Raw genomic sequence first — 139,575 nt, 5'->3', positions numbered from 1 at the left:
AGCCTCTACCACTAGTAAAGTAAATCTTCCTTACATTACAGTAACAGGGGTTCTGTGGACCTCAAGCTACAGACATATATGTACACAGTGTGGTATCAGATGCACAGAATGCATTTTGTATATCAGTGATTGAATTTTTTCCAATATAAATATCTCTGACTTTCAAAATATAGCCTTTGTTTCTTTTGCAGTATGTTAGCTCTTGCATGCTGGCCTTGATTGTTCCCTGAAGAGGCTGCATTTTCCAATACTTAATAAGCAAAACCTGTTAGATTTACTGGCTCCCAAATTGATACATTTTATGAACATTATGATATAACATGCCAATTAGATGAAGATTCGTTTTATCTTTATATGGATATTGCTTAAGTCTCAGGTGCCCAATGGTTACAGGAAGATGGAAACATACGATCTGAATTACCGTGTTTATTTCAGTGAAAAGTGAGTCTTAGGTGTGAGAAGTTTGTTGAAGTTATGTTTTTAAACTGACCTATGTTTATCTGGAAACAATTATGTTAAAGGGACAGTTTTCTATCTGATGTCCTCCTTAAAGAAGAATTCATATTAAAGCACTCTGTGAGTACTTCAATATGTATGCTTCCAATGCCTTGCGGCGTTCCCAAGCTAGCAGAGGAGCTGACTGGGGTGTAACAGTGCAGAGAGATGTGCAAAACAGACCACAAGAAAATCGAAAGGGACCATGCAAATATCATATGCATTAAAGTGTAATACTAATTTATTAATATGTGAAGAAGACATGTTAACAAAATCTTGAAGTTAAACATTTCAGCTTACTGTTTTTTTTTAAAGAGGCAACACCAATGAGCTGGCCCAACAAAACACCTAGTGATTGAATGTATTTTTCACAATGGCCTACACATTATGTAGGTTGACCATAGACCATTTTTTCCCTGCAACTGAGTGGTGTTAACGGTTTGTCATATGCAATAATTGACTCGCTTTGGGGCTTATATATCAGATTTTTAGGAATTACAATAAAGATTAGATTATTTGGTTGCAAATGTATCATCTGCCTTATATGCAAATGTGTGTTGTCTGAGTTCCATACTTTAAACGTAATTATATGCGATATTCAAAGTATCTTAAATTCTGTCAAGTTAATGAAGCTTATATAGTAGTGACAGCAGCAGTTTAATGCAGAAAAAACATTAATAGGTTCAGTTTATTTTAAGAATGAGTACTGTTTAAGGAATTGTTGGGACCTCTACCAAGTACTATATTATTCACGTTTTTCCACGTAGGCTAATGTTCTTATCTCATAACTGGTAATATAAAAATGTTGAATTTTAAACATCATTGAAATTACTATTTTTATCCCCAGTTTAATGTCAGTCACACTTACAATACACATGTCCCATCCTTAAAACTGTGCTTCCTTGGCTTGGTACTTAAATTTCATAGGGTAGTAGAAAACAAATGTTTCCCATGAGACCCACATTCACAAATTTCTCAACTTGCATCTATAAAAGATGTAAATATTGCATTTGTGTTGCATTTTTGGTACTTTTTTTGCACCAAAGCAAGTACAGGGTTTGTTATACGTTTATTTAAGCTAAACTTGCTTTGTTATTGGTCTAAATAAAAACTTGACTTAATTGTATTGTTGCAAGATAAGATCAGCCATCGGAGGAGGGCTGGCACCTTCTCACCTGCGAGCGGGCCAGCTCAAGTTGGGCTTTCCCATTGTAGTATGTGGACCATACTATTGCCAGACAAGTCTTATAAGATACTTGGAGATGGTGCAGACCTTGCTAGTGCTATCTTGATCTCTATGGATACACTTCTTGGCTTCTAACAAAACAAACAAAAAGATGGCTACTAACCTATGCTCTGGCTCCTATATTTTACCTATCTCAGTACATCCCCGACACTGCTATATCCTAAATTGTTACCCCTTTACTGTATTTATGCTAGGAATTGTTTGCATAGGAGAAAATGGATATGGTGCTTTTTTTTTGCTAACCTCTATACAGCTTTGGCAGCACCACAGATGTTTTATTTATCCTAAATAAAGTCAGTCTGATCAAGGAATATTTGATTACAGTACAAATGTATTGGAACTTTTTACTTTTTTGTTTTAGGCTGAAACATAAGCAAGTATTGTAGTAGGGATAGGTTATTCCTGGGAACACTAACTGCTTTTCCATTGTCATGCGTGACTGAAAAAAGGTACATCTATCACAAGCTGGTAACAGTGCAATGTGTCAAGTTTTCCAAACGCTGTGGATGCCTCTTACAAGATCTTTGTAGTGTCCATATTTGAAACAACAAAATAAATGTGCACCTGGAGTTTTTATATGAAAATGTAATGACTTTTTTTTTCTGTCTCTTGAAATGTGGATGCATCTGTCACATTGGAGACAAATCCTTAATCTGCCTTCAAACCCAATGCTGCAAATGTATCCCTGTATTATTATTATTTCTTTGTTAAAATTTATATTTTCCACCTTGGATATGACTTCTGGTTCCCTCATAAAATAATCAAGATATTCCATGGAGATTTTCAATAACTAAAACTCTTAAAGGAGATTACATCTGCAGTCCTCTATTCAGCCTTATAGGAAGTTGTTATATGCTTCCTGTACATTGCATGCATTTCACTAGATTTCGCTTTAAAACCTTTGAATTCCAGTACCGGCAAATTCTGTAGCACACCCGCAAAGAGGGGAAGCTGTAAAACGTTACAATACATATAGAGATTTGGGGCAATGGAGATAAATGGTAAGGGGACTGCTTGGACAATATGGTTTGTTTACGTGAAAGGAAAAATATGCAGATAGATGTCTCATGATGGTATCAGAGTTTGGGGAGATGTCATCTTTCAAAATGCTGGTTGCAAAGCATTTATGTGCAGTGCTTTTAAAGAGCATTTCACCCTTGTTGGCATATTTTTCTTAAGATGCCGGGGTTTTTCTTTGTTTTTAACTTTTGCTTTAGTTTAGGATACAACCTTATAAACTGCTTACACTTAACCTAAAGAAATGTGTATATATATATATATATATATATATATTTCTTAAGGACTAGATATAAGTGTAAGACAAACCATGCTAGGCAACCATAAGAAGTGTGCTATAGCGAAAACATAGGAAATACATGTGTGACGGCTGGCCAGATGATCTGCCTGGATGAATCTACACAGACCCTCCATTGACCATATTAACTGCTCTGAGTTTGTCGCCACTTCTTCCAGAAAGACCACACTATCGAGAACCTCCAAATAAAAATATGAAGGGACACAGAAAAGAAAAGCATTTCAAATCAAGATTATTATAGCAACAAATACACTGGATGAAACATGGGCATTAGATTCCTATCACATTACCATAACTTATATAATTTCTTCTATTTAATTCAACCATTAGCATCCTTTTAATTTAACAGGGGTCATTTTGTCTAAAGATAGATGTATAAGTTCCTTCTTTTTAACAGTGTCATAATCATTCTCACTCCCCCTACCTCTCCACATTATTTTCACACTGACTAAATTAATTGAGCAACACCTTAAACTGCTGTGATCTATATCTCATCTTTTGTACAAACTTACATATTTTGCTAGTTGTGTGCGTTTGTACGAATCTCTGATAATGAGAAGGGCCTCCAAGAAACAAACGAAAACGAATGGCTAAGCCTCCGAAATGTCATTAAAATTAATTTCTTTACCTGCTGTAGCCGAGTCATTCCTCCCCCTCTCTCACTCACATTTTCTGAGAGGGTTTGCAGTTAATTAGAAGATGTTCCTTTTATTGGGGCCAGACAGGCTTAAGCAAGCTGTGGGTGGAATTTTGGCAAGGCGCCTAGAAATTGTAGCTATAGCAAACCATTGTAACACCAGAGATATATACGCAAAAAAATGAAATCCTACCGCAGATCACTCTAAAACTAAACTTTTAATAATATCATTCAAAAGCTCAAGTAAAGCACCAACTTATAATAGAGAAGTGCAAAGACGAGGAAAATAAAAATGCAAACATGCGTGGGATAGGCATATGGCTCATGAAATTTGGCATGGTGGGCCTCTAACTGCAATAGTGGTCTCAGATATTCCAGGTATTTTACTATGACCATTTTGACACTTTTCAGGCAGTCGTTTCTTCAGCAATTGCTGCCAAAGTTTGTGCTATTGTTACATTTTTGTGTTTTTCCTGTACTTCAATATTGCTTGAGATTTTATGTTGAATTTTGTATAGAACATGTGAAACTGCAGAAAAAAATTGTGTTCACCAACATCCTTAAGTTCAATGATACGTCAAATGCATAAGTTAGATATGTGTTGAGGAAACTATTGGGCCAAAACCGGAACATGTGCATTTCAGTTTCAACCGGAACATGTGCATTGGAATTTTTTTAGAAATTTGTTTGCTGGGGCCAATTTTGGCCCCCCCAAATTCAAATTACTCCCATAGACGCCAGTCTATGTTCACCAGCATGAGATGATGCATAGGTTGGGCAAGTTTTGGGGAAACTTTTTAAATCTTATAGTGACTGAACCAAATATATAGCTTCAAACTGCCACTGTTCAAAAAGTGTTTACAGTGCATTTCTGTTTAGATGCCCTAAATGTAAACCCCAGTGTTTATTATATTAAAACTACTACCCCAAATTATATTAAGCTATTGCTCTACTTTTTGAGAAACAAATGTGCTCACGGACTTATTATATACTTCCTTTATTAGGAAGCTGAAAAATATAACATTAACCATAAAAGGTGACAATGTCAACAACATTAGCTATATGATTGGGGAAAAGAAGGAATACATAAATGAAATACATGTTTCATTTTCGTCAATCAACCGAAATGTGTGGTACTCCTTTAAAGCAGTTGCCAATGCACAATGGGGACGGTAAAAGGTTGTGTCCTTCCTGTGCCCTTTGACATATCCACTCTACACTGTTTCTGTGTCTTGGATGTTTTGTAGGTTGAAGGGAATTTAGAATTGAATTGTCCTGCCCCAATTCTCACAGGACTTCCAGGAGATACAGAAGCACCAGGATCATCTTGCATTAAGATCCCCCTATTCAACTCAAGCTACTAAAAAATAAAAATTATTATGTGCATTGTGTAGATTGCAGCTTTCTTATACCATGTATTTGTTTTGCTCAACTTGCACACATCTTTCCTGTCTTTTGTATTTTACTGCCAAAAGTTCCTATTGGCACAAAGCTGAAAATGTCCCGTTTTGGTGTTTATAACCCTAAGCAGTTGTGGGAACCCTATGTGGTTTCGCCTTATAGTACCACAAGCCACGATATCCATGCAAAACAGCAGGTTGAACAAAGGGACACTTTTTGTCTAGAAGTTGTCTACATACAAGTGGTACCAATTGTTCATCAATGGGCACACAGGGTCTCAGACAGGTGCTCCTGTGTACACATAGAAGGAATCTGTGTAGCCACTACCAGTCTCACATAATTTATAAAATGTAACCCCATACCTAGAGCATTTAGAGGTGATGTATCGCATGAATCCCAACCTACAGAGGGATCAGGATCACTACTTGGTTACATGTGGTTCCCCTTAAGTAGGGGTCCAACACAATGAGAGCTGCTGCTATCCTGACTCTTGTCAAAATCTGCCACAGTGTCATTGGCCAAAATATTGTATGCCTCTTCGGCACTATAAAACCTCTCTGTAACAGATATAACAAACATAAACAGGAAAAAAATCTAATTAACCCCATAGGGTCAAGTACTGCTGATTCGAACACTGAGGAGCAGTGAAAAATGATATAAATTAATTTAACGCTCAGGAGACACTGCAATAAAGTACCCTGTGTCTTCCAACTCACAACCACAAGTGAGAAGGAGAGAGTCGGGATATTATGGACAGATGATACAATGTTTATTAACAAACATGCTTTGCGACCTGGGAGTGAGATTCAGCGATGACGTACCAGCTACATCCATGGTACACTGAAGACACTTCCACCTGACATACATGGTACATCTGTGGTCATGAAGGGGTTAAGCTAACATTTAAGAAATATGTAATCTAAGATTTTTGTGATGTGTTTGTTGAGTAAGAAAAATATAAACATGCTAAAAATGTATAGTTCAAAGATGTTTGTGACTCACAGGGTTAATAAAGATAAACTTGTGCATGTTTTTGTCCCCTTTATGTGAGCTTTCAGGAAATACATAGTTTTGCTTATTTTTTGGGACAGTTTATTCCAGTTTGTCCATGGAATTTATCACCCTTTTTACCTCTTTTATAATAATAAAAATAATGAATGACATTTTTGTGTTTTTGCCAATATTTAAAAAGTGCACTTAAATCTACACATATTCAACAAAAATATACTCAAGGGATGTTGTAAAAACATTTATTTCAACAAACCTCATGCATTTTGGTAGCTTTATATGATTTAATAGTTAGAGAATTAACCCCCCCCCATGTTTTATGTAGTTTAGGTTTCATTCTACTAAGGGAATTAAGAGGAATCATTTTAGTATAGACACTGCTAAATTGGTTTGTGTAAAATGTAAAAAAATGTGTTGTTTATATATTATTTCTCTGTATCATTGTAATGTTTAGGATGATAGAGCACAGTGATATACTTATACCCATTCTAAGCTACTAAAAAAGTAAGACAATACAAAAAAAAGAGAAACTCATACTCCTCAAACTGGGTAGATATGGCTCAGAACTAAAACATCAGATTACTAAAGTACAAAGCACTGGTATTTGAAAGCACATTTTGTAAACTGCACAAATATGAGTTTTAAAAGCTTTTTAACCCGCTCGTCCTGACTTTGCAGAGGAGGGAACAGAAGCCGACCAGAAGGTGACTGGAGGACAAGAGGATGTGTAATCTCGATCCATACTGCAGTGGGAGCAGAGCAAAAAAATGAAGAAAGGGAAAATAATAATAAAATAAAAAAACATAAAAAAAAATAAAAAACATTAAAAAAAAGTGCCCCAATATCCCTTAGCCCTGCCACTTCAGGTAAAAAGTAAAATATAAATATATATCTTTATATAAAAACTCTACCTCCTGTTGCCTTAAACCAGTGGTACTAATAAATCTATAATATAGAATAATATGTAAAGTATGGATGTGACCTTCTTGAATTTATTAAACCATAGCAATAGTAATGAAGAAAATTCTGGTAGTTGCATCTTATATAGGTACACATTATTACATTGGTTTTCAAAAAAAAAAAAAAAAGAGTAATTCTGCTAATAATTGAACATTCATATTCTAATGCAGAGCTTCAATTTATTTAGCTTCACCATTTTGTGTTTTTTTAAAAAATTATTATTATAATACCTCCATCATACAGTTTTGGAGCATTAACATTTCTAATATACCATGACTGAATTCTGGCAAATAAAAATCATAACAAAAAGAATGACCATAATTAAAGCAGCCCAATGTTTGGTGTGTGTTGCCTAAAGATAAAGTCATGCTCCGTATCAGAAGTTACACAAAATATGGAAAGGAATAAGTGAGATTAGGAAAAATATTTTCTTTTTTTAAGAAATGGTTACTGTCTGTTGTTCGATAGGTTTTTGACAAATTTTACCGCATCTCATACAAAACAATTTCCTCCTGAATTTTGGATATCCAAGTCCTAAAATAAATGGAGAAACTACAGCATAAATATCTCCTACTATCTTCCTAAAGCTGAAAGTCAAGCAGCTTGAAAAATTCCGGAGAAGGGTGTCGATGACATTGCAGATTATGTAACACACCAAAAGAGCTGCTATTCCTTTCATAGCGTTCGTTCCATGCTGATTTCTCCTTGAGCTTGTTAAAGTAACATCGACTGTCTTTTGGTGTTTCAGAAGAATATATAAAATATTGATGCTAACCCCACTCATTAAAATGACAGCCAGAACCTGAGTTACAGTACCAAAAATGGTATCAAATATTTTAACTTTGGTATCTTTATCTGTTAAAGTATCCAGAGTTGAACAGGTACAAGTATCCGTGACATTGTGATGACTTGGTCGACTTCCAGAAATGGACAAAGCGTATGGTAAGCAAACAGAGGATAACAAAATCCAGGTGAGAATCAGACAAGGTGGGATCAAGGTATTTTTCTGTATCGTGTTTCTTAATATCCTGCCTTGGTTCTTGAGCTTCATGAGACGGAAAACTCCAAGCATTAATGTGAACAGCATACTCCCTCCTCGCCCTAAGCAGAGCCCCAGTATAGTCACTTTGCAAGCTGCTGTCATTGGATAGCACGTGCCTTGTTGATCTGGAATCACTATAGTCAGGATTTGTGAAAAGAGATGCATCATATTAGCAACAGAGAGATGTACGATCAACACTTCAGCAGTTGTCAGCTTTTCCACACTCTTGAACATAACACACATTATCAAACTGTTCCCTGGTAGTCCAACAGCAGCCAGAACTAAAGAGCTAACAAGCAAATGTGTAGTGACCATAGTTAGCAGAACAAAGAGACAAGTGGAGTTCCAGTAGGTTTCCAGCTAAAGAATGGCAGGGATATCCCAGAACCATAACACTTTCTCTCACATGGCAGGAAATACAAAAGTTACAATGGCAAGATACAAAGTAATCCCATGAATAATGCTATGGCTACAGAAGATTTTTGTATTCTCCAAGGACCAATGTAAGACCACGGTGATGTATATCTTTGTTAGCATTAAGATGTCACAGACAAGTAACAGCTTGCCTGTTCTGTAATGACATGCACTTCAGGTAGAGGCTGGTCATCTGGATCATCGTATGCACAAAGAAAAGTATCTGTATGGTGGATTTATTTAAAAGCCAAACAATCATTTTATTATTCATCTCTTTACTGCTAAAGCTGTTTGATATCATAGAAACATAGGCAAGTAGAGACAGAAAAAGCATATAAAAGCTCTGTGCAAACAACTGGTAAGGTTTGAAAACGATCTCACTTAGGTCATTAGTTACATTATGCTATGTGATGCTTTAAATGAGCAGTAATGTTCTATTTTTTCTTTGGTTATTTCACTAATTACTATTGTTTCTACATTGCCTATGCCGTTTGTGTCACACCAACTTGTGTAGTGCATACATGGACTTGCTACCTAGTAGAGATGGTATGGCCAATTTCAGTATTGGAGGGGTTAATTTGATTGTACAGGCCAAAAGGCCAAATGTGGTGCCAAAAGGTCTTGTGAGATAAATTTGTCCTTTTGAAGCTCGGACTCCAACCGGGGCCTTCTACGGGGTGTTAGGTCCTGCAGTGGAGCTGCCGTTTTGTCTAGGTTCAAATGTAGACGACCATATGCCTGTATCCCCTCATATATAATGGATTCTTTGATATGCTAAGTGACCACTAGCAGTCAGGAAAACATATCAATAATAACTTATATATTCATTATCATACCTCCTTGTGTGCATACCTAGAACGGGGAAAGCACACCCTACAAAAAGAGTACAAACATGGCAGCACCACTTAACCAGTTTGGAAGGAATTGTGAAGTCTATGATGTTTAGTCATAAGTAGCTAGTGTGACATATCTATGGACTTCACAATTTACAGGAAATTCATAAATGTATGAATTATGGCTGTGGCGAGCACAGGAGGGACGATAAAATGAATATAAATTATTTGGACTGATATGTTTCCACCACACAAGGGGGAGGTCACCTATGGTACACCTTCCCTCCGCTTATACCACCTCTGGGCCGGCTTGGAAACTCGAGATGAACTGGGAAAGTGTATAAAATTAACGAGAGAAGATGGGTCAGTGTGCTTACTAGGGGCCAAGATCTAATTTTGAGTAAGTCGCCATCTTTCCTTGCCGGAGCCCTACGGACAGAAAAACTGTTACTTGACCATCTAAGTGAGTAGTTAGGTTTTCTGTAATTTTCTCCTTTTTATTTTATCTGTTTGGTGTAAATAATCTGTTTATCATCTTTTTGTGTATGCACTGTGATTTTTTTATTCATAATAAATATTCCTTTATTAAGTTCTGCCTTTGTCTGGTAAAGACTCACGTTACCTGAAGAGACCGTTTTATTGGTAATTTTAAATCACATAATTATTGTGTTAAAATATACTGTGTGGGTTTTTATAGTCTGATTCATTTGGGGTACCAAGGCACCCCATTTCTAAATTGTCTTGGTGGTGGCAGCGTTATTTTGATATTTGCTATATCATTATAGTTAAGTGCGGGTGGTAGTAAGGGTGGATATTTCTATTTTTATCGCTATTTTCGGTCTAGTGCAGACAGATAGTGAATTTTAACCCTTTTACCACCAGAACCAAGTCACGCGCACGCTTGGAGTAGAGTGCGTTTGTGACAAATTGGTGGCATAGCGGTGGGATAGTTAAAGATTTTTTCCATCTTTTTCGGTACCAGATTTCAGTGTTGCTGGATTAGCTAATCCAGACACTAAAAAGAAATTGTTTCTCAATTTCCAAAGGCTGAACTCAGTGCATACTTAGTATATTTACACCTCAACAGTCCCCCCCCCCTTCTTTGTTTTCTTTTCTTTTGCTATCATTTGTTTGGGCCGGTGTGATAAATGGAATACCAAACACAGTCCAAGAGTGCTCTGGAGCAACGTTGCCGTGAACAATGTATTCCCATCCGGGGAAAATCAAAGGATGAACTTATTCAAGCGCTTGTGGACTATGATATGCAACAAGCAGTGCAAAGTGATGCCGCAAACGCTTCTGAGGGAGGCATGGTCATACGGGAGATACCTGCAGCTGATGTCGGTGACGTGCCAAGATCTGGAGATCCCTTGGACTCTTATCTACAAACTGTTTTCAAATACGTGGACCCAGCAGATGCAAACCTCAGACTGCAGCTTATCCTTAAATATCAAGAGAGAGAAGCTGCAGAGCGCCAGGCCGAGAGAGAGAGGGAAGCTGCAGAGCGCCAGGCTGAGAGAGAGACTGCAGAACGCCAGGCTGAGAGAGAGACTGCAGAGCGCCTGGCTGAGAGAGAGACTGCAGAGCGCCTGGCCGAGAGAGAGAGGGAAGCTGCAGAGCGCCAGGCGGCAAGAGAGCATGAACTAAAACTGGCAGAGTTGGAGAGGTTAAGTGCCTCACCTATCAGTGTGGTTTCAAGAGACTCTTCTGCACCCAAACCACGTGCAGAGAATTTTCCCACTTTGGACAAAGATGGGGATCTGGATGTTTTTCTGCGCAGTTTTGAAAAGGTTTGCAGGCAGTACCAATTGCCAAAGGACCAGTGGGCAAAGTACCTCACCCCTGGTCTCCGAGGTCCTGCGCTGGAAGCATTTGCAGAGCTACCAGCAGAATCTGACCAGGACTATGAGGCAATTAAGGCTGCACTGCAGAGACGTACAACCTTACCCCTGAGGTGTACCGAAAGAAATTCCGGACTTTGCAAAAGCGTTCCACCGAGAGCTACACTGCAGTTGTGGGACACCTGACGACGGCATTCCGGCAGTGGATTAGAGGGCTGGAGATTAAAACCTTAGAAAGCTTGGAAGATCTAATCATCAAGGAACAGTTTTTGCAGCTGTGCCCAGCCAATGTACAAGAATGGCTGCTGGACCGGGAGCCCAAGACAGCACTGGAAGCGGGTGAGCTGGCGGATTTCCACACTGCCAACCGAGCACAATCGGACCGGAGCAGAGGTTTTTCTACAGGAGCATCCAGCTGGAAGACCACTACACCACGGCTTCCCACCACCCAGTCTACTGTACCACCTTCTGTGTCAATTTCTACCTCAGGGAGAGGGGGAGCTAGTGCCATTTCTACGTATGGGGATAGCCGCAGGTGTTTTATTTGTAATAAAGTGGGGCACATTAGCGCTACTTGCCCGGAGAAAAGAAATCCTACGCCATCCACAGGAGTGGGTCACCCCTCAGAATCACCATCTTCGGTGTTGTTCGTCTCCAGCGCTGAGAACACCCCCAATGTGAATATGCAACCTGTGACTGTGGGAAACAAGGTAACTGTGGGGCTCAGAGACACGGGGGCAGAAGTGACTCTTGTGCGTCCAGAGCTAGTGAGCTCTGAGGACTTTATTCTTGGCAAGAACTTAACAGTGCGGGGAATTGGGGGAGTACTTCATGCAGTGCCAATGGCACGAGTATTTTTGGATTGGGGAGCGGGGAAGGGTGTAAGAGATGTGGGGGTATCAGATAACATTCCTACTAATGTGTTACTGGGTACTGATTTGGGTAGGCTGTTGTCAAAATATATGCCGGAGGATGACACTTTTGATTTATCCAGGTATTCTAGGGGCCCTACCATAGAAAGGGCAGTGTATAAAAATGTACCAGGGCAGCCTCATGGGGAGAGTGGGCAGAAAGGTTGTGCGTGTCTGCCTGTGCTAGAACCCAGAATGTCTGAGGTGCTGTGGGAGAATGTGAAGGTTTTGCATCACTGGGAGGGAGGGCAGAGCGAATCTGTGCCAGAACCAGGGATGTCTGAGGTGCCATGTGAGAATGTGGAGGTTTTGCATCACTGGGAGGGAGGGCAGAGCGAATCTGTGCCAGAACCAGGGGTGTCTGAGGTACCGTGTGAGAATGTGGAGGTTTTGCATCACTGGGAGGGAGGGCAGAGCGAATCTGTGCCAGAACCAGGGATGTCTGAGGTGCCATGTGAGAAGGTGGAGGTTTTGCATCACTGGGAGGGAGGACAGATTGAATCTGTGCCAGAACCAGGGATGTCTGAGGTGGCGTGTGAGAATGTGGAGGTTTTGCATCACTGGGAGGGAGGGCAGAGCGAATCTGTGCCAGAACCAGGGGTGTCTGAGGTACCGTGTGAGAATGTGGAGGTTTTGCATCACTGGGAGGGAGGGCAGAGCGAATCTGTGCCAGAACCAGGGGTGTCTGAGGTGCCGTTTGAGAATTTGAAGGTTTTGCATCACTGGGAGGGAGGGCAGAGTGACTCTGTGCCAGAACCAGGGATGTTTGAGGTGCTGTGCGAAAATGTGAGGGGGCCACCCTGTGAAGAAGGGCAGAGGGTGAGTGAATGTTCCTCTGTGTCAGGATTAGCTGGTTCCCAGGGTCCTGTATGTATGCATCCTTGGAGTGGAACAGGTGGAGTGACAGATGTTTCAATCATAGCTGTGGTAACCTGGCCGCAGAATAGGGGACAAAGAGAGGGCTTTGGTGCACTCGTGCCCGTATTCTGTGGGACTACGAAGTCGGGACACAAGGGAGAGGGTGAAACTGGTGACCATTCTGTTATCCCTTACGCAGGGCCTACATGGTTTGGGAAGCCAGGGCGAGACACCCTAGCTACCCATCGAGTAGATTTGTTGGGGCTTATAGCTATACCGAGCCGCATGGAGAACCAATCTGTTACTAAGGGGATGGACTATGCCCCTGGGTACCCTGAGACCATGGCCTTATCCTGTAACAGAGCAGACAACGTAGCCGATGCTTTGAAAAGTACCTTCTGTAGGGTGGGTTTTCCCAAAGAAATACTTTATCTTAGCCGGAAACTGTTACCCAGGGAAAAAGTAGGTAGGCGCAGAGATAAGCTTGTGGCTTAATCTCTGGGCCACCATCTTATTTGGGGGAGGTGTCACACCAACTTGTGTAGTGCATACATGGACTTGCTACCTAGTAGAGATGGTATGGCCAATTTCAGTATTGGAGGGGTTAATTTGATTGTACAGGCCAAAAAGGCCAAATGTGGTGCCAAAAGGTCTTGTGAGATAAATTTGTCCTTTTGAAGCTCGGACTCCAACCGGGGCCTTCTACGGGGTGTTAGGTCCTGCAGTGGAGCTGCCGTTTTGTCTAGGTTCAAATGTAGACGACCATATGCCTGTATCCCCTCATATATAATGGATTCTTTGATATGCTAAGTGACCACTAGCAGTCAGGAAAACCATTTCATATCCAGGTCATATCAAACACATATCAATAATAACTTATATATTCATTATCATACCTCCTTGTGTGCATACCTAGAACGGGGAAAGCACACCCTACAAAAAGAGTACAAACATGGCAGCGCCACTTAACCAGTTTGGAAGGAATTGTGAAGTCTATGATGTTTAGTCATAAGTAGCTAGTGTGACATATCTATGGACTTCACAATTTACAGGAAATTCATAAATGTATGAATTATGGCTGTGGCGAGCACAGGAGGGACGATAAAATGAATATAAATTATTTGGACTGATATCTTTCCACCACACAAGGGGGAGGTCACCTATGGTACACCTTCCCTCCGCTTATACCACCTCTGGGCCGGCTTGGAAACTCGAGATGAACTGGGAAAGTGTATAAAATTAACGAGAGAAGATGGGTCAGTGTGCTTACTAGGGGCCAAGATCTAATTTTGAGTAAGTCGCCATCTTTCCTTGCCGGAGCCCTACGGACAGAAAAACTGTTACTTGACCATCTAAGTGAGTAGTTAGGTTTTCTGTAATTTTCTCCTTTTTATTTTATCTGTTTGGTGTAAATAATCTGTTTATCATCTTTTTGTGTATGCACTGTGATGTTTTTATTCATAATAAATATTCCTTTATTAAGTTCTGCCTTTGTCTGGTAAAGACTCACGTTACCTGAAGAGACCGTTTTATTGGTAATTTTAAATCACATAATTATTGTGTTAAAATATACTGTGTGGGTTTTTATAGTCTGATTCATTTGGGGTACCAAGGCACCCCATTTCTAAATTGTCTTGGTGGTGGCAGCGTTATTTTGATATTTGCTATATCATTATAGTTAAGTGCGGGTGGTAGTAAGGGTGGATATTTCTATTTTTATCGCTATTTTCGGTCTAGTGCAGACAGATAGTGAATTTTAACCCTTTTACCACCAGAACCAAGTCACGCGCACGCTTGGAGTAGAGTGCGTTTGTGACAAATTGGTGGCATAGCGGTGGGATAGTTAAAGATTTTTTCCATCTTTTTCGGTACCAGATTTCAGTGTTGCTGGATTAGCTAATCCAGACACTAAAAAGAAATTGTTTCTCAATTTCCAAAGGCTGAACTCAGTGCATACTTAGTATAGTTACACCTCAACAGTCCCCCCCCCCTTCTTTGTTTTCTTTTCTTTTGCTATCATTTGTTTGGGCCGGTGTGATAAATGGAATACCAAACACAGTCCAAGAGTGCTCTGGAGCAACGTTGCCGTGAACAATGTATTCCCATCCGGGGAAAATCAAAGGATGAACTTATTCAAGCGCTTGTGGACTATGATATGCAACAAGCAGTGCAAAGTGATGCCGCAAACGCTTCTGAGGGAGGCATGGTCATACGGGAGATACCTGCAGCTGATGTCGGTGACGTGCCAAGATCTGGAGATCCCTTGGACTCTTATCTACAAACTGTTTTCAAATACGTGGACCCAGCAGATGCAAACCTCAGACTGCAGCTTATCCTTAAATATCAAGAGAGAGAAGCTGCAGAGCGCCAGGCCGAGAGAGAGAGGGAAGCTGCAGAGCGCCAGGCTGAGAGAGAGACTGCAGAACGCCAGGCTGAGAGAGAGACTGCAGAGCGCCTGGCTGAGAGAGAGACTGCAGAGCGCCTGGCCGAGAGAGAGAGGGAAGCTGCAGAGCGCCAGGCGGCAAGAGAGCATGAACTAAAACTGGCAGAGTTGGAGAGGTTAAGTGCCTCACCTATCAGTGTGGTTTCAAGAGACTCTTCTGCACCCAAACCACGTGCAGAGAATTTTCCCACTTTGGACAAAGATGGGGATCTGGATGTTTTTCTGCGCAGTTTTGAAAAGGTTTGCAGGCAGTACCAATTGCCAAAGGACCAGTGGGCAAAGTACCTCACCCCTGGTCTCCGAGGTCCTGCGCTGGAAGCATTTGCAGAGCTACCAGCAGAATCTGACCAGGACTATGAGGCAATTAAGGCTGCACTGCAGAGACGGTACAACCTTACCCCTGAGGTGTACCGAAAGAAATTCCGGACTTTGCAAAAGCGTTCCACCGAGAGCTACACTGCAGTTGTGGGACACCTGACGACGGCATTCCGGCAGTGGATTAGAGGGCTGGAGATTAAAACCTTAGAAAGCTTGGAAGATCTAATCATCAAGGAACAGTTTTTGCAGCTGTGCCCAGCCAATGTACAAGAATGGCTGCTGGACCGGGAGCCCAAGACAGCACTGGAAGCGGGTGAGCTGGCGGATTTCCACACTGCCAACCGAGCACAATCGGACCGGAGCAGAGGTTTTTCTACAGGAGCATCCAGCTGGAAGACCACTACACCACGGCTTCCCACCACCCAGTCTACTGTACCACCTTCTGTGTCAATTTCTACCTCAGGGAGAGGGGGAGCTAGTGCCATTTCTACGTATGGGGATAGCCGCAGGTGTTTTATTTGTAATAAAGTGGGGCACATTAGCGCTACTTGCCCGGAGAAAAGAAATCCTACGCCATCCACAGGAGTGGGTCACCCCTCAGAATCACCATCTTCGGTGTTGTTCGTCTCCAGCGCTGAGAACACCCCCAATGTGAATATGCAACCTGTGACTGTGGGAAACAAGGTAACTGTGGGGCTCAGAGACACGGGGGCAGAAGTGACTCTTGTGCGTCCAGAGCTAGTGAGCTCTGAGGACTTTATTCTTGGCAAGAACTTAACAGTGCGGGGAATTGGGGGAGTACTTCATGCAGTGCCAATGGCACGAGTATTTTTGGATTGGGGAGCGGGGAAGGGTGTAAGAGATGTGGGGGTATCAGATAACATTCCTACTAATGTGTTACTGGGTACTGATTTGGGTAGGCTGTTGTCAAAATATATGCCGGAGGATGACACTTTTGATTTATCCAGGTATTCTAGGGGCCCTACCATAGAAAGGGCAGTGTATAAAAATGTACCAGGGCAGCCTCATGGGGAGAGTGGGCAGAAAGGTTGTGCGTGTCTGCCTGTGCTAGAACCCAGAATGTCTGAGGTGCTGTGGGAGAATGTGAAGGTTTTGCATCACTGGGAGGGAGGGCAGAGCGAATCTGTGCCAGAACCAGGGATGTCTGAGGTGCCATGTGAGAATGTGGAGGTTTTGCATCACTGGGAGGGAGGGCAGAGCGAATCTGTGCCAGAACCAGGGGTGTCTGAGGTACCGTGTGAGAATGTGGAGGTTTTGCATCACTGGGAGGGAGGGCAGAGCGAATCTGTGCCAGAACCAGGGATGTCTGAGGTGCCATGTGAGAAGGTGGAGGTTTTGCATCACTGGGAGGGAGGACAGATTGAATCTGTGCCAGAACCAGGGATGTCTGAGGTGGCGTGTGAGAATGTGGAGGTTTTGCATCACTGGGAGGGAGGGCAGAGCGAATCTGTGCCAGAACCAGGGGTGTCTGAGGTACCGTGTGAGAATGTGGAGGTTTTGCATCACTGGGAGGGAGGGCAGAGCGAATCTGTGCCAGAACCAGGGGTGTCTGAGGTGCCGTTTGAGAATTTGAAGGTTTTGCATCACTGGGAGGGAGGGCAGAGTGACTCTGTGCCAGAACCAGGGATGTTTGAGGTGCTGTGCGAAAATGTGAGGGGGCCACCCTGTGAAGAAGGGCAGAGGGTGAGTGAATGTTCCTCTGTGTCAGGATTAGCTGGTTCCCAGGGTCCTGTATGTATGCATCCTTGGAGTGGAACAGGTGGAGTGACAGATGTTTCAATCATAGCTGTGGTAACCTGGCCGCAGAATAGGGGACAAAGAGAGGGCTTTGGTGCACTCGTGCCCGTATTCTGTGGGACTACGAAGTCGGGACACAAGGGAGAGGGTGAAACTGGTGACCATTCTGTTATCCCTTACGCAGGGCCTACATGGTTTGGGAAGCCAGGGCGAGACACCCTAGCTACCCATCGAGTAGATTTGTTGGGGCTTATAGCTATACCGAGCCGCATGGAGAACCAATCTGTTACTAAGGGGATGGACTATGCCCCTGGGTACCCTGAGACCATGGCCTTATCCTGTAACAGAGCAGACAACGTAGCCGATGCTTTGAAAAGTACCTTCTGTAGGGTGGGTTTTCCCAAAGAAATACTTTATCTTAGCCGGAAACTGTTACCCAGGGAAAAAGTAGGTAGGCGCAGAGATAAGCTTGTGGCTTAATCTCTGGGCCACCATCTTATTTGGGGGAGGTGTCACACCAACTTGTGTAGTGCATACATGGACTTGCTACCTAGTAGAGATGGTATGGCCAATTTCAGTATTGGAGGGGTTAATTTGATTGTACAGGCCAAAAAGGCCAAATGTGGTGCCAAAAGGTCTTGTGAGATAAATTTGTCCTTTTGAAGCTCGGACTCCAACCGGGGCCTTCTACGGGGTGTTAGGTCCTGCAGTGGAGCTGCCGTTTTGTCTAGGTTCAAATGTAGACGACCATATGCCTGTATCCCCTCATATATAATGGATTCTTTGATATGCTAAGTGACCACTAGCAGTCAGGAAAACCATTTCATATCCAGGTCATATCAAACACATATCAATAATAACTTATATATTCATTATCATACCTCCTTGTGTGCATACCTAGAACGGGGAAAGCACACCCTACAAAAAGAGTACAAACATGGCAGCGCCACTTAACCAGTTTGGAAGGAATTGTGAAGTCTATGATGTTTAGTCATAAGTAGCTAGTGTGACATATCTATGGACTTCACAATTTACAGGAAATTCATAAATGTATGAATTATGGCTGTGGCGAGCACAGGAGGGACGATAAAATGAATATAAATTATTTGGACTGATATGTTTCCACCACACAAGGGGGAGGTCACCTATGGTACACCTTCCCTCCGCTTATACCACCTCTGGGCCGGCTTGGAAACTCGAGATGAACTGGGAAAGTGTATAAAATTAACGAGAGAAGATGGGTCAGTGTGCTTACTAGGGGCCAAGATCTAATTTTGAGTAAGTCGCCATCTTTCCTTGCCGGAGCCCTACGGACAGAAAAACTGTTACTTGACCATCTAAGTGAGTAGTTAGGTTTTCTGTAATTTTCTCCTTTTTATTTTATCTGTTTGGTGTAAATAATCTGTTTATCATCTTTTTGTGTATGCACTGTGATTTTTTTATTCATAATAAATATTCCTTTATTAAGTTCTGCCTTTGTCTGGTAAAGACTCATGTTACCTGAAGAGACCGTTTTATTGGTAATTTTAAATCACATAATTATTGTGTTAAAATATACTGTGTGGGTTTTTATAGTCTGATTCATTTGGGGTACCAAGGCACCCCATTTCTAAATTGTCTTGGTGGTGGCAGCGTTATTTTGATATTTGCTATATCATTATAGTTAAGTGCGGGTGGTAGTAAGGGTGGATATTTCTATTTTTATCGCTATTTTCGGTCTAGTGCAGACAGATAGTGAATTTTAACCCTTTTACCACCAGAACCAAGTCACGCGCACGCTTGGAGTAGATTGCGTTCGTGACAGTTTGAACATCCACTTTGAGAACTACTGGTTGTTTAGTATGTGTGTCAGACAGGAGCGGGGTTGCTCAGTGGGCAGGGAGAAATTCCCCCTGCATCGTCTTTTCATCGTCTGCTGCTCCCCGATATCCACTCCAGCAACCAGGCCTCCTGGAGCACTTTCACAAAAGCGTGGAGTCTCCATGCACACCCTCTCCCCTGTTTGGAGGAATGGGGGAGAGGCTGTCCACGTGGTACCAGCTGTGTGGAAGTACTCCAAGAGGTCAAAATAATGCAAACAGATTTGGATAGATAAAGAGGTGCAGAAACGCTTCTCTTGAGAGCAGCAAAGGCAACAAAACGCAATAAAATTTGCAGCGCTATACTTTGTTTTTGTTTCCTTGGGGGTCCTTCCTTGTTGGCACAAGTATAATAATATTAATAATAATATATGGACACATGCAAGGCAAATGGGGCTTATTTTTCTAGAAAAATGTTTTATGAAGCTTGCATATTCACCTGTGCAATACATTTCAGGGGTAGACTCAACAGTCATTTATTGGGTCATTGGCCAGACATCAATATCGTCAAGGACCACTTGGAGAGATCATAAATCTCCTCTAACTGGACTACCATGATATAAGGGTTCAAGAGCCAAAGAAATCTGGGATAGAAAGATTAACAATACAAAACAAATTACTTGCACCGACGTCTTCTCCTCCGATCAGAATATGCGGTGGATGATGTCACTGCAAGCACCGCCATATTGCCCTCAGTTCACCTGGGGGCAAAATGATGGCACTTGCAGTGATGTCCTTGATTGGAGGATCAAATTGGAGCATCACTGCAGCCCCGCCATTTTGGCAGAAGTTGCCGGGTTATGTCCTGACCAAGAAAGAACATATCAGATTAAGAATTGAAGATAGACTAGACAAGGGAGAATATAGAAGATGTGGAAAAGTCAGAGTCAGAAGTCAAATCTGACTTTTAATATTAAAATAATTATTCATAAATATTGGCCTATATTAAAAAATGACAAAGTATTGGGAGATTTCATACCAGATATACCCCAAATAATTTCCAAAAAAACAGATTAATTAAAACAATTTTTTTTTAGCACCAAGTGCACTTATAATAGAGGAAACAAAAACTTTGTATGAGAAAAAACAAAAGGTTTCCAAAAATGTGGTAGGTGCAAGATGTGTGTAAATCTTCCAAAGAAAGATTTAGATTTTTCGGGTCATATCACATAGGTATACTAAACAAAAAACCCCAGATTCTCGTGCTCATAAGTGTATGTGGAAGAATATAATATTGTAATACTTCCCAGAAGACTCCAGCAACCCAAAGGGCACTCTTCCTCAAAGTGTAGGTATACCAATTAGCAAATAATTGGGGCGCAAACACATACAGGGAAGAAAAAAATATAATAATAGTACAATATGTACAACAGTGAGTAATGCGGTATTCACTCACAAACAATCTAGATGCATCAGACCCATCGGCCAATGCAGTGTAAAATGTATTTTAATAATCTTCATTAAGAATCTATAAAAAAAAGCATATATATGTTAAGATCCTTTAACCTTTCCTGGTAGGTTTTATCCTGTAATTCATGAAACATTTTAGTAGCCCTTTTCTGAACTTTCTCCAACATACAGTATCTCACAAAAGTGAGTACACCCCTCACATTTTTGTAACCAGTGTCCCCTCAAAATAACTCAACACACAGCCATTAATGTCTAAACCTTAGCAACAAAAGTCAGTACACCCCTAAGTGAAAATGTCGAAATTGGGCCCAAAGTCTCAATATTTTGTGTGACCACCATTATTTTCTTTGTCTACTAATCTCCCTGGTCCCTTCCCTATTTATCCTACCCTGTCTACGCAGCATCGCAGGGGTAGCTGTCATCCAGACAGGCTCTCCAGGTTTGTCCCAACCTAGACTGTTTGCAGAAGCTTGACAGTAGAATTAGCCAGAATTTATTTCTAAGCCCTCCTTTCAATCTACTCCAGGATGGCCAACAAGTGGAAACAGTAGGGTACCAGATGAAGGAGGCAATTTATGAAATCTGCCAATTTTAAAAGTTGCCTTGTTTGTATTCAGAGGGAGTGACCCGATTTTCCCCCCCTTCCTTTTATGTGCTGAATTGGGTCTGATGAGTAAATTGCTAAATTGGTGACTGGCTAGAAAAAACAAATGTTACATAAACTTTTGGAACCTCAGAGATGTATTGCTCAGATTAAATTATATTTTTTAATGAGTATTGTTTAAAGGTTTACCTGGCATTTTTAGTAGAACTCACATGTCCTAGACGTAGCCAGTTTGAATTTTGAAGAGAGGTAATCGGGTGCGGGTGAATAAATGAGTGAATGAACGGGTGAATGAATGAGTGTTTAGGGGCAGAAATGGGAAAGGTGAAGAGCTGGCACAGGCATTCCGTTTTGGGGCAGAGCTGGCACAGGTAGGCTGTTTCAGGGGCAGAGGTGGCATGGGCAGGCTGTTTCAGGGGCAGAGGTGGTACGGGCAGGCTGCTTCAGGGGCAGAGGTGGCACAGACAGGCAGTTAAAGGGGCAAAAGTGGCACAGGAATGCCGTTTTATGGGCATAGGCCTACCACGTCAATGTCTGGCTTAGTGTGTAGTGATAGAGTTTAAGCTGCACTACCGTGAATGTCAGGTTCAGTGTATAGTGATTGGAGTTACACTCTACCTCCATTGATGTCTGGCTTAGTATATAGCGATAGGAGTTATGCTGTACCATATCCGTTCAGTAAATGTTATTTATTTAAACGTATTTAATTTATCAGTTAATCATTTATTTTTTCAGATTTCAAGTTTTTTTCCAGTTGACATACAGTTTACAAATTTGTGAAATATTCTATGTGTATATATATATATATACACATATATATATATATATATATACACATATATATATATATATATATATATATATATATATATATATATACACATATACATATATATATACACATATACGACTAGTTTAGTTTTGGAACAAGATTGTCTGCAAAAGGCTTTTGTTCAACTAATGAGACCAGATCTACTTTCACACATTTACAAATAAACCAACGAGATTGGTTACAAACTGCAGGTAGCACTAAAATGGGTAGGAGTGAAGTATTATTACTAGTTATATCATGAGCATTGTTATAAGCAAGTACTGACATGAAAGCCTTCTAAGCATCTACAAAGAGAACAGCTAATGAGTTGTTGTTGGACTGTATAGCATAGAAACAAGCATTTAAATGACACATTACTTTTTTTTTTTTAAGATGAAGCAGACATATAACTGACTTGTTACTACATAGACTAGAGTGACTTGTCCAATAACTTAACAAAGGGGATACTAAAAGTAATGGAGAAACATTTTAACAGGGACTAATTAACAATGCAGTAATAATATTTTATAAAGCAATGCATTTTTAAAAACTAAATTAACAGACATAAATACATTTTTCTAATTCAGACTTTGGATCCTTAAGCATGCCTGTTTGCATCAGCTGTTTGATGGAAAATGTTTCAATGCCACTCCAGTTTTTTCTGTTATTTCAGTTTGGAGGCCTTTGTCAACTATGCCGCTGTAGAGATTATTGTCAGTTTGTTGAATTACAGAGAAACATTTGTAGCAAGTCAAAATCTATATGCATGAATTGGTCCTTAAACTTTAGCTTTCTGCACTCAAACCCTAACTAACCATATATTTTATCTCATCACATATCTCATCTTTAAAAAAAATGCCATTTTTAGCATATCTTTGTTCAACCATCATAGCCCTTTTCCACGTATGGTGTAAAAAATACTGTTTACGGATGGTTAGAGGCTTGCTCTAACCATCTAGTAATTTCTAGTGGGAGGGACACAAGATATTTGTTCACCCATTTTTACATTTTTAAATAATTTTTTTTATTTTTTTAACTAAAATATTTTTTCAGTTGTATTATTTTTGTAACACTTTTTTGACTAGCGATCCCTTTGAGGTATTTTAAAGACCTCAGGGATTTCTCTTGGAACTGGATGATATACCCCTTATGATGTCATGGTGACATCATTGTCTTGAATTATCTTTTATTTTTACAATCTTTTTACAATCTTTACAATATACTTTTTCTGCGAACATTTTTATTTTGCAATGTTTCTGTTGGGCATTCTCCGCTATACTAGTGATGCTTGTGATGATCAGCTGGAAGCTAGCAATTCTGGCTCTTGCTGACAGAGGAGATGCCAGGCTGCCGTATGACACCCTGGCCTCCTGTGCAAAAACGACAGGACGTTCTATTATGTCATCAGTCATCTAGTGCCTGTTTTATAAGACGTCGCTAAGTGGTTAAGAGACTGACTATACTGTAGCTTTCTCCCTAGCTAATGATGGACTGACCATCATAACATCAAACAACATTAACATAAGAACAATAGGCTATGTTTCTTCCACTTTCACCCGGAATAATGGTTGCTCAAATAAGAAAGAGAGCCTGTTTCCTTCATCCCTGCATGGATTAATGTTAAATGGAGCAGCTGTGTCAATTGGACCCCTAGTTAACCATCTCTTACTAATGTAAAAGCCCTCTTTCACCCAGTCAGATATCCCCCTCTGCTGCTTAACACCAGAAATAAGGCCATGAACCAGATAAAGATCAGCATTAGCATGTAGCAACCTCTGAGGCACCAACCCGCAATGTTGACACCGACCAGAAGGTGACTGGAGGACAAGGGAATGTATAATCTCGATCCATACTGCAGTGGGAACAGAGCAAAAAATGAAGAAAGGGAAAATTATATTTTTTTAATTAAAAACATTAAAAAACAAAAAAGTGCCCCTATATGTCTTAGCCCTGCCATTTCAGGTAAAAAAAAAATATATAAATGTATATATTTATATAAAAATCCTACCTCCTATTGCCTTAAGCCAGTGGTACTAATAAATCTATAATATAGAATAATATGTAAAGTATGGATGTGACCTTCTTGAATTTATTAAACCATAGCAATAGTAATGAAGAAAATTCTGGTAGTTGTATCTTATAAAGATACAGCACATTATTACATTGGTTTTCAAAAAAGAGTAATTCAGCCAATAATTTAACATTTATATTCTAATGCAGAGGTGTTTTTTAATTATTATTATTATAATAGCTCAATCATACAGTTTTGGAGCATTAACATTTCTAATATACCATGACTGACTTCTGACAAATAAAAATCATAGTAAAAAGAATGACCATAATTAAAGCAGCCCAATGTTTGGTGTGTGTTGCCTCAAGATAAAGTAATGCTTCGTATCAGAAGCATTAGTTACACAAAATATGGATAGGAATAACTGAGATTTTAAAAATATTTTTAGAAGAGATATTTTTTTAAGAAATGGTTACTGTCTGTTGTTCGATAGGTTTTTGACAAATTTTACCACATCTCATACAAAACAATTTCCTCCTGAATTTTGGATATCCAAGTCCTAAAACAAATGGAGAAACTACAGCATAAATATCTCCTACTATCTTCCTAAAGCTGAAAGTCAAGCAGCTTGAAAAATTCCGGAGAATAGTATTGATGACATTGCAGATTATGTAACACACCAAAAGAGCTGCTATTCCTTTCATAGCGTTCGTTCCATGCTGATTTCTCCTTGAGCTTGTTAAAGTAACATCAACTGTCTTTTGGTGTTTCAGAAGAATATATAAAATATTGATGCTAACCCCACTCATTAAAATGACAGCCAGAACCTGAGTTACAGTACCAAAGATGATATCAAATATTTTAACTTTGGTATCTTTATCTGTTAAAGTATCCAAAATTGAACAGGTACAAGTATCCGTGACATTGTGACGACTTGGTCGACTTCCAGAAATGGACAAAGCGTATGGTGAGCAAACAGAGGATAACAAAATCCAGGTGAGAATCAGACAAGGTGGGATTAAGGTATTTTTCTGTATCGTGTTTCTTAATATCCTGCCTTGGTTCTTGAGCTTCATGAGACGGAAAACTCCAAGCATTAATGTGAACAGCATACTCCCTCCTCGCCCTAAGCAGAGCCCCAGTATAGTCACTTTGCAAGCTGCTGTCATTGGATAGCACGTGCCTTGTTGATCTGGAATCACTATAGTCAGGATTCGTGAAAAGAAATGCATCATATTAGCAACAGAGAGATGTACGATCAACACTTCAGCAGTTGTCAGCTTTTCCACACTCTTGAACATAACACACATTATCAAACTGTTCCCTGGTAGTCCAACAGCAGCCAGAACTAAAGAGCTAACAAGCAAATGTGTAGTAACCATAGTTAGCAGAACAAAGAGACAAGTGGAGTTCCAGTAGGTTTCCAGCTAAAGAATGGCAGGAATATCCCAGAACCATAACACTTTCTTCTCACAGGGCAGGAAATACAAAAGTTACAATGGCAAGGTACAAAGTAATCCCATGAATAATGCTATGGCTACAGAAGATTTTTGTATTCTCCAAGGACCAATGTAAGACCACGGTAATGTATATTTTTGTTAGCATTAAGATGTCACAGACAAGTAACAGCTTGCCTGTTCTGTAATGACATGCACCTCAGGTAGATGCTGGTCATCTGGATCATCGTATGTACAAAGAAAAGTATCTGTATGGTGGATTTATTTAAAAGCCAAACAATCATTTTATTATTCATCTCGTTACTGCTAAAGCTGTTTGATATCAAAGAAACATAGGCAAGTAGAGACAGAAAAAACATATAAAAGCTCTGTGCAAACAACTGGTTAGGTTTGAAAATGATCTCACTTAGGTCATTAGTTACATTATGCTATGTGATGCTTTAAACGAGCAGTAATGTTCTATTTTTTCTATGGTTATTTCACTAATTACTATTGTTTCTACATTGCCTATGCCGTTTGAACATCCACTTTGAGAACTACTGGTTGTTTAGTATGTGTGTCAGACAGGAGCGGGGTTGCCCAGTGGGCAGGGAGAAATTCCCCCTGCATCGTCTTTTCATCGTCTGCTGCTCCCCGATATCCACTCCAGCAACCAGGCCTCCTGGAGCACTTTCACAAAAGCGTGGAGTCTCCATGCACACCCTCTCCCCTGTTTGGAGGAATGGGGGAGAGGCTGTCCGTGGTACCAGCTGTGTGAAAGTACTCCAAGAGGTCAAAATAATGCAAACAGATTTGGATAGAAAAAGAGGTGCAGAAACGCTTCTCTTGAGTGCAACAAAGGCAACAAAACGCAAATAAAAAATTGCAGGTCTCTACATTGTTTTCGTTTGTTTCCTTGGGAGACCCTCCCTGTCGGCACAAGTATTATAATAATATATGGACACATCAAGGCAAATGGGGCTTATTTTTCTAGAAAAATGTTTTATGAAGCTTGCATATTCACCTGTACAATACATTTCAGGGGTAGACTCAACAGTCATTTATTGGGTTATTGGCTAGATATCAATATCGTCAAGGACCACTTGGAGAGATCATAAATCTCCTCCAACCTGGACTAACATGATATAAGGGTTCAAGAGCCAAAGAAATCTGGGATAGAAAGATTAACAATACAAAAACAATTACTTGCACCGACGTCCTCTCCTCCGATCAAAATATGCGGTAAATGACGTCACTGGAAGCGCCGCCATATTGCCCTCAGTTCACCTGAGGGCAAAATGACTGCACTTGCAGTGATGTCCTCGATTGGAGGATCGAGGAGGACATCACTGCGCCGCCGCCATTTTGGCAGAAGTTGCCGGGTTATGTACTGATGAAGAAAGAACATATCAGTTAAGAATTGAAGATAGACTAGAGAAGGGAGAATATAGAAGATGTGGAAGAGCCAGAAGTAAAATCTGGTTGTAAATGACATGAAGATATAACTCTAAATGTGCTTAAATTGCTCAAAAGACACTGACTAAAGTTTTTGCAAGTTTTGCAAGTTGGAGAGCTAAATCAGAAATTTATAAACACTACCCTTAAAATATTTTACAAGATAGTTTAAAAACATGGTAATAGTATAAAAAGAAAGGAACTTTCAAAGAATAAAAAAAGTCTAATGATATTAAAAACAATTTTGATTTCACTTTTATTACTAATTATAATACTGACTTTTAATATTAAAAGAATTATTCATAAATATTGGCCTATGTTAAAAATTGACAAAGTATTGGGAGATTTTATACCAGATATACCCCAAATAATTTTCAAAAAAACAGATTCATTAAAACATTTTTTTTTAGCACCAAGTACATTTAAGTAAATTTTTAGATTTTTCAGGTCATAACACAGGTATAACATATAAAACTGAACATTTTATCAATTGTAATTCAAACAATGTGATTTATTGATCTGTGCATTATCTTCTTTGTGTAAACACTTCTGTTTGAGTTAACATGATCTGCTAGCACAATCCAATATAGACTGTCTCAAATATATCCAGCTTTCTGTTGAACCTGCTGGCTTGCACACGCAGCATGTGTGCGCGTGTCGACATGGAGCAAGCGGCTCCAGCCCCTGCCATGCTGCTAGCTGAAGCGTGACACAGAGGAGGGCGCCATGACAGATGGTAACCTTTTGTATGTTTGTGGCGGCCAGATTACATAGAAACATAGATAAGAACCATTCGGCCCATCCAGTCTGCCCAACCTCTGAATGCTTTCCTTAGTCCCTGTCCTTATTCTATATATAGCTTAGCCTTATGCCATGCTTGCTTAAATGTCTTCACTGTATGAATATCTAGAAGGCTATTCCATACATCCACTTCCCTTTCAGTAAAGTAACATTTCCTGATGTCACTTTTAAACTTTTGCCCCTTTAGCTTAAGGATGGGGAGCTTCGCCCTTGCATCGATTGAACAGGATCACCAGGCGCAACACGTACCCCATTCCATTGATTTCCGAGCTATTTGACAGATTGCGCGGAGCCACAGTCTATACTAAGCTGGACCTCCGGGGTGCGTACAATCTTGTTCGAATTCGCACGAACGATGAATGGAAGACTGCATTTAATACACGATCAGGACATTACGAATATACGGTTATGCCGTTCGGGCTATGCAATGCCCCAGCCGTCTTTCAGGAGTTCATTAACGATTGCCTCAGGGATTTTCTTCAACAGTTCGTCGTAGTATACCTGGATGACATCTTGATCTACTCCTCTGACCTCTCCACCCATCGCACACAAGTCGCTCAGGTACTAAACCGATTACGGCAACACGGGCTCTACGCCAAACTGGAGAAGTGCGCGTTTGAGGTTCGCAAGGTGTTATTCTTAGGTTACGTCATCACCCCAGAGGGGTTTGAGATGGACCCTGCTAAAGTACGTGCTATTAAAGACTGGCCGCAACCTGTGGGTCTGAAACCACTACAACGTTTTTTGGGGTTCGCCAACTACTACAGACGTTTTATCAGAGACTATTCTAAGATCGCGGCTCCTCTAACAGCTCTCACAAAGAAGGGGGCCGACACGATTGTATGGCCGCAGGCCGCCATTTCCGCTTTCGATCAGTTGAGGGAGAGGTTTACCACAGCTCCTGTGCTACGACATCCGGACCCACTACTACCTTTTGTCCTGGAGGTGGATGCATCTGGGACTGGGGTGGGGGCTGTTCTCTCTCAACGAGCCTCTTACAGTGGGCCACTACACCCGTGTGGTTACTTTTCCAGAAGATTTTCTCCGGCGGAGAGAAATTATGATATCGGCAACAAAGAACTTTTGGCTGTCATTTTGGCCTTAGAGGAGTGGCGACATCTTCTGGAGGGTGTACAAGTTCCAACCTTGATCCTGACTGACCATAAGAACTTACAATATATAGAGTCCGCGAAATGTCTGAATCCTCGACAAGCCAGGTGGTCCCTGTTCCTGTCCCGGTTTCCCTTCGTGTTGACCTACCGTCCGGGGTCCAAGAATGCCAAAGCCGACGCTCTCTCGCGAATGCACACCTTTCCTGATGAGGAGAATCATGAACCCGAGAATATTGTGCCAACAACAAAGGTCTTAGCTGCTACCCACCTTACCTGTCTTACTCCTCTCATGGATCGTATTGCCAGGTTGCAGTCACAAGCTCCGGGATCTCTACCTACTGGCAAGCTGTTCTTTACGGTTCGTTTTAGACCTCGAGTTCTCCGTTTATCCCATGGCTCCAGAACGGCAGGACACCCGGGGGTTACACGCACAAGGGATCTCGTTTCCAGAACTTTTTGGTGGCCAGGTTGGGCCAAGGACGTTGTTTCGTTTGTCCGATCCTATACTAAGTGCGCAGCTAACAAGTCCTCCAGGAGAGCGCCCGTCGGGTTGCTCCACCCTCTGCCGCTTCCCTCAGCACCATGGACACACATAGCTATGGATTTCATTGTTGACTTACCCAACTCCAGAGGGCATACAGTCATACTCATGGTGGTGGCTCGCATGATTCCGTTGAGGAAATTACCTTCTGCTGCTACATTGGCTGATGTCTTCATACGCGAGATCGTCCGGCTCCACAGACTACCTACCGAGATTGTTTCCGACCAAGGCTCACAGTTCATAGCACGCTTCTGGCGTGAATTCACCAAAGCCTTGGGCATTACTCTGGCCTTCTCGTCCGCGTATCATCCCCAATCTAACGGGGCAGCTGAAAGGGCTAACCAGCATCTGAAACAATATCTACGCCTGTTCATCAACAACCACCAGGACAACTGGGTTGATCTACTACCCTTTGCTGAATTTGCCCGTAACAACTCCGTGCAGGAGTCTACAGGGGTATCCTCCTTCTACTGCCTGTACGGTTTACATCCTCAGCCTTTTCCTGGGGCATTTCCCGTCTCTACGCTTCCGGCCTTACACGAAAGGCTGGTTGCCATCCGGGCTACTTGGTTGTCTGTACAGGAGACACTACAACGTGCGGGCAGGCGACAAGAACGCCAAGTTAATAAGAAACGTTCTCGCGCCCCTGATTATCTGCCGGGAGAAAGGGTTTGGTTATCTACCAGATACCTCAAGCTAAGGGTACCATCTATGAAGTTGGCGCCACGTTTTATTGGCCCCTTCTCTATAATTCGCCGGGTCAATCCGGTAGCTTATGAACTCTTGTTACCCCGAACCCTCCGGATTCCTCGAGTTTTCCACGTCTCCCTTCTGAAACCTCTGGTGTGCAATCGCTTTACTACCATAAGACCACCTCCGGCGGGCATCTCTGTCGCAGATTCCCTTCGGCGTTGTCCTCAAATGATTCTGGCTACTCGCAGACAAGGGAGTGTGCAGTATTTGATTCACTGGAGAGGACTTGGTCCGGAGAGTCATTCCTGGGTTCCCGCTGCTCGTCTCAACGCCCCCCCCGTCTGGTACGTGCCTTCCTTGCCAGGAAACGGGTGGGTCTTGCCAGGGGTCGCCCGGTGGTCGCTCCTTCGAGGGGGGGGTACTGTAACGTACCTGGCTGCCTGGCGTACCTGTTCCTCCGGGTCCGCGGATCTTCAGCCGCCACGGAGAAGGGGGAGACCGCCCGCTTCACCACAGCGGCATCAGCCGCCACGGAGAAGGGGCAGACCCCCCACCTTGCCGCAACAGCCACAGCCGCCGCAGAGAAGGGGGAGACCCCACACCCTGCCACAGCAGCTTCAACCGCCGTGGAGGAGAGGAAGACCTCCCTCCTCCGCGAGACAGCTTCTGCCGCCGCGAGGACGGGGAAGACCCCGCAACTCCACACGGCAGCCGCCGCCTACTGGAACCTGGTCCGGACCTGCAGCGTGTACATTTTCTTCCACATGCCACCTAGTGGTGCCAGCCGGTACTACCGGTCCTTTTAGGAATTTGAGATCCCGCCAATCCCAAGATGGCCGCGGACCGGAAGTGACGTAACGGCATTTTGCATTTTTGGCGGGAAAACGCTAATTGGTGTCTGGACTTCCTCTACCTATTTAAGAGCCTCAGAAACCTTCCAGCGTTGCCTTCTGATGGTCGTACCTATCTTGTATAGTGTTTACTCCTTAGTTAGCGTTCCCGTGTGATTTCCTGTTACCGACTCGGCTTGTTCCTGTTCTTATGTTCCTGGCGTTTGACTCTGGCTTCCCTCACAGCGATTCTGACTTCTGGCTTCCTGACCTCGGCTTACCCTGCAACGATCCTGACTTCCTGACCTCGGCTTGCTCATTGGCTATTCTGTGCTGGACTTTTTGTGATCTGTCTATTGGACTTGCACACGCTGTTCTACCTGATTTCAGGTCCTATTCTACGCTGTGCGTGACAGCCGATACTAATTTTTAATCCTATGATCCCTTTGATCATGGGGTTAAATTTAGCCAACGGTAGAGGGAGGCAATTTTTGAAATCCTGATGAACTGCAAATATTATTAAAATCAGCCATTTAGCCCGTGCGGTACGTGAGTAACCATATCATCCCTGGAGCGCCTTGCATTTTTACTGCAAAACTTATTTTTGCTGTAAAAGTGATTTTTTTTTCTCCCTTTACCATCATTTCTTTGGGATTGTAAGGGGAAAGAATGGTGTGTGCTTCTGTGAGTGAATGTATTTAAAGTATGGTGTGTGCTTCTGCGAGTGAATGGAGATATGTATGGTGTGAATGGTCAGTAATTAGGGTTGAAGCCTTGACGTGGCATTACTGCTCACGTAGGAAGTTAAATTATGGCACAAAAAGTTCACATTTGCAAAAATGACATCCCTTGGCGCATCAAATGAGGGGCTGCATGTGTTTCTAGTACAAACCTGGAGTGCGCAAGACACAAATGAACATGTCGTTATGGTTAGAAAAAACATATTTTCAAGCCAAAGACATATTCCATAATTATTTGTGCACTCAACTTTTGTCCTAGAAATACATGTAACCGCTCATTTGAAGCTCCAAGGGGTGTAGTTTCTTAAAATGGATGAATTGTCTGAATGAGGGAGAGCATGAGTTAATATGTGGATGATTTGTCTGAATGAGGGAGAGCATGAGTTAATGTGATTGTGTGTATCATAGATGTATAATTGTGGAAGGGCAAAGATGGCACTAGCAGGATGTTTGAGCCTTGGGGACCAAGATGGCACAGGCAGGGTGTATATGGGACAAAGATGGCACATCTCATGTGTGTTATCTGGGTGCTGGCCAGGTTCTATGTGGGTAGTGTGGTTGGGGTGTGCAACCTGTGATCTATCCCCTGTAATTTAGGGGTTTTAAATATACCTTTTAATGCCGTTTAATGCCGTGTTTTTATGTGAATTCCAATTGATCTGTACCTGCAAAGCTTGGTTTGTGTGTTCTTCTGTAGATCCATATCTGCTATGCTAAGTTTCCATACATTATTTATGTATACCTGCAAATACAGGGTTTGTATGTCTTGTTCAGTTGATTAATACCTGCAATGCTGTTTCCATGTATTGATTTGATCTATACCTGCAATGCTACATTTCATATATTATTATTGTATACCTGCAAATACAGGATTTGTATGTCTGATTCTGTTTATTTGATATACCGTATTTGCTCGATTATAAGACGAGGTTTTTTCCAGAGCAAATGCTCTGAAAAATACCCCTTGTCTTATAATCGGGGTCGTCTTCTAATCAGACCCCAAAAAAATGGCTGGGGCCATGCTGCTTACCGGTCGCGAGCAGCGTCTCTTCCGTTAGAAGCAGGAGGACAGGAAGCTTGTAGCTTCCTCACAGAACTCTATCTCCCCCTCCCTCCTCTGGGGGCGGGGCCAGAGAAGTTGCTGGTACAGCCGGTCCCCTGCAGAAGTCTTCGAGTGAGAGATCTGCAGTTCAGGTAAGGGGGTGGGGGAGGGTTTTTGGGTAAGTATGTGTGATTAATGTGTGAAGTATGTGTGATTAATGGAATGAATGAGTATTTAAATGTTTGTGAATGTGTGTTTGTGTGTGATAGCATGGATGTGTAAGGGGGGTGGGGGTTGTAGCATGGCATAAGGAGGCTGTAATCCCACTACTATCATCCCCCAGGTTCCAGCATGTACTGGCTGCCTTGGCTTGATAGGAGTGTGATTGCTGTTAGCAGCAATCACACTCCTATCAAGCCAAGGCAGCCAGTACATGCTGGGTTAAAAGGCATATCATGGGGCTGAGTGGCATATAGGGGGTTAAAATGCATTTCTGGACCTCCAGAAATGCATTTTAACCCCCTATATGCCACTCAGCCCCATGATATGCATATATACCTCCAGAAATGCATTTTAACCCCCTATATGCCACTCAGCCCCATGATATGCCTTTTAACCCCCTATATGCCAGAGTGGCATATAGGGGTATAAGGCATATCATGGGGCAGAGTGGCAAATAGGGGGGGTATAAAGCATTTCTGGGGGCAGAGTGGCATAACTGGGGGGGGCAGGTTGGCAAATAAAAGGAAATTTAAAAAATATATTTACATGAATTAATATTTACTGGTAAAACTTTTTTTCCTATAGGGTCGTCTTATATTCAGGCTTTTTGTTTTTTTCCTAAATTAATATTTTGATTTTGGGGGGTCGTCTTATAATCGGGGTCGTCTTATAATCGAGCAAATACGGTATACCTTCAGTGCTGAGATCACAAGTGAATTTCAATTGATCTATACATGCAAAGCTGGGTTTGTGTGTTAATGTGTGGATCTATACCTGCTATCGGCAGCAGGGTCTAATATTTATATATATATATATATATATATCAGCAGCAGGGACTAATATTAGGCCCTGAAATCATTTAATGGAAAAGTTAAGGTATTGTGTTGTTTAAAGGATTGCAAGGATTAGTCGTACTAAATTGTGGCTTTATGCTTCCCACGTTGAATGATCAAGTATTGTATTGTCCAATAACAAAAGTATCATTCCATAGCACATTACTTTTGGCAATATATATGTGTGTGTGTTTTTTCAGTGGTATGATTTAATGGTGGAAATTATTAATGCCCTCCCAGATTGACTGTGGTATCTTGTGTGCCCTCCCTATATATTGTTTCTACAGTCACCACTGATCATACCCCACTGTCATGTCTTCCAGGCTATATATATTAAGATCCTTTAACTTTTCCTGGTAGGTTTTATCCTGTAATTCATGAAACATTTTAGTAGCCCTTTTCTGAACTTTCTCCAACATACAGTATCTCACAACAGAGAGTACACCCCTCACATTTTTGTAAATATTTTATTATATCTTTTCATGTGACAACACTGAAGAAATGACACTCTGCTACAATATAAAGGAGTGAGTGTACAGCCTGTACAACAGTGTAAATTGGCTGTTCCCTTAAAAATAACTCAATACACTAATGTCTAAACCTTGGCAACAAAAGTGAGTACTACCGTGAATGTCAGGTTCAGTGTATAGTGATTGGAGTTACACTCTACCCCCATTTATGTCTGGCTTAGTATATAGGGATAGGATTTATGCTGTACCATAGCTGTTCAGTAAATGTTATCTTATTTAATCCATCAGTTAATCATTTATTTATTCAGATTTCAAGTTTTTTTCCAGTTGACATACAGTTTAGAAATTTGTGAAATATTCTTGCTAACAGTTTTTTTTGGGGGGGGGAGGGTGCAGGGAGGCCATATACAGGATCCGCCCCAAATACTCTAGGTATGCCCCTGAATGAATATATATATATATATATATATATATATATATATATATAAATTCCAAAAGGTGGTAGCCAGCACTCGTGGGACTTGCTTTCAAATACATTCAAGAGACTCTGTGTTGTAAGTCAACGTTTCACTATTTTATTGTCAGACTTTCCCACAAGTCCCACGAGTGCCGGCTACCACCTTTGGAATTTATATACATTATTGCTTCAGTAACCAGGCACCGGGCAGAGTTATTAAGGTTGATGTGCAATTGTACTATTTGGATTATATATATATATATATATATATAGATAGCACTCTCAAAGCACTCCAGGTCTTCAAGTTAACAACTTCATCAGGACATACATTTGAAATAAAACAAACATATTTATAATAAAATAGCACTTCAGATTGGTGAGTTCTCTTGCTATTTTATTATAAATTTTATTACAAATGTATGTCCTGATGAAAGTCAGCAATGACTGAAACGTCGACTTGACTTTGTTTGAATAAAGAAAAGTTGTGGACCTGGAGTGCTGACCATCCTTTGAGAGTGCTTTGTATGGAAACTGCTGGTTACTAGCACCAGGCTTGGAATATTTGAAATGGTGTGCAATGGACTTTGTGAGTAAATATATATACCGTATATATGCTCTGAAAAATACCCCTCGTCTTATAATCGGGTCGTCTTATAATCAGACCTCAAACAGAGGTCTGACTATGAGACTAAGATCCAGATCCCCCTGCAGCGGATCCTGGTAACCCCCCCAGACCCTCCCCGACTGTCAGAGAGGAGAGTTCCTCGCACCGATGCGGGATGTATGCGACAGTCGGAGGGTGTATGCGCGATGGACGCAGACAACCCCCGCTGCTAACCGTACCTCCTTCCGGCTGCAGCGGAAGTTGTCTAGGCGAATTGCCTAGACGTCTACCAGCTGCACGGACAACACACCGGGGAGTCAGAAGCACCGGTAAGTTTGGGGGGGTGTTAAGTGGGGGTATAAGGCATTTCTGTAGGCAGAGTGCTCTATGAAATGCCTTTTAACCCCCTTTATGCCACTCTGCCTCCAGAAATGCCTTTTAACCCTCTATATGCCACTCTGCCCCATAATATGCTTTTTTAACCCCCTAAGTACCAGAGTGGCTTATAGGTGTATAAGGCATTTCTGGAGGCAGGGTGGCACATAGGGGGTCAAAAGGCATATCATGGGGCACAGTGGCATTTAGAGGGTTAAAAGGCATATCATGGGGCACAGTGGCATATAGGGGGTACAAGGCATTTCTGGGGCAGAGTGGCAAGCCTAGGGGCGGATGTGCATAACTGGGGGACAGGTTGGAAAATAAAAGGAAATAAAAACAAAAAAAATATTTTTCTCAATCATAGCTTTTATTTAAAAAAAATAGTTTACATAGTTTACATGAATTAACATTTACTAGTAAAACTTTTTTCCTATAGGGTCGTCTTATATTCAGGCTTTTTCTTTTTTTTCCTAAATTAACATTCAGATTTTCGGGGTCATCTTATAATCGAAGACGGTATATATATACATACATACATACATACATACATACACACATATATGACTAGTTTAGTTTTAGAACAAGATTGTTTGTCTGCAAAAAGCTTTTGTTCAACTAATGAGACCAGATCTACTTTCACACATTTACAAATAAACCAATGAGATTGGTTACAAACTGCAGGTTGCACTAAAATGGGTAGGAGTGAAGTATTATTACTAATTATATCATGAGCATTGTTATAAGCAAGTACTGACATGAAAGCCTTCTTAGCATCTACAAAGAGAACAGCTAATGAGTTTTTGTGGGGCTGTGTAGCATAGAAACAAGCATTTAAATGACACGACTTATTTTTTTTTTTTTGAAGATGAAGCAGACGTATAACTGCACAAAGTACTGTTTGTGAAAATCAGGTGCCACAAAAATAGGTTGATTACACAGTGCTGCACAGAGGATTCATCTCCCTTGATACCACATTTCATGAAATCTGAACTTCTGACACTTCAAGGTCATTGTGGGGGACAGCAATAGTTGAAAATTTGGGATGAACCACCTGTAGTATCCAGCTATGCCAGAAATGCCCGGGCCTGGGTCAGGTTTGTAAAGCTTCATTTTTATTTGAGATTTCACCCCCTTCCTATGATATAGCCAAGGTATTAAGTCTCTGCCAACCCAATAGTACACTTAGTACTATTGGGAGTCCCAATCCACACTTTATTTAATGACATAGTCAAAATATGCAAAAGTGATTTGGGAGTGAGGTCTTAGCAATTAGGAAATGTTGGTGCCTACAAGCTCATTTCTCCAATGGACCCATTAGATCAATGTCAGTTCTTTCCAATGGTATGTCAATAACTTGGAAATGTACAAAAGGGCATCTAAGATTGGGTTTGGGGAATGACAACTGGCCTTCCAGGAAGCATAGTATCTTTTTACTGTCACATATAGCTCTTCCAGACAAACCTCCTTTGGACCTGTTCCTGAGTTTTCTATATTCCCAGGTAGCCCCCAGGAGATGTGGACATAGTCCTTGCATGAATAGAAGGAACCAACAGCTGTTCAACCTCCCGATCACCCTTTGTGGTTAGCTTGTAAAGGATGCCTTTCTTAAGCATCCTTTATCTTCATTTAAGATTAAATAGAGATAGAGTACATTAACAGATTGTTTGGAATCTAAACACCGGGTGGCCACTCCTTTCTTCAAATGTTGTCTCTGCTCATTCCACAAAAGCTGTGCTGAGGTTCTAGTAAATCTGTACTTGCTCTCCCTGCACTTCTGTCTAGGTTTAAGCATACAAATCAGGATGTGTGAAAGGAAAAAAATATTCTTGAGGCTACACTCTTGCCCTTTCCATTTGTTGGTGATAACTGGGATTTGATAAGGTATAGAATTCAGGAATGTTTCTTTCTAAAACTAGGGGGTAGGGTAACCTGGGTACCACTGCAGATGAGATTGGAACCACTCTACCTTATAAAGATGTTTTGATCAAGGTGGCAGGATAACAGTAAATGTATACAAAGAAGCCACACCGCATCATTGGTTCATATAAATTCAGACATTGTGCCTTGACATGCCCAATCTCTCAGCACTCAAAGCAGGATTCTGGGTTTTTCACCAAACTATTCCCTTTAATATGCGCATAGTTTGTCTTCTGAGGCTAAACTTCAGTTCCAGGTCTATCAACTTAACAAAAACTAGCATTTTTACAGTGCCTTTCTCCCAATTGGACCTCCAAGCGCTCTTAGCACACACTCTCGGGATTAACTGAATCGGAAGCGGAATAACAGATGTTATCATTACCCAATCAATGGTATTCAGTTATCAACCTTGGAAAGATGAAGGGCTAAGCTAACCCTGCTGTAATTTAAACCTATGACCCTGATGTTTGAGCAGGCTCTACAATAAGGGTTTTTACCAACTGAGCTATTTCACCGACTTCATCATCACTTATGATTCCAGCCCTTTGGAACTTAACAATAGTCCAGCTGTTTGGACTTGCAGGACCCATTATGGTAGACTTTGAGGGACAAGGGAAGAGTTTGTTAGATCCTTGGCAAACTGATATCTTTCTGCTTTGGCCACCAAGAGTCTCCACAATTTGTTTAGGACTTTGAGCCTCCTGTCTAAAGCTGAATATAATAAGCTTCCTCTTCTCTTTTGGCCATGTCCAGCAAAAAGGGACAGTAATTCCTGCTCATAGACCTGGCGGACAGTTTCTGGCAACACTGTGCATACAAACGCTAATAAATCTGCCTCTTACATCATCCAAGAATTATTTTCTGAAGGTAGCTGCTTGCCTGTATCCTGGTGCAGATATTCCCTGGGTGGTAAGATGATAAAGTACCTTTTAAGCAGGGCATGGTCCGAATTTGGTGTTTTAACCATGGCCCCAATTTGTGTAGCCAACTGTGCCTCCATTGAAGCTGCCACCTGACAGTTAGTCTCATGTTACACTATAGTAGCCTCCATCAGCGCCTTTACAATCCCACTCATAGCTGTTTACACGCTTTGTTTTTTAGTGGGTTCTGTACATTTAAGACTTCCTGATGCAAGGTCTAGTACTATTGCATTGCATCGTGAGCCCGTACATGTACGGGCTTTGTCGTGAAGGGGTTAAAAGAAGTCAGAGAAGGCCTATATTACAAAAATGGCCGTTTCATAATTCCACCTCACTGCCAACTTGAGTTCCTCCGTATGTGCCACAAGCAGGTAACCCAGGGATTTCGCGGACAAGAACCTTGGCTGAAAGACTGTATTGGTGGCTTGCGACTATAGTAAGGAATTATGTCTTCTTCTGCCAGATGTGAGCCCGCACTAAAGTATCACACCAGCATCCCTGTGGACTCCTACAGCCCTTACCAATTCCACAAACACCTTGGTCTTCAACATCTATGGATTTCATTGTCAATCTACCAGCTTTGGAAGGAAATAACACCATCCTCGTCTTTGTGGATAAACTCACTAAGATAGCCCACCTGGCCCCCTATCCTTTCTGTCAGCACCAGAGACTGCCAACCTTGTCATCAAAGAGGTAGTATGACTACATGAGGTACCTAGCTAGATTATATCTTATCGACGCTCCCAATTTACCTCCAAATTTTGAAAGTTGTTTTGTACTGTTACATGTTCAATCAGCTCTGTCTTTGGGGTATCATCCACAAACTAACGGCCAAACAGAACAGTTGAACCAGTGTTTAGAACATTTCCTACTGTGTTACACCACACACCTCCAATCCGATTGGTCAGCCCTTTTATGTTGGCGGGGTTTACATATAATAATAATAAACACGTCATGGGAATTACCATTCTTTCTTCTTTCATTCTTTCTGTATACCACCCCCCTGCCCTACCTAACAGTACCAGCTCCTGAGGTTACCAAACGTCTGCACCAGTTACGCTTTGCCGACCGTTCTTCTATATTCCATATTAATGAAGCACAGAAACAACATACAAAAGGGAGCTAAGCAACGTTCCACCAACCCCCACCAATAAACCAGGCGACAAGGTCTGGCTCTCGACACAACATCTCCACCTATCACTTCCTTCCAAGAAATTGGGTCTTCGGTTTATAGGTCCCTTCATCATCTCTTGTACCAATAACCCAGTGACATTCCGATTGATTTTCCCTAACTCATTGAAAACACACCCATTCTGTCACCATTCTTCATTTGACTCTTTTGTACAGAAGTCAAATTTGCAAGCCACAAGTTTAGTAACCAATCCTGATGTGCTTTTTGCCTATGCATTGTTACAATATCTGTCCTCTTTAGCATACATTAATGATGAAACAGCTATGCTATCCTAATCCAAAAACTCTGTTGAAATATCTGAGGTTGCAGATGCTGTTATTCAAGCGATTACTAACAATAAGAAAAATGCTAAATTACTGCTTATTACAATAGCCAATTCCAATTGCATTACGTATTGAAATAATAAGGGGAGTTTCTTTACCACATCAAGGTGGTGCCGGGGTCTAATTGAAATGTCTTGGTACATGGTGTTACAGAGTCACAAAATAACAGTGTAAAATCCCTCAGGGTTCTACAGGACGTGGCTGAACACAATATGAATGAGTGAATGTATGTAAAAGTAAGTGTGTGCGATAGCATGGAAGTGGATGTGTAAGCGTTTATGTGTTCACATGCATGTAAAAGATGGCACAGACAGGCTGTTTGAGGGCAAAAATGGCACAGGCAGGTTACTTGGGGCAAAAGTGGGACAGGCAGGCTGTTTCGGGGCAAAGATGCCACAGTCAGGCAGTTTGGAGGCAAAGATGCCACAGGCAGGTCATTTGGGGGCAGTCATGTTGCTTGGGGCAAACCAGTTTTTTTTAAGGAAGACATCCCCTGGGACTTCTGGGGTGGCAGTTAACCAAAATGGCCACTTCTTAAGAGTGCTCCTACCTGACATCACTATCCAAAGCCATCCATGGGCTGCATGGATGAGCTGGACAAACTCTTATGGCCCTCTAAGTGTGAGCAACCACCGCAGCATGATATTTCGACATACTCTCCGACATTTCCTTCCCCGGAGACCAGGATATTTCTCCAGCAGCGTGGCCTGGCGTGGCGATCAGGAAGCCCTTGCTGTACCGTTGTACCAGCCATCCACCAGGAATTAAGAGAGGGAGAAGCCTTGGCAGCATCCCGAACACTTAGCTCTCCATTTCAGAGGTGCGGCATCCTTGCAGTTCTAGGCGACCCAACAGGCTGGGTGTCGAGTCCACCCATCTTTTCTCCTTGCACAAGGGTCAAAAATCAAAAGGCCTCTGAGGTGGGGTAAGCTGCTGTGCCCACCAGGCAACCATTAATATTAGGCTCTTTATAGCCCGTTAAGTTATAGGAGCATCTCCTGTACTTTCCAGGAGCCTTGCCCTGGTGAATTGGAACGCTACTCCCATCAGGCACAGTCACCCGATTGAACCGCCTGGGGACAGTTAATTGTTGCTATAGACCCCTACACCTATCACTTTGGGGTACTTATTACTTAATTCATGTTTTTCTCCTTTTCTTTACCTTAAAAGTTGACTTTTTGGAGTATACCAAGATTATTCCTTTTTTCTGGAAATACATCGGAACTCGGTCAAAACAGATTTTGTTGCAGATGGGGTACTTTCTCTTTCCAGTTCCTGGTACACATTCCATGCACTGGACATTTATGTATGCATCAAATTGGGCTTATGTTCTGTTTGATCTGTGCTTTATTTATCATTTCTTATCTATTTTATTTTCTTATGTAACTATGGGGTATGGGAAATGTTTTTTTTTTATAATATAGTCCCTGCTGGGTCTAGTGTTAAAAGACTTACTTCTGTACTCCATTCTCTCACCCTTTTCCTTCCTCCTTCCACTTCCAAAGTAGGATTGCGCTTTTTACCGTTTGATATTTTTCATTAATGTTATCATCATTCCATATAGCAACAAGAAGCAGAACAGTGGAACAACAGTACCATGAAATTGAGGACATGTTACAGTATACATAATACGTCAAAGAATATAGGTCCAAATCTTGGCACCGTTACCCAAGCAGCAAGGCCCATCAAACCAAATCTTGTTGCATGTACATAAACAATTGAATATTTGTAATGTAACAAACCCAAATAATAAAAAACAAAAGAAAACAAAGTGAACGTCAAAACTTAAGAGAAGTCGGTCTGATCCTTATCTTACCACATGGCGTATCTATTATCCAGCACCCACACACCATGTATAATTTGGTCAAGGAGCGATCAGGTGATTCTCTCACATTATTTGTAAGCAATACCACTCTGTGTTTTTTTCGAAATTCCGAACAATCTGTGATCCAACCTGACCATCCACTGTATTAATATATGCTCCCCACGTGCCCAGGAATCCCCTGACGCTCCTCCTTCCTTCTTAGCGCGTCTGTCCAGTCCATTGTAAATAAAAAGTGTAGATTACTCTGGAAGAGTGCTATTGTAGGATCCTCCCTCCTCATCCACACTTGCAGAAAAGTTTTCCTTGCCACCGCTATGACCACCTGCTCCATTCTAGAGCCAAACCTCCCAGTATGTTCATCTAGGCCCATAATTGCCATCTCAGGGGGCAGATGTGAGTTACAGATGTTGGCCCTTTTCAAGAACAGCGGAAGTCTCCAGCAAAAAAGTCTGATAATACGGCAGAGCCACAGACCATGCATAATATTGGCATTCAGCCCACACCAAATACAATCACTGCTCTGCAATACACCCATTCTATGCAGCCTCACAGGAGACAGATAAGCCTGATGGGCCTGTTTATATATCATCTCCGCATAGGCCGCCAAAGGTAAGGACCGCCACAAATGCAGATAGGACCTCAAAATATTCTCCGAAGTGACCCCTGGAAATTGCTTGTCCCGATATCTAAGCCAGGTCTCGGCCGGCCACAGGAAGGATCTTAGATAACCTGCTCAATAAGTGTTCCGAGGACCCGGCAGATATAATGAAAGCATCTAGAGCATTACACCAGTCACCCTCCATGAAATCACTGACCTTACATAGCTTTGGGCTTGCAGATAGGTGAACCACAGCATCCTTAACCCCGGACAGGAGTCCACGCCCTGGGATCTCAGTTAGACAGCCCTTTTAGGAAAGTCAATAAAGTTCGAAATCTTCCAGGGACCACCCGCCACCCAATCCTCAAATAGGGTCCTATTCTGGAACCGGGGGTTGTCAACCAAGGTGAGGTGTAGGGTGTACTTTATTGCAGGCCATGTTGCAATATGGCGAGTTTCCACCCCTTGATTATCGGGTAAAGCAGGAGGTTATCCCTAACTTGAGCAGTAAGATCCGAATAGGGGGTGTGCAACAGACTGGGCAAAAAGCGCATACCACTCATCTGTTGATCTAGATGAATGAACGTGAATCTGTGTTAATCCAGAGCACATCTCATCAGGGCCGCCCTGTTGTAAATTTTGATTGTGAATGTTGAGTCCAAGATTAGTCTGTGGCTGTTGCAACCAAGCTAGACTAATTCTAGGTTTACAATTATTCCAGAAGGAGAGATTGAATTGTCTATGCACCCAGGCCACGTCCCCTGGGGTCAAGAGTATTGACAACTGCCATAAAGGGTACAGCAGTTTCAGTAGAGAGTCGATAGAGATGGAGCAGGCTCCAAAGCCTCAATTCCTCTACCACGTCTCTGAGTATACTAGAGATGTTAAAACTATATAGCAGGGTAGGCCTCTTGGGGATTTTAATGCCCAGGTAGGTAATCGCCTTCTCCGGCCATGTAAATCCAAATTAATTCACCCCAGGAGGCAATCGTGAGGATCCCAAGTGAAACCACCTCAGATTTGGACAAGTTAACATTGAAGCCCATAACAGGCCCATATCTCTGCAGCAGGTTTATCAGGTTAAGTATAGACTGCGAGGGATTGAAGACCAGGACCTTAGGGTCATCCGTGTATGCAGTTACTTTTAAGGTAATGTTACCCACCTCGATACCGCGTATCCCCTCGTCCCTTTGAAAGTGGTCAATAGCCAAAATAAATAGTGGGGGGATAGTGGGCAGCCCTGCCGCACTCCCCTGGAGATTCCAATTATTGTCATTGGTGGTAATCTGAGTTGTGGCACTACAGTATGGATTCTAATCAGTCCCAGGAAACACCCCCCCAAAAAAATACGCATCGGATGTTTCCAGGACACAGTGCAAAAAGCCTTTTCAGCGTCCAACACTATGAGCCCCCCTGTGCACTCTCTTAATCTGCAGCGCACCATCAAACGTGAGACGCAGAGCCATTGGCAGCCAACATGGGTAACAACTCGTGTTGTTTCATCGTTTCATGGATCCCAACAATACATAGGTTGTTTCTCCTGCTCCCGCTTTCCAAATTGTCCAATTTATCCGGTACTTGGTCCTCCAGATCACTATGCCGCTGCTCCAGAGCCTGAATCTGAGTATTATGCGTTTGTACCTGGGTCACCAGGCCCTCAATGAAGTTTTGAAATCCTGGAACCGTTGGTCCACAATTGGCATCAGAAAATTAGAGACATCTCTGGCAAGGTCACTAGAATGGGTATTATTCTGAGACAGCTCACTCTCCTCCTCCACATGCCCCAGCCGGGAGGATTGAGGATCCAAAGAGATTCTGGAATCTCCAGCATCAGTAGATTTAGGTTTATTTAAATCCGGACTTGGAGGTGACCCTCCATAACTTGTGGTGATGTGCCTTCAGCCTAGCAGGCCGGCTCAGGGCCCCAAGGTGGGTGATAAAATGGATCAATTCAGCAGGCACAACCAGAAGGAAGCCCAATCTATGCTTTTGGGCACTGGATAGTAAGCTTCAACCACACATAATAAAAATAACCAGAGGCATACCCCACAAATATCTTCCAGTAAGGTGGCCTTTAAAAAATAGGGCAACAAGGAGCAAAATAGAGAGCAGGAAAACCAAAATTCACATGTAGGAGCACAATTCCTGTAGTACAGTGTATAGAGCAACGCCCCAGAAAAAATTAAGATTTGAAAGCCTCCCGTCTGCCAGCATTTCACAGACCGATCTGTGCAATAAGGCCCCAGCCGCCAAGTCTCCTACCTACCCAGTCAGAGCACTCCAGAGAGCCTGCGACCGGCCAAGGACACCAAGGCCCAGCTCCACGATCACTTGAGGATACTGTCAGGGCCCGACACCCCTCAGTCCCAGACTAAGATCTGCAATGGCGCCGAGTACCTATCCGCCGAGCGGCAAGGAAACTAGGCTCCCGGAGGAAAAGGAATAGGCATCCCACCCCTCCTTCAGTGGGCCACGATGTGGTGCCAGGCAGCGTCTTGTCTGCCAAGCCAACAACGTCGCTAGTCACAAGGCAGAAGTAATTGCAAGACGGACTCTCGGGTTTGCTCCATCACCAGGCGGACTCAACATAAACCCTGATAGAGTACACTTCTCCCAGCGGGGGAAAACCCCCCGCTCTGCAAATTTCAGCCACTCTATATCCACCCTTTACACTATCTCCAACTAGTTAACTTTCATAGATTAGTATTCCACAATCTCTGATTGGGACATGAACAATCCACTTGATTTACATATCTTTTCATATTCCAGGAACCCATATTCCATAGCGTCCCTACATAAGTTAGTATGCATACTGATAGATTGGAACATGCATACAAGGGGCATGGCAGCCTGGGCAGAGGATATCCCAAACCCTCTAACAGAGCCTCAAGGATTTTGGTATCACGGTCATACACAGAAATGTGCTTTAAGATATTACACTGGGCATACTTGTCCCCTAAATTGCATTAGGGGAATTGTTTCCCTGATGCTTGCCCTAAATACGATTGTGCCTCTGGGGACATTTTACATCGTCTATGGGCTTGCCCACTGACAACGCTTTTGGTGTCAGATACATCAATATGCCACTCAAACTTTGAAACTTAAGTTTAATCTTACACATCTTTGGGCCTTACTTGACTTTTTGGGTATTTGAAATGCTCTATCTGTGTCAGGATTTTTGAGGAGATACAGCGTAAATGTAAGCACTTGCTTAGAAAAACAAACTTTTTAAAACATTTTTGGACCTTTTTTTTACATTTTGTTGAAACTGGGTGGTTCCCCTGCATCACTGCATAATTATTTTTACACGTTACCACATTTTATTTTTTTGTAGCTATTTTGGTTTCCATTTGTTTTTAAAAATATTTTCATAATCACATTGCGATTAGAAAGCTGGGCTCCATTGACTTGTATGATTGAATGCAGTACCAGTATTCAACCTCTCAGGAAAGCCTGGAGAGACCGTCTTGGAAACATGTTAATTTTGTGAAGAACGCCGTCATCTTGCAAGAAGAAAAATCTCTTGCAGCGGTGCTTGTGACCACTCTCTGGAGCGGTCACAGTGCATCCTGGGGTGCGTATTCGGTGAACGCCTCGGTATAGACATCATTTGCCGTTAAGTGACTGTTTTTCCATGAGGTACGTCACCAGTCCTAAAGGAGTGAAACACTTTTGGTTCCTGGGGTTTAATAATAATAATAAAATAACAGCATGTCATTCCGATATGGTTAAGGAACAATTTAATCTAATTTTAAAAAGAATGATTTATACCTATTTGGATGGCAAATAGCGCTACTCAGACAGGTAGGTATACGTGGTCTGACATGTGGGCAAAAGAACGCTATCACGAGATAAAATAGATGCGGCTTGTGTCCAAATATTCCAGGGCTGCTTTTCAGACCGGCCCTGCTAGGCTTCGTTGCAGCCTCTACCATTCTGGTTTTAGATGCCCCCTAAGGCTTGTATTATTATTGTGCAGAAACGGCTCCTTGTGGTTATTGTCGTCTTACTTTAGCGAAACATCAGCGAATACCGCTTTCGCGCCAATATAAAAATGAACGTTTGTAGATTCTCAAGAGGTGGACCTATCTGTCGTGTTTGCGCATGATGTATAAATGGCGCTACAACTGACAACTAGACGAAAAACTACGAATTCACAATTCCACATCCGTATCACTAATACATCCACCCAACAACACTCACGAAACTGTCCGATTAAGACTCCGCCCATCTCGCGATAGGTTTGCGATGTTTTTTCCCGGCATTTACGTTACTGACGCCACAACCTCCCTGTCCCAGCCTCCCATTCAATCTCTGGCACCACCCACTATGTGCGCTCTTCTCGAGAACGCGCCCCGCAATTATCTTCCTGCTTAGAGAGGTCATTCTGTTGTCTTTCTTTGTGACGTACATCAATAGGTAGATACCTACTAACGCCTGTAGACACAAGTTAGTTATGGACGGTAAATATCCCTGATATCACACTGATTCAAGAAGGCCTGCAAATAAATCGAATTCAAAATGAATACGGTCTGAACAGAACATTATCTACCACGCAAGCCGCTTAGTACTTAAAGTATGAAGGGTTGAGGTGGTACCCTGAATACCAGGGACAAAACACCACGCTAAAGAGCCATTACCCACCCAGGCAGATATTCCGCCACTTAAACAGACCCCAAAAGCGCCAACAAAAACACTTGGTGAATAAAATCACGTTAGAGGCTCCATACATTGTTTGCGTTAGGATTTTGTCTCGCGAGACCTAGCTACTCTGTATGTATGTATGCGTGCATGTATTATGAAATCCCGCCTCTTTTTACTTCTGGTAACGCGCGCGTTGTAGCGTTGAAAGAAAAAGCCGGTAAGGTGTGCGCGCTTACTTTTTCGCGCCCCCATCTCTCTGTCTCTCCTCCTCCGACAAATCTCTCCCGCCACTGGCGCGTGGTACTCGCACGCGAACCTGCTCGAGGGGCTGTCGAATCGCCGGTGCTTTTTGATTCGCTATTGTTAGCAGCCCGCGTCTGCCTTTTAATTCGGGCGCGGTGAAAGCTGGGCCGGGGTCATGTCTGAGGAAACCAACAGCGAGAAGCCGCAACAGCAGCTGGATGCGACCGCCGACTTGAAAGGAGAGAATGACTTGAGGCAGGACGCGATGGACGTTAATGCCGACAAGGAAGAGACGATGGGTGACAAAGACGCGTCTAAGGAGGATGCGACTGAGGTGAGCAGTCACGTGGGCATTAACATATCGGGGTATCCCCATGGAGACTCCCATCAGGACGGGAGAGCCCTGTGGGTACTCGCGTTCGGGCGCCCGGTGGTCCAGCCTACATCGGATCTGAGGTAGACTGAAGTAACCCCGCTTACAGCCAGTCAGGCCTTGGATAGCCCGGAATAAATGCGCCTGTGTGCTTGCGAGGACTTTTACACAATATGCATTGTTGCACCGTGAGCAAACGGGACGCATGACATCACACATACAACTGTGACTTGCAGAAACAAAAGCCTATTTTGAGTTAATTTTACACACGTTATATAACCGGGTTCCACTGTGCGGACCGGCCTGTTAGAGCCCAGAGTTGCCATTGTCTAGTTACATTGTGGGTTATTAATAAAAGCTGTTTGGATTCTAATCACCGCTATTTGTCTTGCGAGATGGGGTTCTGACAATCGTCAGTCTTCAAACAGTATAAAGTTGGAATAGATGCTTGAATTGCACACCTAATAATTCAATATTTTTCACAGTTGGATTGTGACCTCCTAGTGAGAAATATACTCATTGTTTTAGGGAAGGAAGTGCCTCCGATACTTTAGGAAACCAATGCTGGATCAGAAACATCAAGCTTAGTACGACTGAACGTGAAATTCCTTACCAGAAATCCCAAAGTAAAATATTGCTGCAAACGAGCAATTGTCATCTAGGACAGAAGGAGACACTAATAGATTATCTTTGAAACTGGAGAATGTTAATTGCCCTGTGATTACTTTTTTTCTTTGATGTTCTTGTGTGTAGAATTAATACGTTGTGTAAGTGGAACCATACCTTTAACATTGACAAGTTCAAGCATGACAGTCCTCTAGCGTAGTCTTAACGATAGTAAGCTTTGTACAGTAAGGTGTAGACACACAACTGTAAGAGTAGACTTTAGCTTTATCAAACATGGTGTTCTCTACTCAACCTTCTGCTTCTTGTGAAACCTTGTTCTTTTGTAATGACTGCTGACATGAAACTTTGGTTTGTTTGCTTTTTTTTTTTTTTCACACCGCACCAGGAGGATGTATCACGCTTTAGGTCATACATTTTATAATTTAATTTCATTCAAACAGATGTTTATTTCAAGTATGATGAGTACGCCTGTCAAATAGTTTGACATGCTAAACAGTTTTGACAGGGCATCCGAAGTGACAATGAAAGGTTACAGCTATAGTTCCAGAATAGTCAAACATTCTACAAGTTGGTAATGGTAACATTGGCAGTAATGCTCTTTGGTTCAGTGTTGTTGGAAGTTGGCAAATGCGTTTGTCTATTTCCTTGTTTGAACCCAGTGTTACTGAAGACATGATGTTTTCTAGATGATCAAGTTGGCTGGTTCTCTTATCCATTCCTGTGGCGATAGAGTAAATAGAGACTGATGGTAATGGAGGGGCGTTGTGGTTTAACCCCAGGTTGGAAGTACAGAATTGTTTTATAACCTCCATTTGTATTGTAATTTAAAGTAGTAAAGTTGGGTTGATGTTCTCATTTGTTGGAATCTCAGATGTCTAACATGTTTAAATGTATTTTTAACTATACTGTACAATTCAATGTGATGCATGAACTTCTTTAAATAAGTCTTAAAACAATGTGTTCATAGCCATTAACATAGTAACAGACTTTGTCGAGGACATTACCCATCTATATAGTGTCAGTGTTAAATATTATAACTTCTATCATTTAACTAGAGCTGAAACAACGAATCGATAAAATCGATAATAATCGATAACGGAAATCATCGATAACGATTTCCGTTATCGATTAATCGAGTGATCAATTCGTTGTTGGAGCACTCGGCTCCTTTTACTTACCTCCGCGAGCGTTCCCCGCTTCTGCTACACGCTCTGCAGTCTCCGCCTTCTTTTAGCTACGTGACGGATGTGACGCGTTCCGGAGGTAAGTATTCTTCATGTCTATGTGCACGGATCGCACAGAGCCACTCGCACAGAGCGAATCGCTCTGTGCGAATGGAGCCACTCGCACAGAGTGGCTCCATTCGCACAGAGCGGTTCGCTCTGTGCGAGTGGCTCCATTCGCACAGAGCGGTTCGCTCTGTGCGAGTGGCTCCATTCGCACAGAGCGGTTCGCTCTGTGCGAGTGGCTCCATTCGCACAGAGCGGTTCGCTCTGTGCGAGTGGCTCCATTCGCACAGAGCGGTTCGCTCTGTGCGAGTGGCTCCATTCGCACAGAGCGGTTCGTGAGTGTGGGTGCAGGGCAGAGTGGGGGTGGGGGTGCAGGGCAGAGTGGGGGTGGGGGTGCAGGGCAGAGTGGGGGTGGGGGGTGCAGGGCAGGAGACTGGGTGCAGGGCAGAGTGGGGATGCAGGGTGTGAGTGTGGGTGCAGAGCAGAGTGGGAGACTGGGTGCAGGGCAGAGTGGGGGTGGGGATGCAGGGCAGGGTGTGAGTGTGGGTGCAGGGCAGAGTGGGTGCAGGGCAGAGTGTGAGTGTGGGGGCAGGGCAGAATGTGGGGGCAGGGCTGGGTGCAGGGCAGAGTTAGAGACTGGGTGCAGGGGCACAGTGCAAAGTGCTGGGTGCAAAGTGCCAGTGCTGGGTGCAAAGTGCCAGGGCTGGGTGCAAAGTGCTGGGTGCAAAGTGCCAGGGCTGGGTGCAAAGTGCAAAGTGCTGGTGCAAAGTGCTGAATGCTGGGTGCAAAGTGCTGGATGCAAAGTGCCAGGGCTGGGGCAAAGTGCTGGGTGCAAAGTGCTGGGTGCAAAGTGCCAGGGCTGGGTGCAAAGTGCTGGGTGCAAAGTGCTGGGTGCAAAGTGCAAAGTGCTGGGGCAAAGTTTCTTGAACAGTAATAGTCCACCTCTTTTCAGAATGTTTGGGGTTATTTTGTTTCATAAATATTGTGTTTGGGTTCTTGTACTTTGAAAATATTGTTTTTTATTACATCATAACAAAATAAGAATGTTAATGTAAATTTTAAGTTGTTTTTTAACATCCAGTTCATTAAATTCTTTTAAATAAACGAAAAATTTGCATATTGTTTTTTTTTATCCGATTAATCGATTAATCGAAAAAATAATCGGCCGATTAATCGATTATTAAAATAATCGTTAGTTGCAGCCCTACATTTAACACAACATCAGCTTCAAATAAGACAATGGCTGTAACTTAATCTCTGTGGGTATGCGCTGCTTGTCATTATATTTATCTTTGTAGAGCTTCCTTAGTAGCATTTGCTAATTGCCTGCAGGGTTTTCTCGGTCCTTAATAAGAAACGACAATCAGAGGTCTGGTGGGTGTATGAATTAAATACATTTAGTTTCTGTGTAGTGAAAGCTGGTTGGCTTGTTGGAATACAGGCATAGTGAAATCTGTTGGGTTTTTTTTTATTTTTGGGCCAAGGATTCTGATTTGGGTCAGGGGTTCCTAGCTAAGTTAGGGTCCCCCAGGCAAACACTGTGGAAACAAAATAGTTCCTCATGCTTCCAAGTACCATCTCTTTAGATGGTACTTGTCTGATGGCCAAGAGTGCTTGTTATTGTATCAATGCTTCCTGAGCCCTTCAGCTAGTGCAGAATACATACAGGGCACATAAATAAGTTTTTCAGATGCGTATGTGCGGATACCTGCTGAGGCCTCTTGGCAGATCTCCACTGGCAGTCACATCCTTTTCTCAGCGGCTTTGCCCTCTCTTATCCAGGGTTAGCGGGTTCTTGCCTTCTTATGATTTACTGCTTGGTGTCCGTAATCTTTACATCAGAAAGGCAAGGAGTTCAGATGTCTGTATTTATGAAGTTTTATTCCTTGAGCACTTGGTTATAAGCTTCCTTTTGTGCATTTTCCACGTAGGAAGCCGGAAATGACGATGGGGACTCTCCTAATAAGTCAAAGGAAGTCAATGAAATGGATCCAGCTTATGAAGAAAAAAGGGTACTATAATCTTGCTTTATTTATATGTACCATCATTTTCTCCAAATCTCTAAAACTTTTTTCATCTGTCTGCCATGGATAGTGAGGGAACGATGCAGAACTTTTTCATTTTTAATGACTATACCATATTCACCATTAATCTGAAGCCTATCCAATTATAGGTAGAAAAGTACTGTAGTTTTGGAGTCGCCGTATTAGTCCAGTGTATAGGAATGACAGAATGTTGCTGAATCTTGTAGTAATTTTTTTTTTTTTTTTATAGGACTAACAGTATTTAAAAAAAAAAAAAAAAAAGTGGTTTCGGGAGTCCTCCCTTTATCAAGTCAATGCTTTTGACTTGATAAAGGGAGGACTACCGAAAGCTCGTCTTTTTTTTTTTTTTTTTTTTTTTTTTTTTAAAATACTGTTAGTCCAATAAAAAAAAATTACAAGATTCTGCAACATTCTGTCACACTTTTAAATCTATATTTTTTTTTGTTTTGTTTTTTTGATACTTCATGTGAAGCTTTCTTCCAAAATGTGTCTAGTAATTAGACATTTATAAAAAGCTAATTAGTTTGAAGCTAATGCTTTATTGCAATTCTACATTTTTAGTTTTTTTTTCTCCTGTTTAGAAAACTGACCGGTCCAATAGATTTGATTACCTTTTGAAACAAACAGAACTTTTTGCCCATTTTATTCAACCGGCTGCACAAAAGACCCCTACATCTCCATTAAAAATGAAGCCTGGGCGACCTCGTCTAAAAAAAGATGAGAAACAAGATTTATTGTCAGCAGGAGAGTAAGTATTCTCTGTTATGTATATATGTATACATTTATTTGTTCTGGAATATGCAAACGTAACTTGATGTATAAAGCCTTAAAGGGACGGTCCAATCCTCATGTGCATTTAATGCACATAAAATCCCTTTAAATTTCTGTGCAGTCCCCTTTGCAAATACATGGGGTGGTTCTGTAGAACCTTCCTATTTGAATTTGCCAGCCCCTCAGATATTCAGCCAAACACATCTCCTGGCACGTGATCAGCTCTGACTCAGTTGCGGGATGGGAATTTTTTTTTTTGAGGCCCCTCTGCATGTATCCGTTGATTTTGAAGAAAAAAAATCCTTTTAGAGTTTTATATTGAACTGGGTAAATATTTAATTCAGACATACCATATTGGCTAGTAGCCCTTAAGATACAGAATAATAATTGCTGCTCTTGCTCTAGTTATCGACATCGCCGAACTGAGCAAGAAGAAGATGAGGAGCTCTTGACTGAAAGTTCCAAGACAACCAATGTTTGCACCAGATTTGAAGATTCTCCGTCCTGTAAGTATGATGTATTGCAAAATTGTCTATCCTTTAGTTAAAGCTGTGCTGCTACTTGTGGATGCTAGGTATTTCAGTATATAGCCTGCAGAATAATGGGAATGGCTTTTCCCGAGTTTGTCTTTCCTGCTTGACTAACTTTCTGGTAACGCCAAATCTCCATTTTTGTATTTTATTTGTCTTTTCAAAACCCATGGTACAGTTTTTGAGGGCTCTTTAACCTTTTGTAGCCCCTCCCATTAGAATATGAAAATGTTGCCATGCTCTCAGCCTACATGGTGATGTTGGATAATTTATTTTGAGGGATATATATAATTAAAAATCATCCTTGTATTGTCTTCATAATGTCTGTGTATAATATATATTAAATGCAGGCCCTCTCCAGTTCTAATGAACATGATGCTTGAAAGCAAATAGTAGCTTTTGAGTATTTCGTGAAATGTTTCAGTGTGAGCTCTTAATCTATGTCCCTGATGTGCCTGATATTTAAACAGCTGTTTTTATGTATTATATGATCAGACGTGAAAGGTGGTACACTAAGAGATTATCAAGTCAGAGGATTGAACTGGTTAATATCACTTTATGAGAATGGTATCAACGGAATCCTAGCTGATGAAATGGTAAGAGATTATTTGTGTTTAGCATTTACAACCACATTTGAGTAACTTTGTTCTGTTGGTGAAACATAAGTCACACACAATTGTGCTTTTTATATTATTGAAGCCGCAATAGTTCTTTCAGTGCTTTGATTTTATTAATTTTGCCTTTGTCCATAACTTTTGACTGCAGTCATATTGTCTGAAATGTTGGGTTTCTGTCCAGAACAACCCCTGCAAATTTCATGCAAATCCATTGGGTAGTTTCTGAGAACCAAACTGCAGATAAAAACACATTATTTCATACAACACTTGGCACTACAGGCTGCCTCTGTCCCTTGTCTGCCCTACTGGCCCCTCGTCCCTTCACCCCCTTTTCAGCTACGTTATCTGCTCTCCCCTCTCTGGTTATTTTGCCGTCGGCGTGCGTGACGGAATGTAGAGTTTTGTCCTATTTCTGCTCTGTGTGTCTGAATTCAGTGGCAGTGTTTTTCCAACTTTGTGACCAACATAACGGGTCACGTGAAGTTGCACGCTGACAGCAATAGAGGGGAGGGCAGGTAAGGGACTGGTGTGACTGAAGGGGGGCAATGGCAGATGTCACTGAAGGGGGACCAGTAGCAGAGATGAGGTGCTAAGAAAGCATGTCCTCTAAGTCAATGTGTTTGCAGTGCCAGAGAGCGACAATTACTTGTTAGGGTTAATGAATCTACATCAAGGTTGCTGGGTGGGGGACAGTTGGGTAGATGAGAGGCTCAGGTGGCTAAAAGGGCATTATGATGTGGTGGATCTTTGGTGTAATTGTTTATACTGTTAGAGATGCAATAGGTAAGATTAATGAAACCATTGATGTCTTCGATGGCCGCAAAAGTACATGGAGTAGTGAACTTTATCTTTAAAAGCAAAAAATTAAGTTTGGCATTAAGGAAAGTTGATTTTTGTCATTAAATTAAAGAATTTATATTTTGACCAGTTATCTGAGTTATAGGAATGAAGTTGCATATTTGAATGAAATGTGCTTGTCTTTGTTTCTCTGAATCAAAATGAAATGTGCTTGGTTTTGTTTCTCTGAATCAAAATGAAATGTGCTTGGTTTTGCTTTATAGGGTCTTGGTAAGACTCTGCAGACAATCAGTCTTCTAGGATACATGAAACATTACAGAAGCATCCCAGGGCCACACATGGTGCTGGTACCAAAATCCACCTTGCATAACTGGATGTCAGAATTTAAAAGATGGGTGCCGACTTTACGTGCTGTCTGTTTGATTGGAGACAAAGATCACAGAGTAAGAAGCAATATGTTTATATGAACCTTTTAATGTAAATGTAATTAATGACCAGGGTAGTGGTATAGTTACCAGTTTCTAAACATTCATTAACTAATAGTGACATATTGTGATACTACAATTTGACACTTATAGCAAACTCAAAAAATAGACTTAAAGGTTGAATTTTAAATAACAAACAGCTCTGAACGAGACAGTCTGGCCATTTATTGTGGCTTTAAAGCTCAAAAAGGAACATCACATTTTCTGTGGATTAATTTTCCTTAAATGCCATCTATTAACCAGTTTTATGAACAGTATTCTAAAGCTTTATTATTCCCTTGTAATCTTATTTAATTTGTTTCTCTCAGGCTGCATTTGTACGTGATGTTCTACTTCCAGGAGAGTGGGATGTTTGTGTTACTTCATATGAAATGCTTATCAAAGAGAAGTCTGTATTTAAGAAATTTAATTGGAGATACCTAGTTATTGATGAAGCCCACAGGATCAAAAATGAGAAATCCAAGGTAAGCTTTTCTACATGTACAGCATAGTGTGCCCTTTTTTTGTTGTAAAATGTAAATAAAAACTAAATCTTTTTTTTTTTTTTTTCCTTTTTAACAGCTCTCTGAAATTGTAAGAGAATTTAAGACCACGAATCGTTTGCTGCTCACAGGGACTCCACTGCAGAATAACTTGCATGAATTATGGGCACTTCTGAATTTTCTGCTGCCAGATGTTTTTAACTCTTCTGAGGTAATACTTTCTGATACTACTTTTCATGTCATTTACTTGGTATTCAAAGCAATTTATTAAAGGGAAAGAGTTAATGTGTGTGCATGTTTTTACTCCTATAGGATTTTGACTCTTGGTTTGATACCAACAACTGCCTTGGAGATCAAAAATTGGTTGAGCGACTTCATATGGTAAATTATTTTCTTAAAATAAAAAATGTTATGAATCCATGTTTTGTTGATTTTACCCCATTATTTCAGCTGTTTTGGGTTTGAAAAAACCAAAATGTTTTCATTGTCTTTGGTATCCCCTGCTTGTTTGGCCGGGCAAGTCAGCTAGATAGCTCAGCCAGGCGATTGTGGCTTAAAATAATGCTCCATTAGAGTACGTGAATGGAGGGCAAGGGCATTGAGAAGTGGTGATACGCAGCTTCTTGTAGAGTTTTTTTATTTATTTTTTTCTCGTTTCAATTCTTGATTGGATTTTTTTTTTTTTTTTTGCAGGTATTAAGGCCATTTCTGCTACGTCGTATAAAAGCTGAAGTTGAGAAAAGTCTTCCACCTAAAAAAGAAGTTAAAATTTACGTAGGTCTTAGCAAAATGCAAAGAGAATGGTGAGTCTTCTCATTGGGAATAATAATGTATAGCCCTGACGTGTATTGCCTCACGTACCCAAAATTATCTAAATTCAGTAGTAAGTCACTCGTCCATTTAAAGTTTCCTAGCTGGATACAGAGATTGATTTTGAATCATGCAACCGAAGATAAAATGCTAAAATTGCCTTTTGCTTTGTAGGTACACAAGGATTTTAATGAAAGACATAGACATTTTAAATTCTTCAGGAAAGACAGACAAGATGCGACTTCTGAATATCCTGATGCAGTTGAGAAAATGTTGCAATCACCCTTATCTCTTTGATGGCGCAGAGCCTGGGCCGCCATACACAACAGATATGCACTTAGTTACAAATTCAGGGAAAATGGTAGTTCTGAACAAACTACTCCCCAAGCTAAAGGAGCAAGGTAATAAAATCTGTTGGTCAGAATGACAAAGCCTTGTACATAAATAATGCATAATGGTTACTTGTTCAGGATAAGGTAGCAGCATGTACTGTGGGGTTCAACTATAGGGAAGATATTCATGTGGCATACTAAAAAGCACAGCCCTGCTTTCTAAGGTAATTTTTTGCTTTCTTTTTCTGTTGTGTAGGTTCACGTGTACTAATTTTCAGCCAGATGACAAGAGTCCTGGATATCTTGGAAGATTACTGTATGTGGAGAAATTATGAGTACTGCAGACTTGATGGACAGACACCACACGATGACAGACAGGTAGGCCTTTTCATTCTTACAATTACATTATCTTTTATTAACACTTTGTTCATTAATTACTATGAAATATTGACATGCTGGATTTCCAGGGAATAGTTCAGTTTTCCAAAAAATTGGACGGGGGGGATTGAGCATTACAAGAGAGATTTAAGACTATGTATGTGTATTTTTTTGTTTTACAGGAATCTATAATTGCCTTTAATGCACCTGCTAGTTCAAAGTTTATTTTCATGCTGAGCACTCGGGCTGGAGGGCTTGGAATAAATCTTGCCACAGCAGATGTTGTCATTATATATGATTCAGACTGGAACCCCCAAGTAGATCTTCAAGCAATGGTATGTAATGTAAACATTGGAGTAAATGTAATTTATAGTATTTGAGAAAATGTACTCTGGGCTTGTTGCTGGTTATATTATTTGAACTCTCAAATATGCTGTGATGGCAGAATGACAATGAAACCTTTTAATGAAACCAAAAAATACACAAAAGGAAGGTGTGCTGTATCCGTGACCTATAGACAATAAATACACATCACAGTGATAAAACGTGTGTGTAGGGTTGGCAATGTGGATCCGGTTCTGCAATAAAACACAGGAAACACAAAAAGCATCTCCTGAGACAGCAGCATTTTAAATAAAAATTTAAAAAAAAAAATTAAAATCACCAGTTCCTCCCTTACACATTCTGAAGATGGCATCTGCCCCTCCCTGAGGCTGGTTGCAAGTCAACAGTAAATGAACAGACTTGCTGGTTGCAAGTCAACAGTAAAATGAAGAATGGAGCCAAAGAATCCTGTTCCGTTCCCAACTCACACGCGTTAAACTTTACTTGGGAGCTTGCTTAAGATGTGTAGGGATGCAATGCGGATTCCAGTATTTATTCCATCCTCCGCTTCAGGTGAAACCGGAACGTCTGTTTTCTAGTGTTAGTCTTGAAAGATCAAGTAGACTCTGTGGCATCATTGGAGTTGTTTGTAAGTGCTATGGATATCGCGCATGGTGCAAAGTTTGATCCCATAACAGCAGTGGAATATAACAAAGCTTATGTGCTAAAAATCCCAGTAAGCGTAACATAAATGAGTATCCCAAAACACTAATATTTAATAAAACACTACTGTAAAAATAATGCATGAAATATAATTAAAAGTACATATACTAAAATGCATGTTAATGATGACAAGAATAATATATGCAAATGCTGAATGCTTTTATAGACCTTTCTTTATATTGTGTACATGTTCTAAACACTTTTTTAAGGTTCTGAAGGGTACACCTTATTGTGGTGTTTGCCAATTTGTTTTAAATTGGGTGCTCCTGAGCGCAATCTTTTTAAAAATGTTCTAATGTGTTTTTTGTTGCTTTTTTTTTATTTTTATTTTTTTACCATTTTTGTTTTCTACTGCTTTTGGTGTTAATCAATGAAGTCTAGTAGTATTTAGCGATGTATGGAGAGTTGTGTGTGTGGTTTGCAAGGTGATTTGGTGATAGAAATGTTTAAAGATTATATAACCTATACGAAGGAAGTGAGAAAAAAATATTAAAAGCAGAGAGATATCAAACTATGCCTCAGGGAGAGCAGTCGATACATGGAATGGCTTAATGGTAGAAATGATAGATATACAGGTAAGGCGTTTGTTTTTATTTTCTTTTGTTGACTGCGGGGCTATATATCAGGGTACTTTTGAACAAGAGAACAGTTGAAATTGGGAGCAGCATGTTTGAAAACATTTTATTCTGAAACGTTAGAAAACCTTTTGTTTTGTTTCTACGCCAATAGGACAGGGCACACAGAATTGGTCAAACAAAAACTGTGAGGGTCTTCAGGTTTATCACAGACAACACCGTCGAAGAACGTATTGTGGAACGTGCAGAGACCAAATTGCGCTTAGACTCAATAGTAATTCAGCAAGGTAAGTGACTGATATGTTCGACTTAGCATCAAGGGGTTTCTATTCTTTTATTAACCAGCTGTAAAAAAAAAAAAAAAAAAAAATTAGAAATCAGGTTGTCGAGATTGGCCGTAAGGATGTTGTATAGCTCTCAGAGGCACGATGCATTGCTAGACAATTACACATCTATTCATCTAATTGTTGGCTGTGAACTGTCAAGTTTCCTGTTGACCACTCCTGGCCTGTCAAGTTCCTTTATGGAAGATTAATAAATCCGTAACTGCTCGTTGACCTCCGTGATGATTTTACTTTAATGTGCTCCTTTTTATGTAAACCTGAATATATGAGGGAAAAAAACTGTATATTCACAACATAAATGTGTTGTCCTTAGGACGGTTAGTGGACCAGAATTTAAATAAGTTGGGAAAGGATGAAATGCTTCAAATGATCAGACATGGGGCCACTCATGTGTTTGCATCAAAGGACAGTGAAATCACTGATGAGGACATAGATGCAATTTTAGAAAGAGGTGAAAGAAAGGTAAGGATATTAATGTCTCCTGTGTGCGTTTTGGGGGGGGGTATAAAAATGTATTCCTGGTGAAATGTGGCCATATCACCATTGCACCTGACAACTGCACTGTCCTGGTTGTTGCTATAGAGATAAAACTACTTTTCAAACTGTACCACAATCACTTTTTATACGCAAGTCCCAAATGTAACTGCTGAAATCCAGTCACAAGTAGTTTGTATAAATGAAAACTATGGTCATGACACAATTTGCCTCTTCTCAGGCCATATGGATTCTTTACTTAACTCATCTTTTTGTTGCTATTCACTGAATTTATCTCTTAGCTCCCCCAAGCCCAAGTTTTTGGTAGCTAACACTTGAGCTAATGTGTGTTTGGGATCAGTGTTTTAATTATATTTTCCCCCACATATATATCCTATATTTGACTTGAATTACTCCTTTTCCAGACTGCTGAAATGAAAGAGAAACTCTCAAATATGGGTGAAAGTTCACTGAGAAACTTTACTATGGATACTGATTCTAGTGTTTATAATTTTGAAGGAGAAGATTACAGAGAAAAACAAAAGGTAAATTATTTTTTTCCCAGCTGCATTAATCTATGTACAACTACGAGTGAACTGTTTCTATGTGCCATAGTGAAGCCACAGCCTGATATTTTGTAAATAGTTTGTTGTTCCCATTAAGCCACTATTAAAATAAACCTGGATATGAACACATTGCTGTTACAAACAACATGTTTATCTATATTTAATAAAGACTTTAATGTTCCTTTTGGTAGTAGTTCTTCAGCTAATGTTTTTTTTTTTTCTTCTGGAAGTTGGCATTTACCGAGTGGATTGAGCCTCCTAAAAGAGAACGTAAAGCTAATTACGCGGTGGATGCCTATTTCAGGGAGGCACTTCGTGTCAGCGAGCCCAAAATTCCAAAGGTAAGTGATTGATACAAAGTACTCTAATTTTCCTAGGTCATAGGAATTTTCTTTTGAGTAAAATTGGCTGTGAATACAACCTATGTTTAAATCTTCTCATATTGTGGTGTAATATCATACATGTTTGTAACCCTGCACACACACGTGTGTGTGTGTATATACATATACATACGTCTGTGTGTAGGGTATATGGTGTGTATATATCATCCATTTACATGAGGATTTTTTGTTTTCCAACCAGGCTCCTAGACCTCCAAAACAGCCAAATGTTCAGGATTTCCAGTTTTTTCCTCCCCGTTTGTTTGAATTGTTAGAGAAAGAGATTCTCTACTACAGAAAAACAATTGGATACAAGGTAAGAATTGTTTCATGTGTGTAACAGTTTAGTAACGCTGTACTATTAATGTAATGTAATAATTGAGTTAATGTTTGGTATAACTATTTTAGGTGCCTCGTAATCCCGATTTGCCTAATGCAGCTCAAGCACAAAAGGAGGAGCAGTTAAAAATTGACGAAGCAGAGCCACTCAATGAAGAAGAGCTTGAAGAAAAAGAGAAGCTGCTTACGCAGGTATGTAAAGGGGTGCCGCATAAGGTGGAATTGTTTTATCTAATTTTATCTTGTTGAACTTGTGGATGTTGCTGACTCCATAGTTTAAGGACTGATTCCCCCCCTAGTGTTGTCATAAAAACTGCTTTTAGTTATATTTCCGCTTTCTTATCTTTTATGAGAATTTTGGATGTATTGTGCCATGTGGCCATCTAGTTTTTTAAAAGGGACAATTTACTGTCTGTGAGTACTTTTTATGCTTCCAACCACTTATGTAATGCAAAGTTGTTTATAGTATAATTTTTCCATTGAAACATCTTTGCTTGTTTTTTTTTATTAGATGACTTCACTGATTGTTACACTCTTAAAATGAATTTCCTCCCCGTGCCAAATTCTATACTTAAACGTTTCTTGTTTGCTGCTTGATTTGATTGGACAACATCACGGAGATGATCATTAAAGTGAACATCTTGCTTGTGGTTTTAGAAGACTTAGACATTGTGTGCAATAAGCTGAAAAATACTCTTTACTCTTCAGGGTTTCACCAACTGGAATAAAAGAGACTTTAACCAGTTTATAAAGGCTAATGAAAAATGGGGTCGTGATGACATTGAAAATATTGCTCGCGAAGTAGAAGGCAAGACTCCAGAAGAAGTTGTTGAATATTCGGGTAATTATGTTAAGCATTTGTAGTTATCATTTTAAGATATACACTACATCTGCACATTTTCCATGTTGTCTTCTTAAAGCTGTTGTGTAGTAATTTATTTTTCTTTTTAAAGCGGTCTTCTGGGATAGGTGCAATGAGCTTCAGGACATTGAAAAAATCATGGCGCAAATAGAAAGGGGTGAAGCTAGAATACAGAGGCGGATTAGTATTAAGAAAGCACTAGACACAAAGGTAATTTCATTTCAGTCTCTAGTTTTAGATTGACTGCTACGTTAAATTTTGTCACCTAGTTTGAGTTCTGAACATTGTTTTATTGCACTTGTAGATTGGCCGGTATAAGGCGCCTTTCCATCAGCTGAGGATATCCTATGGCACCAACAAAGGAAAAAACTACACAGAGGAAGAAGATCGTTTTCTTATTTGCATGCTACACAAGCTTGGCTTTGATAAAGAAAATGTATATGATGAACTTAGACAGTGCATCCGAAACTCTCCTCAATTCAGATTTGACTGGTTTTTGAAATCAAGGACTGCAATGGTAAAAATAAAATCCCTTTAACTGCAGATGTACCTCTCAAGAATTTTTTTCTTTTTTTTTTTTTTGTCCGAAGCCTTTAAAACTGACCTAAAACTAAACAAAGGCCCATGTGTCCTGTGAAATGTGTTAAAGGGACAGTTTAGTGCCCCAAACACCTCTGCCACAGAAGAATGTACGTTTTAGGTCTTCTCTGAGTACTTTCATACACGTTCTTCCTAAACGGGGGGGGGGGGGATTAAATACTTACCCGAGACAGAATTTCTAGCCATAGTGTTAAATCCTTTCTACCTCCATGATCCAAAATTTTGTGCTGCAGATTGGCAGCTTAACCTGTCAGTTCAGTTCCAATGCTTATTAAAGTAATTTTATTATGCCTTCCTCAAACTGGGAAGAAGAAAAAAAGTTGCTTACCATTAAGAGCACCTGCAATTCCCCCTCCATGGTCCATTTTTTGCACTATTGGCCCTTTGGTCCCAACGAAACCCTTGCTTTGTCAGTTCACGTAGGCAGTGTCTGCTGGCAATTTGTTCAGCTGAACACATCTGCAGGACTAATCAATGTATTAATTTTGAACAATTGCTCTTGAGATCTTTGAAAATGACTTAAAATCTTATTTTATTTCTTCAAGGAACTGCAAAGGAGATGCAACACTCTAATCACTTTAATTGAAAGAGAGAATCTTGAGCTTGAAGAAAAGGAAAAAGCAGAGAAAAAGAAAAGAGGACCAAAGGCTTCATCGGTAATTTGTCTACATATAGCAAAATTCATAGGACTTTTTATCTTAAGTCTAACTACTGTAGTTTGCTGATTCTATTTTTATTGATCATGTGCCAAAATATCCATGTTTTCAGTCTAATTTGAAATATCACTCAACTTAAATTGTGTTTTTTTTTAAATTGTTGGTTGGCTGACACTTCGTTTTCAATTTTAATTCCCAAAATGTATGTCTTTAATATTGCAGGCACAGAAACGAAAGATGGATGGGGCATCAGATGGCAGAGGAAGAAGAAAGAAGCTTAAGCTTTAAAATACACATTTTGAATTTCCAATTTTCTGAAGTAGTTTTTTTACTTTACGGGTTTTCAAAAGATGTACTGTACAGTGATCAGTTATTTTCAGCGTCATCAGCTCATCTGTTTACTAAACTAGGAACCATAGTACTTGGTGAATTTTTTTTTAACCATTTGATGTAATAAAACAGGCTACATTGCTATTCATTAACATTTTTGCATTGTGTAGCTCAACTTGCGCACAATAGCCGTAAGAATACACGCACATTTCATAATCATTGTGTGCCTCTTAGTCTATTTTGTAGTACTAGTCACATCTGTGAACGAGTCTATTTTGTGCTTCCACAAAAGTTTTGTAAATGAACCACGGAACTTCCTGTTTTAAGATGTATAAATCTGTTTTCCCACAGTTAGAAACATCGGTGCCTTTCTAACCATTATCCACTGGTCCCTGATGTGGTACACTGCAGAATATTTGTAAATGCTGTTTTATTCTGCCGTGTCTGTCATGCAAAGTCTCGAAAGCAGTGGTAGAAGATACATATTTCCACCTGTTGTGGGACCACATCTGCCAAATTGCTCAAGCAACTGGTATACTTTTGTTAAAAATATGGCTGAACGTCAGACGTTGTAGTTGAATAATGTACTTCTAAGTGGGCTTCTACCCATCATATTTAAAAACAAAATAATCTGATCACTAATGACCTTTTGTCATTGCGTACAATTAAGTTGATTAACATTTGCCACTAATATACTAAAATCTTTGTTAAAAAATGTAACCTTTAGGAGATTTGGGATAAAACTAGCACTGTGCGTTTGTTCTACAAAGTACTGAAAATGGGTGGTGCTTCTTAAGGTTTATCTGTACTTAAGGCCTGAGCAGCTTTGGTGTTTTCATTTAGCATATTTAATGAAAATGCTAAATTAAACGCGTAGTGGCTTGGTAGAATATCCTTGGCTGAATCATGACTTTGAGCAAGAGATGGTGACCAAAGAGCATTACTAGTATAGCTATTCAGTAGGCATATTTACAACAAATCAAAGGACTCCAAACCTCCACTAAGTGGATCAAAACATCTGTCTGTTTTGTCCTTTTGTGTAAATATATTTATCCAGTGTGTTTTTCAAAAACTATTTTTACTTTTGGATACTACTTTTTGAATAAAAAAGTTTGACTACAAAGTGGAACTTCATTGTTGAGTCAGTGCCAACTTATTTTTTGTGTTTGATTTATGATATGCATTTTCTACCTCATATTTCTACTAACATGCAGGCTGGAGGAGTTTATTCAGTATAGCAGATACGTTCCAACCTCTGCCTTTTCTGCATGAACACTTAATATGGCCCTCTATAGTGTAGTGATAAATTGAATTTCTTGTCCATCTGTGCGCTGTGCAGTTTGTTGGGCAAGTTCAGTCTTTGAGGCTGCTATAGGTACTTTGGGAAATTTAAGCTTATTTTCCTCACTGAAACTCATGCTTTAGTGCCGGTTATCTTTTGCTGTATTTTATTTTAGAAAACAAGCACACCTGACCCTAAATAAATGTTGTTTTGTGTGTTGGCATCTTAAGGTTTTTTGTTTTGTTCTAGACTGGGTAAATTTTGTCCACTTACAGTTCCCATATCCATATACCACTGTATGGGTTATGAGTGTCAACTCCTGCAAATGTGTCATTACTGTAATTATGTACATGTTTGTGTTATTATATTCCAGTTTACACTTTTGTAACAACACTTATTGGTATGTCTACAAGAAACAAAAACTGTCTGCGCTTCTTACCCTAATAAAGTTGGCAATGAATATATAAACATAATATAAATGAGAGGTGTATACATTGTGTAGCCAATACACTGTTTCTTGCAGCATGCTTACACCTGTTTGGTAGGCCTCGTATTACACATTTGTATTATTTGAGCCTGTGACTAGCTTAGCGCACCGACATTTTTTCTTTTCCCTTATTGGTATGTCTGTTCAGAAATATTTAGAGATATAATTCACTTTTTTATTGCATGTATTCCAAAAGTGATAGATGTCACTGAGGTTTGTCTACTGATTGATATAATAAGGCTATAGCCATTTTTCTCTATTTTCCTTTTGAAAAGGAGGCCAAAACCTTATGTATCTTTTTTTTTTTTTTTTTTTTTTTTTTTTTTTTTTTGTTGCTGGCCCAACATAATGTATCCACTTTAATGAAATGTATACTGATGTAGGTATTGTGAACATAGTCACAAAAATACATTTAAAAAGAAAATAGAAGACGCCCACCTAGTGGGAGAGTAGGAGGCATAAACCTTGTGGGATACGTTTAGATGATAGTTGTAAATAGTGGGCATTTTGGGCATTTCCTCAAGAATTTCTCTGAATTAAGCGCCATCCAGCACTCCTTTGATCCTGATCAGTTTCCCAGTCCCAGCCAATGGAAAAACATCACCCTCTGCGTGATGCTGTCACCACAATACTTTACTGTGGGGATAGTGTTCTCAATATGAGGTGAGACGTTTTGGGTTGGCGCCAGACATAGCATTTTCCTTGATGGCCAAAAAGCTTAATTTTATGTATGACTTAAAGTGGTCCTATAGACAGATACTCCAATCTGCTGTGGAGCTCCCTCAGAGTTATCTTTGATCTCTTTGTTACCTCTCTGATTAATGCCCTCCTTGCCTGGTCCATGAGTTTTGGTATACAGCCCTCTCTTGGCAGGTTTGTTTGTAATATTGGAATTAATGGTGCTCGGTGGGATGTTCGTAGTTTAGGATTTTTTTTTTATTTTTTTTATAACCCGGCCCTGATCTGTACTTCTCTTCTCCATATTTGTCCTCAACCTGTTTGGAGAGCTCCTTGGTCTTCATGGTGCTGCTTGCTTGGTGTTGCCACTTGCTGGGACCTTTCAGAACAGGTGTATATGACAGATCATGTGACACTTAGATTGCACATAGGTAGACTTGATTTAACTAAAACATTGCCCACATGCATCCCTTCCTAACACAAGATGTCACTAAGGCTCTTGTCCATGCCCTCATTATCTCCCGCCTTGGTTATTGTAACTCTGTCTTAGCTGGTCTCCCTCTTACCCGTCTCGCCCCTCTACAATCCACCATGAACGCTGCTTCTTGACTTACCTTCATCTCCCATCACTTTACTAACACCTCTTCCCTCTGCCAGTCTCTTCACTGGCTGTCTGTGTGCTTCAGGATTCATTTCAAAATCCTGACTCTTACTTTCAAATGCTTTCATAGCGATTCCCATACTTACATCTCCTTACTCATCTCGTAATACATTCCTAACCCGTTTCTCTTATTAGTGCAAAATTGGAAAGAGCCAAATTGGGTTTTTTTGCCTTCTTTTGGATCAACAGCAACAAATTAACAGATATAGGAAAGGCTGAACTTTCAGCCTATATAACTATGTAACTATGTAACACCCTTCCATATTCGTTTAGCTCACTATTCCTAGTCCATCTCCTTCAATATTTTTACTAATGTGGCTGGTCTATCCCTAACAATGGACTTTTACATATTGTGCAATACACCCTAACCCCCTCTAGATTGTGAGCTCATTTGTGCTTACCTTTTGTTTCTGTAAGTCAAATTGTTATGTTATATACTAATTGTTATGTCCTATTTACCCTTTGCACAGTGCTGCAGAATATGATGATGCTTTATAAAAAAATAAATAATAATAACTGCCAATCATTATCTCCACTGGCTTAACAGCATTGTAGGCCCTTCCCCCTCAAAAAAAATTATGTACACATGTATACACATACACTGCTCTTACAAACACCTGCCCATACACACACATATTCAGTACAGAGACTGTACATATACACTGCCCATATACACACATATACAGTTCTGCTCAAAAGTTTCCATACCCTAGCAGAACTTGTGAAATGTTGGCATAAAAACGTATTTAAGGCTAATGATCATATGAAGCCATTTATTATTGCATAGTTGTTTGGCTCCTTTTTAAATCATAGTGATATCACCCAAATGGCCCTGATCAAAAGTTTAAATACCCTTGGATGTTTGGCCTTGTTACATACACACAGGTTAAAAATAATGAGACCACAGGGTCCTGCTGTGAAAATTGCCCCCCAAACAACTTGTCTGTGCCTTCTTTGCTCCTTACTCCTCTTCCAACATACACTCTGTGACACATATGTAAACACACTTACAGACATTACACCCACTTACTCATACTCACTAACACACATGCACACATTCATTCTAACACACACTCTATCTCACCCACTTACACATTCATGCACTCTCACACACACAAGTACACATCCACAATTACATATCAATGCTCACGTACATGCATACATATACACAAACACATATACATGCATCCCGCCCCCGATTACCTCTCACCACTTCTGCGGCTTGCTGTCTGGCTGCTCTTACAGCAGATGCTTAGAAGTTTAGCCTTTTTGTTAGTGTTTTTTTTCTGTTGTTCCTTTTTATTGTCCACGGACGTTTAATAAATTAATTTTATACATTCATGGATATCCTTGTGTGATGCTGGTGTTGGCTGGCGCAACTATTTGTTTTTGTGTCCCAGTTTGGAACCTGGACCGGGTCATTTTGGGCTGCACCACCCAGCTATGCTTGGATTTATTATTTGAAACTATATAGGATTGTAGCCTCTCCCATTTGTTTTTTTTGCTATCTTGACTGTTTGCATAATGTATTTTCATTTCACCCTTTATTATCTGTGTGCCTACCTTGCACTACTCTGTGTGCTGTGCAGTGAAATGTAGTGTGCATTGTAGATTTAAAAAATATATATATACATTCAGTTGCATGTAATCTGTGCAAACGATCCTGGAAAGTTTGGTGAAAGGAAACAACGTAAATGAATGTTGAAAATATGTATGAATGTGAAATACTCGGGGTTGTCCTCAGTCCAAAAATATATACGTTTGTTGGGGTATTTTGAGCTGATGAGATGCTAAACAGTCCCAAATGTGATATAGGCTTTACAAAATTTGAAAATTTTAAGTTCTATTTTACTTTAATACATTTTGTAGTATTTTGGTCTACAGAACTTATTTGGGGATCATTTTCATAGTAAAATTATAGGGGAGGGGGGAGGTCCATCTGTCCTAATCATGGTTAAGGGAAACAAAAAGGGTTATTTTTGTTAAAACCCATTCTATATGCACACAAAGAAAAACAGATATAAGTTTTTTAACCACAAAACAGTCAAATAATATGTTAATTCTTAATCATCCTAATTAACCAAAATTAGAAAGCTCAACTCTGTGTTAGAGTGAGATACAGCAGTACAATTCTTGGAAGAATCTTTCAGTATGTAGCAATTACAAAAATGAAACATTTGTGTTTTTTTATTTAAAGAGTTTTTTATTTACATAAAAAAATTATTTGTCAACTTTTTATAACCCTTTGGACCATGGTTTGAAAGCATAGCTGATGCAATTCTGGGTCAAATAGTTAAATTTCAGTCAATTGCCAGAACCCATTGATTCCATTGTGTTTTGTACCAACAGGCTCAGTTTATGACTTCATAAACATGGGTCTTCAATTCCAGTTTAGATGCATTTGAACAACAAATGAATGCAGGCATTGGATGAAAAATAGTGAACAACTGGATGTTTAGTCACAAAACCCAAGAATAGGTTGCATTTTTAAGACTGTTAAAATGTTTTACTGCCATCATTCTATTGCGTTTCACTTTAGTTTACAGTATTAAATATTGTGGAAGCAATAAGCACATTTTAATTTTAGCAATGTCTGAAGCACAGTAAGTGTATAGTGGCATTTATAGTATATATATACACTGTATATGTATAGTGGCATTGCATTCTAATAAAAATGTAAGACAATGGAGGAAGTCAGGGCTTTTACAGAGTGGAGATACAATTTGCCCACTCTCACCTGTCTCTCAGATACATAAGAAGCACATGTCCATGTTGGCCAGAGAGGTATATCGATTGCTAACCAGTGGCACTTAGTAGTCAACAACAAGTAGCAGCACCCAGTAAAATTACAGTACAATTCCTGTGCCAGTAATGGGCAACTGATTAGGTAGCAGTGATGCAACATTAAGTAAGGCTAGTAGACCTGTAAGCCTTGGGCCTCACATAACCATACACCCAACTGGGAGTTTTATATTCTAGAAGTCACTTTTAACAATAATAGCAAACACTGCAAAACAATTTACAGACAGTAATCCCTTCAAATACGCTGTAAGGCACAGTGCAGAGCATTTTGTATAAAACAATGTTTTTTAATGAAATAAGTATATTTACTGTTTGCTCCCTCATTGTGTTTTGTTAAAGGAGAACGGAATGGAGCTAACTAGCAATGAAACCAATGAAACGAAAGCTAAATGCATAGATTATAAGCTCAAGTATTGAAATTAGGGTCATGTTCAAGAAAAAACATGTTCAGCCAAAATGCACATTTCTTTTGTACAACATTGTGTTTTTAGAACATGCAAATAAAAACACACAATGTTTCCTTAGTCAAAACTTGGGGAAGGGCATTTTAGAGATGTGAGAAATGTTTGCGCAGCAGGCTGCTGTAAGCCAAGGTGGCCAGTTTAACCCTTAAATGGGGAAAACAGTACATGCAATTATAAATAGGCTATACTATATTGATGCGTTTACAAGTATAATTTGTAATATTAAAGTTGCTGTTCTGTAAAGAAAGCAATTGTATTATAGTTATCATATCCTTTCCACAGCAAACTAATTATTAGGTATCTTTATTCATTTATAGTAGACTAAGGATGATTTCTGGTGGTTTTTATATCATCACAGTTGCAAATTGAAACATCACCAAAATAATTTTTTTTGCACAGAACCCTCCCTTTTAAAAAAAAAAAAAGGCTGGCAAATATTTATGAAATGACCGGACAACACATTTAAAAAAAAAAGTAAGCACCAATCAATTTGATGTGCAATAGAAGATTTGCTTAAGGTTTTACACTTCAGAGCTGTCGCTGCTACTATGTCGAGTGGTCACAGTTTCATTGCTATTGCGGTGACTGCTGGATGGAGACTTTTTCTCCGTGTACGAGTGTCCTCTACGCTTCAGGAGAAAAACAACAACAGCCATAGTGCAGATAAGCAGCAGCAAAGCACTTGTGCCTCCAATGACAGGCAGCAAGTTTCCCTGTGAACCTTGGCCAGTGACTTCCAAAGCTGGCTTTTCATACTGGCCTCCAGCAGGAAAAGAGTCCCTGTGGCTACCCAGCATTTTACTGGAGTGTTCCAGAGTAATATGCTGGATGTTGGTCCCCCTATTTTTATCAGCTCCGATGTCTTGTATAAGAATTGAAGCCTCTGGGTTTGCTCTTCGGGTTCTCTTCATTACAGGTTGATCATGATGACCAACAGCTCCACTCAGGGCATGATGGTAATCCACACTGCGCTTTCCAATGCCCCTGTTTGCATTCTCTCTAGAACGGACTGTGTAAATGGTGTGAATGAACCACTCACGTCCTGCTGCCACCTGGATAAATATAAAGACATATTTAATCCTTAATTCATTGAACACCGGCTAATTATTTGGAGGGGAAGGCAGAAACAAGATGGGTATACCTTAAGGCTACCAAAAATTGTTATACATATGACTAAACAGATCAAGGACTTCTATATTGCCATAGGCTCTGATGATCATGCATGCAGTGGTGTAATTTAATGCTACACACCATTACTATCTCCCCACTCCATGATTACAATGCCCTTTTTTGACTTTTTGTCTACACAAAAAGTGTATTAGCCAGCCACTATGGTTCATGGTCAGAACCTGGGCCAACTCCCATCCGCAGCTTTGTCCCTGTAAGCTGTGCATGGCTCAAGCCCAAGAAAATTTCTAGTGAGGATCAAAACAGTGAAGTTGGAACTGGCTTGTATTCCTCCTCTACTCATAAGCCAGGGCCGCGACAAAGGTTGACCAGCTTTATGCAAGGCTCAATTTTCCAGAATCAAAATACTAATTGACATTTTCTGCTAATTAATATTTACATATTGATTGGTAACAGGGTTTCTTTCCTTATTTAATTTAAGGGGACAATCAAAAAATTAAAAAGGAAAACCCTACTGTTGTCTCATGTAGACAAAGAGGTTGTATGTAAGTCTGTGTTCTTCCCAGCTTCCCTTTCAACATCCAGTTTTCTGTACAAAACTAGGTTATATCTCCAGAAAAAGCATGGCACACAAGCATAAAATTGTCTGTCTATTAATGTACAACCAAGCTTACGAATGTATGTTACAATATTTAATTTCTGTTTTATTTGCTACAGTTTCATTTTGTATTACGTAGGATTGTGATGGTTTTCCATTAAGAAAACATTTATACTTTAATAACATTAACACAAATTTACCTGGAATAATGCAGCAGATGAGATACTGAATCCATCGGAGCCTGGTTGCTTTACCAGTGGCAGAGCATCTGGGCTATCAATGGCTAATCTGGCATTAAATGGAACATTTCCAAAGAGCCTGGCTTGAGTTTCTGGCTGTGCTTTGTCCTTTTATGGAGAGAATAACATACAAATATGAAGACCTGATGGCATGATATTGTTAAATGTTGCACTAATTACCAGTAGTTACTGATTCGCTAAACTGGCTGTCCACAGAGGATCAAGGGTGACACCTGTTGCCACATTTATTTAGTTAGAGTTCAGAAGATCATGTGAAGACACATGCAGAAAATGTCTGTCCACTGCTATTTCATATCAGTGTGGACATGTTTACAACTATTTCATTTAGCACCCTATTAGTAGTATTCATTTAAAAACAATTAGTATGAACAAAAAAACGTATTACTTATTGTCACCATTACCCATTACCCCAAAATTCAGAAAGACCCCCACATTTTATTATAAGGAATACCCTATTCAATAAATGGCATGGTTCTTATTTTAGTGAATGTACAATTTTGGTGACTTTATATCTCTATCAGGTTTACTACATAAGGTAAGATTGCATAGTAATTCATAACGTACCAGTATTTTAAATTGATATGTTAAAGTTGGCGAGTCTGCAAGGCACCCGTACTCATTTTTATCCGGGTTGTATTTGGGGACGTATCCATCAGCTCCAGTGCAAAGAAATACTTTTTCAATGTTGCAGATGAAAGAATCGCCAAGGTTTTGAACAGGGTCCACCATGACTCGTCCATAGATTGTAGAACCTTTAAAACGCAATCAGGTAATTAAAGATACAGATACCAGTCATAACATGTCTCAAGATTTCACATTTTGGGTTTATGTGAGAGAGAAAAAAAAATACAAAATTCATGCGAAAAGACATCCTCGCATCTTTTGTGTTTTTTTTGGAGGGGGGGTCCTCCCCTCCTTTTTGGAAATTCCTATACACTGAAATTCATACGAGTCTGAATGCAGAAGTCTATTAGGAACTCTTACCTTCAGAAAATGCAATATCTGTTCCTTCACCAAATCCCATTGAGCCATCAGAAAGCCACAACTCCTTCTTTGACAGCAAGAACATTTGCGTGTTTAGGCTAAACTCTGCTGCAACAGGATCACTAACCTAATAAAATAAGAAATTTTAAACCCAAAGGTAAAATGCGTATACATAAGCAAGTACATGTGATCAGTGTTTATCTTACCTGTTGGAACCTAATATCTATATCAAAAGTAATAGGCTCCCGTGGATTGCATATTATGGGTACAGTGTATTCCTGGTTAGGAGAGGCCATGCATGGGACAAGCTTCACCGTGTATGTTCCTGAATAGTCACGTATCTAGAAAATGATAAAGAACATATATTGAATTTACATTTTTGCAATATTGTAAATAAGATAGATGTATACCCTGATGGTATTATTAGGTTTAATAAACTATGTTGGTAAAAGTGGAGCAGGATGATTCTGAGGACCGGACTGCTTTGTTGCTAAAGTGCTTTTATACATAACTTCCTTTCATATTTGTTTATACAAAATACCCAATATTTTGCTCTGTAATTTACAATGCTAATAGCTTGTCATATTAAACAGAGCTTATTTAGGGGTTCAAATATATTCACCAAAATGTAAATATACACCATGAACTATGGCAGTAGCACAATGTAAAAGACTACTTATGTGATAATATACTGAAGGTACTAGCCACTAGATGGCACCACTGCGCTCCACCTCTCTATCTCTTTTTAGAGCCCCATGACTTGCATATTGCATGAGGCATGACTTTAAAATTGAAAGAAAAAACTGATACATAAATTGGTTGCTCCTCACAAGCTACAGTTGCAAATTAATTAAACATAAAACTGATTTTAGCTCATCCAGTAATCATCCACCTGTCCTCAAAACCTCAAATGGACAAATGGTTGTAGTTGCAAATAGAGCAAAGATATAGCACCCGTCAATTATTATTATATTCACTAGAAAAAAAATACTGACGGGATTCTAACAATGGCAATAAAATCCCAGTACGTGTATGGAGGATTCTGCATTCACTGGGGAAAAAAATCAGCAAGCATAGATCACACCTAAAGAAATATAGCACTGTTGATGGGGGACTTATTGTCCCCAGTAATATAACCCTCAGATATAATTTCAGCAACAGCTCACATGACTGAGTGATATGTAACCAGATTCCAGTGAACTTCTGTTTTACCAATACTTACAGCATAGTCTGAGACAAAGCTCCACTGCTGAACAGGCTGTCCAAAGCTTGGCTCACTACGGAGAAGACTCAATGTGAACGTGAGTTCGGGGTGATCAGCACACATTACCATGGATGACAGAGAAGTACCTGTCGTGGAAAAGAGGACATTCCATGTGATGCAAGAGCTATGCTTCAGATGCCACTTATTACATTTGATCCACCTAATCATAGCAAGACTCAAGACCACACTCAAGCTTGCAACACAATTAACGGAGAAAGTTATCTTAAAAGGGTTGAATCCAGACATCGTTTTAAGTAACAAAATATTCACCTGTTTGTGCAGTGGCATGAAATTACTTTTTTACTACTAGTACTACTGTCAAGTAGATTGTGTTTATTCAGTTTCTACTTACTGTTCTTGCTATTAGAAAATAAAGACAAAGTAGTAATGACAGAGACATAAAAAAATGGGAAAAAAATACCCAGTAATTTCATAGTGACTATATCATTAACTAATAATAATAACATTAATATAAACTAAGAATAATATTTTGTTTTCTTGTAACAACTTAAATAAAGGTTGACATCCTGTATAATAAAATATATTACCTCGGTGAGTTCATTTATACTGAGATTAAACGTTACCTGGGTGAGACACGACAAACTGCCCACGGAAACGGATCTCAGTCTTAAAATTCACAACCAAACGTCCTTCTTCATTAATCCTCATGCTGGTGGGATAAAGAGATCCTGAAAAGCAAATTAAAGTGTGCAAAATTATAATATAATAAAATACATCTATCTTATACAGTTAGATATCTTCTATTATTAGACCTCACTTTTCGTAGGGGTAAATGTAGTTTAAATATGAAGGTATTTTAGAAAATGCAGATATAATCCTGTTACATTTCCAAAGTGCTAGAGGAGCAGGGTACGTACTGGACTACTAAGAAGGGAAATATGGTTCGTTTAGATCACTAAACATCATCAACACAGGTATGGCACAGAAAACAGAAGTGGGAAACACCAACGCAGGTCCTCCCAAAGAGCTTTAAATAGATAATAAATGCTTGATATACAAAAATATTAAAAAGGACTAGGTGGGTTGGTAGTAGGAGATTTGGAGTAGGCCTTACCCTGCAGCTCAGACTCTGGTGGGCTGCCGATTCCTTCATTCCATAAGATGGCAGTATCGTACACAAAGGTCAACCTTAGCTCCGACTGCAGGTCAAAGTGCTGCCAGCCGCCTACTGCTGCCGGCGAGTGGAAGACATAGGACACGTAGAGAGGCACTCTCAGTGTGACGTAAGACTGAACCAAGTTTAGCACCTGCAGGAACATGGATTGCTTTATTACTCCACTGCATATCTCAATACTGTATTAGATTGCTGATAAATACCAATGCATTATAGCATATATGACAAACCTACAAAACACTTTCTCTTTGTAGAATATTCACAGTCCAAGAATATCGTATTTATGTATCTTTATCATAATATGCACAAAACATATATAATTCTACCACTTCTCAGTTACAAATGACACATCAGTGGGGCAGTTTTTTATACCGCACAGGCATAAATGCACACAATCACATCCCTAATATGTGTGTTAACCCTTACAGTTGCCCACATCAATAATCATAATTATTATTATCTTTTATTTATATAGCGCCAACAATTTACGTAAGGCTTAATAAATAAAAGATAATAATAATAATTGTAATAATAACTGATATGTGGTAAGGGTTAAAACACAGATTAGGGCTGTGATCCCAGATTGTGTGCATTAATGCCTGTGCGGTAACATGAAAGCTACCACCACACAGGTGTTTACTGTGTTCAAAGAATGGAGCATGAGACAGATATTTTCATAATAACTACCATTTAGTTAACCCTGCACTTCATGGTTGAATATCATATCAGAGTATAAAAAACTGCCCCATTAGATGCAAAGTACTGCTTTGTTCATAATTCGGTCAATCAGTTTGGAATATAATGGAACAGTATAAGGATATTTTCCTAGTTTATGTCTGATATCCCCCAAAAGGGGTTAATCATTAGAATGGGCGACATTAATGCTTTGTGTCTTTTTGAAAGCCTATTGGCAAAGCGGGTAAACCCTCAACACCTTCCAGACTACAATGAAAGGCTGAAGGACCAGCACCGTCTATTCATCTTCCTAACAACACACAAAGTGACTGGAATTCCAGCTAAAAGATAAAAGTGCAGCAAAGTACAAACATCCAGAGGAACAAGAGGGATTCACGTGCAACCGGACACCTATGCCAAAGCATTATTTAATTAGTCTCTAAAACAGGGTTGTCTAAGCTGCCTTGAGTGCTGTAAACACATCTTCTGATATTTATATTTATTTACACCTACAGGTGCAATGTGTTATCCGATTCTGTGTGAAATAGAAGTCATATTAGTTTTCTTTTTTTGGAGAACTACTGAGAAAATATTGAAACAATTCTCGTAATTGTTTTATAGTAAATGTAATATTGTTAGCATTGTGGCAAAATGTGACACAGGATTCTAAGAAAGAAAAAAAGGTTGCATAGTTAAAACGTCGGTTTTATACTTGCAGGTGTTTTAAACAGGCGTTTTACTGGGAAATACCTTTCAGTATTACACTTATTCTATCGAAAACATTGCTGCTCTGAAATCATTGTACATTGAAATAAGTCATTTTAAAATGACTAAAGCTAAACGTAACATTCCAACGTAAAGTCTATCTTTTGGCATTTAAGTAAAATCATTTTCAATAATTTGCCATTTCAACCATACATCAGTGATTGTGGATTGATTTATGAGTTGGGTGAAAAAGAAGAGCAAAGTGAACAAAGTGTGTATGTGTGTTGGGATGAAAGAGTATTTCTAATGATTTCAAAACAAAACTAATAATATTAATAACTTTAATGGACAACTTTCTGAATAAAAGTGACATTATCAATTTACTGCCACGTGTTAACGTTCCTCAGTTCTCCTATTACATTTGCTTTTAATTATAATGATGAAAATGTGTAGTGTTTAACTTTCTGATTTTCTAAGGACAGATAAGAATGGCAAAGTTAGAAATATGGAAAATATTACTTTACTGAAAGAATATTAGAAGCAGGGAGGTTGGTGCTTCTGATGGCAGAGATTAGCTTGCTTCATATAGGACCACATCTTAAAAGGAAATTTGCAAACTGGCGAGGAGTAAATACCAACTAATGTTATTATTACATGTTATATTGCATTTTATTTAAAGAGCACCAGAAGATTGCTATACATCAGTGCATAGTACAGGGCCCAGATTGGCAATAATGATGTGAACAAAATAATGTGATTTATATTCTCTTTGGGAAAACACAATGTAAGATGTACGCAGTGGCGTCACAACCCGTGTGCGGGGGATGCGGACTGCACCCGGGTGACACCTTACAGGGGGTGACACCACACCAGGCAGGGAACTCTATGAGAGTGTAATCCGCCTGGGATCACCCTACCATTGCGCGGCCGTGGCGGTGCAACCGGAGCGGAGGAGGCAGACCTGGCACTGGCAGATCATCACTGGACGGCGGAGGAGGAATTACGGCACCACGCACGTCGAGGGGGTGACACCATGTGTCATCACACCGGGTGACACCAACCCTAGTGACGCCACTGGATGTATGATCAAGTCTCAACTTTTTGGTTTTAGTTTTGGAGCTTGTTTTATTTTGTGAAGCTTGTAATGCATTTTGGCAGACAATGACACAATTACCACTATTTCTTTAATTCCATCACCTTCTACATTTTTTCTCTACACATACCCCAACAGGCACTGCACCAACAATTATAAGAGAAAAGAGTGGGCAAAGTGGCATCGGCCCATTCCTATAGTAGGAGCTAGACAGCTTCCCATTTTGCCACATGCTAAAGAGGACTAGAACAATGCTACTTACTTGACCATCTGTGCCAATACTTCCACTGCATTCTGTCAAAAGTTCTGACATATCATAGTAACTGTTGAATTCCCACAGACAGGCCTCTAAGTTGAGGTTGCGATAGAAGCGAAGGGTTCGAGCAGATCTTAGAGCAGCACTGAATTGGTATGGAGAGGTTTCCCCAATCATTTCAACATTCTTGGTGTTCTCCTCAATGAACCCATGCTTGGTTGGGATCTCATTATAATCCAAGAGATTGGAACACTTATGGTTGCCCACTCTGGTACCATCTGGGCTAAGAGTCAATTCAAAATTTGACATATGCCTGGTTGACACAACTGGAAGCATACCTGAAATATAAAAAATATTTACACAAAATCATAGATTACTTTTTGTTAAGTTACATACAAACATAAAACTTTTACCATGTCATAATAAATTATTAATTTTGTCAACTGATTCATGTAAGAGGTGAATACACCTTAAGGCTTTTACAAAGTCATGGTTCTCTCCAGTCTAATACATGTTTAGTTTTACAGGGTTCTCTTTTTATCTAGTATGCGTGCAATCCTTGTATAATAACACAGCATGATAACTGAAATAGGGCATTAATGGAATTTGTTTAAGGAATGGTTGATAAATACAATTGCTTGAAGGCAACTCTCACCATCCATATGGGGCATAGTAACTGTCAACTTTATCAGATTGGGATAATCAGAATCATCAGGTCCGGTGTAACGGATTTTTGCAGAAAAAGGTTCAGCGCCCACTGTTCCAGGTACACGAGGCTGGCAAAGACCTAAGAAAAAAGTAATATAAAATGTAATCAGGTTTTTGTTTAAAAAAAAATAAAAGTTCGTCATACCTTCTTAAATCAAAAACTTGATATGTCTAGTTTAATAATCATATAGTGAATAGATTTTAGCATTTTATATTTCCATGATAACGTATAGGAAAAGAACAGAAAAAAACATTGACACTTGTGAGCAACTATTTGGCTGTTAGGGCAGTTTTTACATATGAAACATATAAGGTGGAAATCTATGATGAACCTACCCCAGTGGGCCCTCTAAAGGGTCACACTACAGGGCTATGCATTCTGACTGTGCCCTTACTATGTATTGTAAATGAACTGTAAAGGTGAAAGCATGTGTTTGTACCCTTCCTAGAGCTCAGTGGAATATTATTCCAGCTCTGACAGAAGGTCACCAATATGGTAATATGGTAAAATATCCAAGAAAGGGATATCCGAATTAAATCATTTGGACTAGAAGTGACCATGCAGTCTTTTTATGATCAAAGAAAGTCAGATGCGTTGAATTCAATGCATTATCATTTTTTTTACAGGGCTCTGACAACAGCCACTGTGCTGACCTATTCTTGTTCCTTAATGGATAGATAATTATTGGTCTCTTGTGTGAAACTAACCTTCTTCTCTACTTATGGTAGTAATAGGACTTAGTAGCTCCAATCCAGTGTCTCCATTGGCATTGACGGCTCTGGCTGCACATTGAATCCTTGACCCAGCATGGAAGTAGATGGAGTCTAATGTTATTGACTTAGTGTCTGTGAAAAAGGTGTTGGAGTCAACTTCACGCATGGGGCTGGTGACTCCATCACTGCCACTTGGAGCACTGACCAGCCAGCGATACTGAGTGAGTGTATCATTAATATTCTCGGCGGCACAGATGGAGCCTGTTTTATCAAAGTCAGCATACTTTGGGTTGCACGCCTAAAAAGAAGGGTTTAAATTAGTATGTATAACATCAAACCAAATACTAGTTCAATTATTTGACTGCATTAATCGGAAATGTCCATACTGCTAGCACATCATGGTAGGCACTGGCTAGCGCACTGCTGGTACGAAGGGCCTTCCTTGTGCACCATATTTTCCTCAGATATAGCAACTAGTCACAATTCATTGATTCGAGTTTAAGACATTGTAAGCTTGAACTTACATCACATGCTTACAGAATGAGGACAAGGGTGGCATGGAGTGTTGGCAGATAGGGACAGTCTGTCTAATAATAAAAAGGCATTGATACACATAAATATGTAATAGAAGGCTCTTCAGTATCCTCCTATATGGGGCTGTCTTTAAACATCATGGGGTACTGGGCAAACCTATACTTGTGTGTCCCTCTGATGTTCCCCAATTACCCTCTCCATTTCAATAGCTTTTACACTTTCATAGCATTTCATCCAAATTCCCCTTTCCTTCTGTTTATTGTGGAATGTCCAAAATACATTGTTGCTTCTAAAGATCAATGGTACCTGTCCAGATATTGAACTGTAACTTAGCCTTTGGACACCCCACAATGACTAAGGATTACTGCTTCTGCAGTTCAGAAACACAATAAGAGTTATCTACTCGCTAGCTTTGTGTTTGGGTAAGATAAATGTGAGTGAAATAGTATTGCATTAAACAGTAGAGCCTTCGCTGGATAAAGAAATACGTACCGTTACACACACAACAGGGTATCCAGTTAGTGGATGGGGGTTCTCTTTAGCTTTAGCAGTATCATCATATATCAAAAGTGACACAACTTGGGGTACAGCTGGAAACGTCACATCAGCAACACTGTCCATTTCTTCAATATACACAATGGCCTTATTCATCTAAAATAAAGGTAGAACATGGCCTAGTAGTCAGAAGTACACCTCTAGCAAGTATATCATTGAAACATTATTTCAATTTCAGAATTTACATTGTGCATCATACTAGGTCCATTCCATCTTCCCTTTATTATTATTATTTATGATTCTCTGTTCTCCCCTTTTATTTTTCTTGTCTGAATTGAAGAACTTGGGCAAACAACATTGTCTTGAAGTTCCATTATAAAACACAAAGATGTGCCTGGATCAAATGAAAGAGGTTCTGTTTGCTATGTAGTACAGAAAGGACCATTACATTTATTTATCCTCTTGAGGAGGTACGTCTATACCATCTGTATGTCTTACTTCCTCTCTGAGGTAAAATCTCTCCAGATGACTTGTTCCGGAATAAAATTCTAGATATACTTTTTCTCCCCTGTAAATTGTATCAACTGTATTAAAAGTAGTAATTTGTTACCTGTGTTTCTGCTACCATATTCTCGTCAGGCTTCAAATGAACTGTAAAGGCTTCACGCATTTCCCTTTTACCATCATATAATATTTCAACTTCAACAAAGTGTTCAGTTTCTCCTTCTTTAAATTCAATGTCTGCGGAAAGAGTAATGCTTCTTAGTGCCCATTTAAAACCAATTAGTAATGTATTTTAATCCCCGTGTAACCCTTCAAAAGTACCTCTAAAAGGTTGTCTGCTGCTTTAAAATAGGACACACCATTAATAATTTGTGTGATACAGACATACACCAATGGCCTTACCTTCAGAAAGTGGGTTATAGTCTTCTCCTGAAGTTGCTGAACCATCCTTTGTGTGAATTCGTACAATCGAAACCTTGGAACTGTCTCCTAGGCGTAGTATAGCGATCTTCACCACAGCAATTTCTCCCACTTCCTGTGGCTCTTGGATATTATATTTCATTTCTGAAAACTTGATAATGGGTTCTGTAAAAAAGCATAATGGTCACTAGGGCATATGTTTTATTTTCTCACTAAAGGAAAATCACATACAATCATGCATTTTTAGGTGTCGTTATTAGGGGTAGGAGATGAATATTTAAGAGGAAAAGCTAAAGGCAATGTTTATTGGATGTATCTAAAAACCATAGTTGATGTATCAGTGACGTGGGTATGTACACTGTGTGTATATAGTTTTTCCAGATATGTTTGAGACACTGACAATCTGATTGGTATGGTTTCGAGTTCTGGATCCTGTGAAACATCTGCAATTTGCTGGTTATACATTAATTTAACACATATACCAATCAATGCAAAAACTGAAAACAAAAAACCCCATGGGCTAACTTCACGGGCATGCATCTGATCATTAAAATAATAATAAGAGATGAAGAAATACAATTCCATTAGTATAAAGAGAGATGTATGATGAATTATTAATCTAAAACAGTAGACTTACTGTCCTCCAAATCTTTAATCTTCACTACAGTTTCTTTTTGTTCTCCAACTAAAGCACCGAAAGGCGAGTTACTTTTTGGTGATCCGAGAATCAACCTGAACTCTTCTTCTTCTTCATAAATTGTATCATCTTCCAGGGTCACCACACATGGCTTTTCGATCTCACCTATAAATACAAATGCTTCCATTGAATCATGGTTGATTACCCACCTTACAAAATGCCAATAATTTCACTGTATTTTTTTAACTATACGGTAATACATAAATACCCCCCCCCCAGTAATTTTGTAGTATATCTACAGAGAAGGAAATCCTAAAGCACACAATCGAGAGTGGAGTTTATTAAAGGTCTAGTGATCACCGGTACCATTTTCTTTCATAAAATGTAGAGCTCATGGACAATACCTGGCAGAAAGACCACCAGAGAATCATCTGTGTTTGGTCTTTCTTCATAATCCAGTGTGACCTGAGCTGAGCCTTGTCGAGTGTAGCATCGGACTGTAGACTTATGGTTGACATCACCACTTCTGTATATGACAGCAGATACTTGGCCATCCTTCTCATTCACCTTATATATAGCCTCCTTGAACTGGACCTTTGGTACTAGAAATAATATTTAAAATGCATTACTTTAACATGCATCTCTTTTTTGTATCACCTTGAGTCTGGTTGTTTTCTGCATTACCATAGCTACCAGTCTCTCTTTTTTTCAATAGACTTATGGTGTGGATACATATTTATAACCAATGGTAAAACAGTGCACATCATACTCAAGATTTGACCATAGTTGCTATATAAAGAATCTAAAATATTATATTTCTGTTAAAGATCATTCCTCAGGAAAAGAACATTGATCTAGCCATTAAAAGTAGATAGAATAACATGGTTTGTCTATGGCTGGTAACAGAGGGTGCAGCTTTCAGGCCAATTAATTCACCCTACACTTAAAATTAAATGTAAAAAAAAAAAATTAGGATTATGTGGAAATCACATATTTTTGTGACAAATATAGTTATGTGGATCATAAAGTGATTTTGGGGCTATAACCATACAATAGTTGGTTATGTCAAATCAATTAAAGAGTGTCAAATCAGTTAAAGAGCATTTATGGTTTTCCTTAGAAAAGAAAAATAGAAAACTTGTACATTATTTAATGGCGCATGCACTAACTAATTTTATGACAAAGATCTGGTATTTACAAGCATTTTAATATTCACCAATTTTATTTGAAGCCAATCCAAAACAGAATTTCAATAAACATGAATCTAATAACAAAAGGTTGTAAACATAGTACATATTAACTCACAGTCAGAAACAGTATCGTTGATGGTGACAGTTGTTTTACTAGGCTCCCCTAGCACTGCATTCATGGGCATCCGAAGAACTAATTCAAACTTTTCAAGGCCTTCTAAAGCAGGTTGCCCCAAGTCGTCTAGAATGGTCACCCGGAAGCTCTGCATATTTACACCAGGAGCAAAGTCTAGATTTCTACTAATTCCCACATAATCCGTTCCCGCTGGATAGGAGAAAAAAAACATAGAATATGATATATGATTACAATTTGCTTATCGAGAAAAAAAAAATAGAATATTATCATGAACCTCAGAGCATGTTGTAATGATCCAAAAATGCAGATTCCCAGTATCCCTTGTTTGTTGTTTAGTGTTCTAGTATATCTTCTCGACTGAAAGATCTTAAGGGATCATGCTGAGATCACAATGAAATTGTTTCTTCCTTTACTATAATAATGTACTTTCGTTCCTATAAACCGGATAAACTCACCTTCAGCAGACAGTGTCTCTGTTTTCCTGGAACGGACAGTCACCGTGGCTGCTTTGGAAAGGTCAGTTCCCGTTCTCCATACCAGAACCTCCACATAACCAGCACTTTCATCAACATAGTAATCAGTGTCAGCAAAATAGAAAGCAGGTTCTATGAGAAACAAAGAACATGGTCAGTTATCCTAATAGAAATAACATATTTTTAACTTATTACTGCAATGTATGACATGCTGTCTATCAGTTTTCCATGATTTACTAATCACATCCCACAGCAAACATAAGCCAAATGTTAAATCAGATAGACAATAAGTTCTGTTGATGAACCCATTCTGTTGTTCTTGTAACTTTATCCAGAATTAGACATATCATTCCTAGTACTGTTGCATGTCGAAACCCTTTCCCAGAATAATCATTTGATCATGAAAGATCATTTAACGTTTAATTGTCATGTGACTACAAAAGCAGCTTCTGATTGCCATAAAAAATGAAAAATCCTCTTAAACATTTCTGCATTGATTTTGTGTGATTAAAGTTTCAGAGGCAAGAATAAAATTGCAGGTCTGCCAATGTTTGTTTGCTGAGGATATGAGAGTGAAATTAATTTTTCATGTTTAAGTGGAACAGCACATTTTGCTATTCTCGGTTCACTCTGTATTATTTTAAGAATTAATCGGATGACCACATCTTATGTCCTTAAAACCTTGTGTCAAATGGCCAGGTCGTAAGGTATGATCACAAAATAAAATGAAACATCATAAAACAATGATGCCATAAAGTTAGAGGTTACATGAATCAAGAGACTTAACCTGACCATTCTCTATTTCTATTCAGTAAACCGACCTCGACACTTGAATGGTTAATTAGCAAGAGTTTTTCCTTTTTTCTGAGAAAAAGGTCAAAATGGAGACCGATGAGATCTGAGACTGAGAGGCTTTGCTTTTGTTTTTGCGGACATAATTACACATCAGAAGATGAAACGTAACAAGTTCCTGGATAATTAACCAACTTCTCAAAGAACATGAAGAAAACTTTCTTTAAAGTTTAGTGAAAGAACACCTTTGGCCTTCCGGTGCTGTGAACTGCAACTTTTTTTATACAAAGTGATTAATGGCCATTGGAAAAACAGAAATTCATCCTTTTGTGACTCAATCTTTAAACTTTTTTTGATAGATTGTAAAAACTTTTATTACAATGTATATGTATATGCATATACAGTATAGTGACGATCCATTGAACTTTTCCCTTTTATTTATTTAAACTGAGTATAATTAATCATGCGAACACTTAGAATTATTTAAGTTTTGTTCCGTCTTGGTTCTAATGCTTTGCACGTTCTCTACCCTGACAGGGAAAAGCTACTGCTGTGAATGTTGCATAGGCTTCTGAGGTGAAGGAACAATGGCAAAAAGCACTTTTGTGTAATGCTATACATTTTACACATCTAATCCCAAACGTACAACCTTTTCAAATGTTTTTTCTGGACCTTTTTTTTTCAGATTGCAAGCCACTGCATCTCACCTACGCCTGATTTCAAGGGTCGGGATTGAAGAACTCCCACAAATTATCACTGCGGGTTTCCATTAGGGCAAAGTATTCAAGGTGGAATGGTTTAGAGGTAGAAATGAGAGATTCTGAATCTGAGGTAAAAATAGGTGACTTTTACTTATGAATGCTTTTCTAAATGCTCTCTTTATTCAGTTGAATGTTCAAGTGTTTGAATGTAAATTCATGCACATGTGGTAGGAGCACAATCCACTAAAGACAGTTTAGGGTATGTGTATATATATATATATTGGGAAATCATGCCAAATTTTAAGTATTTCTGTCATAAAGCACTAACGTATAATTTTATAATAGCATTTTAGAACAAATAAACCCTGTGAAATCTGTAAGGCTCCATTATTTATAGATATTGTAGCTCAACTGAATCTGTACCCAGCATAAGATGTACCCTTTGTACATCTGCCCATTGTACCTGTTGGTACATTCTACCCATTGTTCAAAAGTATATCTTAATCAAGTACATATGAAAAATGCTAACCTCATATGAGTGGCATGGTTAAAGTCATAATTGTGTTCACAGCTACATATAATAGTCTTGTTGAGGCTTAACAGTATGAATGTATTTTTAATATATTGCTTTCTGTTTGTTAATTAGAGATAGGCATACAAACTTTGGGTGCTAAAAATATGGGTTTAATACGTTTATTAAAATAGATGGCATGCCTTAGTTTAGGCTGTAGAGAATGTCTGGTATAATAATATGGTTGGATTGTTTCTTTGGGTAGACTCAATGTTCTCCAGCAAAGAAAAGAGTAATAAACAAATACTGCGAAGTCTTCTTGAAGTAGGAGCCACCTGCAGACCTGAATAATGGCCTTTCAAAGTGTGTAAATGTAGCTGGATTTGGAGAAGGAAATGGTTGCATTTGATATTAATCCAGGCTGCTGACAGGAATAATCTGGTGCCAAATTAAAGCTGGTTGAGACGTACATTAGAGCGTGGCATCATGATCTTATTTCCAGATCTGTAATGTCATTAAGATTTGAGATGGGAGTTTGTCGTGGGAAGCTGACTCTGTCTGGAGGAGTTCCTGGATTTTACATTTCACCAACCTTACACAAAATTAGCTCTTTAGCTCAGGAGGGAAACATTTCTTTGTGACCCTAAATCCTCTTTTATTCCTTCTTCCTGTTCTCATAGTGAATTAATGACAAGAACATGCTTTGAAACTAGTAAAAAAACAAAACAGTTGCCTCTTTTCTTTCTTAAATATAATGATATTTTCTTTACAATTTGGTTTCCATTATTTTATTATTTCTAAGTTGCTGTTTGTTTTGTTTATTTCTTGTGTTTTTTTTGCCATATTTCCTTCAAATCATTGTAACAGAAATTCCCAAAATAAAACAAAAAAAGTATTTTTTTTATCAATTATATTCTGCTTTAAATAACATTTACATTTCTTTTGTAAGTAAACTATGGGGTTATATTAAGAGCAGTTCTGATGCCAAGTGATAAAAGTGGTGAAATCACCACGGCATCCAACAAAAGGTTCCTTCGGGATGCTCCTCATTTACTGACCAGAATTGTTCTTTATATGTAACACCCACATATTGTATTGCAATTTGCAATATATTAAATACTATATTGAAATATTGTCATGAAAACATATATATATATAGTACATTCTTTTTGAGAGATGCGTTCTTACCATCATCAGTGTCAGCCAAAATGACCACTTTTGCACTGGAGAACTCAGATCCTACTCTACCACCCATGGGCATACTTAGTGTGACATTAAATGTCTCATCTTCCTCATATAGGGAGTCGTCAATGATAAGAATACGACAGTTTTTTTCAGTTTCATCTTTGTCAAACCGAATGATGCTGGTGTGATCATCTGGGCGAGTAATGTAATCAGAGTAAGACAATACTGAAGAAGGAATAGTCCCAGTGGCAGAACCTGTCAAAAACAAATAATTATCGTAATATTAGTAGTAGTAATAGTAGTATTGGGCATATTACTACTACTACTTGTAATGTCATGTTTATCCATTGTACAGAGCTGGGGAATATGATGGTGCTATATATAACAATAAATAATAATATTACAATTAGAGTCAATTGCAGTTACAACAATTTAACTATTATTCTCACCGCTCTCAGCATGATGGAAGACAGTCATTGCACTGTCCAAATTACAGATTATGTAGGCAGTTTTTAAAATGTAAGAAAAAAAATACAAATATTCTTCTTTGGACACTTTCCTCTGGAAATTTCTAAAAAGCAATCAAATGCTATTCTGGGAAGCCCTCCCAGAAATGAAAGTGTATTGTTAACAATGCAAACAAATGTAAAAGCATAATCCCCCTTTTAGTGCTTTTTTAAAGTAGGACAAATGACCTTTGACTCTTCAAGTCTCTGACCTTCAAGAAGTAGTAACAGATAAAAGAGGCATTGAATACTTGAAAGTGGATACTGAAGACTATATATATAAAGAAAGCTATATTTCTAAAGGGGGGCTTACTAGGTAGGGGGCTTCATTTTGTTGTATTTTAAATGACATTATTGTTCAAATATTCAGAGGGAACCTAAGCAGTTTACTTTTTTTTTTATTTCTGCTTGATTTTGCAACTTGACGGCATGCTGGGGGTTAATGGATCAGATGTTTAATGTTGCATTAACAGTTTGTGGGGGACATATTTATTTAGATAATTCTTGGCCAAAAGTGTGATGCAGATCAATTAGAATATGGGCAAAAAAGTGTTAACTCTTGTCTGTCAGGTAAAATAATAGGTTCGTGGCATATTTTAGGTCTCTAATAGAATTAATACGATATGCTAGATACACTGACTGCTTTGTATAAGCGCTTCAAATGAGATGTCTAATCTTTCCTGTTCATGGATTCTTTTCTGGAGACGGTTGTTCAGAGAGATTATTAACAATGGAAGCACAAACCACAAACTAGCTATTAACAATGCACTTTTTGAAGCCCTTGGGAAAATTGCTGTTGCCAGAGTCCATAATAGCAAGGTATCCTAATCTCTTGAGAGAGTATAGAACACTCAACAATGCTTTCATCTTCGGACACAGCTGTGGAATCCCCAACTATAAAACACATGTCTTACACTGTAACAAGCTTTATTATTTGCCAGGTGTGACAAAGTTCCAAAATCCCATTTCCTTTGTTTATTTAATTTTGAATTTGGGCCTCCAATTTGTTTTTTGGCACATTTTAGAAGAGTAGCATCACCCAATGCTACACTCATTCCCACCTCCCTCTTGCTTTATTTATTACTGCTTAAGTTATTACCTAATACTTGGTGGTCACTCGGTTTCTAGCCTGTTAATGCAACCCCATACTGTGGCATCACATGACCTTGTGTGTATGTGCTATGTGTACAGGGGGACAGCATTTCAATTCCAAGCCCAGGCAGCAGAATGTCTTGGGGTAGCCCTGAGTGCATATCATATAAATCATTTATATATACCTATTGCTCATTGGCATATTTGCCAACTTTGTTTCTTTGGGTCCTTAAGGGGACAGAGTTATGCAACGCTATGTGACATCAGGTTTGATACCACCATACCTGGGAACTCAGGTATGGTGTTGCTTCTCTGGGTCAACATCAAACTCCTCCAGATTGCAGGAGCTGGGCCTTGACACGCCCCACTCCCCGCCCAGTTCCCCTTTAAATGAGGGTGTTTCCTGCAATGTCAACGGGAACGCCCACTGACATTGGCAGGAATGGCCACCGCTGGCCACGTCCCACAAGGGTTTGCTCCGGATAGCCGAAGCCCAGAAGTTCCCAGGTATGGATACCAAGGTGTGTAACATATTGATAATATGTTAGCTTGTTGTTTATGTCACTACTATTGCCATTATACTGGAATTAAGATTTACGAGTAACATTAGTACAAAAAACATTACTAAGGATTCTTTATGGTCTGGTATAGGAGGTCTATGGGGGTGACTCCATGAGTTACTGTACTCAAGTGGCTCCACAAACCCTGTCTGTTCTGGGCAAACTGCCTACAGTCCCATTCTCACTAGTTATACCATATAGAAACATCCACAACCTTATTTATAGGTTATCAAAATCAACAAGTTCTAGATATATAAATATGAAAACTTGCTTTAAATGAGATCGTATGTAAGATACATTAAGGTAGTGTTAGGCAAGTTGTAAAAGTCTATACTACATACATGGATTATAAAATGTTAGTTTGTATTATCTTGATGATTCAAATTTTGTCACATATACAGACAATTCCATACCTCAGTTTCAGTCAATACAAATATGAAGAACCAATATACAATTTGTGATTGTACTTCATTATTGTTTAATTAATATAGCACCAACAATTTCCACAGCTCTTCTTACAGAACATACATTCAAAATGTATGACAAAACTAGAATTGACAGACTAAGACAAACCAATACATTAGGTAAAGAGGGGCCTGCTGTCCATGTCATAATCTAGACGATCCTTGATATGATTTACCTTGATGTGTTGAGCACACAACCATGAGTTCTTCTCTAATATCTCCAGATCTTCTAATAGGGATTAACAGTTCACCGATATCTTCGTTAATTTTATATTCTGCTTGTGGAATATATACAGTTGATTCTGTAGAGAAAGGCAAAAAATCAGGATATCAGACTCTACCATAATCTGGCACATGTAAACCCATTTAATTGAAGAAAGAGGAACAGATTGAGTTAAATATGGCATAAAGAATCTGTGCACTAAGAGGGGGTACACTTTTGGTTTCATAGCCATCACCATGTGTAGTCTTTTTTCTAAGTTGTTTTAGATCAGAGCTGAGGAACATCTGACTTTTAGCCCAGTGTTCCTCACAGTTACTACTGGGCTAACAAGATAAAATCTGAAATACGGAATATTGCATCAGAGGCATAAAATTACTTTATTTTATTTATTTGAATGGTTGCGCGACACACATAAAATCCATGTTTTGTCCACTGTTTTGGTGTGTGAATATCTTTATACTATCATTCAATTAGTTCTGGATTGATTTTATCTATACTTGATATGATCCTAGCAAGGTATAATTGCCCATCAAGCAGTGAATGTAATTTGGAAAGGAAGCTGTAGTAGGTAGATTTGTGTTGATGGAGACACAGACCTGTAAAGCAAAGGGAACAGGGGAGGAAAACTATGGTAGTTAAGAGGTACAGGGTAGAGAGATTAGAAGAAGAGGCGTAGATAAGGGTAAAGAAAGGAGGAAGAGGAGGGAAGGGAATGCAAAATTAACATAAAGAATGGAGTAGTGAGTAATGAGATAAAATACACTGATAAAACATCTCTGTGTAATATCTTTTCAGTTCTGCACTGACACACATACCGTCACCAGGGTCCACAATGTCAACGCTTGCCTCTTTAGGGGACTCTAATGCAGACATTACAGGATCAGATAAAACTATCTGAAAGGTCTCCAAGTTTTCATACTCATCATCTGCTATTATCCTAACTTTCCATGTAGCTGTTGTCTGCCCGGGGTTGAACTGGACCTGCTTCTGAGCTTTTCCTTTAAAGTCTTTATCTTTGACAGCTGTGCCATCATTGGTGGTTATACCTTAAAGATCAGGCATAAAGGAATAATTACTTAATTGGGCAAATCACAACAACGGATCAATGAATTAGGCAAGCAGAAACATGTACTTATGTAGACAAAAAAAGAACAGGAAAACCAAAAAAAAGAAAATTAACACTAAACCTAAAAAAAGAAAAAAATATTTGCTTCCAAAACTAAATCAATTTGTTAAAAAATGTTACTAATAATTTCAAACCAAAATATGTTCATGTGCTAAAACTCACAATATATTCCACAGTAAACATGCTATATGTGTACAATATTTCATATATATACCATACATGTTTTAATGCCTTAATAATTCCTTCCAACCCTATGAATTATATTAATGAGGATTCATTCCTGCAATTTTATATGTATGCAGGCATGTATTATACATATGACTTTTCAGTATTTCTTTATGGTTTTTTATATACAATATAACCTGTGTTTGATTTTGTGATTTTAGCCTTTCCCACTTGTCAAGTATAAAATACCGGTATATATTAACACCAGAAGAAAACAGTTCTAAACATTGTTTTCATTGATTAATCCTGTAAAAATAATTTAACACATTAACATAATATAGTATTGGAATTGTAACTCCTAGGAACATTGGCCAAAACATTACAGACAATTAATTTAAATTTACCACGGGAGGGGGTACATATGTTTAATGCTACTTTACCATAGCATCAGACAAAAATATGTGTTTTTGTCAAATAATAAAAATTACTTTTCTAAACATTTAGGGTACTCAGTGAGTGATTCTGTTCTTGTGAACGTCCGAATAGTATAGAATTACAGTTCATTGTCTAGAAAAATAAAACTGATTATCTGAGTTTATATGACCTTGACAGCAGAGATTATAAAACAATCTACCTCCCCTGTACAAGGACAAAAGGGGGCCTTGTCATATTCTAGTCTTTTACCAGCTAATGGGAAAACATGATACCCAAAGGAACTTGTAAATGCTCTTGCTTCCACACATCAGATCAATTAATAAAAGGCTTTTGAAGACAAAAGGAGAAGACGTATTATTATATTCTTCTATGTCACCCATTTGGGTAATGACATTGATATTCTCTCATAAAAAAAATTACAGGCTTATGTACTACAGGGCAAATTAAATAATCTATTAAAAGGGTTTTTGTGGTTGTAACTGTGTACTAAATGGTCTGATTTAGTCCATTAGCTTTAAGTAGCAAAAGGGAGGCCCATCGTTTTAGGTTGACATCATATATTTGTCACAAATACACCCCCCCATTATATCAAAGCAAGCATTCTTCTGAAGTCTGATACTTTAGGGCAACATGTGTGGGATTGAACACTCAGTGTGTATTTACCATCACTGCAGGGAGTATAAGGAGATCTGGTTTAATATTTTCCACCACTACTGGTTGCATGGTATAGGTCCTTGTATAGGGACATATTTTGAGCCCTTTAAAGGGGTCCACTCCATTCCATTTTGTATTGACTCAGGTGCATTTTACTGCATGCAAATAGGTGCACATATTGTCTAGTTATTGGGGTTAGAAAATTAGATGCCTGTCTCTATTTACTCACCATCTGTCTCCACTGAAAAGAGAAATACTTTTCCAGCACATGAAAAATAAAACTTACAATTTTTGCAACTAGACTGTTCCTGTAAAATGTGTCCTCCCTGGGGCGTATGGCTACCTAATAAACCCCTTCCTGTGTATAGGATTTTATTTAAGGGTAGCACTCACTGACCGCACTAAGTGATGGTCCCAAGTTAGACTGGGGCAGCAGTAGGCAAGGAGTGAGCAGAACCTGAGCAGGGAGTGACCACTACAAAATACCCTTTTCAGTGATTGATGAAACTGACCTGGGGGCCCAGGAAAGCAGCACCTCATCCAGACAATATGGACAAACCTTGAAGGTTTCCAGGTATGCAAAAAACATTAGCTGTTAGAGGTGTATTACAGTGTTCACTTCCAAAGTTCCAGTATACTGCCAAACCATCACAGTTAGCTTCAATTTAAAAGATAAAACCAAACATTGTTACTTACTGACAAAAGATGTTTCTCCAAGGTATCCCCTGCGTCTAAGAGTGACTTCTAGGAACTTTGAGTCTTCATCTACAGTGTAATAACCTCTCTCCAGAGAAATCCAAGCCCAGTTGAGACGAAATGGCTGACTCCTTAATCTATTGCCTCCTGCAGAAAAACAATTTTCAGACAACAAGTTATCCTATTCAACTATTTTGGATTTGTAGAGGCAGATATATAGCTAGTGACTCCGATGCAAAGTTTAAGAAATCTTATTACCTTAGCCACAAATGGAATTGCCCAAGCATCGGAAACTTTCAAGGCTTCCAAACATTGTATCAGAATCACTTTTCATACATAATACAATATTTTTTTGTGCTCAGTCAAGAATCATTAATTTGTGGCTGTGATATTTATGTAGCTATATTTACCTTGGTGTGGAATGGACCACAAATGCATTTAACACTATTTAATGTCTATACATACATCAACACACAATAAAGAGCAACACCTAGAATTTTAAAATTGATCATCATTTTCACATGGCATGGTTCTTTAACCATTTCGTAGAAACTACAATTTGATTATTAGGAAAGGCTTAACTTTCATAATGTAAAGGTGGATAACGTGGATTTCACATACAGTCCAACTATTTGTATCAGCCAGCACAGCCAGGTCTCCTGATTTACATCATATCATTTCAATATGAACCCTGCCATTCTAAAAAAAAAGTTTCTATAGGCCACCCATGTGCAAGATTGAAAGATGATGGCTTATGTATTGAGTGATGTATGGTGTTACATTAACAACACAGAAAAAACACACATTTTAGACATCCCAAACATTGCAGGAGTTCTTGCAGCCCTATAGGCTTTTACCCTGTGTTGTTTTTTTATGGTTTTTAAGTACAAGACAGGGATAATTCGGTGACATGTACAGTCTTGCCACTTCAGCTCTTGTGTTAGTGCAGCTGACAGACAAGATTAATTGAGGATACTTAAATGTTACAATTAATGAGAGATACCGTTAGTTGTGAACTCCCATCTGCACGTTCATTCAGTTATAATGAGCACTACCTGTTCTATTTTCTTAGCCAACACATCACGAACAGGATATACCGTATTTGCTCGATTATAAGACAAGGTTTTTTCAGAGCAAATGGGGGGGGGGGTGTTAAATGGGGGGGGCATAAGGCATTTCTGTAGGCAGAGTGCTCTGTGAAATGCCTTTTAACCCCCTTAATGCCGCTCTGCCTCCAGAAATGCCTTTTTAACCCTCAATACGCCACTCTGCCTCCTGAAATGCCTTAAACCTCCCTATTTGCCACTCTACCCCATAATATGCCTTTTAACCCTCTAAATGCCAGAGTGGCATATAGGGGTATAAGGCATTTCTGGAGGTAGAGTGGCACATAGGGGGTCAAAAGGCATATCATGGGGCACCGTGGCATATAGGGTTAAAAGGCATATCATGGGGCACAGTGGCATATAGGGGGTATAAGGCATTTCTGGGGCAGATGTGCATAACTGGGGGGGGGCAGGTTGGAAAATAGAAGGAAATAAAACCAAAATATTTTTCTCAATCATTTATTTAAAAAAATAGTTTAGATGAATTAACATTTACTGGTAAAACTTTTTTCCTATAGGGTCGTCTTATATTCAGGCTTTTTCTTTTTTCCTAAATTAATATTCAGATTTGGGGGGTCGTCTTATAATCAGGGTTGTCTTATAATCGAGCAAATACGGTATATGCTTATGTTTTCAACTGGTATGTACAAAAGACCCACTTGCTTCTTAATACTTTTGAAAACAAGAAACCATACCATGGTAGTCATAATAACCTTACAAGTAAGGCACTCAAAATAGGAAATATTTTATATATATATATGTATGTGTGTGTGTGTGTGTGTGTGTGTGTGTGTGTGTGTGTGTGTGTGTGTGTGTGTGTGTAACAGCCTCCCAGCCATGGGTATGGGCCTATCCTGAGTATAAGACAAGAACAAGCACTTTTCTGTGTAAGGTTTTTAAAGATGGGTAGGCTAGAATGGTTCTTATCACTCGCCAAAGTCTAGGTTTCCGTGTACATGTGGATTAAGCATATAATTAAACGAATACCGCAAGAGAACAAAATTTTGCAGTGGTTTGAATATGTTGTAATAGCAATACAATATCAAACGATGCTACTTATTTCAAATCGTCAAAATTCTTATTTTTAAAATGTTATTTAGTATCTATTTCAAAATCTCTGTTAAGTGCTTATGAGAAACATATTTACCTTATTTACATTATTACACTTTCCGAGCAGCGATAAATTATTTTTTTTTCATCCTAACTTGTGATGTTATCAGCAAAGCATCTTCACTTCCAGAATGCAAAATAAGATGACTATCCACTGAACTTTATTTCACTTGCATAAATATATTGGAAATGACAACTGCTTTCCTATAAAAATAGATATAATTCTTCCTTGTAATTTAAATCAAAGAGATTATGTCAATGGCGGCTCTTGGTATGAATGGACTGCTTCCTCTGCTATTAGATTCTTCTGATGAAGATATGACTGCATTCAGTTATAGCATATGCTGAGTATTATTAGACTTTAGGCTAAGCAAATGTTTAGCGTTAAAGACCCACTTGCTTTTCTGCTTTGATGCCTGGCTCCAGGGCTAATATGTGCTGAATGTATGTCTGCATTCTTTATATGCCATGTTGCCCTATGTGTCTTCCCATGTGTCAGCGGAAGTGTCTGAGATTTTAAATAACATTGGCAATAATACAAATTAAGCTAATCCTATTTATTCTTCCAAAAATCCACATCAATGATTGAATTGGTGTTAACTAATAAAGTAACATAGCAATAAATGCCTTCTCTTATCATGATATTTATTAAGGGTATTTGATAGCTCTAGGTCAAACGGAGTAGTGATTAACAGGTTTTCAGATCTCAATCTGAGGAAAGAAAAGTAAGAAAGAATTAAGAAACAGTAAAGTGATCGCAGCGAAGGGTCACCTGAGGGTAGCCAAGTTTTAACATGCTCGCCTGCTCACAGGTCAAGCCCTTGCTAAACTGTAGCTTTTTTATGTTAAATGCTAGTTTAATATCAGTTTTGTATCTGTAGCTCTCAGAAAAATAAAGTATGCCCCTTAAATTCAAATGTAATTTGCTGGATGTTATATGCAAATATAGAGCAATGAGAAAATTAAACAAGATGAGCAGTAAGATTCACATTTTCTGTTTTGGAAAAGAAGAAAATATGGAAACATAGAATTTGACAGTGGTTTTACTGTCAAACTCTATGTTTCTCATTAAAGTAAAACTTCTATACATTACATCTAAGCTTCTGACATTTTAGATTACGACCTGTTGTTCTCTAAAACCAAGCGGTGGTTTCTTGTCGACTACCGCTCTCATGGTATTTAGTAAACAAGAATTCAGGAAGTTACTAATCCTTGTTGCAGACCAATTTCACGTTACTTACACAAATGCCATGCCAAGTTTGTCAACGGTTCCTCTGACACAAGTTGTGAGTGTGAATGTGTATATGCATGTGACTGGGAGCGCGGCTACTGTGGAACTGTGGCTATGATTGCAATCATGTCTCACTTTATGGTAACTTTGTGTGTTTAGATACTTGAAATGGCTGCATTTGTCAGGTGGGTCACTAACTATGTAATTCTGTACAATGATGAATTAAATAATGCAGTCAATACTATACAATCACCCAATGATGTATTGGCAACCCGCTTTTGCAGGCTCACTGATGACTGGGCAATGGTGGAACACAACCACGTTCCAGAAAAAAAAGCCCTGCAATATTGTATTCCTTTGGCAATAGCATGTAATGAAATATTAAACAACACATTCATTTGTATGCCCCCAACTCAAACAAGAAAGTGTGAGAAAAAATGTTTGAGAATTCACATGGGAATTACTCGCCTTTACAATTTCATGTAGAAGCTTATGTCTCTGGCTTGGGACACCAAGTTCTCAATGCCACCTCAGAACCAATTATATTTATGCCTAATTAATCGTGGTTGGTCTAGGCTGGGTGGCCTGCAGTGAAATAATCCTCTTAAAAAGTTTGAAAAAAATTCTTTGCATTAACTTGACAAGGGTATGGAATTAATTTGAAATGCTAATGAGCGCTTAGCCAAGCATATCGTAATAATTGGAGCGACGAGAGCAGAATACTCTTTCAAAATAATGACTTCTATGTATGAGATTCCAGTATAGCGAATATCAACAAGTATTTCTTACACATCACTGCATCTAGTTACGGATAAAATAAACAAAGGAGGGAAAATACTTTTTAGAGACCAATGGCTTTTTGGAGACAACTCTTTAAAGATTCAAAAACATCTTAAAAAAACAACTTTTTATATTGTTTAAGCTAGTTCTCGTGCAACGGAACACTCTTAAAAATGGCAATCAATCTATTTTATCATTTTCTTTTGGTTAATAATGTTTTAATAATGTTTTAATAGCCCTCTGGCAATAAAAAAAGAAAAATCTAAGCATAGCTCGACGAAATTAGAAAAATAAAATGAACAGATATCAAGTTCTCAATGGCACCTCAGTTTATACTCAGGACACCTTGGTGAAACAAGGTCCCTCTCTGACACACAGCAGGTGGAAACCCAGGTAAGTTTCTGCTGCAAGAAAATTGAAATAGTCTATTGTTTATATAGGGAGGTTTCTTGATTCATACTTTGCGGACTAAACTATTCTTTTTCAAAACAGAAGCGTACATAAAATCTCCATGAAATATACGGACATCAGAGAGTTTCAATGTTCAAGTCACCTGCAAATTCCTACTATAGTAACTATACCCCTATAAGCAGGTGTGGACTGGCCATCTGGCACACTGAGCAGGTGTCCTGTAGGCTGGTGGCCAAAAGGTGTGAATCCTTACACATAGTGCAGTGATAGATCAAGTCCATCAATGTGTATCCATCAGCTGGATACAAAAGGCTATACACAGCGTTGTATAAAAACATAATGTGTGGCTACATATATTGGCCGTCCAGCTGCACCTCTCTCACTTGGTGACCACTGGCATTAAGGTGCCTTAACCCTCTGTATTACAATATAAATAAAAAAGTGATATACTATATCAAATGCCCTGAGTATACATCACGTCAGTGTTTAAATATCACAATAAGAACCTTTTCTCTATCATATTGCCATCTGATACAACTAAATTACTGACTCATTCTTTGTGTGGCACTAACTTCGTTGCCAGCTGGGATTAAAACATCATTACATCAGATTTATTCTCCAACGGAAGTGTGGATCCCATTCAATTTAAAGTAGCAAATGTTTTTTCCAGACAGCCAGTCTGCCTTCTAACATAAAACTGTGACCGTTGTGACTGTTCGTAAAGATCAAGCTCACTGACAACAATAGGTTCATGTTTTGTTCTCAGCAGCATCAGATGAATTTAGTAGCGTGGTGGAAGGCATGCCACGTTTTTATATGCTCATCCCTTGAGATTTTAAATTTACAGGTGCTAAACAACTCAGGCAAAGGAAACCAAGCTAAAAAAGGCATCTTTGATGTGTAGACAATGCTGTGATATGTTATTAAAACAACTTAAAACTGTATATTTTCTATTGTAATCAATTTTTACACCATGTTATCTTCCCTTGGAAAATAGCAGCGCTCCTACAACATAAATAGGATTTAGATTCTCAACATCAAAGAAATATAATAAAATATCAACCAATATGCTGAATTTATTTACCTCATTTGGCCAACCTCAGTGGGGACTCAACACCCGGTAGGTGTTTTGCGCCTAACAATGGTGCCTAATCATGCCTACTATATGCATGTATTACACCATCATGTTCCACAGCAACGTACAATGGCCTTATAAAGTTAGTGACTATCATCTTTTACAGAGCTTTATTTATTTGCGGTTAATTAAAGGATGAAAGTTAATGAAAGGATATTGACAGTGGGATTTTAGCCCAGACAAAGCAGTCGGTCCACTCAGTACAAATTAAACCTACTTGTTCACTGTCTAAAAAAAAAGTGGTCATTCAAATTGGAAATTAACAAGCTAGGGACCCGATACCCTTTATTTATTAGTTTGTAATAACATCAACACTTTAAAGGGGATTATTGGTTTTCTTGCATGAAACGCTAACTGCTGTAATCCTACTAAAGCAGGCTAAATACTAGAATTAATTGGTTAAATTAAACCCCTTGTTGAATCACATTTAAGAAGGTTTGTTCTCTAAATAGTGTGTGTTTTCCTGACTTGCTCATGGGAAACCAGTTTGTGTTTCAGTCTCTTTGAGAGACAAATCTGTTGTTAAGAAAATCCACTTTATGCAGAGGGGCCTACATGAAAACACAGTTTTAAATTAAAAATGAGTAAGATCTAGTCTACAGCAATATACATATACTACTAGATATAATAGCAAATCTAAACATGGGCCTTTAAGTAGGAATACCTGCAAGGCATTTTATGTAGACATGTTTACTAAAAGTAATGTTAATTTTCCATAAATCCTTTACAAAATAATAATTAATATTAATAAATAATAATTAACTTTGTTTATTATGTTAGTGATTTAAAAAATATTATTATTATTCTCAAAATTATTTTTTTACTCACTACACTGAAAACTCAGAGAAATAATCTTTAAATTAAAATTAACAAGCAAAATCAGATTTTTTTAAGCGCATGGTAAATTGCTTATCTTTTCCTCTCTATATTTGATGAGACAACAGTAAAGAACTCTAGTTCTCCACCATCCATGCTATACGATAAGTGTGTGTTTTGTGGAGAAGGGTTTTAAGATTTCTCACATTTACATGTTATGTGACAAATAACACAATATCACTGACTAAATGTGTAAAAAAAACCCTGTCTTTGGCAAGTTCGACAAATTACATGCTGGTATAAAAATACTCATCAAACAGCTATATAAATTGACATGATGAGTGATTTAAAAACACACAATAAATAAGGATTAGTTTGAACCACAAGGATTTTTCCAAATACCTTGAATCTTGTTTGAAGGGTAATATACATCACTCTTTTAAAGATTTTGAATAGCGAGGGAAAAGCTCTCCAGGGCAGGGCTGATACTAATGTCAAGGGGGCAAAGGTTCTCTAAACTCTAAACAATAGACAAGGCCCCCAGGTGCTGTGAACTGTTTACCTATTTCATTTCCAATGGGAAATAGAATAGGTCTTGGAATGTTCTGTATTCTGCCTGACTATTAGGCTCAGTGCTCAGAGTAAATAAAGGCACAACCACAAATGATTTAATTGCTTATATTCTATCATTTACATTTGGAGGCCTATCTATCTTTCTGACATTTCTAGTGCATATTACCAGACCTTTTTATATGCACATCTCATCCCTCCATACTTAATCTCAGCTTCTGTCCAAGTCTGTGGCTGCATATGTCTATCGCTCTATATTCTGGAAAATCAAGAAAGAAAGAGAACGACTTGGCTCCATTTAAGGCAAACGAGGCAAACAGGGCCACATCATCCCACAGGGCCACATCATCCCACAGGGCCACATCATCCCACAGGGCTCACATCATCCCACAGGGCTCACATCATCCCACAGGGCTCACATCATCCCACAGGGCTCATATCACCTTCCCCATTGCTTTTTTATTTTTACTTGTACCTTGACGATGCAGACCAATCGTATGCCAAGTGCAGAGGTACACACAAACTTTCGGTGGAGTAATACAAATTTTACTTACACTGAGATCATGTGTATGTGCATACTCAGCTTCTAGTTGGCCACACGTATTATGGTAGAGCTAACTGCAATAGTTAAGGGAGGTAGAGAATTAGGAAAGGTTAGCACTATAGAGGAATCAAATGTAAAGGTAGAAGTGATGGAGAGATAGGATAAGTCTCAGAACTGACATGGAAGAGGGACATATGGGATCTGGATAGGGGCATTTATTAAACTGGTGGGGGACTACAGGTTCAAGCTTGCCTACCTCCCAACATCAAAAACAGCTTTGCTATTAGAAAACAGAGACACTATGTAAAAAGCTACAGGGAATCTGACAATTTGTTAGCAGATTTGAATATATCATTGTTCAAATTATGATATATTCATTGTATATGGTTGTACTATAACACTAGCTACAACTTGATACCAGCTTGAAAATTACTCCTCTTTAGTTATTTTTAGTTCTTTGGTGCATATCAGAGATAGAATTACACAGTACAAAAAACAAACAACACTAATAAACACACTAATCAGTAAACGTTATATACATTAATTAGCAGTATTTCTGGGAGAGACATTCAAGGGTATGTAACAGATATACACTATGAAACCATAATCTGTGCAGTAAACCTGTATGATTAGATCAGTCAAGGTTCTGCATAGAAGGACATGATCTGGGAAATATAATATGCACACTTGTTGCCAATTCCTTTCCTATTTGATTGGCTTCAGCAGCTTTATTTAATTACTATACAAGAAGGTTCTGGCCACAGGCCATTTGCAACTTGTCAAAGATCTAGGGATTGATTACTAGTTACCCAAAACAGAATATCTTTCCAGCGGTAAGGTAGTCCTGCTTACCAATTACTATCTAAGAGGTATGTGCAACACATTCCTTATCACACATGGGCGATACATCCCTCCTACAATACTAAATGGACTGGATATCTCTATCTTTTTTAATTATTTTTAAAGAAAATGTGGGGCCTCTGAGAGTCTGCTAAGGGAGCAGCCATGGTTAATACTGAATTGTTTAATTGGTAGTATAATGGCAGTGCACCTAAAGGACTGTTTAACGAGAATAAATGAAAACAATAAAATTGCTGCATTAGTGAATTTCTCTCTTGTCAACATGAGTAATAGAGCATATTATAAACAGTGAATGCAAGCATCTAAAAGGCAAACTACAGCTTAAATATCTACAAAGATAAACTGTTTTGTAATGTTTAAATAATGCTATGCATTTAAATACCCTGACAAAGCACAATATATATATGAATTAGCAAATGTTACTGTTCAGCAGTATGGGGAAGGATGGTTTTCTTGTATATCTGTTTTGCTTTACAGAAGCATACTGCTCAGAAAAGTGGTCAATGCAGAGGGTTCAGAGAAATATTGTTGTCCCCCAGGCCTGCTTGACTAAGTCTTTGCTATTTTTAATACTGCTTAGGAACATCATTCCTTAAACTCAAGTTGGGTATTGGTTTATAAATATGTATTCCTGTACTCTGGCACAGTCTAAAATTTCACATACATGACTAAAGTGCAGAAAATAAGGCTTATGCGACAGGCCATTTTGCTTCTCCAGAACTACAATATCAACACACAGCTTGATCTATAGGGCTATTGACATACCCATTAAATACATATAGAAATGTAGGTGTATACATGGGCACCCACTTTTCCAAATTAAACAAACAACAAGGGCTTTGTGGGGTGGTAGTAGCTTAGCTATTCAAGATTACCAATATATTATTATTCCAGAACTCCCTCAAATCCAAATAGCATGGCAGTCTCATCTGCTAAGTGACTCATACGTAACATATCTAAGTATTTTAGAGCCAAAATGAGGAGTGGATAGGGATGTATTCATGGTCCCTGCAGTCACTGTATATTGAAGTTCACAAATAAATGAATAAAAAATAATAAATCACACAGAGAAAAATTTGAAATAATGTATGAATATCACTGAATATCACTGAAACAATTGTTCACATTTTTATATCTAAAGATTTTGACACATATTCCAGTTCAGAACACCCTGACTTACTTACTCAGCTTCTCATGTGAATCAATGACCATGTGCTTGTTCAAACATGACAGTGGAAATGCAGCCATTTAGAACAGAGATTATTGCTTTCAGTAATTGCTCTTTCCTCCATTACTCCATTTACATGACTTAAGGGCAAGCCATACAGCATTTACAGGAAACAACACTTTCAAAAGCAGCCTTCTCAGTTGTGATACATTTTAGTGCACCAATGTATTTACATTATTATATAACTTTGAGATATTGAAACAAATTATCAGAATACTTCAAAATACAAAAACAGGTGCTTGGCAAACAGGAGACATCACCAAAAAATAATACTTGTATGTACTGATTGTAAGTAACAGAATATTTGTGCTGGGAAAAGGCTGTATTATTTTCAACAAAAGAGGGTCATCATTAGTAACTAAATATAGGATTTTATACACTTACCACTGTCTTCAATTGAAAACTGGAATATATCACTGGTAGCATTTTCCTGGTCTTTCAGAACATAGCAAATCTTTGCATCGTCAATATCACCTAATATAAGAAAAAAAGTTTTTTTAAAAAAAGGTATATGTTTTTTTTTGGGGGGGAGGGTCATTTGAATGATTTGAATAATGAGACTGTAAATGCATAATACATATAGTTGATCATTTAAGTGAATTCCCTAAGTAGCTAATATTAATTTTACACTACAGTATAAGTAATGTATATGTGGTACATAGTAAGGTTGCATTTTAAATCCTTCCCAGTAGTTAATAAATAGATATGCAAACACACAATATCATTTACACACAAAAAAATCACATATATCATGTGGATGTTCTCAATGCAATGTACTCACCTTGTGTGAATGTCCTGATAGAGTCATTGCCTTGAGCCATGTTAAAAATAAACCCATGCTTTGGGCCGTCTGTTATTCTGTATTTCAGCAGTTTATTGGGACTGTCTCGATCTTCTGCTTTTAACAACTTGTTGGTAATCATAAATCCCAAATGCCCAGACTGAAGGCTTCTCAAAGTAGGGACTCCCTTGTTAACAATAATCTGAGGTATTCCATTATCCATAGAATTTATGCTGATCTTCATCATTTGTGGTTTTCTTGTCTCTTGAGTGGCATGAGGCAGCACATAAAACCCAGAGTGTGTGCCATCTGTGACAGTAAAGGAGAAACTATCTTCAGAAGTCTCACTGCCATCATGCTTGTAGCTGATTAAATTCTCATTTAAGTCTTGCTTGGTGAATGTGGTTACCTGATGACTGTTATTGAACAAAATTTGTCCATGAACTGGTAGTTGGGTGACAGTAAAACGAAGCAAGTTGTCACTTGTATCCCTGTCCTCTACACTTAGCTCAAATGGGGTGATAAGTTTATTTTGGCCTTCATTGACCACTAAACCATGTACTGTAAGGACTGGCTTCTTGTTATCCACATCTGTTATTGAGATTCTGAAAGTACGGAACACGGGATTATAGCCATCTGTAACTTCAAACTCAAAACTGTCCATCTTCATCTCATCTTCAGAGGTGTGAATATAATAAACCTTATTGCCAGCCAGTTGAAGTTGAGTGAAGGATGTTATGGGAACCCCAGGCTCGTCTGTGCTCTCTAAATGTCCACGGCTGGGTGCCCTTGTGATACTGAATCTCAGATTTTCATCAGGGCTGTTGATGTCACTTGTGCTGAGAAGGTCTGTAGTTAATGTCACCCTTCCACCTTCCTTAAGAGTAACACCTTTGTTGATGACTTCTGGAAAAACAATGTCAATACTGCCAATGCTAATATAGAAGTATCTGTCAATAAATGGGTTTGTCCCATCAGTAATATCAAACTTGATTAGGTCACGTATACCTTCTTGCCCCGTATGAGTATACTGGATCAGATCCTTATCAATGTCGTCCTGTGTAAAATTCATACCAACTGTGATATTACCTAAAACGATTCCATCTTGATTTAGACGCTGTAGTAGCCCTTGTCCTGGACCAAAACGAATTATATAAGTCAGAGTGCTGTCATCTGAATCCAAATCTGTGGCTTTTAGAACTTTGTTTGTAATTAATTTCGATTGTCCGATTTCAACCTCTAGCCCATCGTTAATCGTCATTCTTGGGGTCTCATCATCTACAGGGATAACCATAACGAGTATTTTCTTTTCCACCTTATGCTCACCATCAGTTAACATAACCTCGAAACTGTCCTCCTTAGTTTCAGAGTCGTCATGTTCATACACGATGTTAGAGCTCTCTTTGATATCCTCCAGAGTAAAGTTCAGAACCGGAACCATGCCTGTGGTTTGTTGTTGTACCACCCTACCATGTTCTGGAAGCTTAGTAATAAAAAAGATCAGATCATCTGGGGGCTGGTCTGCATCTGCTGCATTGAGAATCGGGGTATCAATGACCAAGCTCATGCCCTCCATAACTATGAACTCTCGGGTGAAGATTTCTGGTTTCTCATCATTTGTTGGAATGATGAACAAGGAGAAAAAGTGGCGCTGGGAGAAATTGATTCCATCAGAACACCTGAAAGTAAACCTGTCTTCTAAGGGTTCTACTCCAATGTGGATACTCTGCACATAGTAAATGTGACCTAGACGGATATCTCTTATAGTAAAAGCGCTGATTGGGGTTCCAGATCTAGACTTCTCTGAACCAGGAGCTGGAGAAATGTTTTCCACATAGCCTGAAGTTGGCTGGACAATAATGGTGCACAGAATGTCATCTTTAGGCGTGTCCTCGTCTTCGGCATCTATGTTTTCCGTTGTAATAACGTTTTTTCCACCTTCGAGCACTGAAAACTGTTCTCCTAATGTTATCACTGGGGGTTCGCTATCTACAGGTAAGATGGTGATATAAACTCTAACTCCTTTCACCTTGTTGCCGCCTCTCACCCACTCGTCAGAAAGGTCAGAAATTGATAAATTGAATGAGTCATGTTGTCTCTGCGGTCCTATCTCTCCAGATGTATGGACATAGACCACCGCACCATTCAAGATGTCTTGTTGAGAGAATCTTTCAGAGGATATGCCATTGACCAAAATCTCCCCTTTCGTTGGGGGCTCTTCTATGATGAAGGTGAGCCTTAGATCATCGGTGTCAGGGTCTGTGCCCTGAATGACATTGCTGGTGATTTCTGTTTCTCCCCTCTCTAGAACTTCAATTGAGGATCCCCAAAGACCTCCTGGAAGCATCAGTGTGGGAGCCTCGTCATCTACTGGCTTAACATTTATTCTGATCGTAATGGGGACTTCATGCACTCCATCTGTGACGACCAAGGAGCAAGAGTCACTGGTCGACTCGTCACCGCTATGAACATAGGTTATTCTGCCTTTGACTATATCATGCAACACAAATGAAGCTCCCAAAGTCATAATAGCCCCATCAAACTGCAGCTCACCGTGCACAGGTATTTGAAACAGACGGAATACTATGTTATCTGTGTCTGTATCCGGATCTGTGACATCAAGCACGGATTTACTAAGCGTGAATGCGCCCCTTTCTGGAACAGTAAAGCCGGTGTTCGTGATTATAGGTGGTTTATTGTCAACAGGTTGTAAAAAGATAGTGAATGTCCCTTGAACAGAGTTACCTGCAGCATCTTCTACGGTGTAGTTAAACTGCAACACTTTTGGAGTTATTCCCAATTCACTTTCTGGGGGTTTGTAAGAGATTTTGTGATGATTAATCTGGGCTTGTGTAAAATTCAGCACCTGAACATCCAGGTGGTCACTAAGTACAATGTGTCCAGTCAAAGCAGGGTGATTGAGATCAGTGTCCCTAGGGTGGCTGTGTAAGATGTACTTGAGTTCTCTGTCATCAGTATCCTGGTCAGTGTAGCGAAGGTACTGCTTCTTGAATGGGGTTACCTCGTATTCTTTGACAGTCATGTGAAGGGTCGTCCCCTTGTACAGTTCAGGAGGTATGTCATCAACAGGTTCTATCCGCACTGTGAACACATGCAACCCCGATTGGTTAGGTGGATCATTGTCATCCAGCACCACGAACAGCACCCTATCCAGTACATCTCGATGACTGTGCTGTCCTACATGTTTATAGTGCAGTCTTCCATCTAGAATATCGCTTTGGTACCACTCAGTCACTACTTTCTCATACACTCCTTCTTCCTGAAGGTAGTTCCATCCTTCTCCATCTGAAGGTTTATCGGGCTGCCTCAGTACCATCTGCCCAAATTTACTGCGGGGCTCCTGTAGCACAAACAGAATAGTGGAATCTTCAGAATCAATATCAGTAGAACTGAGCATGAAGGGTGAGATCAAGGCAAGGCTCTTCTCGGGTAAACTAAGTCCTGTATTTGCATTAAGCACAGGAGGCTCGTCGTCTGTTGGGGACACTGTAATTGGGTAAAGCAGTTCCACTCGGTGTTTTCCATCATCCAGTCTGAGGATGAGATTGTCACTGTAGGTGTCACTGCCATCATGCTGGTAAACCACTAACCCAGCGTGGAGTTCTTGAGGCGTAAATGTGAAGCCATTCTGTCCACTGCGGGTACCCGAGCCTTCCTGCGCCAAAAACAGTTGCCCATGCCGAAGTCCACCTACTACATTGAGTCTCACTTCTTCTAGGTTGTCCTCATCGCTGATGACTAAGTTGTTCATGCCGGACCCTGGTCCGGACAAGGGACGTGACTGGCCCTCCAGAAGCCACAGGCCAGCGTTACGTGTAGCCAGAGGAGCCAAAGTGTTCATGGGCTTTACCACAATCATGAAAGCGAATGAGTCCGACGTTGCACCATCAGTGTCCATCACCTGCATCTCTAGCTGTAAGATCCTCTCCTGCCAGGACTCACTTGCAGGGGGTTGGTAGGCAATTCTCAATTCGTTTAGATCACTCTGAAAAAACGAAGTTATGGGGGAATTTTGATCATCTGTACTTATCAGATAACCGGAGGTCTCTGGGTCCAAGGGGCTTGTGAGGTTAAATATAAGGTCTCTGGGATCTGACTCCAAATCCTCTGCTGCAAGCATTTCCGATGTTAGGGCTGTTAGTACAAACTGATCAACCTCCATCATCATCATAGACACAAAGCTTGGGCGTGGAGGGGTGTTCTCTGTCCCTTCCTTGATTCTAACTGTGATATGGAAGTTTTCTTGTCTTACTTGGCCAGTTCCATCAGTCAGCTCCACCAACATGGGCAGGTAATCCCTATTAGGTGAGTTGTGTGGGGCAGTGTGCTTGTAATACAATCCCGAGTTGGTGAAAGTGTGACAATCAAGACCCCGTTGTAAGCTAGCAGAAAAGTTTAACAACTGACCGTACCTTGGAAGTCCTCCTGTGCCAACGAGGTGTGTGATTTTGCAAGATTCCTTTGAATGATCGTAGGAGAAACCCAATATTTTTTTATCGATTGGGTTGCTGAGTCCGTGCAGCTTTTCTACTACCAAGGGAAGGTTTCGGGTCACAATTTCCAACTGCTGAAATATTACCTCTACCTCGAGAACAAAAGGCACAATTAAGGTATCTGTAGGCGAATCATACCTTAGTTGGAGTCTCACTTTGTCGCTGGAAGGGCTACGGGATCCCAGGTGGGTGTATTTTACCTCCCCAGAGCCAAAATCGCAGGGGAACCTCTTTGGAGTCAAGAACCCTGGTCTTTGGGATAGGGGATCGTTGCCTAACACAGTTAGGACACACTTATCTCCAGGCTGCACTTGTATGACGAGGTCCTTCACTGGGTTAAGAGACACGGATCTTCCGAAGGGGACGCGGATCCCACGGTTGGCAACAATAATGTGATCAAGGTTGGATAAATGGGTGTCCCCCTGTGCTCCCGCCGAGGTGACGGTAATCAAAATTGCCTTTACAAGGTAGAGAAAGCCAGCGGATCTCCTGTGAGTCCCGTACCGCTGTGTCCCCATCCTACTGCTTCAGTCCTAGCCCGCTGACAGTAGAAAGTAGCGGGGCTTCTGTGAAAAACCTCTGAGAATTGTTACAAGATGCTTGATGTCTTCTTCAGGATGTTGTTACGGTTCTGCTGTCTGCTGTGAAGATGCGCGAGTGCGAGGTGGGGGACAGGCTGCAGCAGGTAATAGTATAATGGGGAGGGACTAGGTGGGATCTACTAGCTCTGCCCTCCCCCTGCTAGCCCAGAGCCCACCAATTATATTTATCCCTAATTCCAACTTTAGGAAGCCTCCCCTCCGCTCATTCGGCAAAAGAAAAGACTTTGCATGTATACACACTTCTGGATCGGGATTTTCGTTTCACGTGGTTATCATTGTTTCTTTAATCACATAAGAACTCAATAAGGGTTAATAATCAAAAAACAAACACACATTTTTTGGGTGGGTTTATATATAAAAGGAGAATGAGTGCAAGGGTTGTGCAGATAGATCCCATCTTAAAATGAAAGCCGTAAAATGTGTGTCCATCTTTTACTCTTCAGGAATGATTTCTGAAGAAGAATGAAACAGTTGCACCGCCGCCTCTACAGACGTTCTGTTTTTATATCATAAAACTTTGGCATTTAATAATAAATCTCACAGCTATTTGATATTGAAAATTAAAGCAGGAGTGAGACTGATATATGAAAAGTCAGATTTGATTGTCTCAGAGATTAGAGCTGGAGTCAGGTTGGAGTCGCATAATAGCCCTTCAGATCAAAAAGCACCTTCACAAAGCTAGATAGCCATTAAGTACCTTCTGCCACCTGAAAGCCTTTATTGTATTCGGTATCTCAGCTGTGCACAGAGAGCATTCAGGGAGGAAGTGATAGAACAAGTGCTGGGGTTAAATATAAGCAGTGCCTACTTCAAACCCTTCACTTACATTCAATTTAGTTAAGTTTTTAGAAACTTAGAACCATGTCTTGCCTTAGTTATTTTAAGTTCCTCTATTTCCACCGTTTCTAGACAATTTCCTTTATGTTTCTTTGGTTCCTAATAACCTCACCCACCCAATTGCCCCTCTTCAGGACTGAAAGCCCTCTGCCCCTCTCGTCTCATGTAATGTCCCTCTGCTCTGGAGTGTTTGCAGGGTATGAGTGTACCATAGCGTTCTACAGCCCGAAAACTCCCAATAAGGAGTAAATAAATAGCAGAAAATGATTTTAAGTTAAATTGTGTAAATAAAACCCTTCCTCATCTTATAGTTGTCTTACAGTGCTGCATTAATAGCTGTGTTGGGGCACTTGAAATGTATGAATAATGCATAATGGATTATGGGAACTGACTTGTTTAATTACAATACATTTTATAATGCGCAATTTAGAAGATAAATCCCTTACCTTAACTACTATATACTAATTGCAACCCTCAAGTCCTGCATGCAATTTATATATTGTGTGTGTATATATATATATATATATATATATATATATATATATATCCCCACATATATAATTAATAGATAGATAGATAGATTCTTGAAAAAACATGTTTTCAAAATGTCACATCACAGAAAAACATGTTCTAGCTCCACCTCCTGGCAGCAAATTAAAATGAAGAGATTATAGCACTAGGTACCAAATGCCTTCATTCCATTTCCAATACAATACACAGGGCTGGCATAAGAAAACTTTGGACCCAATACAAACCTAAAGACAGGGCACTGCGTCCCATTACACCACATGCTTGCCCATGAATGGGACATCTGAACCCCAAAGCTACCTGCTTGCCCCGGCCCCATACACAAAGTGGTTGTATCTCCTGATGATGGCACAGACAATATATATATATATATATCATTTTTTTGGGATGGTGCTAGTAAGGTTTTGAGATGAGATGATGAAGGATAATACAGTTAGTGAATATTGGATAGGCATAAGGTTATTCTGAACATAAGATAAGACCAAAGATTTAGTTTCTTATTAGAGGTTACATGGCCAGAATTGATTTTAGAAACATTCTGCATGAATTACTATTTTATATACACTTTTTACTTGTAAACAACTAGTGGTATTCTGATATTTAAGACCTGGCATCAAATAGTATCTCAAAACATGTTTTAAAGCTACACAAGTAGAAATATTAAGGTGAAGAGGAATGTTTCTCAGACTTTCTGTAGCTGTAATTATGGACAGTAGGGGTCCTACTTGAGCTCAATTTTGTTGATTTTGTGTATAGGGCTAACCTATGATGAATACATTTACTTCCATTATATAAACATGCAATTTGTACTATTTTACACACTTTTCTGTTTTAAATGTATGAAGACGACATATATCCTTCTTTAGAAAGAACAAGTTTCATTTAATGGTTAATCTTAACCCCTTAATGACCAGGGGTATTTCACACCATAAAGACGAAACTATGTGGTGTCTCTATCCTAAACAATTTATTTTTGTTTTTCAGGGAGCAATGTCTTTTTTATTAATACTAATACTAATACACTAATACTTATATGTCTAGTTTATTATGAATTATATAATAAAAATTGAGAAAAAAAATAAAACATTTTTTACAATTTTACTTTTGTTTCTTTAATTAGAGAGTATATATATATATATATATATATATATATATATATATATATATATATATACTGCCTAACACACAGGTCCATACAGAATCAATGCAAGCTGCTGCACTAGTAGCAAAGGATCAAGTGCAGGAACACAGTGGCAGACGCAAATTGGGCCACCTTACGTGTCCCTATCACAGTGACATTGGGACATCCAAATAAATCAGATTTTCTATGTTACAAAAATTATATAGCAGATCATTTTTGAAGCTTTTTTTTATATTATAATGTTTCATAACATATTGCTTAGTTTATATGTTTATATGCCCCAATGTTTAGTGGAACATCATGGCAGTTGCATTTGTATCACAGCTGGGGCATCTGTCGGCTACACCAGGAGTAATTAAAATATGTTAAGTTAAATGTGTATATTTAAATGTGAGTTTATATTATATGACGAGATATTTTTGTGTATAATATAATTACCAAACATTTACATTACTTGATGGATGCATGTCTTTTTTCAGCCTATGTAACTATGTAACAACTTGTTCAAGCTGCCCCATACTATGACAATTAAAAATACCACTCTAACTTTGCATTGATTGTGAAATTGCAAACTGTCCAATAAAAAAGAAACTGGTGGAAAATTTAATAGCAATGATTGGTGAAAGATAAAGAAATGCGCTAGTAAAGAAACAATGGGGAGGCTGTACAATATTTTGGTCTTCAACCATCACAATGTCATTACGCACAATAAATACTGCAATGGATGCCACAAGGTTACAAGGAACTAATAAACATTTAACAAGTAGTGTGGGTATTGTGAGCCACTGAGGTTGTACTTTGATGTGTCTGAGGGTTGATATTTCACTAAAGACTGCCATGGTAACCTCAGTTAATAGCACAAAGGATCAGTCATGCCATCAGGTTTATGGCGTTGGTGCGTAGAGTGACACAAATTCACACACTGCTCCCATCGGCTCCCATTCACTTTTAACAACAGGGCTCATGCCCCATGTCTAAATAAATTTACTTTATAACAGTTGGTAATTATTAGGCGCACAGCTCACGAATTACTCTGTATTGTTGTGTGTCAAATGCTGCGCATTTTAAAGGCGTTGTTATGTTGACATCCAGTGGGACAGCAAAAAATGTACATCTTGTGTTTTTTTGTGAAAAACCTCACATATGTGAATAAGCTTCAAATTCTTTATAATAACATCTAACTGTGTGCACAAAACCGTGCACCTTTCTTCCCTGAGTATTACTTTTTACTTTACAGAGTGGGTTGTAGATAGTGGAACAGCCTCCCATATGAAGTGGTAGCAGTTAATACAATGGGGGAATTTAAACATGCATGGGTTAGGCATATGACGAGACCAGACTAGTTAAGGTCTTTAAAACAAGGAAAAAAACAAGCAAACTAGATAGGCTGAATGGTTCTTATTCGCTTCTAAATTCTATGTTTCTGTGATGTAGTATTAGACAAGATTAATTCCGAAGCTCCTGCTTGAAGCTAGTCTCAATGGTTCAGTAAATGTAAATTTTTCGAAACCCCAATATTTATGTATTTTGAAAGGTATTTGTTGGCTCAGAGCTAAATTTTTGCTTTATGTATTTATTGGTTATTATCATTCTAGCAGCAACCCAGCAATCTGAATGCGAATTACTTTTAGGCATTTTGGGTTGTGTGCTCCTGTTTTTTTGTGTGTTGTAAATATTCTGAATGTAGCTGCCATTGAGTTAAATAGAAGTCATATTCAGAAGTTATTGGATTTTGTGAATCAACCATTGTTTGAATCCCATGTCCTTCAACTGATTGTAGCTTCTCAGAGATTAATAACCAATTTAATAAATGATCTGCAAAGAAATTAGCAGATATTACAGACTTTACATACTTGCTTTGAAGCTCCATAATCTCACTTTGACAGAGGAATTTCACTGTACCATCCTCTATGCAGCCTTTGTTTGAAGATCTGAGACAGGGGTGTCAGAATCTGTTGAAAATGGACAGAATAAGGAAATTAATATTTTTGTAATGCTATACTCGTATACCTTCACATTAAGGCAAAATCTTCATCTTTTTGATAGTATTACTGCATCAGGTAACAAATCCCTAATAATTGTGTATACTTAGATATGTTGTCTAGGACAAATATATTGTATGTAACAATTATGATAGCACAGTACTTTACAATGGTGGCGGGTGTGCTATAGCTCTATGCATGAGAGGTTGAAACTTTTTAACTTAGCAGTGTTGCGGAGTTGAAATACTGCCCCATCTTGACTTCCAAACTCATCAGAAACTTGAATGAATTATTTTATTTTCTGTCTAGTCTAAATGCCCAGGTTCAGTTCCGTTGCCTTCTTCACGGATAAAGCTCTGCTTGTCGTTAACAAAACTCCACAACGTATACAGCACAACAATTACAGGTAGAACATGATATTAAGGACAGTTATTGGCATCAGCAGAAGAGGCATCACAGTAAGTTAACAAGAAATCCGAAAAATGTTTCCAAAAGCAATTTAATAATTTGGGAGAGACTAAATATCTGGGATCAATTACTAAAATTGAAAGCCTACAGCTATCTTGCAACCATGCTTGACAGATCATATATTATCAATCTATAGTAAAAAAATGAATAGAAAATGCTCAGTTTTAAAGAAGCACTCCAGGCATCATATGCACTGTAAATGATCATGCTGTCCCCTATTCCCCATTAACATTTGCCCCTTTCCCCATTCCTGCTAAATGCCATGTTCAAATGCCAATGTTCAAAGAAACACTGCTGATATATCCACCTTAATTGATATCAATGGGAATGATTTCCTGACACTGATTGGGTGCTTGAAGCAGCCAATCGATGGCAAGAATTGGATGGGGAGGACAACTGCAGTAGGTTTTCATCTTTTGTGTCTGATAAATGTTTACATTTTTTGTTTTATTTTGGAAGAATGCATATTAAAGCTCACACAGAGTACTGTAATGTGCATTATTATATAGGGGAAGTGTCAAGGGCATTAAACAGTAGACTGGAACCACAGTAATTGTTTAGAGGGGCATTCTAAAATTACCCCATATAATCATAAGTGAACTTTTTTTTGTGGACTATTCCTTAACAATATTTAAATATGTTTGAGGAAAGAATGAACTTTATGAAAGCTGACATATAAAGGAATACTTCACTGTGTAATTGATTGCTATCATTAAGTGAATGATCACTTGTTTACTATGTCTTCCCTCAATGACAGTGAAGTATACATAAACATATTCATCCGTCACGCCATTTTAAGCATACACTCTGTGACATTTTCCTCGATGACAAAAAAGTGATTGGCAGATTTTAGTTTACCATAATGAATGTAAATCTGAAATACAAAAAATGTGCTTGCTATTCAGTTTACCACCCTTGGGGCATGACATTCTCCACGTTGTGAAAGAAAAGAGTGCAAATATTATTATTAGGCCTAAAAATAATTTTATCTGGGAGGACAGGAAGGAATACATTAAACTGAAAAAAGCTGAAATGAGGAGGTATGAATATTTTTTTGTATTCTATGACATCCAAATAATCTTTTAGTTCTTTCATTCAAATTATTGTTTGATTATCAGGGAAGGGCTGGCAAGGGGGCAATTTTCCCCAGGGTTGCTCTAATTTAAAGATTTTTGGCCAGTGCTTGATGTTTTTGCTTACAATTGCACATGCAGCCATCACTGTGTAGAGTGTATCATGGACTTCCCAAAGTAGGCTACACAGAGCTCTCCTGCTTCTGGTGGAGTAGCTTCCCATAAAAGAGGGCTAGACCTTGGGAACTAAGAGGGGAGTAGGAAAAACTAGGAGGGTTGGCAGTAGTAGTGGTCACATGCCGCTACCCTGCTGGCAGAAAGAAAGAAATTAACCTGGAGAGCAGGTCTTCATCTGGAGACTGAGTCAAACAGGTATGCTTGCCCGGAGACTACAGGAGAAGTACTGCTGCTCTGGGTTGCCATCAGAAAACTCTGGGCCCTGGGAGCAGTGACACGCCCCATTCCCCACCCATTTCTCTTTCAACAGCGGTGTGTCCCATGATGTACCTGGTACCTGGAGCCATAAAGTTCCCAGGTTTGGTATTTTCAGCCTTGGCTTTTGTGAAGTTCATTTATTCAATTGCAGAACAGGGGCATTGCCATTCTTCTGACAATTGGATTATAACACTTAATAGAGTCAAAGGAACAACATGAAATGTACAATGATTGACAGATTATTTTCAGGATCTTAATGATGAAGTCCTAGAAGTGAAATGTATGCATAATGTATCCTGTATGCAGTATGCAATTTGATTGCAAATGCAAATGCATTTTATATATTTATTAGCATTTAATTCAAATAAACAAGCCCTTTTACCCATTTTAGAGCCAGATGGGTGAGCAATCCATTACATAGATAAATACTGCCCACCTAAAAAAGAAAGATTTAGCTGATGTATAGACATTTTTCCATTGCATAGCATTTATCTTTTAGTATTTGTTTTCTTCATGTTCTTGAGATGAGAACAAACCTAGCCACTGACTTTTTGGGGACAAAAAAAAAACAATCTATTTGACATTGCACATCTTTATTTACGTTATACTGTACAACTTCAGTTTTTAAAAGTCACTGGTAAGAAAACACCCTGGTTGGAAGCTAATGAAGTGTCAACAGGCGTTATATGAGGTGGTATTTATATAGTATCACGTATACCAAACAATAGCTAGCTTTATGTGCAGCCACTAACACAATGTTTAACCACAATGTGTACAATGTATTGCATTCAAAGTAAAATGCAGTAAAATGATGGTGACAAAATATTTCTGTCAATTAAACTTGTCTGCAGAGCAGATGTTCAGCAGAGTTGCAATAGGTTGATGATCAAGTTCAATTTTGGAATAGGTTTGCAGGAGTTACAATCAAATTACATAATTATCTTTCCATGTGTACTACTTAGGATGCAATTAACACCATGGTTTCATTAGATTTGTGTTACACTAATGCCCTGGTATGCCACACCAGAGCCATGTCCCTGAAGATTTAGCTTTTTGACGAGGAGGTGGGCTGGCCTTTTGGCTGCCATCTCCCCTTGAAGATGACATGACAATCAGGTGTCCACTGTGGCTCCTATGAAGTTTGATACAGTGACATCCCTTTTTTAATGAAGCTTCAAAAGAAACAAATCATAAAGTCAATGTACTAGATTTTTCTTGTCTTATTTATGTATTTAACTCCGAAGTACTGGGAAAACACTACTTTTCTAAAGTAGAGTCGCTCGTACAGACCTTTAACTCCTGACCGCAAAACTCTGCCTGGGGAGACCACTGGTCTCCCTGCGCCAGGAGTTAAAGGTCCATATGAAAAACCAATAGAGTCGCTCGTACAGACTTTTAACTCCTGACGGCTTTGACACCCAAGGGCCCCTTTTTGTGCTTTGAAGCCCAGGGGCCCCACTGTGAGCATGGGTCAGAAAAGACTGATCACAGTGCAGTGTAATAAATGTATGCACTGAATTGAAAGCATTGGTTGGGTTGCAAAGATCAAAAACTTATTACAACTTGCATTTTTTAACACAGAAAAATGTAGTTTATGTTTTCCCGTAATCATCTGCTGTTGTGCGACTTCCCAGCACACAACAATTAATAGGTGCTTGGCATGCACTTTGCATTAAATGTTCTCCCTCTGGCTATGTATGAAAATAACACTTAGCTATAAACCAGCAGTTTAAGATATCTTAAGGTTTGCTGCAACATACCATTGTCTAGTCTATGAGAATAGCCTGTAGCAACGGAACTAAGTCGTTTCCATCTTCATGTCAGTTTAGATATATGTTACACTAAATTTGTTTTTAAGCATTGTCTGGTATGACTTGGCAGTGGGATACAACACGTATATACAAAAAAAACCCTAAACAGTATTCTTTCTAGTAAGATCATTTGTATAAGAAAATATCTTAAACTATATTAAGATTATTGTTTCAAGTTAATATAAACTACATTTCACACAAACTGTGACTGGTAGTAATATAGAACTTACTGGAAAATGTATATCACCTTTATTGCATGCTTCACTGTTCAAAACATATATATTGACTGGAAGTGTATTAGAATAATGCATAGTATTAAATACCAACCAACTGCCGAAGGTTCAGTATTCCAGTCGTGATTTTGGGTCCTTTAAGTAGCCTTGAGAAAATAAATGGATCCTCTGCAAATAGCAGTAGTTCATATTTAGTTTTTGGGTCCAAATATTTATATTTGATAAGGTTTGAACCGGTGACGTTTTGGTATGCTCATGCATGGCTGACCTTAAACATTGCTGAGGAGTTCTGTTGTCATCAATGATCCTTTGAGCAAGTATTTGTTAGGTTCTTTTGTTGGAGTTCAGCAAGTTACATTCTCATTTTGACAATCTCAGATACCGACAGAGAAATTTTGTCGAACACCAATTTTGTTACTATTGAGTCATATAAACATTTGGAGCCTTTCATGAGCTTGCTATTTCACTATGTCCTCTCAAATCATAGGCAATGCCATACATTCCACTTCCTACCAAGTCTTGTTATTTATTACATCTTAGTCTTTCTTTTCCAGCTGCAGTGATATTATCCACACAATATTAAATAGGGTAAATTGCAGAGCTCCAGCCAAGGCCATTGTATGGAATTAGATGACCACCCTATAATTTGCAACAGGTAACATGCTAGGAAAAGAGGTATTACACAGCCAGGTGGTCATTTGTCTGCGGTGAATATTTCTTTCCAACTACTTGAAATTGTTGCCAACTGTACGTCTGGAAGACAGCTGAAAGAAAGTAACAAAGCAAAGTGTCTAGAGACATGCATTCCCTACTTTCTGCTTACAAAAAAAACTGATAGAGAAACAGATGTTTCAGCAATATGTTCTCTGGGAAACAGACTACCTACAGGAATGAAACTATTGATGAAATAGAAGAAACATGTTTTCCATGTATAACTGTCTTGACCACTTTAATTTGCAGAGACCTTGTTAGGAGCTTAAAGTGTATACAGTAATTTACTAATGTTCCCAAAATATGGAATTTAGGTAGATGTGAAATCTCAGGGCAAGTATCCACTTGTGGTTTTCTATTGTTTAGTAAGACATTCTGTTGTTATCCCTTTGACTAGCTTTTCTTTTTTCTGTTTTCTTTCTTTTTTCATTTTCTTCCCTTACCTTCTTTCCCATAACTTATTTTTCAGTATGGACATGTCAATTATAGACACAAATGTCAGACAGTCCATCATCCCATTCCTGTCTATGAGCAAGGCAGGGCTGGCTCAAAATATATTGGGCCTCTGTGTGTTTTACTTGCAGTCGCCAGGGTCTTTAGTATAAGTAGGGCTTTTGGTAGTATTTACACCTTAGGTAGGATTTTCTCAGTAGCCTGCCCTACAAGATGTAACACAGAGCCATTGGTCTACCTAGTCTAACCTTACAGAAAGGATTTCTACTTATTCATTCTTTAGGGCAACTTTATGTACACCCCAAACTTTCTTTAATTACTTTACTAAGTTGGCCTATACTACTTTGACTTGGAACCTATTTCACAGATCTACTATTCCTTCTTCTACCTACTCAGAAGCAGCTCAAACTAATTTTAAACTTCTTGCTCCACTTTAGAGGACAAAAAACTCCATGGCCATGTCAATATAATACCATGTGCAAGAGAAGTCGGTGCCTCTCTAGGCCATGGTGAGCAGAGGTCAAGACATGCATTACTCTCTCAATTAAGACCAACCTCTTAGAATGTTTAAATGAGTTCAAATATATGTAAGATCTGCTCAAGCAACATCACAACCTAATGTATTCTCATACAGAGCAGGTCCCGTATGTAAAGGTAGTTGCACAGGAGAGCCAAGAAGCATCCAGTAATATGAGAGCACCAATAAAAAATAATAATAATAAAAAATCACTACTTAGTTAAAATAACCACATCAACACAATTAAAGTAAAATGCTTCTTACAAATGTATCAGTTTGTCAAAGTATATTTGCCAATGTCCATAATTTTTGGAAGTGGGATTTCATTCATTAAGATTGATACATATCTGGCATGAAGCCCAGACAAGTAAATATTCATAATTATTGAAACCCCACTTTGCAAGAAAAAGGACATGCTTAAAATTGATATTTGTAGCAATTCTAATCAAATAACCTCAATGTAGCTATTTTGATGGGATATTAATACTTTTTTTGGCAGATGTGCTGATACCCCACAACTTCTAACTGTGTTTGGAGATGTAGTACAATAGCAAACCATGCATTTTCAATCACCATTAGCAATAGCAATTAATAAGATATAGCCTATCCTAATCCTCCACATATCCTTAGAATTTAAACCATCTCTTGTTGACAGTCAAGAAGGAATTTGACCATAATTTCTTTTTTCTAGTTTCTAGTTTTCTAGTTTTTTTCTAGTTTCTTAATTACTCTATTGGTTAGCCTGTATAATACTGAGAAATACTGGAGTAAAAGTGCAGATGAGTACATAAAATTGCAGCTCTGTCTAAGGCTTTCACATAGAACTGAATAACTAGTCCACCATACCTTAAGCAGGGTACCATATTATGACCTCTGTGGTTGTATGTTTACATTGTAATACCATGTCAGGTTGCAGTGTATTTACATAGCCCTATACTACTTGTCCACGCCACCCCCAGACTTTGCAAGCGGGTCTTGGCAGGAGTTTAATTAATCATACACTTGTAAACAATAGATATAGGCTGGTGTTCAGAACTACTTATTACCCCTTACTACCTCAAGCTTTCATAAGTGGCATTGTCATACTTCGTTTACTACCCTTAACGTCAAGCTGCCATCTGTATAGCTTGGTATAGAGGTTAAATGTAATACAGTCTTTCTGATGCACATCGCAAAAGGATGGTAATAACATTTTCTGTCAACGTGTTGCAGAAGGAGAGGAAAGGGAAACCATTGAACGGAAGGATGCCATGCTGTTACTTGCCAAAAATTCCTTTTATGTGAGGAATACATACAATCCTTTTGTAAAAAAAAAAAAAAAAGACTACCTTCTCACCTCTACCTAGCTTCACAATTATCATTTCATCAACCCATCCCTAAGCTGCACAGACAATAAAACTGTTTATTTACAGGACAGGATAGAGGTATTTCTACCTCTAAGTAGTAGTTTCTTATCATACAAATGATCCTATTGTGTTCACATGAACTTATTCATATCTAAAAGTCTGGAATCCACTTGGACTTCAAAAAAGGTTTTATGAGCTACAACAAAGAAGACTATAAATGTACAGCCTGATATAAGGCTAAAGGTTCCTTCAGCTGTCACAAGAAATTATTTGAGCAGCTACATGATTGACTCTTTGTGAAAATATACATAGCATAGAATCATGGAATTCAAGTGAGGAACCCAGTATGCAGTGATTCAATGATAATGAACACCGGTAATGAACACAGTCCCAAAAATAGAATGGTCAAAGAAGCTGGGTCAGGAATGGAGAAATCAGTGTCGTCAGGAACAGGCATATATATCAGCAACAGAGAATATAGAATGGTCAGGCAAGCCGGATCAGGGATGGAGAAATCAACGTAGTCAGGAACAAGGCACAAATCACCCACCAGTAATGTAGGATATCTACTGTAGCAGCTCAGCCAGTACAATAACCGAGCACTGAATGGAAGTGACAAGAATATTTTACTTTGACTGCATCTCCCCACCTTTGAGATCTCCAGGCCAATGACTTCTCCACATCACCCTTGCTACAACCAATTCAGCCACATCCCAAGGAGCCCCTCAATTTTGTTTGAATCCTTCTCATAGAGCTATCTTCTTATAGATAGGAGGAAGGAGGCCCCCTTCTGTACCAGTATGAAGTAATGTGTGCCAATGTTATTTCTCCCCCCCCCCCCCCATATTGTCAGTTTTAATATCACTCTCCACAAATTGTAATAGCACCAATGAATCTTCTGGTACTCTATTAAAAATGTAATGTAAAAAGGGGACTGAGATAAAGGCACTGGCTTTAGGATAAAGGTATCTGGACTTCACAATAATACAGAAGAAGGTTAATTAACTTTCTCGGACAGTATGAATATAGTTTGATTTAGACAGAAAGCTAGACTCTATTTGGCATGACTCATAAAGGACACTGTACTATATCATAAAATTCAATCACCCATAGACAAGCATCTGTTCTAAATCCAATGTCTATAACAAGGATTATGGAAGTAATTGGTGCATATTAGGCATTTACGGAAATGCTTGTCACAAAGCTTGTCCTCGCCTGGCCCTAATCCAATTCAGCAGAAAAACAAAGCATCTGTATGATTGTTTTAGATAATATTAGACTCTGAGAATAAGTAATACGTTGAATGACTATAGTCAGGGTCATGTGTATGTATCATTCTATCAGAAGCCTGCAGACAGTCTCAACAAGAAGCATAATAAAATGGTAAATCACTGTCATATGTGAGGGACAGTAAGACATTCCCTGACCAGAAGCAGACAATCTTGATCCTGTTGGCTAGGCTCACATAAGGTGATTCTAAACAAAAACAGACATGAAATAAGAGGCAGGCAATAAATGAACTATTCATGGTGATCATGTCTAGTATATATTTTTGTGCAGACCAAGAATCAGTTCGTGGAGTGGGGTTGTCTCTTAATTGGTTGTGTATATTTGGATGTGTGTGCGAAAGCCTTTGATATCTATTCAGCAGCTGAGACAGCTGAGATATGAACATTCCTTATTATTACTATGCATTATCATTGACAAATACGAGAGAGCTTCTGCTGCAAAAAGGTCTGTTTTGGTCCTAAATAATGCAAAGGTAATGTGAGATAATTCTTAACACTCTCTTCACTGATTTAGCTATACAAAGAACTCTGCCGTGACTGATTGCCAACGCCGCGTTCCAGTTGTGGAGGGAAAAACAGTAAATAAATGACACAGCAACATGTATAACACACTTGTCCCCAGTGACCCTGGCAAATGCCTCTTTTTGTTAATCTGCCCCATCCAAGGCTTTCAAACCCTTTTTTTTTATATCTCCAATGAAACCTGTCAGTTTTGTGTTTAGTAGAATGACCTTGTGTCAATAACTATCTGTTAGGAATGTGTAATGTATATCCAGAATGTAGGTGACGACATATAATATGCATTTGCCCTGCATTTTTTACTTTGGAAATGTAAGGAAAAAATCTGTAAGGTCAAATAATATCGTTAATTGATGGGATGTCTTTCACAGCTGAATCATTTCCAGGTTTGGCATTTTTAACTGAAGTAGATAAGACTGAGTACTTGTTTTTTTTTGGGGGGGGGTAACATTTGTAATTTGTGAACTGGCACTTTCCAGTATCCTCATTGTTGAGTTGGCTAATGCACCCCATCTACTTAAAACTTCTGAATAGCAAGTTTAATAAAACACGCTTTTCCTCCAAGCTGGTGAACATTGGTTCAGAAGGTGAAAATATAGTAATATAAAGCATTAGGTTTTCAGTATCACTGAATGTGATAAAGATATCACTATGGGATGTATTGAAGAGATAGGGCAGGGCCGGACTGGAGATGACAAGTGGCCATGGTACTTTAAGGCGGCCACTAATGACATAAGTGCGGCAACGGTAGGATATGAGAGGCCACACAATGTCCGCTATGGGTGTGTATAGAGTGATGTCGGCCAGCTGCCCAGCAAGCATTTGCCCATTGTGGCAGATGACCAGTCCAGGCCTAGATAGGGGTGTAAAAAGATATCAGTGTGAGTGGTCTTACATTACTTTAGTCATGCATATTCCTGGGCCAGAGTAAATGAAAAATAGAAGCTGAAAATTACTGATGAGCTCCATAAGAATACCCATCTCAAGATTTCAGATTATGGTTTAGTATAACATTTTGCTGGTCCTGACATTTTCCACAACGTTCAACTGAATTATTGTTGATTTTTACATCCTTACCTTATAATTTATTGCTGATAAAGACCCTAATGATGTAATATGGCCTGAATTCTCCTTTGACCACAATGTAAATTAATACTACATAGCAAATCAAAATTATCTGATCTGCATTTTATAATAAAAAATATCTGTTTTGTATGTAATTCCATAAATTATCATTATTGTTCAAAATCCTATATTATAATTTGGGGAATCTTTTTTTTTTTTTTTTTATCTTTACATGCCTTAAGCTAATGCAGCTAAAGAAATACCTTTGTTTGAAAATCAAGCAAACCATAGTACTTCTATAAGTACTCTTCATTTATTGACTTTTAAAACCATTATAGGGATCATAAAATCTTTATTGTGCAGATTATTGTGAACAAAGTTCCATTGTGAGAAACCTCTATTTGCCAAGAACATGGACATGTATAAAAGTAATTTCTTAAGGTAGGTTATACAAACAAGGTCCCTACCCAATAGCATTGTATCATTTTTGGTGGGTAATGTATTTTATAGGTCATGTGCTTAGTTTTATGAAAATTTAAAAAGTTAACAGGAGAGTTGTGGCTCCAACTACCTGACTTGAATATACATTATAAAGGTCGAACCTAAGTGAGCTACAGCTACAGGTGGAGCTTGGCTGGCCCTGTATAACAAACAGTTACATCAGAGTGTTAAATAAGAGTTCTTCACCTACCGAAGAATGACAACCTAGCCCTTCTTGCTAGAGAAACCTGCCAGTGTTGGCCTTTGATAACACATTACAAGCCAGGCCTTCTTATCCAACATCAGTGCCTGACTTCACAAATCCTCTACTGGATGGATGAGCAAATATTCCCACAAAAACAGTCCAAGATCTTGTGGAAAGCCTTCCCAGAAGAGTGGAAGCTGTTATAGCTGCAAAAGGGGGGATCAACTACATATTAATGTCTATGTATTTAGAATTCAACGTCATAAAAGTCCATGTTGGTGTAATGGTCAGGTGTCCCAAAGCTTTTGTTTACATATATAGATCAGAGCACACCAAGCAAACACTATTTAAAAGCACCTATCTGAGGCATAAATATTGGGGATTCCATCACACTTATATGGCCATATATTGCTAAGCCCGACATTACATCACAATACCCCAATTTTGGTATTGTCCTAAATGCTGTTTTCCAATACTTTATAATACTTTATAATACTCTATAAGCCTACGTTATATGCAGTATATACAACATGTCTATTTGATGTAGTATATATTTGAAATCTCACAGATTAAAATATGATAAATGTTGTGTTACCTATAAGAAAAATGCATTACCTCATTAACTTACATTAACTTATATTCAACAATATATCTGTTTGCACACTTCTTATAGTTTGAAACCCAAACATCCATTTACCATTTTTCTTCCCTGTACTATGACTCATGTTGAAAATGTACCGATGCACTGAAATGTTCTTTGTGATTTTATCCTTGACTGTCTCACCTGGAAGATATATTAGATGAATGAGCAACACCACAGTTATCCCAAGCATATTATTATTTCTGAGTCGTAAAATCCCAAGACAGTGCATGTGCTTATACACTACAAAAGTATATTGATACCCCTCTTAATTATTAAATGTATGTGTTGCTAACAGGAATATAATATAAAGCACAGAGACAGCCATCTACATAGACTCACATTGGCAGTATCCATACTGCAGAGTTTAGTGTCTTTAAATATGATACTGCCATAATATGCCACATTTGCCATAATCCAGTTTGTGAAACTTGTGCCCAGCTAGATCTGCCCAGGTCCACTGTAAGTGTGATTATTGGGAAGTTTAGAAGTTATAACAATTCAGTGTACAGCCCTGCGCGGGACTGCTTTTTTAATCCCGCTCCCGCCCGCTCCTGCTGATTTTTTTGCCCAATCCCGCCCGCTCCCGCAATGTGGGTGTTCCCTCCCGCCCACTCCCACCACATTTGTGACCAACCGAGCCAACCTCCTTACCTGAGCTGCAGATTTATCGCGCAGTCCTGCAAGGCTGCCCTCGAGTTGCTCCCTTCTCTTGCTCCGCCCAGGAACAAGGCGGAGTCACGGGAAGTGACGTCACATCCCGTGACTCCCGCCTCCCAATGCAGTTCTCTAATATAGTGTACATAGGCAATCAAATCATCTTACAAATCCACAGCCCAAGACAGGAACCTTAATTGTCTGACACATTCTTGCCTGAAGGGAACTTGGGAATCATTGATTTACTTATATTTGTGAATAAAGAACATTTTAGCTATAACATTGCAGGTGTTTTTTCTCAGTGCCTTGGATTTCAAGTTTGTGATGATGAGGAGAGCTGAGCCTGTCCTGTATCAGAGGTAAATGGAGGTGCTTGTGCGTGTCCTTTAGAGGTATTTCCTGTTACACAGCTATGTAATGAATATATTAAAAAGAAGATATGATGTACAGTACATAAACCTTCCCATTCTAGCCATACAAAACAAAATAGATCTTTTTTTGTAAATTATTTGTAACAATACATACTAGGCTGAGACAGTAATGGTGGGTTATTTGATTTATAAGGGTTAAAGGACTGGCTGGCATTTTACAGAATTCCTCAGGCCACCCACAGTGAAACTGTCTCCAACATAATGCACAAGATGTGTGTGTCTGAACATTATTTATAGCCCCTGCAGTAAAAGTGATCGTAGACTGTCTAGAAAGGCCAATGAATTTTAAGTCTCTGTTTCAATGTGCCAGAATTTGTTGATAGTCAGTCCACATTTGCAAAGAATATAACATTTATTTTTATTTTCATAGGAAAATAACAAGCATAATAGTAGCATTATATTGGCTTAATTGGAGTTGTTTGATTTAAATAATTTAATTTTTCTTTTGTTGAAATCGTTGATTTTAATCAATTCCATTATAAAATAAAGAATGCAAAATCAATTAAGTTAACTATACTTGTAATATGTTGAAACAGCAAATAAAATAAACAGGTTAATAATTGGAATAGTGGATAAAAATGCAGAGGGTATTCTGGACTTCCTTCACGGTTTGTGACAAGATGGTTGCCAGTGCCTTCTGATGCATGAGAGAAAATGGAACCAACTTACTGTTTAGTAGATTTTGTCCTTAACTGAAACTCCACTACTCATGTAACTGGATCCTTATTAAGTCCTTCATTATCAGGCACAATATATAGGTAGATCCTGAAATAATAGTTACTTTAGATTAAGATTAAGATTAAGTTCTCAAGGGCTGCTGGATGTCAAATACTGAGGAGGATAGCAGTCCTAAAATGGAGTCAGAACCATGTGACAATCGCAGAATGCAGAGGACCAATATTATATATAAATAATCATGAAATACGTTTAGGGTCTTGAAAAATAGACATTAGGGGTGAATTTTGTGTAATGTAAAACACACTGGTACAGCAGCTGCAAAGGTATAGCAATACAGATAAAAATTGTATTAGCTTATTTAAAAATGATGTAATTCATGTTTATAATTTGTCACTGCCTTATCACAAAATTGGAACTGTGTGTAGCAAATGCAATGTGTGGGAGTGTACACGGATGTGTAGGTGAGGGAGAATGTGTTGGAATGTATTTCTGTGGGGGTGAGATCACATGTTTATATGTATGTGTGAGGGCAGGTGTGCACATTAATATCTAAATAGGATTGTGACCTCTTAGGCAGCCCCAGAACATTCGACCAGGCATAAAAAAAGATCCTGTAAAAAACATTGTTCCTGTCGGTTTAATATACAATATACAATACCATAATAAAATAAGATTTTCAACTATCTGATCATCTGTTCATTTACATACAGAAGGGGAATGATCAGGTAATGTCCAGGCAATATGCCATAGGATCAGGAGGCGTATAGTAAGATAAGGCAAAACAACCATGAAAAACTACCAGAAAAAAACATGGGAACGCTTCTAGTTTATTTCTGTCGATGCAGGTATATTGTATGCAACAATCCACATAACGTGATTAAACTGTGTTGCAGTCAGAGCCGAACTGGCATACCGGGAAACTGGGAGATTTCCAGCTGAGCGGCGATGGGGCCACACTGATGTCTACATGGACAAACGCTGACCCGCAGCTTACCGCTGTAGAGCTTGCACACTGTTCGAGGAAACTCTTCTTTCTTGCCCAGGTTCCTGCTTCCCTGGACCAGAGAAATCTGCAGGTTAGGAAGTGGGATGCGCAAATGATTGAGTGAATGTATAAGTGTTTGAGGGCAGAGGTGGCACAAGCAAGCTGTTTAGGTGGTAGAAATGGCACAGGCAGACTGTTTAAGGGGCAGAGTTGGCACAGACAGGTTGTTTAAAAGGGCAGAGGTGGCACAGGCAAGCTGTTTAAGGGCATAGATGGCACAGATAGGCTGTTTTGGGGGTAAAGGTAGCACAGGCTGTTTAGTAGGCAGAGATGACACAGGCAAGCTGTTTAGGGGAAAGTGGTGGCACGGGCAGGTTGTTTAAGGGCAGAGATTGCAGGCTCTTTAGAGGCAGGTATGTTTGGGGGCACAGACAAGCGCACATTATATGCTGACATACAATCTGTCTAACACCATACACTTAAACATACATACATACACACCCTTTCATTGTCCCATCATCTGTCCAGCTTGCCAGCTTCCCTTTCCTCTCCGCCCTTCTATTACAGGGTTGCATAATGCATGTTGTGTGGCCCCGCTGGGTGCCTCGGCTAAAAGGTTCCCGAGTGCCATGCACCCGCCTTAGCATGCCCATTTTTCCAGCTGATAGTACTTAGGCATGTAGACATCATCACCAGATGTGTTAAAAGTGCTAGTGGCATAAATACGGTATAAGTAACATGGATTACTAAATGCATAGTTTGTTTTTTTGGGAACTCCTCCTCACCCAAATATGTAGCATTGAATTTATTTTGTCCCAAATCCTAATTATCTTACAATGATTTATGTTTAATTTTGAAAGTGACAAAAAGAATGTTTAACAAAACATGATTTAATAAGGAATTACTAGTTGGAATGTAAATCCCCAAGATTTTACATGCAAGTGAACAGGAACAATTCCTGTTTTCAAGTATGTGGTATATGAAATAAGTGTTAGTGCACTGGAGACACACAGAAATAACAAAAGTCTACTTCACAATCAACTTATACCAGTGCTAATACTGATTTGCTACGTGAGGACACAAGTACTTTTTTTTTCCTACCAACGAGTCATGCTATATTTCAAGAAAAAACAATGACTATATTTTTAAGGATCAGCCATTTATTCCCTAGTTAAAATTAATAAAGGTAAATGGTAGTCCCATTTAACACAAATTAAAATTTATTTGCATTTGTTGGCAAATGAAAGGAAATAAAAACAAAAAAAAATCTCAATCATATCTTTTATTAAATATGAAAAAATAGTTTACATGACTTAATAAAGAAATAAAAGTTTCTTACAAGAATATAGTGAAGAATAATGTTTGTTCCACTGAATAAAATGGAACTTTTTCATCAAAAAATTTTTGCAGTAGCAAATGTTTTGATTCCATTATGTCTAATGTATTTAATTTATTAGGGCCTTTTAACACTTTTGCTTTCTGGCATTTTAATACAAATAATGTGATAAAAAGAATGTTTTCTAGTGTGACTCGGGTATGTATAAGGGGTGCGTGTGGGTATAAGAGCTTGACCGTGAGATAAACTATATGGGGCTGGTCTCCAAATGTTTCCAGGGCTGCTTTTCATTCCCAGCCCAGCCCTGCCTGGCATGTCATGGCATTAAATAAGCTTAGAAAGCGAGGCAATCAGTGACACCAAAAAACCCACCCCAGGAGGCACTCTGAAGAACAGTCACAAGAGAGAGCTTTTGCTTCTGGCAAGATGGCAGCACCCATTAAAAAATAAACAAGTTTCGAAGACATGTAAAGGATTAAAACACTAGCATTTGAACTACCCATAGGGTGTCTAGTTTAAAAAATGTATGGTTTGATGGTGTAAATTGAATTGGCCAGGGTTCAAAGATGTCCCAAATAGGACATCGACGCAGACTGAAAAAATGTGCACGTCCCATATGTGGCCTTTCAGCCCCCCAAACAACCTGGCACACCTATGCATTGGTGGCACTCACGAGATGTTTCTGAACACATATTGGGGTGTTGTTTGTCAGTATCATATAACAAGGGCTGTAAAGTAATGCCTAAATTACAATGTGTGTTAAAAACACAAAAAATCACACAAAAAATTGAAATAGCAAAAAGCTACTTGTACTTATTGTCCTATAACTTTAAAAAGAAAAACATATAAACATTGGGTATTTTCTAAACTGAGGATAAATAGTAGAATCTATTTAGCAGGTTTTTTCATTAGCTTTTGTAGATGAGTAAACCATTTTTTCAAATAAAAGTGAGCTATTTGCAATTTTTCATCATATTTTATAATTTTTTTTTTAATAGGAAATGATCAAAAAATGGTATCTGAAAAAGACCCTTCTCGTTCTGAAAACAAAACAAAACAATATATAACTCATGTGGGTACACTAAATGAGAGAGAAGAAAATTATATCTAAACACGAGCACCGCAAAAATGTTAAAACAGCCTCAGTCACAAAGGGTACAAAAAAATAAAAAAACAGCCTGGTCCTTAAGGGGTTAAATCTTTGTTTGCATAAAACATGACAATTTTTTGTACACTGAACACACTAGTTTTTGAGTGAGGAGTTTTTTATTGACAGATCTGCTTTTGTCATTTATTCATTGGTGCAACAATTATTTTAACCCCTGTACCTGCATCTGGGACAATACATTTAATCACTATATATATAAATAAAGAATTACAGTTATGTTTTACACATCTTGTACCATTACCAATGATGTATTACATGAGTAGAGAATAAAATGAAACCAAATATGCTTTGTATTGATTAAATTAACCTGCCTTTGGTTCTCTTGTTATTGGCATTTCAGTTAGTGACGTTCAAATAGAATAGGCAAGGCCATCAATTATTTTTGTATGGGATACAAAAGGTGTTATTATTACCCTGCAAACTAAGCAGCGTGTTGACAAACTCAGCTACGGGTAAAGAGTGAAGTATTTGTTGAGTAAAGTAAACTCTTGACAAGGCTCCATATTCATTTTATGGCAGGGTATACATTCTCTTCCTGTGCATGACTTTAAGAAAGAAGTTGAACTTCGTCAGTGTCAAGCAAGCTCTGGCAAACCACCCACTGAAAAAAGCTAATTACACGCATAAAACTGGTTTGCTTGAGTTTGGCTACAGAATTCTATGTTTCTCAAGTGGTGACAAAAATGTGTCAAGCTATTAAAGCTCTTAAGGAAGCTGGGCATGTACTTAAGTGTCCAAAAAAACTTCTCAGTTCTAGATAAAACATCAAAAATTAGCCAGGATGTGTAGAAATGTCCTTTGTTAAAAGGCAGAGAAAGGCAGCTGATTAATCAGTATTAGTATTATATACTTTATATTTGTATGATACTAATAGATATCGGCAAAAATAGTGTAACACAAAAAGTTCTGTTTTTTGGCTTTGCACATAAATTCTATTAAAAAAGTTATGGTGGGTAAAGGTGATGGAAAACCATTTCACTTATAATTAAGGGGGTAGTAGAGGTATTATTAAACACTCATCTATAGACACCAGACAAGCCAGAAGGCTTGTTTTTTTCCCTCAGAAATCTCATTTTGCTGCCACAACCACAAGGGATTCTGGGTAGGCACATGCAAATAAGGTCAACAATAATTCTAGTAATACATATCGAAATTTTGTTGATCTGGGGATTTTCCATAAGTGTTAAAAAGAACTCCTTTCCCTGTGAAAAGAAGTGGAAAGCTCCATGCTGCAGACATTTTTTTTTTACATTTAAATTTACCATATAGTAAAACATATAACTCATTTCCTAACTGCAGAAATCCCCATTTCCACATCACTCATCTGTGTGACAATTTCCAAGAGCTACCTAGATCAGTTTTTGCAACTGCAGGCCCTAGCCTGTTGAAATTAAAGGTGCAGGTAGGTCTCTTTTATCAATAAGTCCACTCTGCATATGATTTTTAAATCATAATCAGTTCCAAAATAGAGATTGTTACCCAATTTTACCAATCCTATTTTATTTTTACATTGGCCGCATGCTGCTGGAGTGGCGGTTTAGATGAATGTGTTGTGCCGTTGTCCAGCAGCCCAATGAGCTCTTGCCCAATGTGCAGATGGCCAGTCCAGTTAAGGCCCTGCACATCTAACTGCTAGAATTGGGAAGAATCCTTGGATCTATTACTAACGAAGATGTCACTTCAGCACTTATGGTTAGGTAGAAATAATACTACATTTAAAAGCATGTTTTAACTTCACTTGATGAAACGTTAGATGTTGAATCAGTAATTTATATTAAAATGTATTACAGAATTGGAAAGACAACGTTGTTTCAGCCATATTTGATGTTGTGAAAAAAGGTAATCTTTATCAGAGTACGGTACTTTTATGTACAATTCTATGATGTTTACAGTTTGAAAAGTAACTTGTCTCACTAACAGTCATTGCCAAGTGATGGGATTTATACCCAGCAGTCCATGGCACGACAGCTGTAGACATTTGGCAAAGTTAGCCCTGGGATTAAGATAAAATATCTCTGAAACTCATCTCGTCCAGAGACAGCATGGTTGAGTGCACAGATGACTGAGAATGTGAATCAATTCAGCTTCACCTGAGATTAAAGAAATGAAAGCCACACTGGATTTTTTGTACAATACTTCTCTCTAAGACACATTAACTATATCGCAAGGGTCGGAAGCAGGGATGACATGGTAAATTGACACTTGGGATTAGAAGAACCCCGGTTTACCAAATGGTTTGTTAGATCTTTATAGCAAATATTACTATGCTTAAGGAACTTTCTGGTCTCACCCATATGTGCTACCAGAGGGTATTTGTATTGAACTATTGTAAAATGAGAATTGTCCTGAAGCACATCAAAAATGTTTTATTATTACTTATTGATAGCATATAGTGAATATACAATATGTTATACAATAAATATGGCAGTATTCTATGAGTTAAGGAAAGATGGCAGAGGTACTTAGAAGATTCTTTTATTTTTGTTGTACTTGTTTGCTGTCCATTTACTACAGGTTTAGGTTTAGATCAGTAGTTTGTGGAAATAGGGCAAATATCGTTCAACTTAAAGTTTAAATAAAGGAAGCACTAGTTAATAATGTTGGAGGCTGGACTTGATTAATGATCGGCCACTGGGGGGACCATCGGCTGGAATCCACGGTGCTCCCATAATGATGCATTGACTAATGCCCCCATCTTTAGGAGTAAACGGGATACAGACTTCTATCCTTGGCTTCAATTTGTTTCTAGAACTGTCCCCTGAAACTCTCTTTAGTATAATGATACATTATACTTCAAAAGCAACGTATTGTTTTAACCCCTTCTTTACTAAGAATACTTTGTATCCCAAAAGCTTTTTTGTGTTTTGGTAATTGTTTTTTTAAACTATGATCCCCTTTTTATTGTTACTGTGACCAACCAAAGTATACATTTTTAAAGACTTAAGCCCTAAGACTTAAAAAGGCTTTCTTTTGATATCACAAATCTCTTGCGTTTGGAAATACTGTATATTTCTTTGAAGCAATTATAGGGCAAACATTAGAAGGTATAGATTATTTTCACAGTTAGTATATGGGTTTGTAACAGTAAACACAAACAAATAAAACAAGAAACAGGCCCACATAGTACATATTTACAGAAAAGTACACAACATGGGGTATTTCACTGGAAGCTTTTGTCATGCAACCATTTGCCACCAAAGTTAGACATTATTATTATTATTTTAAACATTTTATGCACAAAAAATCACCAAAATTAATTCAGCTACTGCTCCAGATTACATAAATACCCCACATGTGGAGGTTAGTGAATAGTTTTTGAAATCTACAGGGCACACTATATGACATGCCGATTTTACCGCGCAACAGCACACAGCATAGGACAGGGTAGACACATAGAAAATAAATAGTTAAATAACATAACACAGAGAAACAGAAACAGTCTCACAAGTATGCCAGCCTTTTTCACTTCTGGTGCATCTGCTTTTGTGGACTATAACTCCCATCACCTGCATCATCAGCCTGACTGAAGGTGATGGAAGTTGTAGTCATGTTTTTAAAATGTGGTGTAGGGTATTTGTTCCTATTTTAGGTATTTTTTTACATTTGTGATTGACTTTGTGATTTGCAGGGGGTGGGGGGTCTCTGGCTGTGGCATTATGTCTGATCCCCTGCTTGCCAACAGGGCTCGGAGGGTTTCCCCATTGTGCTAGCCAGCTGAACTAACTATAGATTAGCTGACAATCTGTTGGAGAACATCTTTTAAATATATTTTTAAATGTTGTGAAGACAGCTGTGGTCTGGCAAAAGTCAATCTAAGCTTAGATTGAAGATTCAAGGATGTGATGTGCTCCCACGTACAGAAAGACAAGTATTTTTGAGTTAACTGGAACCCTTGTTTTGACAAGTACACAAAATTATTTTCATCAACCATCAGAGAACACAAAATCTTATTTTTTCTTTGCCTCGGTCATTTTACTAAGCTTATTCACTATATGTACATTTTGAGAATATCTTAATGCCAATATATACATCATGTAAATATGTATCATTGATATATTACACAAGACTGCAAATTGATAAAATGTTTAGTGACGATTTTTACAATGCTACAAAAGTAAAAATGTTTATTTAATTTACATAATAACAACATAAGATAATTTTAAAATAGAGAGTTCCTTTAAGCTTAAAAAGGGTTTAGTGGACTCTTTCAGGGGCAAGACAAACGGGCACGCAGGTCCGACTGTTTCGCTGTATCCTGCAAACTGGGATATCAGTGTAGCCTAATATTATACTTGCTGTGCTTGTGGTTCCCCAAACAGATCTTCTTCAGAATAAAATAATGATTGCCCTTTTAATGTAAATGTACCCAGCCATGCCCGGACTGGCCATCGGGCACACTGGGACTCCCCAGTCAAGAGGCAGATCAGAGCCTGCAGTGTCCGGCAGGTGGCCAGATACGCTTAGCCACACAATGTAACACACAGCCTGCTCATTTAATAGAGAACACTATTTAAAGGTATTTGGATTTTAACTGTCACAACATGTCTTTACATCAAGCATAACCTTAAAAAAATTTATGGATTTTCTTTCCAAGTGGCTTTAAGATCCTTTGGAAAAAAAAAAGTAAACTGTGTCTTGTGTCATGAAATATAAATCTAATATATATCTAAAAACTTTGGTGACTTTCCTAGTCAAACGACACTTTAAAATAAAGCAAGGGATACTTGGTATCAAGGACCTTTTTTTATGGCAATGATTTTTTTTCTTTGTGTAAATTTTCATGTTTTCCATTTGCAAAATTGATAGAAAAAAAGGTTTTTAGCAGTTATGTCCAGTATTGGGCTTTTCGAATAAATATTGTCATTTTGATGAGAGACCACTTAGTCTATAGTCTTTCATTGACGTTTTATAAAGGCATTATACAAAAACAACTATTTCCAAAGATTTTAGATTTAAGATTGTATTCTTTTTTTTAGTATATTTCTAAGTATTAAAGGTAATAGAGCACACTAGCTAATAAAGGCTAGATTATCTAGTTATTGTAAGAATTTAACACAGCCTAAAATGACTCGCCTTGTTCCAGCTGTCTGGTTGTTGACTGTTTGATTGCTCTAGCATGTTCTTGCTTGCAAATCTTTGTGGAAAAGCACAAGCTAATCTCAGCTTTGATTAACGGTTCTATAGTAAGGAAATAGCAAAACCGGCACCCTTTGTTCCAAATTGTAACAGTAAGAAAAGGTTAGAATTTCTGCCCCATAACTGATTTTAAAAATTAAATCAAGACCCACAAAATTGCTTTATTTATATATTTTCAACAAGTTATAGACAACCAATCATGGAGAAAAAAAAACCAATAGTAAATATAACCAGGAAGGCATTCGGGTTCTCTGAGATAAAAACAGAGAGTGTATCATATCAAATCATATTCAACATCACTGATACTATTTTTGAGCTTAGTATTCAATAAAATAAATCGGCTGGGTTTTATAATGTTGTTGATGTTGGTAAATATCTTTAATGGCATTTAACCCCTTAAAACCTTCATGACCTTCCATGTCACCATGAAAACTATAAAAGAAAACCTATCATGACGGCATGGAATGTCATGATTAAAGAAGAGGCCCTATGGAGTCTTCACCTGGCTCTGGTTAGTATATCCATGACATTGAATCCTTATCTATCTTATGGGTGCCAACCATGCCATATGTTGTGTACTGTCATTTATATGGACTGCGTGGATATTCTTATCAACTAGTCCCATGGGTGCCCTATAGGGATACCGTAAAAAAAGAACGTTATTATTACCGTATCTTTTATTTATATAGTTCCAACAATTTATGCAGCTCTTATTATGTAGAATTTTATAAACACGCACAATAGCGCAAACTTTGACCACTGATGAATCCAATAATAAAATGTTATAGGCTTTTAGGCTTATATTCTGACGTTCTTGATATCCATCAATTTGCTGTTTGCATAGTAATACACATTTACCAATAGTTGCGTTTAAACATGAAATGAACTGTAATTACAGAAAGGTATGCATTACATGTATTTTACATGGCCACAAAAATGTAAAACCATTTCCTAGGTGAACACGCACAATCACGTACTGTAAAAACAGCGACGATGTAGCAGGATTATAGGTTTACAGCTCTGGCTTTTGGAGGTCTTTTCCAAACATCTGCTTCGGAACATTTTCAGAGGTAACATTGCAAGCAATGAGAGGCAATACAATTATAATCTAGTTGATTCAGTTAAAAAAATTTCAAAGTTTTCTTGTATGATTTACATTCGCAAAAGTGAATATTAATTCTAGGTGGAATCGTTTACCATTAAGGCTCTAAAGTTAACAGTAGCTACTGTTTGTTGGATGCTCTTGGTACCCCTTTGCTGGTCCACATAAAATACATTTTCCAAATAGAACAAACATACAATGAATGTTGAACATAAGTAAAAATATTGGCAGGATTTATTATAAGTGTACACCAAAAAACTCTTTCAGCCTCATTTTCATAGAGCTGGGAGAGAGAAGAAGCGGGAGCGAGTGACTCATGCATGCAGTGCTGAGCTGAGAACAGGCTGATCTTAAGACACCCAGCCTGTTTTGGAGCAGGACCATTTCAGGCAGATTTTTGTAAGTCCCAATTATCTGTAAATAAATGTATTGGAATAGAAGCTTGTGGGAGCAGGTGGGATTGGACACACATGTTGCAGGAGCGGTGGCGGGAGTGGGATTAAGAAAACAGTCCTGTGCAGGGCTCTACCATGAACCTCTTCTTTAATCATGACATTCCATGCCGTCATGATAGGTTTTCTTTTATAGTTTTCATGGTGACATGGAAGGTCATGAAGGTTTTAAGGGGTTAAATGCCATTAAAGATATTTACCAACATCAACAACATTATAAAACCCAGCCGATTTATTTTATTGAATACTAAGCTCAAAAATAGTATCAGTGATGTTGAATATGATTTGATATGATATGATTTGATATGATACACTCTCTGTTTTTATCTCAGAGAACCCGAATGCCTTCCTGGTTATATTTACTATTGGGTTTTTTTCTCCATGATTGGTTGTCTATAACTTGTTGGAAATATATAAATAAAGCAATTTTGTGGGTCTTGATTTAATTTTTAAAATCAGTTATGGGGCAGAAATTCTAACCTTTTCTTACTGTTACAATTTGGAGCAAAGGGTGCCGGTTTTGCATATAGGCAAGGTACCAATTTGGGGACCCTCTGAAACACTTAACATACATGCCAATTCATTGTACAAAATTATAAAGCAATTGATTAAAGTTTGGACACATGTGACATTAAGATATTTTCACATTAAATGTTTAATGAACTAAGCGATCAAATACAGTTGAGTCCAGCATTAGAAGAGAAATATAACCCAAGATGGTCAGCTCTTGCACATTAGTGGAAAGTCTACAAATTAGGTGTCAGCATCTTACCCTATGGGGTAACATTTTCAATCTCATGTTGTTTGATCTTCTACACTGAGTATGCTACACATACTTAAGTATCAGTGTCATTTAGAAATTATACATATTGCAAGAGAAAATTTACAACTATATATTTTTTCTACTAAAAATACTTTTACTAGTGTTTGGGGAAAAAGTAGGTTTGTGGTACTCTGTGGTTGTAAAACCAATGGCATGTCTAATGGCAAAACGTTATACCCGTTTTCTACCTTAAGTTAATGAAGCTGCTGATTAAAAAATACATTCTCACAGGACTTGCGCTTAAGGCACACGTCTTAATCTTAGAGGAAATAACCACAGGAAAATATAAAATTAACGAGGTAGAAAACTAGATTAAATAAGGCAAAACGGGAAAAACGAAATAATGTAAATACTATAATAAACTTGCTTAGGATATATTTTAAAAGTTGACAAGTAAAACATTTTCCCGAATATAGTAAAAATTGTCCACTATTTTTGTCCACTGTACATAATAAATGCAAATTTCTGTTTTTCAGGAAATCTGTCTCCAAGTTACCACACAAGATGTATTTTGGGACTATACAGCTTCTTTTTTTTCAGATAAGATCTGGCCAAGGTATGGTAGGATTATTTTGCTAGATACAGGGCCCGATTTACCATGGGATGCATGGAGCAATTGATCCAGGGCCCTAGAGTGGTGCGGAGCCCAGAGTCTACATCATGATTGGTAGTAGCCAGAACTGCTCCGCTGCCTTCATAAACTGTGCTGCCTGTGAATATACCTTCATTGAATGTTGGCAGCCTCCTTCTTCTTTGTCCCTTGCTTCCTTGACCTCACTTTCCCTACATGTTATGTGGACTTGTGTGCCCAGTCACAAGCGGCGCAGGAGTTTGTACCCTGCAGCCCCCAGACAACAAGGAAGTGTATTGAAGTGCAATGGATGATAGCAACTCTAGACCACTTTAGAGGAGTTTTGTGTGCCTAGTTTTACCACCTTTGTGTTCTGCAGTATATACAAATGGTTGGCATGTCATTTGTAGTGTCTGTTTTATAGTAAAACATGGTTTGCACATATGCAGTGGTCAGGCTTTAGATTAGGTAGGTCAGAATGTGATGTCAAATTGTCAGTGAATAAGCATACCTAAGAACTCCAGGTAACGGGAATGGGGTCTTGGCATGCCCTGCTCCCCACCCATTTCCCCTGTCATCACCAGGAACACCCCTGACATCAGCAGGAACACCCATCGACATCAAGGGACCACCCACCGATGTCAGCAGGACGTTCTTACTGCATCCGGCAAGGTAGCCGGAGCTAAGAGGTTCCCAGTTATGTGAATAAGGAGTGACAGGGTGTGAGAAATGTTGAGGAATCTGGAATAAAATTTTGGTTTATGTTGATTAATTATGTTTTATTTGTGTTGACTTATCATAATAATCAGTCACTGGAAAAGAGGGGCACTTTTTTGTATAAGTGCTCCAACACCACTCCCCTGCCCCAGAAAAAAAATTGACCTGGGGACCCAGAAGAAGTAGCATTTTACCCATAGAGCCAAACCTGTGGAGCTCCGGGTTATGAGTACTTTTAGATGAACAAATTTTTACTTAAATGACTCCAAAATGAATGAGAAGGATCGATACCCAAGGTTCCTCAGCTTCAGGTGGGATAAGTGGGCACAAGACTGCATGTGGTGGACTGAACTAAGATTTAATTGGGGTATGTATTTTTAAGTGAGTAGATAACTGAATTACTATTAATTAAACATGTACATGTGATGAATATTTTAGATTTGATTAAGAGAACAGCTTATTGTTACCATATGAGTTCCAATTATAAGTGGAACCCTGGAGAATTTAGCTGGAATGCTGTATATGTACTAAATATATATACGATATATACGACATACGATTTTGTGTAACGTGAGAATACAAGAACAGGAAACAACCGCAGCACATTATTATATTGGTTATCTAAACGTTTGGATTTGAACATCAGTAATGCTACATGCCAGAAATGCCTGTGGGACGAGAAGACATAACAATTTTCATTTCTTTCAACAAGTTAAGAAATACATCCCAATTTCATTAAAAAATGACAAACATCCATATCTGCCAAACAATCTCAGAGATTAAGTACCTTGCTAGTACATGTTAGACTCTGGCTAAACACGGCAATGGGGTTTTGGGTTCTGATACAAGGAACTCTGCTTCTAATATGTCAAACAATGCAATTTAATCTTCAATAAAAATACGAACACCTGCTTAGGGATAATCACATAACTATTATATATATATTTTACTGAATTCCATTACCGTCTGACTGTTCACACACAAAATCGGTCCTTCTGGGAACATTGTAATGCATACTGTACGCTTCATTTATTCCCAAGTGGTTTCCTAACATGCTGTATTGTTATAGAAATGTTTTTAAAAATTATCGAGTAGGGTGTAATTATCCCAAAGTGTAGTTTTCCACCATAACTGTCTGTGTTTAGATAGATATAGGGAGAAATACATACATACAGTACATGTGTTACTGGGCATAGTGTACACAGGTATGCTTCATGTTCTCAGTAGAATTAGCCGGGGGGCTGGACTTAAATGAGACAGATGTTTTTCTTCTAACTCCAATAACTAAATAATACCTGTTATAAATTTCATGTAGTAAAATACAACATGGACTCCAATATGCACTAACATGATAATAGGTCTCTAGTGGACCCTCAAAAGTTTTTTTCCCCTAGGACACATGTTGAAGTTGTATTCAATTGTCTTGGATTGTATTGGGCAATGTGAAATAAATAGTGAAACTCCTGCCAGTACTAGGTTATTTAATGTTACCATTGAGTTAATATGTCAACAAGTCCAGAAATGATGAACAAAGACCCCATTATTCTTTTAGCTAAGCATTATGTTACCTATACGACGATTGTAAGATGACTATGTGTCTGTA

At 38.9% G+C, this 139,575-nt stretch overlaps 2 protein-coding genes and 1 pseudogene across 2 annotated transcripts; 2 read left to right on the top strand and 1 right to left on the bottom strand.

Annotated features, from left to right (window-relative positions):
• Positions 1–10,499: 10,499 nt before the first annotated feature.
• Positions 10,500–13,199, top strand: LOC128483118 (uncharacterized; annotated as a pseudogene).
• Positions 13,200–47,459: 34,260 nt separating this feature from the next.
• SMARCA5 (SWI/SNF related, matrix associated, actin dependent regulator of chromatin, subfamily a, member 5) lies at positions 47,460–63,081 on the top strand. The gene is made up of 24 exons (XM_053460941.1): positions 47,460–47,785; positions 51,612–51,692; positions 52,307–52,473; positions 52,902–53,002; positions 53,522–53,622; positions 54,705–54,884; positions 55,235–55,390; positions 55,488–55,619; positions 55,721–55,789; positions 56,102–56,211; positions 56,393–56,619; positions 56,807–56,928; positions 57,111–57,263; positions 58,705–58,837; positions 59,208–59,356; positions 59,794–59,913; positions 60,165–60,275; positions 60,517–60,630; positions 60,723–60,845; positions 61,362–61,494; positions 61,607–61,725; positions 61,820–62,032; positions 62,661–62,771; positions 62,994–63,081. Exons 1-24 carry the CDS (start codon positions 47,627–47,629, stop codon positions 63,057–63,059), a joined length of 3,150 nt encoding a protein of 1,049 aa, XP_053316916.1. The 5' UTR covers positions 47,460–47,626; the 3' UTR covers positions 63,060–63,081.
• A 6,617-nt stretch (positions 63,082–69,698) lies between these two features.
• FREM3 (FRAS1 related extracellular matrix 3) lies at positions 69,699–108,167 on the bottom strand. The gene is made up of 24 exons (XM_053460931.1): positions 103,068–108,167; positions 102,671–102,760; positions 92,495–92,641; positions 90,234–90,464; positions 89,372–89,497; positions 86,577–86,828; positions 83,367–83,516; positions 82,891–83,100; positions 81,990–82,187; positions 81,586–81,750; positions 80,931–81,113; positions 80,635–80,765; positions 80,022–80,180; positions 78,990–79,293; positions 78,229–78,360; positions 77,580–77,911; positions 74,785–74,977; positions 74,294–74,398; positions 73,668–73,795; positions 72,652–72,786; positions 72,446–72,572; positions 72,026–72,213; positions 71,402–71,548; positions 69,699–70,527 (listed from the first exon to the last, which is right to left on the bottom strand). Exons 1-24 carry the CDS (start codon positions 108,097–108,099, stop codon positions 69,997–69,999), a joined length of 9,396 nt encoding a protein of 3,131 aa, XP_053316906.1. The 5' UTR covers positions 108,100–108,167; the 3' UTR covers positions 69,699–69,996.
• Positions 108,168–139,575: the final 31,408 nt, after the last annotated feature.

Source organism: Spea bombifrons, chromosome 1 (genome assembly GCF_027358695.1).
Source record: "Spea bombifrons isolate aSpeBom1 chromosome 1, aSpeBom1.2.pri, whole genome shotgun sequence".
Lineage (NCBI taxonomy): Eukaryota > Metazoa > Chordata > Amphibia > Anura > Pelobatidae > Spea > Spea bombifrons.
The sequence above is the reverse complement of the archived record's forward strand: the minus strand, read 5'-3'. Positions and strand labels throughout refer to the sequence as shown.

What these genes read in the sequence shown, in the direction of transcription:
- SMARCA5 (XM_053460941.1), top strand. Translation starts at nt 47,627, where the DNA reads ATGTCTGAGGAAACCAACAGCGAGAAGCCGCAACAGCAGCTGGATGCG. An exon ending in AGAAGTTGTTGAATATTCGG is followed by an intron (nt 61,495 to 61,606) that starts GTAATTATGTTA and finishes TTCTTTTTAAAG; the next exon opens with CGGTCTTCTGGGATAGGTGC. An exon ending in TGAAATCAAGGACTGCAATG is followed by an intron (nt 62,033 to 62,660) that starts GTAAAAATAAAA and finishes TATTTCTTCAAG; the next exon opens with GAACTGCAAAGGAGATGCAA.
- FREM3 (XM_053460931.1), bottom strand. Translation starts at nt 108,099, where the DNA reads ATGGGGACACAGCGGTACGGGACTCACAGGAGATCCGCTGGCTTTCTC. An exon ending in GTATTGGCACAGATGGTCAA is followed by an intron (nt 74,978 to 77,579) that starts GTAAGTAGCATT and finishes ATGTTCCTGCAG; the next exon opens with GTGCTAAACTTGGTTCAGTC. An exon ending in CATATCAATTTAAAATACTG is followed by an intron (nt 71,549 to 72,025) that starts GTACGTTATGAA and finishes TCTCCATAAAAG; the next exon opens with GACAAAGCACAGCCAGAAAC.